General features: G+C 35.3%; 3 protein-coding genes across 9 annotated transcripts; 2 read left to right on the top strand and 1 right to left on the bottom strand.

Annotated features, from left to right (window-relative positions):
* The first annotated feature begins 20446 nt into the window (after positions 1 to 20446).
* Positions 20447 to 21670, top strand: LOC124354515. The gene is made up of 2 exons (XM_046805038.1): positions 20447 to 20639; positions 20809 to 21670. The coding sequence occupies exons 1-2, from the start codon at positions 20586 to 20588 to the stop codon at positions 21334 to 21336; spliced, it is 582 nt and encodes a 193-aa protein (XP_046660994.1). The 5' UTR covers positions 20447 to 20585; the 3' UTR covers positions 21337 to 21670.
* Positions 21671 to 39188: 17518 nt separating this feature from the next.
* LOC124354513 (protein singed) lies at positions 39189 to 118282 on the bottom strand. 7 transcript variants are annotated; one of them, XM_046805031.1, is made up of 12 exons: positions 118114 to 118282; positions 99387 to 99530; positions 96880 to 96915; positions 95684 to 96016; positions 90198 to 90373; positions 87947 to 88185; positions 59666 to 59740; positions 50419 to 50575; positions 47711 to 47872; positions 44351 to 44487; positions 42068 to 42121; positions 39189 to 40813 (listed from the first exon to the last, which is right to left on the bottom strand). In XM_046805031.1, exons 2-12 carry the CDS (start codon positions 99519 to 99521, stop codon positions 40605 to 40607), a joined length of 1713 nt encoding a protein of 570 aa, XP_046660987.1. In that variant the 5' UTR covers positions 99522 to 99530; positions 118114 to 118282; the 3' UTR covers positions 39189 to 40604. The 7 variants fall into 7 exon arrangements, with proteins under 7 accessions (XP_046660987.1, XP_046660986.1, XP_046660989.1 ...); XM_046805030.1 differs by having other exon boundaries at positions 118123 to 118282; XM_046805033.1 differs by lacking the exon at positions 42068 to 42121 and having other exon boundaries at positions 118123 to 118282.
* Positions 118283 to 126402: 8120 nt separating this feature from the next.
* LOC124354514 lies at positions 126403 to 138449 on the top strand. Its single transcript, XM_046805037.1, has 4 exons — positions 126403 to 126422; positions 127756 to 127822; positions 134486 to 134859; positions 137140 to 138449. The coding sequence occupies exons 2-4, from the start codon at positions 127756 to 127758 to the stop codon at positions 138403 to 138405; spliced, it is 1707 nt and encodes a 568-aa protein (XP_046660993.1). The 5' UTR covers positions 126403 to 126422; the 3' UTR covers positions 138406 to 138449.
* Positions 138450 to 138866: the final 417 nt, after the last annotated feature.

The raw sequence follows: 138866 nt of genomic DNA, 5'->3' as shown, positions 1-138866 counted from the left end.
CCAGTGCGAAGGAATGGTGGCGCTCCCTTCAATCATGGACTTGGTAAATCTCACAAATCTCACATGAGCGAGGTATTATTGTAAAGCTTGTGCCTGAAGCACGTGATCGACATAAATATATTAGAGCCAATGGCAAAAACAGTTTAGAATGTCCAATTTATCAAAGCGTAAGTCAAGTGAGGGGTAGAGAGTAAATACTTCACATGATAATGGGACATAATGAAATCTACAACATGGTGACATTAAAAGAATAAAACGTGATGTTTGGATTCATATGTAAGGTGAAATGGCCTAAGTGACGAAGTTTAGACAAGCAGAATTTTGTTATTCTAAAGTGTTAATACCTTTACACAGTAGTGAAGCTTTGAGTTTTGGAATGCTGTTACTGGCCTTCTGTTATGCAGACATCAATATGCTGTGTTAAGGCGATGAGTTGATAATTTTTAAAAGTAAATGGATGAATAAATGTTTAGCGTTCAAACATTGGCACAATATATCGTTAGTTCAGTTAGCCGTGTACTGCACAGAGTGCTAAACACGGCAAAGTAATGCGTTTTGGTGAGCCACGCCTGAATTACTAATGAGTTGGCAGAAAATTTTTGCCTGAGGTATAGCGCGCCGTAACTTTATTGAAGTATCAACAAAACCATGCAGCTCGGTGCTGGTAGCCTTGGAGATGTCAAGGACCCTAGAAATCTCAATTTATTTTCTAAATCTTGAGGTTGTAACAAAGATTTTCCATTTTTGTACGTTTTGGGGTGATGGAGTCACCGTAATCTAACTCTTTGGCTCAGATAACTTTCATAAATCACTTTGACCAAGTGGTGACAGATAATTGACGCTACAGGGTTTATATATCCTAGCGATGGTATTCAAAACTTATCACCTGTTTTTAACGTATTAAAGTAAATTTATTTCATAAATGTTTTTGTGTAAGCGTTCTATAAAAGTGCAACAGATTGTGATGTCACTTTTGACACGAAAACATAACTTATGAGAATTGCACTTCTTAATTTCATGGTTACCTAGTAATGATACGAACCTTTTCCTTTCTTCACAAGTCTGTGAAGTTCTGTAACGAGTCTGAACACTGGACACATATATATTTTATGTTCGTGATTTCCACAATTCAAGCACGGATGTTAGTCTTAATCGGCTTTTCCTGTGCGCATAATAGAGAGACGTGTTTGCTAGGAGAGTGGACATTAGTTTACAGTCCTAGTTACAATAGTTTTTACAGTTCTTTCGGCCTTGTAAGCGTTTGAGGTAAATGCAGATATGTATGTTCAACATGTCTTCACTCTGCATTCAAGACCTGAGTGATTTATATCGCTTCTGGGAGATAGAGTGCTTGGCGACCATGAGGTTATCGGTAATATTAATATTTTGTTTAAAGTTACATATTACAATCCAGACCTTTCATGGCCTCACTAAGTATTCAGTTATAAAACCAGGAAATAATTCTAATTCGGTGCTAAACTTCTGAAGAGATCTGCTAAATTATGAGCATTTTACATTATTATATGTGTTTAATAAACATGTAAGGTAATAATTAGTGGTAAATCTTGTATCCGCCGTGAATTACTATGTCATTAGTTCCAGATATAAAAGTAGAGTGTTTTAATGAATCTGGCTAGAGGATTGGAATTTGGTAGACAGAATAACTCAGGTTATCAGACAGGGTTCATGAACTGACTTAGAGAAATGTACATTAAGATATTCGAAAAACTCCAACAGAATAGAAGACCTAATCATGATGAAGAATAACCTAATTAAAAAAAAACCATAATACTTTACATTACATTAGGTTACTAAGGAAAAAACTTATGACTACTTCTACATATATTATTCTCAAAATATATATTTAATTTTGAGAAAGAAGGCTGCTTAATACATTTATAGATCACGGACGTTATAAATAAAATTTATTTATAAGTTATTATTTTGTAGAAAAGTTGTATTCTAAATTACATTTGAATTATAACATAATTCCACTTTGTTTACACCATCTCAAGAAAAGCTGATACAAGCGTTGCGTATATTATTGATCATGGGTAGAAGTATGTTTTATCTATTGTTCCGTTTAGTTGTATAGACCACGAGTTTGTTTAAGAGTATTTAGTAAAAGTCTCCAAAAAGCAGCAATTACTGCTATGAGTAAATAGCAGTATTTTAATCATATCAACTAATAAATCGTAAATAAGAAAATGTCATTACCAGCGGCGGAACCTGGTGGTGCGGTGAGTGCTATAGTTACGCCAGGTTATGCAATTACAAACTAATACGCAGTCAGTCTTTTGTTTGGACACACTCCTTGCGATACCTTATATGTTTAAAAATCAAAATATTATTTCTAGTTGTCAATGTAGATATCTTTCGGAATCGCTTGAGACGTAACGCCATTTTTGTAGTAAGCGATATTAGTCTGTAATGTATATTCGACAGTAAGAAATCCCTATAAAACATTATACATATTAGAAAGCTACGGACTGTTAAAGTAGAAAGTTTACAGATCGGCACATGGCCTCTATCTCCCGGCAACGAAATGTATTGCAAACGTATGTATGAATTCCATTTAATAATTTGGCCTTGAGAAATTTAATATGAAATAAAACGCAAAATTAAATTGAATCGTAAAAATTTTTAAACAAATAGACATAATTAATAACTTTGTTCATATCACGCTATTCGTTTTCTTACCATATTTTGCCGTAGATGCCGAAGTTAATTATATTAACCTCATGCGTAAACATAGTGAGGTAGGCAATGAAAATGAAGAACCATCTCCACTTTTATCACCAGGAGGTAAAAAAAGTTATTAAAATATTTTATAAAGCTGAAAATAAGGCCCTTTTGAGATCATAATGCAAAGTAAACAAAAGACCAAAATAATTCCCTCTCAATTAGGACAATTTTGAAACTACACCACGATGGGATGCCATATAAATCGTGCTGGGGAAAGAATCTACCAGTGACTTGCAATGATTATTTATCGGCAAACAACCTTATAATTTCATCTTATCTTATCAGTTTCAATGGTTTTGTCCCTTCAATCAGGGTGCACTCAGTAGGAGTATTTAGAACGGGATGTAACACAATATGACATTTTTACTGAGACATTATCTAGAATAAATCATCCAATTATTGTTAATGCTCAAAGAATGAAAAAAAAACCTTGTGAATAGTGTGTTTTGAGCGATACCCAATTTGTAAAATTAACGTTTGATTCTGACAGCCTTCCCGAGTCAATTTTGCTAAATTATGTCAAAATGAGAGTAAACCCATATATTATACCGGTAAGGCAATGCTTTCGGAGTTTTTCTTATCGGCATGTTGCCAACACTCCGTGCAACAAAGTTCGAATCTATAGAGATTGCAGCGAAATCTTCCATTCAAGTGATTGTCAAGTTCCCAAGAGGTGTAGTCACTGTGAGGGCCCACACTATAACAATCCAAACTATGCCCCGAGTATAAAAGGCAGAAAAAAGTTTAAAGAAAAAATGAGTGTATGTAAAGAAGACTGCCATACTGCTAGCAAGATGTTTCCTATAACTTACAAGAAACACTTCCCAGCTAGGTAAAAAACATATGCTGAAGTTGCATTGTTCAGTCCTCCTGGTAGTAGTGAGACTGTATTTCCTTCTCTTTCCACTCCAGCTCGACCCTTTCCAGGCACAGTAGCCAGGTTGTTACTCAAAATAGATTTTCACTATTACGAGGTCAAATAATGTCACACTTTATAAACGTTTAATCGGGTCAGGGATAGTTTATAAAAATATATAACCCTAAGACACCGGATAGAACAGTCGAGAGGGGTAAAATCCAGGGTTCGAAAGGGAGAGGTAGTTTCCAAGTTCAGCTCAGAACCGAATTAATGTGAAACCAAAGCCGAAGCAAATACAGCACCGATGATCAACGGATCAACATGCTTTTCATCATCGCAGACTCGGAAACGAAAGGGAATAAAGGGAAGGCGTCAGCATTTGCTTTAGGATGACTGTTCCACTACCTAAACGTCCCCTAATACGACAGTTGTTAGTTCAACTGAAGCTCGAAAACGAGGAACGCTGGAGCCAACTTACGACAAGCGACCCAGCGGCCAAAAAAAGAGAAATTATAACTAAATAAATCTAAATGCGAACACTAGTTCGCTCGAAATCACACATAGCTCGACTAGAGCTCGAAACTAAGGAACGCTGGTGCCAACGTACGTCAAGCGACCCAACGGCTCGAAAAGGAATCGATGAACTGAATAAAAACTAAATGTAAAACACTAGTTCACTCAAATTCGCGCCTAGCTCGCCTAGAGCTCGAAACTAAGGAACGCTGGTGCCAACGTACGTCAAGCGACCCAGCGGCCTCGAAAAGATACGATAAACTAAATTAAAAACTAAATATAAACACGAGCTCTCTCGGATTCGCGCCTAGCTCACCTAGAGCCCGAAGCTCAGGAACGCTGGTGCCAAACGTACGTCAAGCGACCCAGCGGCCTCGAAAAAGAAACGATAACCTAAGTAAAACTAAATTAAATTACGCCTAGCCCGAAGCTCAGGAACGCTGGTGCCAACGTACGTTCAAGCGACCCAGCGGGCCTCGAAAAGAAACGATAACTAAATAAAAGCTTAACTAAATCAAAGCTTAACTAAATTACGTCCTGCCCGATGCTAAGGAACGCCGGTGCCAACGTACGTCAAGCGACCCAGCGGCCTCAAAAAAATACGATAAACTAAATAAAATTAAACTAAATTTAACCTAGCCCGAAGCTCAGGAACGCTGGTGCCCAACGTACGTCAAGCGACCCAGCGGCCTCGAAAAAGAAACGATAAACTAAGTAAAACTAAATTAAATTACGCCTAGCCCGAAGTTCAGGAACACTGGTGCCAACGTACGTCAAGCAACCCAGTGGCCTCGAAAAGAAACGATAAACTAAATTAAAACTACGTTCAATCCTAGTCCAAAATTCAGGAACGCTGGTGCCAACGTACGTACGTCAAGCGACCCAGCGACCTCGAAAAGAAACGATAATTAAGTAAAAACTAAATTAAATTACGCCTAGCCCCTAAGTTCAGGAACACTGGTGCCAACGTACGTCAAGCAAACCCAGTGGCCTCGAAAAGAAACGATAAACTAAATTAAACTCTTCTTTACTAGTAATAAGAATCTAATCCTATTCGTACTGATCTATTTTCTTGCTACACTTTATATCTATAATTATATTCTATTAGCAGCTTTAAGTACGTAATGTCATGTACTTATCCTATCGTTAGTGACTAGGCAAGTTCAGGTAAAAGCGTGTTTTGGCAGGTAAATAAGTACCCTACTTACTTGCACCTTATCGTGGCGTGTGTGGGGGGGCGGCGGCTCCGACTCGACGACTTCGACTGCTAGACACCGACCGAAAGACAGCGACCGAGAGACATCGACCGAGAGACAGCGACCGAGAGAGCGAGGAAGCCAGGCTCAGCGTACTTACGTACCGTAGTACTGGAGTTGTCCGCTGTAAGGCGCTTCAGCCCTTGAAGCGAACTCCGGCGGATGTATCCTGAAACTCTGTGTCTTACCCGGTCGAGCCGGACCACCCGCCAGCTGACGTCTCCCGCGATGGCGTTGAGGTATTGGAGTATAATTGTAGGTGGAAGAAATAAAAAATCATAACATGTCATTAAACTAAAAAAAATATTCTCCTCTCAAAAATATAAAAATGCCTTACTTTAAACCCCCTATAAAAATGACATGTTACATCCCCCACCCCACTTCGGGGAAACAAAATGAGAAAAATTAAACTTTCGATTTCTATCAGTTGGATCCTGTATACGTTTTCACGTCTTTTTACGTGGGCCGTTTGAGTTTTGTTTGTTGAACGGTCTTTCAACTCGACGATATTTGGGCCTTTAAAACCTAATTACTTCGAAAGGGCCTACAAAACGGGGAGCTAGCTTCGATGCATACGCGTCAGGAGCTGAAGATAGGGTGTGATGTCTTTTCCAGACCAACTGTCCAACACGGAGATTATGATCTCGTCGCCTGAGGTCATAATATCGTGACTGGCCTCTGGAAGGCACGGGCTAAATTTGCGATGACAGCTTTGATAAATCCTTTTAAATTCTTCCATTCGTTGTTCGTGTCGTTCTTCTCGTGTAGTCGTTTCCTGGTCGCCGGAGTACTCAAACGCAGGTCCACATATTGCTCTAGGTAGTCTCAGCTCGCGTCCAAAGTTAAGCATGGCTGGCGTGAAGTTTGTTGATTCGTGGTTCGCTGTGTTTAATGCATATCTAAACTCACTTAGTTTAGCATCCCACGATCGGTGGTCTTCACCAACGAATTGCGATATCAAGGTTTTGATGACGCGGTTAGAACGTTCTACTGGGATTGCTCTGAGGGACTATAAGGGGCCGTCAGTTGACAGTCGAAGTTCCTGTCCCTACAAAGATCCCGAAAAATTTTCGAAACAAATTGTGACCCATTATCGGTTATTAAAACGCTGGGTGCACCGTATCTGAACAAAAATCATCTCTTTGAAATTCTTTACCACATTAGCTGCCGTGGCCGATATAAGTGGACTAAGTTCTAACCACTTGCTGTAGTAATCTTGACATACTAGTATAAACCGATTTCCGCTCTTCGATCGTGGTAAGGGGCCCCACTATATCTGCGGTAACCGTGTACCACGGACCTTGTGGCTTACGAAAATACATCTTCCCCGCGGGCTTCGTTTGTTCAACTTTATATCGTTGACATATCAGACATTTTTTTACGTATGCCTTTACGTCACGAAACCATACCTGGCCAGTAATAACACTGGGAGAGAGCTTTAAGGCGGTTTTTCTAACACCCAGATGACCTGCAGTTTCTTTATCGTGATTTTCTTGCAGTACTTTCGGGCGGTCCTCCTCGTGAACACACATTTTCCAGTGGGCTTGTCTGCGTCCGTTATTTCCTTTTACTACTATTCGACGATAGAGTTCCCATATTTTATAATTAGATTTGAGTCACCCTTTGTGGCCATCTTGTATAGCCTTTTATACCATAGGTTCCTATCAACCATCACTACGTCATTGGATTCATCCGTAATTTCTTCCTGACGTGGTCTTCTGTTTAACTGCCTTCTTTTCTGAGCTGAACAATTTTCAGCCGTAAATGATCCTATATGCTCAATTTGTTGCTCATATACCGCGTTCCGAGACAGAGCGTCTGCCACTTTGTTTAGGGCTCCTTTTCGGTATCGTATCTCCATATCATGTTGCTGGAGTTCCAACACCCAGCGGGCCAGCCGACCAGAAGGAGTCTCTAACTTTTGTAACCATCTCAAAGCCTGATGGTCCGATTCTGCGATAAAGTGATATCCCTCTAAGTATGGGCGAAAATTTTTTTACGGCCCAGACTAGCGCTAAGCATTCTTTTTCTGTGACTGAGAATTTGCGTTCATTGCCCGTCAAACAATCTGCTACCGTACGCAATCACAACTTCCTTTCCGTTCTGTGTTTGTGTTAACGATGCTCCAAGGCCATCGCCCGAGGCGTCCACTCTTAAAACAAACGTTTGTCCAAAATCAGGACAGGCTAGAATCGGCGTAGTCGTTAATTTTTCCTTAAGAGTCTTGAATGAACTCTCCTGTTCTTCCGTCCATTGCCATCTAGTATCTTTCTTCAACAGTCTCGTGAGGGGGGTGGTCAGAGATGCGAAGTTGGGACGAACCTCCGATACCACGAGGCCATACCAAGGAAGCCTCTTAGAGTTTTCAAATTGGACGGCCTAGGAAATTCTACAATGGCTCGAACTTTCTCTGGATCTGTCTTAATGCCCCTGTCGTTCACAACGTGACCCAAATACTTCAGTTCAGTTTTGCAGAAGTGACATTTGGCAGGGTTAAGTTTCAGACCTGCTCTTCTTAGTCGTTGAAAAACCTCTTGAAGAAGCTCTAGATGAGCCTCGAAGTTAGGGCTCACGATAACCAAGTCATCCAGATAGGCAAACACTTTAGGTTCCAATTCTGGTCCTATAACGGTGTCCAAGAGGCGCTGGAAGGTAGCCCCAGCCGAATGCAAACCAAATGGCATGACGCGAAATTGGAACAATCCTTTTCCAGGTACAGTGAATGCTGTCAGCGGCCCGACTTTTCCTCTGATAAAGGGACCTGCCAATATCCATCTTTGAGGTCGATGGTCGAAATATAGCGGGCTTCCTTGAGTTTTTCTAGAATGGGGTTGATTTGTGGCAAGGGGTAAGCATCCTTCACCGTGACTGCATTTAGACGCCGAAAATTCGATACAAACTCTGTATGCACCAGATGGTTTTTTGGTAAGTACAATCGGTGAGCTCCACGGACTCGAAGACGGTTCGATCACTTCAGCTTCGATCATACGCTCTAACTCTTTTTCTAGTACAGCCTGCATTGCCGGGTTTCTCGTATAGTACCTTTGTTTAATAGGTGTATTATCGATCAGGCGAATCTTGTGTTCAACTAGTGTTGTTTTACCCGTAACATCATCGAATTTAGGCAACTCCTCTGTTAGAAATTTTTCTAAGACCTCCTTGTTCATCTTCTGATAGCTGATTCAATCCGCTAAACATCCCCTACATCACTCCTCTTTAAGAAGATATTACGTTCATGTCGCGTCTGGGAAGGGAAATCATATGTCAGCAACCCCAATGATTCAATCGAATCGACACCACACTATCAGGTCCGAAGTAAGTGACGGCACGCAAAGTGTGCTTCGAACGTATGCGTCGTATCTCTATAGGAGATCAAGCCTTCGAACGTATAATATTCTTCTAACGATGTCTGTGAGCCATCAGCCATCCGGATTTTCATTGGGCGTTTAAATGGTACATTTCCGTTTCTTCTCACAAATGCTCAGCTAGTTCTCTTTCCCACCATTGAAATCGTTGCTCCAGTATCTATTAGAGCAGAAAAATATGCTACCGTAGATTTCTATTTCGATGTGTGGTCTACTGTCCATGTTTCTACTGCTCTGTACTGATCCAGAAAAATTCGCTATTGTGCGAAGCCAACTCTGCCAGTCTTCTGGGGTCGTTCTTAATTTCTTCGGTTGGGACTCAGGTGACCCTTCTCGGCTGAGTCCACCGACCGTTTCCCGTCTGGCAATTGCAAGCGGTAGTTGCTATACCTTGTCGCTTACAATAAAAACACCTCAAGGTCTTGGGCCTCTGGCATTCTCGAAAAAAATGCCCCTTTTTTCGCAGTTCCAACATATGCTATCGTTACGTATACGCCTCACTGTGTTAACTGGGATTTGGATCCTTACGTTAAGCTCACGTTTATCTTTTTGAACGTTAGGTTTGACAATTTTTGGTTTCTGTTCGTCCGTCTTTGCGCGTGTGGTTCGCCTCGCCATGAATGGTGCAACTCATTTCGTTTTCTATTTGAGCGGGTTTTGTCTTTGTAACGCCGTTCTCGCTAACCACAGACCGCTTCGTGAGATTTATCAAACTTCTTCTTTGCACAGTGTATGCCGTCTCTGGCACTAGGGCGAGTGATGGCAGTGGAGGAGGCCGGTAAGTGTTTCGGGCCCTCAAATAATTCTTCATACTGCTCAGCCTGGTGAATCATATCCGATATGGTCCTACATTCTTGTCGTTTTCATCGTAAGTTTATACTCGGGTCGCATGTTTGAATATAAAATATTGAGTTTTTCGTCTAGTGTTAACGAGCCTCTTCTGCGCCATTAATGTCATTAAAGCCACGACAAAGTCTTTAAATTTGCTCCTCTTGACCTTGTGTACGCTTCCGGATCTCGTCGTCAAGATTTTGTTTGTATCCAGGAGGAAGAAACTGTGTTTCAAAGTCCCTCCGAAAATCCACATAATTGTTCCATAAGTCCTTTATTGTTCCTATACCACAGAAGTGCAGAGTTTTGGAAAATCTCTGGCAAGGCTGTAAGGATATCGTTTCGTTCAATGCCGTACGCGTCGAGTAGCTCATCCAATCTCTCTAAGAACGAGATCGGTCCTTTCACTCCGTCAAAACGAAGATTCCATTTCCTTACTAGGTTGCATAAGTTATGCGAGTCATTCTGCAGGTCGAAACAACCTGGTCGTTTTTGTAGTCCGACCGGATTCGTTTGTGTGTACGTCGGAAGTGAATAGTCCGGTGACATCGATTGGTGGCTATGTACTACGTTTGTGTGCGGAGTTCCCATCGTGCCCATTAGCTGAAAGCTGGGATTCTCTAGTGGTTTTTAACGATAAAATCATTTCCCTTAGAGTTTTGCTGTCAGCGTTAGGAGGGAGTCCAAGAATTTCACGAAGAGCCATGCTTTCGTTTTGCTCGTTGCTGCTCAGTACCCTGTGGGTGTGAGATACGGAATTGCCTCCTAATACGCCCGCATAGTCCATCCTATTATTTTCGTTCTCGACCTCACGCTCTGAAGTCGTTAATTTATCCGACCGTAAATATGCTACGTATCGTTTCCTTAATTCGTCGACTTTTCCCTCACTATCAAGATTGTATTTTAATAATTCGTTACGTAGTTGGGTTTTGTCTAAGCGATAGACCCATCCAACATATGGCTCATTTTCCGTTGGGGATTTATCTTTTATTGTTTCCGGTTGCCTAGTGGGGACATTAAGTGGTGGCCGAAGGTCGAGTTTTCTGTTGACAATGGTACAGGGGGTATCTTTATCACCCTTAGTATCGTTAGCCTTATCTAAATCGACCCTTTTGTTTGAGGTTGGCAAGATATAAAATACTCCCAACAGCCAGCGTAAAACTGCAAAGAACTTGCAAAATATAACGTTTTCAAACATTTTAAACTAATTTCCTTAAATAATCAGAAAACTAAATTAAATTTTCAAAAAAACTATCGTTTAATTTCGTCCAATTGTTCGGGCGCCAAATTTATAACGTTTAATCGGGTCAGGGATAGTTTATAAAAATTATATAACTCTAAGACACCGGATAGAACAGTCGAGAGGGGTAAAATCCAGGGTTCGAAAGGGAGAGGTAGTTTCCAAGTTCAGCTCAGAACCGAATTAATGTGAAACCAAAAGCCGAAGCAAATACAGCACCGATGATCAACGGATCAACATGCTTTCATCATCGCAGGACTCGGAAACGAAAGGGAATAAAGGGAAGGCGTCAGCATTTGCTTTAGGATGACTGTTCCACTACCTAAACGTCCCCTAATACGACAGTTGTTAGTTCAACTGAAGCTCGAAAACGAGGAACGCTGGAGCCAACTTACGACAAGCGACCCAGCGGCCAAAAAAGAGAAATTATAACTAAATAAATCTAAATGCGAACACTAGTTCGCTCGAAATCACACATAGCTCGACTAGAGCTCGAAACTAAGGAACGCTGGTGCCAACGTACGTCAAGCGACCCAACGGCCTCGAAAAGAATCGATGAACTGAATAAAAACTAAATGTAAACACTAGTTCACTCAAATTCGCGCCTAGCTCGCCTAGAGCTCGAAACTAAGGAACGCTGGTGCCAACGTACGTCAAGCGACCCAGCGGCCTCGAAAAGATACGATAAACTAAATAAAAACTAAATATAAACACGAGCTCTCTCGGATTCGCGCCTAGCTCACCTAGAGCCCGAAGCTCAGGAACGCTGGTGCCAACGTACGTCAAGCGACCCAGCGGCCTCGAAAAGAAACGATAACCTAAAGTAAAACTAAATTAAATTACGCCTAGCCCGAAGCTCAGGAACGCTGGTGCCAACGTACGTCAAGCGACCCAGCGGCCTCGAAAAGAAAACGATAAACTAAATAAAAGCTTAACTAAATCAAAGCTTAACTAAATTACGTCCTGCCCGATGCTAAGGAACGCCGGTGCCAACGTACGTCAAGCGACCCAGCGGCCTCAAAAAAATACGATAAACTAAATAAAATTAAACTAAATTTAACCTAGCCCGAAGCTCAGGAACGCTGGTGCCAACGTACGTCAAGCGACCCAGCGGCCTCGAAAAGAAACGATAAACTAAGTAAAACTAAATTAAATTACGCCTAGCCCGAAGTTCAGGAACACTGGTGCCAACGTACGTCAAGCAACCCAGTGGCCTCGAAAAGAAACGATAAACTAAATTAAACTACGTTCAATCCTAGTCCAAAATTCAGGAACGCTGGTGCCAACGTACGTACGTCAAGCGACCCAGCGACCTCGAAAAGAAACGATAATTAAGTAAAACTAAATTAAATTACGCCTAGCCCCTAAGTTCAGGAACACTGGTGCCAACGTACGTCAAGCAACCCAGTGGCCTCGAAAAGAAACGATAAACTAAATTAAACTCTTCTTTACTAGTAATAGAATCTAATCCTATTCGTACTGATCTATTTTCTTGCTACACTTTATATCTATAATTATATTCTATTAGCAGCTTAAGTACGTAATGTCATGTACTTATCCTATCGTTAGTGACTAGGCAAGTTTCAGGTAAAAGCGTGTTTTGGCAGGTAAATAAGTACCTACTTACTTGCACCTTATCGTGGCGTGTGTGGGGGCGGCGGCTCCGACTCGACGACTTCGACTGCTAGACACCGACCGAAAGACAGCGACCGAGAGACATCGACCGAGAGACAGCGACCGAGAGAGCGAGGAAGCCAGGCTCAGCGTACTTACGTACCGTAGTACTGGAGTTGTCCGCTGTAAGGCGCTTTCAGCCCTTGAAGCGAACTCCGGCGGATGTATCCTGAAACTCTGTGTCTTACCCGGTCGAGCCGGACCCCGCCAGCTGACGTCTCCCGCGATGGCGTTGAGGTATTGGAGTATAATTGTAGGTGGAAGAAATAAAAAATCATAACATGTCATTAAACTAAAAAAATATTCTCCTCTCAAAAATATAAAAATGCCTTACTTAAACCCCCTATAAAAATGACATGTTACAACTTTAACTTTGATAGTTACTACAGGGTGGAGCGCGGTAATTTGCTTTTTTGCACTGCAGGCTGTGGCGGTACTGTTGGTCGAAGAGAGGGGAGAGTGGGCGTGGCTTATAGTGGCTGACGGGACATTTGTATTCCTCCGCGTTTCAGTTGCCATCATGCAGTGGACACTAGATGAGAGGTCGTTTCGTGTTGAAGCGAATTTTTAAAATGCCCACTCGATCATTGCAGTGCAGCGTGCTTTTCGTTTACGATTCGCTGTTCCCCCACGCGGACGTGTTTCTGTCGGCAATCAATTGTAAATTGGATAACTGCATTCAGAACAGCAGGGAATGTGTCATGTGTATGAAGGGGACCTCAGAGAGTGGTTGCAACACCGGAAAACATCGATAGAGTTAGAGCAGCAACACTGCAATCTCCAAAACGCTCTGCTCGGAAGCAATCACTTGCTCTTAGCATTTCAAGACGTTCTCTCAACCGGATTCTTCATGATTAACTGAGATTTCACCCGTATAAAACGTGCGTGGTCTATCAATTGTCAGCACGGGATTATTTGACACGGCGTACTTCTTGTGAAGACATGCTTGCAACTATACCAATTGTGTTCTTTTATGATGAGGCACATTTTCACATCAGTGGGTGTGTCAACAAGCAAAACATGCGTTACTTGAGTGAAAAAAAAACCCCAGAGAAATCCACCAGAGACCTCTGCATTCGGACTGCGTCACTGTGTGGTGCGCCATATCACGAGTAGGCATCATTGGCCCTTACTTTTTTCAGGATAACCGTCGTGCCATAACTGTGAACTACGAACGGTACTTGACTATGACACAGGATTTTTTCAGCCGGCTCTTGAGGCAATGCAATTAGAGGATACATGGTTCCAACAGGATGGTGCCACTGCACACACAGCGAGGGTTACCATGAATTGTTTGAGGCAAATGTTTCCTGGACGGCTTATCTCTTTAAGGGGTGATGTGAACTGGCCGGCACGCTCACCAGACTTAGCCCCATGCGATTTTTTCCTTTGGGGTTACCTGAAGTCGAAGGTGTATATCAACCGTCCCAACACCTTGGAAGACCTAAGGAACAATATTGAGGATGAAATTGGCAGAATACCAGTCGACATGCTTGTTAGAGTTAATGAAAACCTCATAAAACGTATGCAACAGTATGTGGATGCCGAAGGTCGACATTTGCCAGATACATTATTTAAAACTCTGTAATTTAAAAATTCCCTTACTGTTCAATATAATTAAAATAAAAAATAATGTTTTCTAAGATTCATAATTTTTTTATTTCATTTCTAAATCAGCAAATTACCGCGCTCCACCCTGTATATCAGTGTTTCACAAACCTTTTTTCTCGCGGCACACTACAAACAAAAAAACGGCCAATAGCCGCGCCATACCTATTACTTTATGCTATTGATTATGCTTAAGTACTTGATAATATAAACGTACTTACATTATAAATAATATAATTTTCTTGGATAAGTGAAAGAAAACATTAAATTTAAAAGAAAATTAATTTATTTTACTTATTGAGCAAAATACAGTGGTATAATACAACCAGTAGAAGTAGAAAAATATTAAACAAAATACGTCTTGCGTTCCATTATTCACATTCTTGGTTAATGTGACACAATGGTTTTGGTGTTTTTCACTGACTCCATTTTTCGAGGTTGAACAACGGATAAGGCCAATCTCATGTAGTTTTGCTTTACTGTTTGCATGTGTTACCTGTTCTTCGTTTTGATTTGGTTCATTGCCGAAAAAGCTGCCTCACAAATGTAGGACATTGAAAACGGCAACTATGCTCTCGATGCCCTTTTAATTATTGCAAGGTACTCGTTTATTAAAGACAGCCAAAAATGTGAGGATTTCCTTTTTGGTTTTAACTTTTACTCTTCATCTAGAACCAGTTTTTTATATTTCATTTTTAGGCCACGGTCATTTTTATATCACTTAATTCCTCTTCTTCTGATGTACTCAATATTACACTATCGACAAAATTCATAAAAGAATTTCTTATCCAATCGAATGCAGATATGTCAAGAGGGTACAAATATTTTGCAATATTTTCACTTAATAATTCCAAACATTTCACAATCATGTCACGAACAGTTTGGCCAATGTTACACTTTTCTATCAGTTTAGACATGTCAAAGGATTTATCTTTTAAAATTCTTTTCTTCCAAATTAAGAGCGTCTCTTTGAACGATGTTATTTTGTCAGTAGAAGAGAGTAAATTTTCACATTTTCCCTACACATCTTTGATGTACATATAACTTCTGGAATATGTCTGCAAGAAAAGCTAACTTTGTGCACTAAGAGTCGTCACTGAGTGTATCCGCATATTCTGACCCTTCACACGTAAAAAAACGTCAGTAACTCGTCTTTCAATTCATAAAATCTGTTCAGAACTCGTCCTCGAGACTGCTACCATACGTGTGAACACCCTGCACTTTAGTGGTTTACTTTTAACATAATTACATTTACCATTTTTACAACTTGGTCGAATACTACTTTTATTCCAGGAGTCAAAGATTTGGCAACCAGAGCTTCTCTATGTAGGAAACAATGTGTAAAGACTATATATGGGTTTTTCAGTTTTGCTAACGCTAGAAGGCCTGTCAAGTAACCACCCATGGATGGACACCCATCAATAAAGGCACTTAAACAGGACTGCCATGATATTTTGGAATTTTCAAAGTACTAATCAATTAAATTTAATATGTCTTTTCCTTTTGTTGTCTCAGGGAGATTTTTACAAAACAGGAATTTTTCAATTATAGATCTTTCATCAATAAACCGCTCAAAAGCCACCACTTATGGTTTTCCGGATATGTCAGTTGACACAGCTAACTGTAAAGCAAACATACCAACTAATTTAAGTGTATCAACAACTTGGACTTTCATATCTTCACTCATGTCTTTGATTCTTCGAGAAATGGTGTTATTAGACATGGGTATTTTCTTAACTTATGTCTCAAACTCGTCACCAAACATAATTTTAGAAATTTCACAACCTGGCATAACTATAGTCTCTGCAGAAGTATGAGTTTTTTTAGCTACAAGCACAGCAATTACGTATCTGGTTTCTTGTACTATTCGGCTATTGTCTCTTGTTTACTAAAAAAATTAGCCTGGCTTTTCTCCCCAGATAAAAAGCTTTTGAAATATTCCAGGGGCTTGTCAGCGGCAAATTTATGTTTAAATTAAATTAATTTTTTTTCTTGAGTTCCGCGGCACACTTGGCCGGCCTCGCAGCACACAGTTTGGGAACTTCTGGTCTACATGATGTAGCTAGAAATCCTAGGCTATCTAGCTCCAAAGCCAATGATCACAAAATCAAGGCGAAACCACTAAAAATACGTTTGTACATCAAGATTATCGAATAATGAACCCTATAGAACCAAAACATAGTAATTTAAGCGAGGAAGACAAACAAGACTAAGACTACTTGTGGTACATTTCCACTAAAAGTGGTACATTTACCAACAAAAACAATTAAATGATTTATTGGCATCTTACCTTAACACTGAGGATAATATTAAAAGTATTAAACCTATTACTTTACTTTTATTTCAGTTATGTGGGTCTGATTATATGTTCATTGAACACGAGAGGCCTCACAAAATTACAATTTCATAATTATTGGAGTGTTTGTTCATAAATTAAGTATTAAACCTATTGCTAATACCAGCAAACAATCCCAAACTCCAAGGGGTAATATAAAAAGAAATACAACACAATATCCTACAGAGAAAAAGGCTCTAAACAGGGTAATTTAGACATTTCCAAACCCTAGATTTATTACATGTTACATTTAAATTACCAAACTAATATAACCTAGGAACTACAGTATACATTTTAATACAATGCAATTTAAAAAACACAAACTAGAATTAAATAATCCTTAGAAATAAATTATGGATATGAACAATCTTAAAATATTCCAGTGGAATGCCAGGTCATTAAAAGAACAAACACGTAAAGGTGCTATTCAACAAATCTGGCTAACCAATCAAGACAAATTATCAGTTACAGATTACAATGTTTTAAGAATAAATTGTTAGGTTAGATGGATGTAGTGGTACAGCTTTATTAGTTCACAAAGCAATATCAATAAAAATAATTAAAGAATATAATTCAGAATTAACCAAACTCTTCAGTTTTATAATATTATCAATTTAAAACATCAAATAAAAATTAACAATGTATATAGTACTAATAAGAAAGTTAACCAAAACTTTTGGTTTTAAAACATATTCTCAGACGATAAAGGATATACCATTGTATGTGGCGAATTTAATGCCCATCATCCTTTTAGGGGATGCAAGAAAGCTAATGGTAGAGGTAATTATATATATATATATATATATATATATATATATATATATATATATATATACAAACATTATAGTAACTCTTTATTAATTTTAACCAATTCAAACAACCCAACAACAACTCCAACTTTATTTCATCAACAGTCTACCATTAACCTTACATTTGCTACATCTAAATTATATTCCTCATTACAAAACTGGGATATACTGCAGCAACCATTGTCCAACCATAATGTCTTTCTAAATTAACCAGATTTACTCGTATATCAGTCCTAAACTAAACAGCTCCACATCTAGACATTTAAAAAAAGCAAACTGGGAATACTATACTGCCAATGTAGAAACGTGAATAAATGACATCTCAAACACGTTGTCTAAACAACTTTTTGAGCTGTATAACATTATGAACGAGGCTCCTAAATCATCCATTCCCTATATAAAGTTGCCAAATTATTCTAAGAAGTTGAGGGTTTCACCCAAAACTTGTTGGACTGAAAAACGTTTTCAGGCTGTAGCTTATAGATTATTATTTTAAAATTTAAAAATATATATGACTGCTGTTGACTACAGAAATTACCAAATTGCTCAAATTAAAGCCAAAGTTTTTCAACATGCCAAAAAACAAGGATGGATAAATTTGTGTGCACAGATTAGTGATACAATTCTACAATTTATGCATGGAAAATAGTACTAAGACTTAAAATAATACAAGTACTCATAATCATGAATTTTATAATTTTGATTTAGCAGAGAGATTTATGTGTCACAATGTACCCGATTACGTACCACAAAATCATGAAATAAAATCCTTTAATCAATGCCAGCAAATACAATTTGGATAGCGATTACAATATGAAGGAACTTCTGAATGCAAATCAATCAAAGAAGAAGAGTAGAGCCCCAGGACTTGATTATGTTACCTACAGCATGATCAGTCATCTCCCGAAGAATGCTCTGGAGATATTACTTACCATCTACAACAAGATATGGAATAATGAAGAACATATACCTATACCAGTGGAAAGAATTCAGAATAATCGCCATATTGAAACCCACTAAAAATAAAGATGATGAAAAATCAGATAGACCCATAATCATTAATATCATATCTCATGAAAATTATTAACACAATGATAAAGAATAGACCTGAGTGGCTGTAAATAAACTAAAAATTATTCCTGACACTCAATTTGTATTTAGGAATAAAACGTAGCTGCGAAGATTACTTACTTACCTTAACAACGGATATCCATTTTGCATTAACCCATAGAGAAATGTTATTGTTACTGCACTTGACATGACAAGTGCTTATGATAATGTTTCATACCTACATTTCTTAGAAAACTGTATATCACTGGTATTCCGACCAAATTTATTACTCTCTTTAGTAAATGGCCTACTGATAGAGGTATGGATTTGATACATAATTATTGTATACATGATACTATTATATGGCATACATGTAAGGGCTTACCGTAAGGAAGTGTTATTAACCCTATCCTGTTCTCCATTTACAGGACACATCGGATATAAAAAAAACTATCTACCAGAAAAATTTAATTCAGTCCAGTTTGTTGATGATCACAGGGATTTACATCTAAAAATTTTGATGATCAGTCCTAATAATATACCTTTCCACAGTAAACTCAATGAAGTGAAGATAATTAAAAATATTGAGCGATATAATTCAGCAACTCACATATAGGTGCTTAGAAACAAACTACAAAAACTATCTGATGGTTCAAAATATGAAGAAAGAACAAACATCACTAAATAAGCAAAGTAAATTTATGCTAAACAAATTATGAAAAATTACTCGGCAGAGGTGTATGCAATTAACTTTGCGATTGAGTATGTACTTACATTAAACATCATAAATATACTGATACGCTCTGATTCTCAGGCGTTTATTAAAGCTGTAGAAAACTACGGCAAGGGGTTTAAAAAGATGACATTGTCATGATGGTTTATCAACTATTGGTAGAAACAAATAAAAACACAATGTTCTAATTGTTTCCGTGACATATGGGAATACAACATAGTGAGACTATAGACAAAGATAGCTAAAGAAGCCTAATGTAATGGAAATCTTACACGTTTACCAGCCCCAATTGAGGGCTATAAAGCTTATAAGCAATATATATATATATATATATATATATATATATATATATATATATATATATATATATATATATATATATATATATATAAAGAAAACAATTAATAAACTTTATTCAGCAATCACCTAAGTCTGGATGGTGTAAACAGATACAAAACTATCCGTTAAAAAATATAATCTCAGCAGAAGGGAAATCATCATCAATATTTGCAGACTAAGGACATGCAAATGTAAATTCGTGTTCGTATAAAATAAAATTATATTTTACTCCAGAAATGATACTGTTTGAACTGCCCAGTGGTAAAGGTTGAAACAACAAAACATGTTCTATTAGAGTGTCCTAAGTATAATTATGCAAGACAACACTGTTTCAAGACAATAAAACCACCCAGTCCGATAAATATGCAATCCTCAAGAAATATACTAATCAACCTGTTGAAAAAAAGAGATATGGATATCCAGGGAAATTGATAAATTTCTATCCACGATACAAAGAACAATGTAAAACTGAGCACACAGAACACTTAGTACATATTAATCCTGTCCTAGGTTCTTCCACCCGTTGTTCACCTTTTCAGGATAGGCTATGCCTGAAGGCCCCCAGGTAGAGAAGATTGCATTAATTTATCCGTCCCTAAATATCCTTCTATATTTGGGATCCCTAGCATACCCTATACTTTTTACTAACAAGCACAATATGGTTTTAACACACAACTTGTTTGTGTATTGTATTATGATTAACCGTTAACACGAATTCGAGAAATAAAACACAAATAAAGCGAGTTGGAGATTGAAAATGGAACGTGTGTGATTGTACCATAGAGGAACCTTCTACCGTAGAGGAACTTTCTACCACAGAGAAAATTGTAATACCTTGGTGTTGGGGATAATAGGATGGCAATCAGATAAACTTAATTCAAACTATGAGTCACTGTATGTTTAAATATATTTAATCCCATTAACATAGTCATTGTTTTACAGGCAACCACAAGGACCGAATAATTTTTGTTTTAAACCAAAACCTGGAAATCTAAATTAACAAAAAACAGTGTACGTTGATGCTTTGTGGGACTTTCTCTAAGCCGGCTTTAAGGCAAAAAAGAAAAAGAGCTGACCGCTGACTGACCCTAACCGTGGTGGCGTGGTCCGTGACAGATTTAAGAATCAGTGATTGTGGTTTGTTTTTGTCTGAAAACAATAATTTTTTAAGTATTGTAATTTTTAATGTTGTCTGTTTTTAAAATATTTACGCAATAAGATTAGGATCATGGATATAGATATGACTGAAGAAAGCTGCAAAGCAGATATTAAGAAATCTAAGGTAACAATATTTGACATTCTTATAGTAGCCTGTTGAACAGAGGAAGTGTTTAATTCACTCACGGCTCACACACACACACTAGTAGATGTAACAGTGTGTGTTTAGCAAGTAAATTGCGTAACAGAATTTAACTGATGAAAGAGTTAATCGGTTCTACTTTTTTCAATAGGGATATGAAGATGAGATTCAGAAAACTTGTAAAAAACTGAAAATCGATTTGGAAAAGATGGATACAACAGAAGAGAACGTCAAGAAAAGTCCAATGCAAACTCCTGTACAAGAACAACCTCCTGCATGGAGTCAGATAGATGTGTCAGAACTTTTCTGGACTTTGAGTGATAGGAAAAAATTAAATGAAAAACAATTAAAACCTGATGAGTTACATATGTGGGGTAAGTTGAATAAAGTTAAAGAAAACTCTGAAACTTTAAATCGTCTCATGTACAGTGGCCTTGGCACTGTGAACAACTGTACAAAGATTTTGCACCAGATATTGACTGAACTAGGTTATAAATACAAAATTGAATCACTGATCACTTTTAAGCCTCTAATTAAGACTATGCCCCATAATAAGGCTGTAACTATTGAAGTTGAAACTGTTCCCAGAATGTCATTTTATGGTCTAGCTCTGTCAGAGAATGAGGCAATTGAGAATGCAGCAAGACGTGGTCTGGAATATTTAATTGCGTTGAGTTAAAATACTTATGATTTATTGAATGTAACATTAATTATAATTTACTTTCTAGACATTTGTTAACTTTCCATTTTTATTTTAACATGAAATGTCATATACGTACTACGATTTGTTGTTGAGCCTCATGTTAGACATTACTTGTGCTAATTTGTTATAGATATTTTCAGCCATATTTGTTGAGTAAACATATGAAGTGCAATATATCATGTATATTGTTTATAATGTCCGAAAGGTTGTTGGGCTTTTAGAATACTGCAACATCTATCAGTATTTGTTATAAAAAATTGGTTAATATGAAATAGCCTAATAAACTAATAAGTTGCTCGGATAAAAAAAATGATTTTTCAATTAAATATATGGAATTTTAAGAAATACATGTTTTCAGTGGTAATATATAAGTTAAATAGTATTCCTGGCCGGTTTTCTGCCTAGATGTAGTAAGAATAACCCTTTCAATTGTGCTTATTTCAAGTACCTACAGTTACAGTGATCATACAGTTTTGGGGTACAGTACAATAAGCGGACCTAGTTTTTATATCAGAATTATCAAACTATACTTATTATAAACATTGATATATTCAACCAATAATAATTAATTCGAACAATAACTAAATCATCTGCACCAACTACATATATTTTCGTATTCTAAACACAATTTGTTCTATAAGTAACATCTTTAAATTAAAAAAGATATTATTAATTTAGAAAACTATACAAAATAACATTCAAACATGGTTTACCATTTCTTTCTTGGGGAGAGAATTTAAGGCTGCAGTATAATAAGAGGCCACCACCACAATAGAATATCCTTAAAAACCATAAAAAGTAACTAAATGTTAAATTGTTTTGTTTGTTACATTTTATATATACACATAACAGATAGTTTTTATGTAATGTAATTCGTGTCAACATTTTTTAAAATATAGTTTAGATCATAATTTAATTCCATTGTGGTGGTGGCCTCTTATTATACTGCTGCCGAATTTAATAAGTAGCCTATACTTGTTATTCAGTTGTTTTTATTGGACAATTTGATATATTATCCAACTTCAATATGTATAAATCATACACAATAAGTTTTAATAAAATACAGGAACAAGAAGAATCTGTTATATTATAATTTTAAATAGAATAACTTACACTAACACAAACATTACAAAACAACAAACATAACTATGGCCTAGACTTGGATATCAAAGAAACCTTACAATACTAATAACTTGCCCAGCTAGATATCAATGAGTAACCGCTTTTGTGAAATGGAGGAAAGAGTTCTCCCCATGGGCTTCCAGGAGTCAAACCCATATGTTGAAGTCACTTAAACAAATCTCGTCACTTGAGACAAATATCTCACATGTTTTCCTCATTCATCGCCATTTTCAAAATCTCAAAATATTAAGTTAATTACTTTTTGCTGTTTATTGCTTACATTAAAATTACTAACTAATAAGTTGAAATCATATGCTAAGTTAAATAAATCTTAATATTAAATTATTCCTTTGGACAGAAACATTGAATAATTTGATAAAAACAACCGAATAAGAGTGTAGGCTGCTTATTAAAGTCTACCCTTTCTCGGTCTCTAGAAGTTTGATTTATTATGTTTTCTTTATTATTTAAATGACATTTTTCCTGTCAAATGTCTTAAAGTTTTGTTTGATAAATGGGTATGGTTTAAAAAAATTATTTATGACATTATATAATTGCTTAAACTATTGCTATTAATTTGAAACATGTTATATTATTAACTTTATGTTATTCAATGTATGAAGTATTGATGATTGTAAGTGATAAAAAAACCAGAGTCTTCTTATTGTGCTCTGCCCCAGTTGTGTTTGGTTGTAGGCTATCAGAATTTAGTTCATCTATGATTGAGTTAGTTTAAAATGTATTTTTCAAACTGATAACTAACTGCAAAGTTAATTTTCAAATATTGTGTGATTGTTGTTCAGCTAAGAATATAATCCAATACATGTCAATAAAAAGTTAGCACATAATGGAGACACACTCAAGACAAGAATACAGAATTTCAGAATTCTTTTGTATGTTTGGTAAATTAAACTATTTATATATTGTTTCTGCCGAGAGAACAAAAATGATAAATATATCTTTCAAAATTATGTATAGAACCCATTGAGAAATAAATGTTTGAAATTGGAATGGCAGTTGACTATATTAAGGTTAACTAAAAAAAAATTAGCTTAGACCACATAAACAATGAAGATACACATTTTAGGTAAAGATATGTTTAAGTAATAAATATTAGCCTATCCTTAACTTTATGAAATTATTAAATCATGGTTGGTGTTGATTTTTCAAAAGAACAATAGAGAGTTCAAGAAGGGGTCCTATCATTTGCAAAGCAAAAATCTGAAAATTTGATATCTTTGTAAACATCTTACCGTCAGTGATATGTCTAGTCAACATTTGGGGTGCATAATATTGAAAATTTTCAAAGTGGTTTTGGAATGGGGTAGGGTACGATAAGCAGACCCGGTGTTTTATATCGAAGAATAATAGTCATTGATACCTAATATTCGCACCTCAAATCCTAGACTATCAATCGATATAAAAGTACTTATAGTCCTCAATAACAATCATATGTTTTAAATTTAAATATTAATTTAATGTTTACAGTGATCAAACATATTATTATAACCCAAATTAGGAAAACCGAAGACGACCATATTTACTCCTCTCACAGTTACAGTTGTTTCTTTCCCACAAATTTCACATAATGGGTTTTTTGGTATGAGTCCAACATGTTGAAGCCACGAAAAAGCAACGTCGTGTAGTTTTCTAAAATTGACTGCCATTTTTAATAATCAGAATTACTTATGTAAAATTGAAATATTATCCTACGTGTATTATTTTAGTGTTTACAGCTGTTGATATAGATTATTTAAGTTAATAATTCAAAATAATTAATCAGTATCGATTGATTATATCGATGGTTATGATTAAGTAATATTGTTTGTCAATTTCGATATAAAAAACTGGGTCCGCTTTTCGTACCCTACCCTTGGAATGTAATACATTATTAAAAAAAAGACTAAAATTAACTTAGAATATTAAAATTATTTTAATTCGAAAATATGTTAAACTGATGGCATTTAAGTAATGGAATAAACAATAAAAAGTTAAAAAAAAACAAAAATTTAAATTATAATTGTTAGAATATAAGGAAATTGGCAAGATCTATCTTTTATTCTTTTATCTTATACAACTTAACAGCTTCATATATTTACCTTGACAGGACAGTTAATCCACTCGCATCCATCCACTTGAAATAGTTTATATAATTTTAATGTAAAATAGAATGAATAAAGAATATATGTTACTTTGAGTAAGAATGTTTTTAGAATATAAGAACTTTAAATATTGGTTATAGTTAATAATTTATTCAAAACTAAGTGGTGGCTTAGTATTCATATGTATCTATCATTAGTAGTTATATTTTATTAATACAATATTTGAGCAATATTTACCAAAGTATAGAGATTACTTACAATAAAAATTCAATGTTTATTGAAGAAGTGGAACCACGCGTTTCTCTCTATCAGAAGGTCAAAAATCTTCACTGGTTTAGAGCAAAATATTTAGTTACTTTATGTACTAAGTAAATTGAATGTGCTGAAGAAGATTATTTGATACTTGCATACTGTAATAAAATATCCTTTTGAGCTTAATTTTCATTTTTGGTAAAACATAAAAAAAGGTAAAAACTTTGTGAAAGCTTCATTTTATTTTTTATTACAATGTTTTTAAACAGAATGTGCCAAATTAAGACCGTACTAAAAATAATTGATAAAAAATACATTGGTTAATAGTATTTAAAACTAGATTTAGATGTGTTAATTCTTTCTGTAAATATTACAAATTCACCATTATGATTGTGTGTTATATGCTACACAGAGTTACAATATAGACAATCACAATGATTCAATCACAGGGGAGGTGATCAACTTGATAAGTGTAGTTTACTAATTCTGATGCCAAACTTAATTTACGAGCTAATTTTGGCTTCGTATTGGCTGTGAAATGTTTTGTTAAATGGAATTACATTTTTAACTTGTGTTATACAGCTAAGTAATTATCCTATACTGTTATATATAATTATATTGATGGGTTAGCTATTAGTTAAGTAAATGAATACATTTAATAGTACTATAAGTTATAAATAATAGTTGGGAAATAATAAAAAAACTGTATTTTATGCTTCTTGCTTGTTTTGTATGTTATGAAATAAAGTAATAATACTAAATGTTTGGGATGAAATTTGATTTATAAAACCTTAAATATCATGTAATTTTTAGTTTTCGTTGATAGAAATGGTATTTTAGACATTTTTTAGGATAATGTTTAAAACACTGTAGTTTGATTATTTATTTCCAGATTTGTTGGCCAAGCGTATTTCTTAAGGGGTTGGAAAAAATTTCTGTTCTGTCTGGTCTGTTTCTCTGTCTGCCTATTTAAGATATTTAAAAAAAAGTAATTGAGGTTATTTATACTCTTAAAAGTTTGCATAAAGCTCCATTTCTATACAAGAAATAAGTTTGATTATGTTGCTTGTATTATGGGATGTGTCTGAGCATTAGTGAAGCCTAACTTGCCACGATTTATCTCGAAAACAGATTGAGCTAAAGCTTGAAATTTTGCCACCACTCATTAGGCTGACAGAATTCTTCTTCTGTCTGTTTTTCTTTTGCAGTATATTTCGAGAACAAAACAGTTAGACTTGAAATTTTACATGAAACTTCATATTTGTACATAGACAAAAATGTAGTTACATGATGGAGATTGTCTGCCCATGGAATTTGGCTGAGAGTTAACGATGTATGTCATTTAGAAGGATAGCTCTAGTAAGATTCATAATAAACTTTTTTGCATGAAGCTTAATTTTGATTTAGCCTATGCAAGATTGAGTTAGATGATAGTGCATGTCTCCTAATTTTCTGCAGTGTCTCTAGAACGAATTGTAAATTTGATATTCTGCATAATATCATCAATACTAATTAGTAAGTTTGAGCTCGATGGTGGTGAATGGGCCTCTATAAGATTTGATTGAATATCAGTGAAGCCATATACCAAAATTTTGTCATCTATTTTTATCTCTAGAAAAAATAACTATAGATTTGAAATTTTGCTTGAAACTTCAGCAAAGCCTTTTATGGAATGTGGTATGCAATGCCAGATTTCAAGACTTTGAGGCCCTAGACCAAGATTTTTTCGGTTCCTTCCCCCCTTGTATTATTTGAGTATCAAACTATGCCTAAATAATTTATTTTTGATGAAAGGTATTAGATAGACTTTAAATACAACTTGTGAAATGAAAATGTGTGTGTTCAATGAAAAGCATTTCTTTTTGAACACTATACATGAAGAAATAGAATTTTTCCTTAAAAACAAATATTTATATATATTTGTTTTTATAAATTATATATATTTTTTTCTTAAAAACATATATATATATATATATATATGTTTTTATAAATTATATATATATATACACACTCTATTTAAATTTATAGAGATTATATCAGTAGCCGAGATTAATACAGTTTGAAACTTCATATCTCTTGTTCTATATACCGCTTTTGTTTAGTAAACATTCTATAGTTTTAGTATGGGTTATACAACATCTTTTTATGAATGTGACATCTCGTGCGGACCGTCTCTGCCCGCTGCCCTAGGCTGATTCATAGTTGGCCTATTGGTAAATTTGGCACTGTTGGTATGGCATAATTTTATGTTTATGCAGGCAAAATTAAAACGTGATTGTTTTTACACTAAATGTGCTTCCTATTAGATGTTAATATTAAGCCTGTACTATAGCCTAGGTACATCAAATATTCAAAAATATATTCTTTTTCCGTGAATATTTACACTCTGAAGTAAAGAGAAAAATATTCTGTTGTGCATAAATTAAGAAAAAAGTCTAGTTATCAACTTTGAATTCACATACTTCAATTCGTCTGCTATCATCAACCCTCAGTACTTGAGGTGGAATCCATTTCTACTTGCCCACTTCAAATATATTAAGGTACCTAATTTTAAATAAAAAATGACTGCATTGAGTCTGAGCAGATTGTCATGTGATTTCCTTTCAAGATTAGCCACTCTTGGTCAGTGCACATCAAATGGATCAGTAATCTCACAAATTGTGAAATGCGCTATGTCATTTAGTTTTTAAACACAAAAACGTTTGTTTTGTTGATATTCTTCTGCAGTTTTTATATTTATGGTAACTTCTTAACCCTTTGGACTGGGGGTTGATGCTGCTGTGTGACCCGTGACCGCCAGACTGAGAGGCCGGTACTACCTAAACCACCAGCTTATTTATACACTTTTATAATGTTTATGTTTCTTTCTGTATTGACTTTAGTTTTTATGTAAATTGGATGATTTCTTTTTTATTTTGTAGCTTTTTAGATTTGCTATCGATTAGTGTAAATTAAAAGTGCATTATGTACATAACGTATTTGGTGAGAAAACAGGAATTTACGTAAAATAATCACTTTAGATCTAAAAATTTGTACAACAAAATTGTATGTATTGGTAACATTTTTAATTGATAAAGTTGTTACATCTTACATTTATTATGAAACTACAGAACATTAAAAAAAAAAATAGATTGACAATAAATTCTTATAACGAGTGTAAAATATAAAAGGAGGGTAAAATTACTAATAACAAACAGCTGTGTCACGGTCAATAGTGATACCTACTTTAAAATTAATACAAGTTTTTCTTATTTACTTAAAAACAAAACCAAACCAGTTGATACAAACTTTAAGAGCTTGTAAATAAAGTTAAAAATATTTTTTCTTAAAAGGCTGATTAATTGGGCATTGAGGATTTTCCCATAAGCCTCGGTGGTCCGATCAATCGGATGTTGCCATCTAAGGGTTAAGAAATTATGGACATATGTTTAAGTCGTGCAGGCTTTTGTAAATGAAGGAAGGGCACACAAGCAAGATGAAGAATGATCAGGGCAGCCTACTCACTTGAAACATTCATAAAAAGTTGATATTAACATTTTCCACGTGCTTTAAAATTGACAAGTTTCATCAGAAATTCCTACAAGTTTCAAGATAGTAGTTTATCAAGTTGCTAGTGACAAAATTTACAACAAAACTATTTGTATGAGATGGGTGCACATGGTGCAATGATCAGGTCGGGTGGTCAGAGTTCCTTTATGATGAGGTCTAAAGGTGATGCGGTGGCTTAACAATACTCTAGATATTAACGGAGATTATCTTGAAATGTTAAAAAGTTTGTACAATAATAATTTTTTATATAATTTATGTTCATAGATAAAATTCCTTTTACTCCAATACACAATGATCTTAGATTTTAAAAACATGCTGTTTCTGTTAACATTACTTGAGTATTGTAACAAATCTTAAGTGGGAGTGTGAATTTCATAATCAAGAAGCTACAACTTAAATAGAACTATTAACCAACCACTGCAGTCCCATTCTGCAGAATTCTAACATTTACTAACTAGACTGAGCAGCTACTTATTACACCCATAGGATACAAACTGAAAATAGTTACCCTAAGGATCTATTGTGATTAACCCTGAAATCTAGACAAATTTTGAGGCTCTTGTAGACCTCATGACATCCCTAGGAGCTAAAAATTCCACCTCAGCAGGTTTTAGAAATGTCCTGTACAGGTGTCTCCACATAATCAGGGCATCTGCTTCACTTTCACAAATTTGAGTTCTCCCCTAATTGAAACAAACAAAAAAATCGACAACAATAAAATGATTAGTTTCTGTTTATCTTTTTATTTTTCTATTCTTTTCCTTTTTTATAGCTCTTAAAATAATGTTTCTTGCGCACTCTTTAAGCTCATCCCGTATGTTGTCTTACGTCTTATAGCCATAAAACTTCATATACTAGAATTTGTTGCATCTTTGTCATGTCGTTCCATTATCATAACTTTTAAATTATTACTTTTTACACTGCTTGAATTTAGTTAATATGCATCCAAACAGAGTATGTTTACTATTATTTATTTTTAGTTAGCTTTAAATCATACAATTTTAACTTTGTTCTAAAATTTACATTGTATATTAGAATTATTGTAATTGCAAACTCGAGTGAAGATGGACTCGGTTCTCACACACACAGGCTTTTGCCCATGTGGGTACCTTCTCGTGTATATTATTATCACTATATTTGTATTATATGTAAATGAGATAAATAAATGAAAATGAAATGATCTGTTTGACCCACAACTCCGTTTTTAGTTTGTTATTAATGACTTGCTAAAATACCATTGAGGGCTTAAGTGACCACATTTGCTGACGATATTCTAATTGCTTTATTCTAGCAAGGATATTGATGAAATAATGGCCCAAATAACTAGCAACTTAAATTTAGTTCATAGATGATGTATAGTAAACAAATTGAATGTCAGCATAAGCAAAACAAAATTCATACATTTTGGTTTTAATTTCCCAATATCTTTATAACATTTCAAAACTCTTCTTGAAATAGCACTCTAGGCAGTATTCCAACTATAGAAAAAGTTCCAACTTTTTAAATCTGGGAATTATTTTAGGCGAAAAACTTACTTGGAATCATCGTATGAGTATTTTGTTTTACACAATACTTTAAATAAGAGCTTTAGGAAATACTATTTTAACATAATTTTGAAATTCTTTTATATTAAAAATTGTTTACTATGCTCTAATCCATTCCAAACTTCAATAAGCCATCCATTGTCGGGATAAAGCCTACAAATCTTACACCAATGTAATTCTTTTAGTTAAAAGAATAAAACAAAGCCACTCCACAACAAACTCCTATTATCTAAGAAAACCAAGACAGCTCTCCATTATTTTAATTAATCTAAAAATTCAGCTTTCCAAGATCTTTCTGTTTTTATAGTAATGAAACTATTTTACAGTAAAAATGGTAAACTGATTACCAGTAATCTTTTACATCATACCAGGAGTAACAATTTGAGATGATTTAAGTTTCCTAAAATAAATAAAACAACAACAATCAACAATAATTGTCTTATATTGGTCCAAAATAAATTAATCCATTGCCTCTTTGATAACCGAGCAGTTCAATACTTTCTTCGAAACTGAAGTGTTGGATTATCACTCTAAATAATGTGCATTTTCATAACGGTGTGTTGTCTCTTATGGTTGTTATGTACATACTGATTTCAAATGCGTTGTTTTTTTAATATACAGTGTAATACGATTTCTTTACATTCTGGATTGTTTTGTTAAGAATTAACGAGCTTCAGCTAGCAAAAGATTTTCTAGGATAGGACAGAAATAAGGCGAAACTGGTGTTTTTAAGGCGTAGTTTTGATGTGATAGTTGTTCAATTTATTGGATTTTATGTAAAATTAACTGAAAATTGTAATAAACGAATCCCAAACCTGTAAGAACACCTATTTCTAAGTATCAGACAAAATATGCAAAATTTAATCTCGAAAAACATGCTTTGCTTAAATTTGAAGTACATAAACTTCATTAAATGGGTAATAAACACGCAAACTTTATAACCGAAACTTAGACTTATACCTGGATATTTGTGATGAAATTGGAAAATAATGATTGGAGAGATGTTGAGGAAATTCCATATTCCCTTATCTTGATGGTAAATTTTACCCTCTGGTTCAAAATAGTTACTTTGAGTGCATAGCTCTAACAGTTCTGTAATTACATGAGTTTTGTTCTCTCGTTTAACGTTTAAATCTTCTTTTAGCTGAAATTCAATGATTATGAGTGTTTCTAGAACTGGTACATTAGTGAAAAGGACTTTCAACATGAAAGCTAACTAGCCCAGCGGGTTTCAGCCAGTTTCAAAGTTTTTGACTTTGACTTTTGATAAAAATAAGTTGCATAAGCAATATATACAAATTAAGATTTTCTTCAGATGTTTGATATAAAAGTGACTTTTTGGTAGTTTTGAAAATTGTAATTACCATCAGCATGGTACAAAATTATTATGTGCATTTAAAAGAACAAATTTCAAAACCTTTTTAAATTTTGAAATAGATTTTAAAAATTTGTTGCTATTTTTTAGTTATCTGATTTTAACTTTTGAAAAACATTTTTTCCTTCATTCAAACTGTGACCATTAAATATTTATGTGTTACATAATTCTATTGTGCTGAATACATAATCTTTGGAATATACATTCTGCAAAAATATATAACACTCTTAGGGTTTCATATATTATGTGCAATTTATAAACAGTTTAGTGAACCTCTGCACAAAGTCAAAAAACAGCATGCCAATCAGGAACATTCTTACTGCCACATCTAGGGTTAAAATAAAATATAATATATTTTCATATTTTTACAAATAAAAAAAGCTTGTTGTAAACATGAACCAGGCTAACGTTTTAGGAAAAAATGAGTGAGACCAACTACTGTACAATAACTGTCTAGCTATAATACATTTTAACACCTTCACAGCTGGTCTATTAATGAGTGAGATTGATTACTCCCACTGTACTTCTGTGCTGTGAGGCGACTGCTGCGTCATCATGCTAATAAGTGTGTTGTGCTCAACATAGCCAACACTATTCATATATCACTGGATTTACAAACAGTTGCAGATTCTAGTCGTTTTTGTTTTTTCTACAGCTGAGTACTGCATGATCAAGAATCATTGTATAGAGTTTGTTACTGGAAATGGACGTTTCACAATCTTGTTTCTTTAAATTGGTATTCTATTGGTAGTATAGTAAGATTTTATCTGTTAAGTTGTTTCAATGACAACTAAAACTTAGAAGACACAAGGATGCTGTTTGTGGAGATCCTGGACTTGAACAAGTTCATTCAGTGAAACATCTTGGAATCACCTTAGATGGGAAACTAACCTAGAATAACCATGTTGATGAATTAAGCCATCAACTCAACTTTGCTTTCAAAAGAGTGAAGTCCACTGTACACCTGAGACAACAATGATGGCTTATCATGCACTTTTTGAGTCACACGTTAAGTATAGTATAATCCTATGGGCAAAAAGTTCTTGCAAAAATTTGCAAAGAATCATGGTTCTAGAGAGAAAGGTCTGAGAATCATAGCTAACATACTGTCATATGACGGCTGTAGTGAAACTTACAAGAATCTTAATATACTGACTGTTATATCCCTGTATGTACTTGATGTCATTTCACTTGCGTGCAATTTTTACTTACCAAAAAAAAATTTTTTTCATGCTTCATTATTACATCCCACAGAACTGCCCTGTTTTAAAAGAAACCTTCATATGCAGGGGTAAAGCTCTTCAATCTATTTCCTGCGTAGCTGGAGACACATATGTTAAGGTACTGAAGACATGTTGCAAAAATGGCTTTTGGAGAGGTTAAATTAGACAATGAACAAATTCATGACTACTGTTCAGTTTAAATGACTATCAAACATTGTTTTGCTCATGTTTTTTGTACATTACTCATTGTAATATTTATTGGCAACAATTCTACACTCTATGTTTCAGAATAAAACCTTATGATTCTGATGAAAAAAATAGTAGTTTAGTTCTGTAGGTTGGTGGTCCTGACTCAAGCATGCCGTACAGGAAAATTAGTGCTCCTCGTTAAAATTTATATTTGAACAGTTTAAATGAGTGCTCTGTGGTGGTGTTGTATTTAAAACATTTTTTGGACTGTTGGAATGCAACATTTCATCATCACATCAGCGGCTGGGGAGAGTGAGTAGCTGAATGTTGAAGCGGCGTGACTAACATTTCACGTGCAGGCAGCGTCTGAAGCCACAGCGCACGCTTCGTCGCGCAGCTCTGTGCGTCTGACAGCCAGCAGAACCAACATAACCCGGCCGGCTTGTAATGTCCCGCGACTAACCTGTGCCAGCGTCTGGTCGTGGCCACCCAGTTCCGGTACTGCCCACCGTCAGGTTTGCTGTTTGCGCCTTCAGTTTTGGTGACGCAACTACGCTAGAGCCCTGCGAGTACATTGCCTTCTTAAAACTCACGGCTCTTCGTTCCTGTACCTGGATCGACCATACTCGTTATTGGACTGTTATATTTTGTATTATAATTAGTTGTCCATTGTTAATTAACTATCAATATTAAGATAGGTTCTTTTAATATATTACCACTGTGTCATATTGATAATTTTCAGGGAATATTATGGATGTCCTGATGAAAATGCCAAGTGTGGACTTAATTGTAAATAATACAAGAAATCTCGATGACGAAATGGAAATGGTAGTTCTGTCATTATTGTCTGAACTAAACCGTATATCTGTAAATTTTACCGATGTTAACCTCTCTAAGATATTGTCTGCACTAGGTGCATTAATTAAGGCTTATGATGAAATAGCTGATAAACGTAACTCACTAAAGTCTATTAACAATAAACTAAATTGTGAAGTAGCTTTCTTGAAGGCCAAACTGGACTCCGAAAAAGAGTCTAGAATAAATGATTTAAATGATTCTTTTAAGACCCTTGATATCTCTCAAGCTGAGATTGAAGTATTGCAGGGTGCTGTACACAGCCTGAACGACAAGTTGAAACTTTCCCAGCTAAAATCAAAAAATTTAGAAGCTGAAAATTTGTCACTGTCTGAGCGAATTGATGACCTCGATTCGCAGGTGAGCGCTCTCAAAACAAAAACTGATGAACTGACTAGTTGTAGAGACGGTTTGGTTAACAGTTTGAACAATCTCAGAAGTAAATCGAATGACTGGGACAAAAGACGTTGGCTGGATGATGATAACTTAAAATATTTTATCGATGCTTGTGACAAAAGTCTTGTGAATAGAGACGATATTCTAATAATTGACCCCTCAGTAACACATCTCTTGAAACTATCCTGCATAGAAGATACTGAGTCTCTCCTTGCACAGTTGTCAGTTAATGCAAGAACATATATTTTTGCTTGTATTAGTGATAGTACCAAAGGTTTGACCGACGACAGTGCTTCACACTGGAGTCTACTGCTGGTTGATAACGTCAATAAGTTGTCATTTCATTTTGATTCATCTAAATGTCTAAACCAGGTGCATGCAAAGACTTTGTCTGTCAAACTGGGTGTCTGTGAGTCCAAGTTCGTTGAAATGCCTTGTGCTCAACAGCGTAATGACTTTGAATGTGGGATCAACCTCATTGTAAATCTTAAGTTTATCCTTAACTTTTACGTAATACCTAAAGTTGCAATGCGTTTCTATGAATGGTACTGTCAATGCTTTGCATCAAAGCCTATTTTTGTAACAGGTAGTTCCAAGCCATCTACAGATATAGAAACAACCACTGCCTCTTCCCCTGAGCACACTCAGACACCCTTTCCTTCTACACATTGTAGTCAAGCAACAGAATCGAACAAAAGTGAGAGTTTGATTCCTAAACTCACTCTATTTCGCTCTGAGTGTGGTCGGTGGGAAATTCAGAAACCTAAAAAGTCCAAAAGAAGTCCAAAAAAGAGCTCCAAGCTTCAAAATTTGACAGAGTTGGCTGGAGGAGTGACACTTTATAACACTTATTCTGCACTCCAATGCGAGGAAGCACTGTGCCATAATACAAATAGCATGAATTCCGATGAGTCAAACAGTAACTCTTATTTCTCTAAGACTATTCGGAATAATTCGTTTTGTCCTAAAATCAAAAACGGTACTATGGTCCCCAAGGATTTGACGAAGGTGTTGCCATCCAGGAAATCTGTTAATGCTGTTAATCCTAAAAAAGACTATACGGCAATCCTACAGTGTATGTCTACCAGTGAACTTGATAAGCATGTAAAATCTAGTCATAAGGTGCTCTTTTTAGGTGACTCTCATGGACGCACTGTTGGTCACAGTCTAAACGCTGCCACTAATGATGAGTACGTAGTAACGGCTATGATAAAGCTAGGTGGGAAACTTGAAGATGTAATTGATGGCAGCACCCATGTCGTTAAAACCTTGACGAATAATGACTATGCTGTAGTAATGGCTGGAACTAATAACATCCCCGACTGCTGTGATAACCTGTTGGACTCTTTCGAATATCTTATGAATAATCTTAGTCATACAAATGCAGTAATATTGGGCATACCTAAACGATATAATAATACAAGTGTGAATCCCCTCATTTCCGAAACAAATAGAAAGCTTAAAACTTTAGTGGACTCACATAGACATGCAACTTTTATATCTCTTGAAGGTGTTCCGAGGCGCTGTTACGCGGGGCGCGGGCTACACTTTAATATGGCAGGGAAACGCTTAATCGTGGACCTCGTTTTGGGTGCGCTCGGGCCTCGGGGGGCGGTAAGTCGCGGAGCTCTTTTATCTACCAAACCTGTTGTTCATAAAAGGAACCATTTAAATTCGTCCTCAAACAGTATGGACAAACGATTCATGACTAGAACATGGTATAATTCCAACTTAAAACGAGATGGAAAGTTGCGGGTGTCTGGTGCCACAAAACCCTCCTATGGCGGGTCGTCGAGCAGTAATGATTTTGAGCCAAATTTATCAAAACCTAGATCGAGCTGCTATCCGGTGGTGAGAAGTGGAGTCTGGACCCATTCATCAGTTCAAAATAATTTTTTATGGAAGAGCTGGGGCCGAGAGCTGAATACCTAACGGGCGCTTCCCTTGCTTCGAATGGTCATGCCAGGGATGGCCGGGAGAAGCCAATTGTTGTTTTCCACCAAAACATTTGTGGCCTTAAATCTAATGCCGATCTACTTCAGATCCATCTTCAATGTGAAAGTCATGACGTAGTATGTTTGACTGAACATAACTTGACTAGCGAGCAGCTTAATTGTTTTAGTTTACCTGACTTCAAGGTTGTGTCATCATACTGTCGTGAGGCCCGGCTAAAAGGTGGAGTCTGCATATTGACTAGATGCCACATTGAGTCGGAGGCTGTTGATGTGTCTAGATTTTGCGTTGAAGACTTCTGCCAAATGGCTGGTGCCAGGGTGAGACTGGCATGCGGTAAATCTGTGTTTGTCTTAGCTGTTTATAGGATTCCTACCTATAATTGCGAACAGTTCCTGAGTAGTATAAGTGATTGTTTAGACAGTGTTTTTTATCAGGAAAAACACCTAGTTGTTGTAGGCGACTTTAATATAGATTTATCATCTGCGTCATCATGGTGTAAAAGATTTCTCCACACAATGGCCTCGTTTGATCTGCGTCATACAATCACATCCTACACTAGAGAGGTAAAAGACTCTAAGACTGTGATTGATAACATTTTTACAAACATAGATGATCGGCTGGTAAACAGTGAGGTTGTGGTAACCGCATTATCTGATCATCATGGTCAGTTAGCTACTTTTAACCTCTCTGTCGCTGACTTGAACTCTGGCCCTTTGTACAGGTTATCACGTCAATTCACACAGCAAAATATTCGTAGTTTCCACTTTCATCTCAAAAGGGAGCTTTGGAGTGAAGTTTTTGAATTGGGTAGTCTTGATACATTGTTTGATGTCTTCATGAATAAGTTGAAATATTATTTTGATATTTCTTTCCCTTTACTCAGGAAGTCTATGAAAGGTAGAAACTCAACTTTGAAACCTAAACTTACTCCACAACTGTTATCTATGAAGGATCAGCTGCTTTCTCTCTATTCTGACTCGAATCATCTAGAAGCAGCTCACCCTCTCCGATCTGAATACCGGCAACTGAGAAGGATGTACAAAAAGGAGATTCGTAAGCACAAGTCTGATGCTGTGTTAAATAGGATCCAGAAGTCTACCAACAAAACAAAGACAACGTGGGAAATCATTAACGACCTTAAATCATCCAACAGTGAGCGAACTTATTTCATCCATTTGTCTGACGAGAAAGGATCCAAGATGGTGGAACCCAATCTGGTGGCTGAAGCGTTTAGTTCATTTTATTCCAGTGTCGGTCAACCAATGTCTACAGGCAGTAGTATTGGGTCGTCGCACGGAGTTGTACAGCCGGAAATGATCAGTAAAACACTCTTCATTTTTCCTACCTCAGAAGAAGAGGTGATGAGGGAAATTAGATCTCTAAAGCCTAAAAGTTCTGCTGGACCTGATGAAATCTCTCCAAAGCTATTGAAGCATGTCGCTGATGCAATAGTCAAACCTCTTACGTATCTTATAAATCTGTCATTCAACCTGGGTCAGTTCCCTTCATCACTAAAAAATGCAATTATAAGACCAGTTCATAAAAGGGGACAGAAGGACGACTGTAACAACTATAGGCCCATCTCGCTCACTTCCACATTGTCTAAGGTATTTGAGCGCATATTCCTAACAAGACTCCTGTCATTCATGAATTCAAACCAAGTGTTTTCTTTGAACCAGTTTGGGTTTATGAAGAATAGATCGACATCTGATGCCATGCATTGTTTGGTTTCTTCTGTGGTTCAGTCCCTGGATTCTGGCTTGAAAAGTACTGGGATCTTTTTCGACTTGTCAAAAGCATTTGACATGATTGATCATGACATCCTGTTACGTAGGCTGTCTTGTCTTGGACTAAGGGGTGTCGCTCATTTGTGGATTTCTAGCTATCTTGGTGGAAGAGGTCAATTGGTTCAAGTACCTTATGTGGATGGCAGTGGCTGTCTGACATCGGTTCAGTCGTCACAGGCATTGGTCTCTAGGGGAGTTCCCCAGGGGTCGGTGCTTGGTCCCATTCTCTTCCTTCTTTTTGTGAACGAGCTACCAAAACAGGTCACTAGAGGAAAAGTCTGCCTTTTTGCAGACGACACTACCTTTTCAATTTCAGCTCGGCATCACAATGAACTTGAGGTTGCTATTTATGAGGAGACAGGTGCTTTAATGCAGTGGTTTCAGGAGAACCGCTTACTCTTAAACAGTGAAAAAACTAAAGTCGTTGATTTTAAGATTGCGGGCTCTGTCAGTGATGATAACAGAATGTTTCAAATTGGGGATGATACAATCGAACCATGTCTTAACATTAAGTTTCTTGGGATCATCGTTGACAGAAATCTTAATTTTGCTCAGCAAGTTGATGCGGTCTGTAAAAGGATTAGCTCGGGAATCTTTGTGTTGAGGCGCCTGTCTGCTTTCGCTGGTACCGATGTCTTACTAGCTGCTTATTATGGCATTGTGTATCCTTCTTTATCATATGCCATTGAAATTTGGGGCTTTGAGTGCACAAGGACCAAAGTATTATTCAAGCTTCAAAAGAAAGCAATTAGAATAATATTTGGGAAATCATGGCGTTCTTCTTGCAAACCTCATTTTACTGACAACAACATATTAACTTTTCCATCCATTTACATTCTACATGTTGTCAAGTATGTCCATAGAAACTTACCTTTGTTCAAGTCTGACACTCTTCCACACATCTACGATCTCCGGGAATCGGGAAAAATCTCTGTTCCTAGGCATAAAACTGCTTTTTATGAACACCACCTTAAATATAATGGGATCAGGCTTTACAATGCACTACCGGGGGAGCTCAAGTCAGAGAATAATTTCAATTCTTTCGGAAACGGGGTAAAGAAAATTCTATTACAGCGGTGTTGTTACAGCATCGGGGATTTCTTGTCCTGATGACGAATTGAATGTAAATAGGTATGGGAACGAGCTAGTTGTAGATAGCTCTTTTCTTATTGTAACCCATAGAAATGTGCAATGTGATAATCATATGTAATTACTGTTTTACTGGATTACTTCGTTTATTTTTGGTTGACACTATTGTATGGTTGAAAAACTGTAAAAATAAAGATTTTTGAGTTTGAGTTTGAGTTCTGTAATTCACTATAAAACAAGTCGTAACAAGTTATAAGTTATACTGGGATATCATAAAAAATTCATATATTTCCTTATATTCATATAAGGCCACCGGTTTTCTGCATTGTTGCCAAGTCATGTAACACCAACAGTAAAGATTTTTAAAAGGAAATAAAATAAGGACAAGATTTTATTTTTATACATATTTATTGAGTATAAATTACAAAGTTGGATGCTCTCTTAAACACTGAGCTTATAAGGGAAACAACAAATATTGGATATCAACATTCAAACATCTGCCTTCTTCACTTCAACAGGCACAAACTAGTTCATTCAAAAACATCCATGTACTTAAAACTTTGAAAATCGTCAACAGCAAAAATAAAACGATCTGTATAAAATAATATTTGCTAAATAATATGAAGAGGACCAGTAAGTGGCATAATATTTTTGGTATATAAATAACTTAAATAACCTAAACCAAATATAATAAGTACAACTTAACCTAACTAAAGGAACAAAGAAGAGAGAAATGTGATATAACAATTGTTTATTGTTACTGTTTATAAAAACATTCACACAGTCATTCCTCAAAAAGCTAAACACAGTTAGTAAGGGAATTCAGCAAGGTTACTGTATACACAACGCTATTAGTTTTATTTTTAAGGACCTCAAATATGAAACAAAAGTAGTCATTAAGTTTCTGCAGCTGAAAACTTAAATTTAGTACTGTTCGAATTAATCGAGACTAGTGTTCCTTTTCACTCCTGCTAAACACTGTAAAAATAGGAACATCAAAAGTAGTTTGAGGGGAGGGGAAAAGAATTTTGAAAATCTTATTCTAACATCAAAGACAACCAATTATCACAGTGGTATGAAAAAGCCTATTTCTGATCAAAATCCATTGCCTCTTTTTGATTTAGAAAAAATGCAGTCTTTTTTGACAATTCTATCAGCAAAAATACAACACTCATACGTAGGAAATACCTAAATCTAAAAAAAATTATTTACAAAAATGTATAAATATTAAATAAGATAGACAAGTTGTTGTGTATTGCTCATATATAAAACCTTATAAAAATGCTCCCTGTTTAAGTTTTAGAAAAGTCAAATTGGTTACTACTTTTTTTGGCAGTAGTAAGTCGTAAAAAGCCTTGTCAAAAATGATTAAAAATGGTATTTGCTAGGGTTTACCTGATTTGTTGGCAGTTGGAAATGCTCTATGGCAGTTCATAAGTTAGTGCCTTACCACAGGTGGTAGAGAAAGGGGTTTGACATAAAGCTAGACAGTAAAGTTAGGACAAACCAAAGAGATATCACAAATATCTATACTACAAAATTCACATTTTGTGCTTTTAAATACACGAAGCATTTTATTTGAGGGAGGAAAATTCAGCAGGTCTTATTCATTTCTGCTTTTAGGATAAAAGCGAGTCAGGCTGAAAGAGTTTGGTTGAAAACATTTTCGGCTTTGATCGTAAATCCTTGTCTGGAGTTTGTCTTAAAGAATTAAAAGTGATCTGTAAAAAGTCATTATTAGGGTCAAAAATGTTTCCAAAAAAACAATTCTGCCTCCAATACAATGAGGTCGTAAGTTACAAGAACTAATATTCCCATTTCGTAGCAGTTGCACAATCAGTGTCAGTAAGACGGAACGCTCCGTTCTTCCCTGCACTGAGATAGCATCCACTGGGTCCGGCAGACTTCAAACAGATCCGTGTTGGCTCTCGGAGTTCAAGGAAGAATCCTTCGGCAGCATCAGAATCCACATTGACACCTTCTCCATCTACGTGCCAGTACTTTCCATTCCGACCTGTCATCAGAAATGTCAGTCAATAAGGACTTTAATGTAAACCAGATTTAATAATAAGTAGAGCAACAAGATTTCACTTCAATTAACTCAGCTTATTTTCTAGCACAATGAAGCACTTTACATGAAGATTAGATGTTCCATTGACAATGACTTGACTGACTACTTGCTGACTATGACTGTTAGACACAACATAGCTAAGTATCGAAATCTAGTTACTAAAAGAAATCATCACAATTTTTGTTAACAGCTACCACTGACCTGTGCAGGGTATGTGAGAATTGAATGATCAGATTGTGTATAACACCCCATCATTATCTATTTGCCTGTTTCTGTGTTACCCAGATCTCTTTGTAATACCGTGGAGTAAGAATCTCAAAGAAGGTAGAACCACCAGACAGTGGCCGAACTTACCACTCCCCTTATACACCTTCCCAATATTACACACTTTTTGTTTGTTTCTAGTGATCTAAGTGAAATATTTGTCACCAGATCTTATAATTATTATCACAAACTGCTGTGTTTGTATAAGTAGAAATTCTAATGCATTATTACTGTATTCAGTCATTTCCAAGGGAATGAAATATCCATGTAAATACTTCAATATTTAAAACTGAAATTATAATCAACAGTGTACAAGATCTTTTTTTTCAGCGATGGGAGGATGAGATGGCAGCCTAGTCCAGTAGCAAAACCATTTCCCATAACATAACCATGGATTGCTTCCAGAGGTGTACTTGGTTTCATCAAAACATCAATCTATGTAGTACCTAGGTTATACTACTTTTTTGTTTTAGTTTTGTATAGCAAAATAAGCAATTTAATGAGCGAAATGATGCCATTGTAATCTAATCATGTAATAGAGAACAATGGGAATTAGATGTACAAAAGCAAATTTTTTAAAGGCTAAAGGAAATTGGGTAAAAATCATAACATTGGTGGGATTAGGTAAGATTAGAATAAATTTGGTTCAAGAAAATTAGAAAATATAACAATAAAGATTACAGGGCAGGTCAAATTAAATTCTTGAGAAAGGTTTGTGGAAGTTGTAGTTAAATTAAGAGAAGTATAGTATTACCAAAACAAAAGTATCCTCTTTATTTTAATCAAACAAAACCATACAAATTATTATAATAATTTCTTCAAAGTTATGTGGTTACGTTTTTAATTTAAAATTTACTCGAAATACTTCAAAACTTATAAAGTTTGTTAGAAGCAAAGACTTGGAGCTTTAATTATCAACCAGACTTGACTTACAAACTAATGTTTTCCTTCCTTGAATGCTCCTTATTCTGGGAATCTTACAGCCAACTGAAATTATTACATTTTGGTTATAGAGCTAATTACTGCATATTTGTATAACATGTTATGTAGTGATCTCTATAATAACAAAAGGCAATGTATGATAATCACAAGTTTTACAGAACAACTTATGGTGTAATAGTTTACAAACTTATGTTTGGTGTAGGGACACTCCTTGACTCCTTATTCTGGGAATCTTACAGCCAACTGATATTACTTTTTTTTATAGAGTCAATTACTAGATATTTACGTTACAGATTATGTAATGATCTGTATTATAACACTAGGTTACGCCAAACCATGTGTCATTTCGTATGATGTACATGTTCCCAATTAACTGAATTATCCCAAAAAGGTATTGAAATTTCTGACAAACCTCGTCACATAACTTTAGTAACTTATAAACTAGTTATCACCAGTCACAAAGTTGTGAGAAGGGTAAAAAACTACCTATATTTTCAAGTACCATTACGAAGGGAATTTTTTTGCAAAAATGAAATTTAAAACATTGAAAAGGTCTTTTTAAACATATGGGTTTTTTGTTACTAGTCCAAACACTTTCTTTAGACATAAAAAAACTGGTTGCCTAGCAACTACACACATTTTCTCTATAATGGCAAGTGATTCAAATCTAGCTCTTTTTATTATGACAAATAAAAACTGGAGAAACTGAAGTTTCGATTTAGCAGTGTGTGAGTTTTGTTTGCTACCACTGGCATCAGCTCCAGATAATGAAGTGTAACATTTATGTTTTGTTAATGTTACCATCAGCTGTTGCCCGGGCTGAAAACGCTGATTGCAAAGATATGTATGTGGTGTGTTGTACAAAAACTTTATTATGAAAATTAGTTGCTGACTTATATTTTTGTGCAATTTATTTATTATTGTGGCTATATTTTACACTAAAACATGACAATTATCGTTAAAAACTCATATTGTATATTTTTTATATTGCCATGCATAAAACAATATTACTTTCAATTACCATTTATTCCAGTAATAATAAACATTTACAATGTGTATTATATATCAATACAAAGCTTAGATGTAAAAAAAATCTATTTGAAAAAAATATTGAATTTACAGAAATCAACATTTTAATGTTTTAACTACAGCTTTTAAATTTGCATTTACCTAGTAAAACAACTATTTGGGATTGCTATGATATAAAATTTTGTATGTAAAACAATATTTCAAATTGACCTATATAAAAACATGGAATTTTTGGTCAATTAGCTACTTTTTTGTATATGTTATATAGTATATTTTGTATTATTAAAGTTGATTATATAATTTTTTTTTCTGAATGAGAAAAGTTATTACCTTTGAACTGACATGAAAATCATGATTCTACAATACCCAGTAGGTCATAATATATAATTTGTTTGTCTAAAACTCTACAAAATCAACATTTTTTGACTGCACCATTTCAGTGCAATCATAAAAAAAAAATTTACAACAAATTTTGTTTAATATTGTCTTAAAAGGGTTAAGTTATACATATGTATTTTTAGTCATAGAATTATGAGATATCTCATTTTAAAGACAGGATTAATATGCATCCAAATGCTTTTTAGTATTTTTTTTTTAGATATTTTTACGGGTTATTCAGACAAAATCTCTAACTTTATTGTACTTTCATAATTTATATATTCCAAAAGGAAACATTTAAAAAAATACCGAAAAACATTTGGATGCATATTAATTATATCTTTAAAATGAGACGTCTCCTATAACATTACGATCAAAAATAAGGCCATAAAATTTCATGAGATTTAACAATGTTCTTGAAGTAAAATACTCAAGGTCATTTTACTACAGCAGGCTCTGAAATGGCTTATTCTTTGCCAACTTATACAAATGAAGTTTTTCCAAGAAAAAATTATATTAATATTTAATAATAAAATCCATAGTAAAATAAATTAAAAAAAAAAAAACTCCCTACCACACAGCAATTAATTGGAAAAATGTTCAGATCTAAAATTTTATTTTACATAGCAAAAACGCTGTATAGCACCTAAAGAAAAAAAAACTACTAACGCAATATCTTATCTATTTCTATTTCATTTTTTCTAATAACAATAGATTTGAAAACTAAATATCACAAACTTAACTAAGGAAATTTGTGCTCTTTCTAATGATGATCACTAGCCACTTAAAATTATTTTTTTATGATCTTAAAATATTAATTACTAAATATTTTTTCAAAAAATTCACTATTGTCCAAAAAATACTCACCTTTGAAATAGACAACACCCTTTTCTCCTCTCTCTACTTGAATTGTCTCGTATGTGGCTCTATTACACTCTAGACGAATACTAGAGCCTGCCTTGAATCCAACAAAACCTTGTTCGCACTTCAGTACAAGGATTGGCCTGGAAACATATGTTTGAAATTTCAACAAAGAAATAGAGTAATTGATGAATAAACAATATTGAGAAACTGACACAATTATAAGCAGTGAGAGAGGTGTAGCCTTAGATCTACTGTTTCTTAGTAAGTTATCATTATTAAGGATAGGGCCATACTAAGTATCGACCGGGCCCCGCCACCGCGCCTCCATACACTGATTCAACCCCCCCCCCTCCACTGACATTTCCCATTGACAACATTTTATTATTTTGTTACTGATAGTAAGATTCAATAAATGTTGCTAAAAATTAGTATGGAAAATCTTATTCATCGGACCATTTTATCCATTGTTTAAAATTAATTTTGTTAATTCCAAACATGTATGATAGATAATTAGTCCATTAGTTCTCCGATATTTTTTACATATTTATGATGGTAACAAAATTGTTTAAGACATGCTTTTTTTAATTTAATTTTTATTCTCAATTGAAGATAGTTCGTCTTTTGCATTGACATTTCAGTTATGATTCTCAGGTCACAAGTGCTGAGGTATTTGTTGTTTAATCGCATGAACTATTGTTGGATTTTTGAGTTGAATACACTATGATAAAAACACAGTTTAAATCAAAAGTAAGATTATTATTTTAAAAGTAATAGTCACAGTTTCTTCGAAATTGTAATGAATGATATTACAAATTTAGCCTATAATAGCGTTACAGTTATTAGATCGAGTTACCTCATCCTTCGATATGGTTCCTTCAAATAGAGGTGTGGCAGGGCCCAAGCCAGGCCCCCTGAGAGCCCTGGTAAAACTGTCAGAAAAAAACCTGAGACAGGCCTGATTAAGGACATGCTTAGGTTATCTAAAATTGGTTCATTGTCCATACATCTATCTGTCCATCTATCTGAGCAATAACTCTTGATAGGAAAGTACTCGAGATTTGATAAACCTTGTGGTCCGTGGAAGTAACCCATTAATTTTGTGGTGAAAAGGCCAAAGAGTAATCAGTTTATGTGACAAATGGTCTGTCTGTACAATGATTCTCGATAAAAAGGTCAAAGAGACATGAAACTTGGTACATAGGTCCCGCTTGGCCAAAGAGGTTTATTGATTTTGCAGTAAAAAGTAAATCCGGCTGTGTCCAAGCTCTTTTGACACACTCTGTACGGTTCCTCAATACTCTAATGATTACAACAAGGGAGAGTGAGGAGTAGCCAAAAATCTATACTATTGGATTGCATGCTAGTTGGCAAAACTGGTGCGGTTTTCGGTCTGGCTCAAGTGGCGTTCAATTATAATGCTTCTCGACATAAACATAACAAAGCGTTAATTAATCTTGAACGTTCACTTATATTTTAATCTCTGGTGTATCGGCACAATGTCATTGAGATGGTCTACTCATGTGGTGCATCATGTACTAAAAGGCAGAAGAAAGGAAGTGGAATATTGTTTAACAAGTAAGTGCTAATTTACTACTCTTATCACCAAATAGTTAATTCCTTTACTTTCAGTTCTGTTTTATAATGTTATTAGAGAACACTTATTCGATTTTTACATCTCTGGTGTAAGGTTTCAGTGGAAATGAACTAGAATTGTTTGTTCTCTAAGCAAAAACAATTCACATTTAATAACATTTAATTTAGTTTTTAGCAGTCTTTACAAATTTAAAATTTTATTTTTAAGTTTCCTTATCAAAATCCCTCTTTACTGAAAAAATTTGTTTTGGAATGAAGAGGAAATCTTCACTTTCACTCCCTTAAAATACAGTATGCTTTATAAAGATGGATGTTACTTTCATTGAATTTTCGACTCACTTGTCAATTTCACCACTAAAGAAAAGAAGGATTATCATTAAAAACATGGTACTGCAAAATAAGACGACCCTTCCTCCACCAGCCAAGACGGACAACAAAATATACTAAACCAATCCACATGATCTAATTTGAACAGCCTTTGTTCTTCCAATGTCATCAGAAGTTTACAGGAAGATATCCCTATATCTCCAGCTTGCAACCTAGTTTCATCTTTTATTACAAGTTGTATCAATTATATTCAGCTTAGTTGAAGAAAATAAATTGGATCTTTTTAAAACCGCTTCATGTAATTAGAAAAAATAGAACCTTTTCACAAGAAGAGGATGAAATATGTTTATACTCAGTGACACATTGTGTTAACACAAGGGTGTTAGTCAGCAATCATTAGCATACATGATGAGCACAAATTTAAGGCATACGAGAGAGTATAATTTACCAGGTCTGGTCACTCAACCCATGAAACATAGCTTTATAGTAAAATGGCTTGATGCATTTACATGAAATATATCAAACATAAAGGTTTTCTACATTACCAATACTTTTCTACTGTTGTATTTAGGTTGATTTCTAGTTTACTGATGTGTTTGTGCAAACAAATCTCTATCTATGTGTTAATATCTATCATCACATCTATAAACATGCTTCTTAGTGGATTGTTATGAAAATTACCATAGATATGAAAAAGTATGAGCATAAAACCTATTAGTGATAGAGTTCCAGTGTCAAAAATATTTTTGGAATAACTATCTACTATGGTTGTCTAATTATTATAAACTACGGATATTTCTTGGCACTAAAATGGGAAGTTTCAGGAGCGAAACTGTTTTCCATGTAACTTTAGTATGGTTCAAAAAGTAAAAAGTAAAGCAAAGATGTCTTATTTTACAGGCGAAGTTGGGGCTAAAAAGCCCTATCTAACACTTATGCTAGGGACCAATGGCTTGAAGGTAACTTCTATAAAGGTCACCTTACGCCATCTTGGTGTTTAGTTGTGTATCCCCACATTATTTTGTGAACTGTTTGTCACATAGTGTTATCAATGTTGATCTATTGAAGACAAACGCACATCCAGAAGCTAGATTTTTGTCCTCTATCTCTTATAACGAAGTATTACAAGTGGCAGAAATAGACATTTTTTGAGAGAAGTTTTTTTTTTAAGGCTACCTCATATACGCTAGAAATAATACTAATCTATATGCAATTAACTCTGGCGTTTTTTGTTGCATAATATGAAAGTAATTTCAAAGATAAAGTTTATATGCACCTTGAGACTTGCTGAATAATTAATCAACCATCATTTATATAAAAAAACTATTAGGCGTTTATATGGTTCCTATCAACAACAATACGATATTCTACCCTCATATAGGGTACATTACATTGAATTAGTTATCACGTTTTGGCAGATGTAAAAAGAAATGATAATAATACCTGTTGACAAGATAGAAGAAGTATTTGCTGGAGTCATCAACAACATCAGAGTTGGCATAGAGATGTCCGGAGCGCTTGGTAGCTATCAGTTTTCCGTTGTTTGCACGGAAGCAGACAGAGCCATCTCCCTGCCACACCAGATCAAATAGGGCATTGGAAGACCTGCAGACACAAAAAATGACTTTAAAATGTTACTAATAATGGATCTATCTTTATGTTAACCTATATTTTACAACTAATATGTAAAAGTAAAACCAGGCTTTATAACTTAGAAAAAGGAGATTGAGCCATATATTTTCAATTCCACTTTCTTACTGTACTTCTTGTTCTAAACCAACAGTGAGCTATGTGCAGACCATGGTTATTTTTTGCTGTTACTTATAGATTGACAGCAACATAATCTCTAAAATGTGACTAACAGTGTCCAGTCCTATCCTACATTTATCTACTCCCTCTGTTAGCTTTAGCAGGTCCAGCACCACCCACCTGTAGTCTTCAGAAGTCTGGATATCACCAACACTCTCAAGTGTCCATTCCTACCCTACATTTATCTACTCCCTCTGTTAGCTTTAGCAGGTCCAGCACCACCCAACCTGTAGTCTTCAGAAGTCTGGATGTCACCAACACTCTCAAGTCTCCAGTCCTACCCTACATTTATCTACTCCCTCTGTTAGCTTCAGCAAGTCCAGCACCACCCACCTGTAGTCTTCAGAAGTCTGGATATCACCAACACTCTCAAGTGTCCATTCCTACCCTACATTTATCTACTCCCTCTGTTAGCTTTAGCAGGTCCAGCACCACCCACCTGTAGTCTTCAGAAGTCTGGATGTCACCAACACTCTCAAGTCTCCAGTCCTACCCTACATTTATCTACTCCCTCTGTTAGCTTTAGCAGGTCCAGCACCACCCACCTGTAGTCTTCAGAAGTCTGGATATCACCAACACTCTCAAGTGTCCATTCCTACCCTACATTTATCTACTCCCTCTGTTAGCTTTAGCAGGTCCAGCACCACCCACCTGTAGTCTTCAGAAGTCTGGATATCACCAACACTCTCAAGTGTCCAGTCCTACCCTAAATTTATCTACTTCCTCTGTTAGCTTCAGCAAGTCCAGCACCACCCACCTGTAGTCTTCAGAAGTCTGGATATCACCAACACTCTCAAGTGTCCACTCCTACCCTACATTTATCTACTCCCTCTGTTAACTTTAGCAGGTCCAGCACCACCCACCTGTAGTCTTCAGAAGTCTGGATATCACCAACACTCTCAAGTGTCCATTCCTACCCTACATTTATCTACTCCCTCTGTTAGCTTTAGCAGGTCCAGCACCACCCACCTGTAGTCTTCAGAAGTCTGGATATCACCAACACTCTCAAGTGTCCATTCCTACCCTACATTTATCTACTCCCTCTGTTAGCTTTAGCAGGTCCAGCACCACCCACCTGTAGTCTTCAGAAGTCTGGATATCACCAACACTCTCAAGTGTCCAGTCCTACCCTAAATTTATCTACTTCCTCTGTTAGCTTCAGCAAGTCCAGCACCACCCACCTGTAGTCTTCAGAAGTCTGGATATCACCAACACTCTCAAGTGTCCATTCCTACCCTACATTTATCTACTCCCTCTGTTAGCTTCAGCAAGTCCAGCACCACCCACCTGTAGTCTTCAGAAGTCTGGATATCACCAACACTCTCAAGTGTCCATTCCTACCCTACATTTATCTACTCCCTCTGTTAGCTTTAGCAGGTCCAGCACCACCCACCTGTAGTCTTCAGAAGTCTGGATATCACCAACACTCTCAAGTGTCCAGTCCTACCCTACATTTATCTACTCCCTCTGTTAGCTTCAGCAAGTCCAGCACCACCCACCTGTAGTCTTCAGAAGTCTGGATATCACCAACACTCTCAAGTGTCCATTCCTACCCTACATTTATCTACTCCCTCTGTTAGCTTTAGCAGGTCCAGCACCACCCACCTGTAGTCTTCAGAAGTCTGGATATCACCAACACTCTCAAGTGTCCAGTCCTACCCTAAATTTATCTACTCCCTCTGTTAGCTTCAGCAAGTCCAGCACCACCCACCTGTAGTCTTCAGAAGTCTGGATATCACCAACACTCTCAAGTGTCCATTCCTACCCTACATTTATCTACTCCCTCTGTTAGCTTCAGCAGGTCCAGCACCACCCACCTGTAGTCTTCAGAAGTCTGGATATCACCAACACTCTCAAGTGTCCATTCCTACCCTACATTTATCTACTCCCTCTGTTAGCTTCAGCAAGTCCAGCACCACCCACATGTAGTCTTCAGAAGTCTGGATATCACCAACACTCTCAAGTGTCCAGTCCTACCCTACATCTATCTACTCCCTCTAGTAGCTTTAGCAAGTCCAGCACCACCCACCTGTAGTCTTCAGAAGTCTGGATATCACCAGCACTCTCAAGTGTCCAGTCCTACCCTAAATTTATCTACTCCCTCTGTTAGCTTTAGCAGGTCCAGAAGTCCTGTAGTCTTCAGAAGCCTGAATATCACAATTATTCTAAGTTTCTGGTTTTACCCAACAACTATTTACATCCCCTAGTAGCTTCCACCAGGTCCAGAATAACCCACCTCCAGCCTCTAGAAACCTGAATATCACCATCATTATTAAGTTTCCAGTTTTACCCAACAACTATCTACTTCCTCTAGTAATTTCTGCAGGTCCAGCTCCACCTACCTCTTGTCTCCTGAAGCTTGGATGCCTCCACCACTCTCCAGTGTCCAGTAGCGGTCTTGCATTGTCCGAATGTACCATCGCTTGGTCGCAGAATCCCACTCCAGCTGGAATGTTTCGTGATCCGAAATTTCATCCTGATTGGCTGTCACATCCACTCCTGAAATAAGTTAACATTAACTATCATTTTCTGACAAGGCTGTAATATCAGTGGTGAACGGAGGTACCTAAAATAACAGTCTCATACAATATCTCCCATGACATTGTCGTATGAAAGCCGCCTTCAGTTTACCTAACAGCAGCAGCGCATTGTTTGAACATTAACAATCGTAATTCAGTAACACATCTATTCCCAGAGTCCGATTGTGTGAACACATTACTTCAAAACATCTACTAAGCGGCTCTATGTCGGCGTGGTTCTGACTTCGCTTAAACAGCAAATCTAAGGTACCGTGTTCGGACATGACTCATTGTCTTCATTATCTTGCCGCAGGCCGCAATACAACGTTTCGGCAAATAACGATGACGGGTGAACAATTACTAAATACAATAGAAGTGCGGTGAGAGCCGGAGAAGGCGACAGGTGTTTCCTCCAGTAGGCTAACTACCGGTACCCGTCACTGCGGCCTCTCGAAACATGGTGATTCTGCCGTCAGCGGACAAGAGTGCGCTGACTGCTTTCTCCGCCATCTCTCCTCGGACATACCTCGGTGATCCGCTTTCGGCGTCAAGGCCATTTCATCTATAAGTACACTTCTTGTGTTCAATTTTTTAGTTCGTTCTTAACAAATTGAAAACCGACTTCAAAAATTAAAACACATTTATATGCAATTTATCGGCTCCAAGTCAGTTTCAATTATTTTTTCCTTTCAGATAATTATCGCAACAGGGAAATAAATGCACATTAACAGTTTGCAAACTTTATGTCCAGTACGAGCTACGAATTGAGCTACAGCGAGTGGTTGAAATCCCACATTTATCCACGTCTTTAAAAACAGGTATTTGATTACCTGTTTGAATCCCGCCTGTCGCCGACCACAACAATTACAGGAGCCTTGTTTGTCGCGACAGGAACCGGATGCACTCTACGAGAATACCAATCAGGGATACCGACCTGTAAAATGCTAAACACTCTCCTGTGCCAAACTTCGATTTATCTCCCGCCCCGCCTTGGCTGACAGCCAATTTAGTATCCTCGCAAGAATCGGCAATGCTGCGTCATTTTAATTAGGATATATGGCTATTTAAATATTCTGAACAATCTTGTTCGCTTTTAAATTAATGGATTTGTAATATGCGTACGTAAATAGTAGAAATTGGACTCGATTAAGTGTTATGCAGAGTGCCCAATAAATTATATACCCAAGCATCTATTCTCTATTTGTTTCTTAGGACCAAACAAAACACGAAACAAAGTTATTTACAATAGTTTATACATCCTGCTAAAATACACTTAACAAGACAACAGAGCTGCAAGTGGTACGCGGTATTAGTTTGAAGGGAGAATTAAGATGACCTTCATTAAGACAACACATATAATACTCAATAATATTTATAATGATTGTGTACACTCTAGCACTTGAATCAAGATGATCACCACAACTATACGTGTTGTACAGCAGTATTAGTTATTTATTTCACAAATCTACGTCTTGATTCTTGTGACCAATTATGCTTTGTATTATCATTTTAATTGACCGTAACCTTTTTCTTGCTGTATCCGGCCACGAACTAAACACATTAAATAATCCAAATAGCAAAGAGAAATGGTGGCACCTTTACAGAATTCTCCATTCTCCGAAATTAAGGACTGTAGTGGTTTTTTATTGAATTTTTAACCACTTTTTCACTAACTGTTAACTTATTTGGTTCTTGACGAACACAAAGACACAATGCGTACTTAATGATCACAATAGGAATGTTCAATAACATCGATATTAACTTTTCACATCCGTGTCAGAAGCACGAAGGAATTGAAGGTCTAGTCTGGTATGTGGGGGTTCAAATTCGGGAGCGGCGCTGCTCAGCCCGACCTAGCCTAACCCGAAATAAGATGCGTGCGCACCCCTATCGACCTGGAGCTGATAGTCAGAGGGGGATGGCGGTGTATCGATATAGCATACCCTTGGGACTAGAGGGAGTGAGAGACAATATTAGACATACCCACTGGGAAAAGCCGAGACGACTTGTCAACTGTCAGAGATCTTCGTTTGTTAACCATCGATCACAACAGAAATCATCAATAAAGCTGCAATAAAATATGTTCACGTGCAATCTGAACCACGAGACGACTTATTAACTGTCAGAGATCTTCGTTTGTTAACTATCGATCACAAACAAAAATCATCAATAAAGCTGCAATAAAACATGTTCACGTGCAATCTGAACCACGAGACGACTTATGAACTGTCAGAGATCTTCGTTTGTTAACTATCGATCACAAACAAAAATCATCAATAAAGCTGCAATAAAACATGTTCACGTGCAATCTGAACCACGAGACGATTTGTTAACTGTCAGAGATCTTCGTTTGTTAACTATCGATCACAACAGAAATCATCAATAAAGCTGCAATAAAACATGTTCACGTGCAATCTGAACCACGAGACGACTTGTTAACTGTCAGAGATCTTCGTTTGTTAACCATCGATCACAACAGAAATCATCAATAAAGCTGCAATAAAACATGTTCACGTGCAATCTGAACCACGAGACGACTTGTCAACTGTCAGAGATCTTCGTTTGTTAACCATCGATCACAACAGAAATCATCAATAAAGCTGCAATAAAACATGTTCACGTGCAATCTGAACCACGAGACGACTTGTCAACTGTCAGAGATCTTCGTTTGTTAACCATCGATCACAACAGAAATCATCAATAAAGCTGCAATAAAACATGTTCACGTGCAATCTGAACCACGAGGCGACTTGTCAACTATCAGAGATCTTCGTTTGTTAACCATCGATCACAACAGAAATCATCAATAAAGCTGCAATAAAACATGTTCACGTGCAATCTGAATTAGGGCATTCCGATTGACACGACACTTTTAAAGCTGACCCCATAATCACCATCTGGTTCGAAACACACAACCAACAGTTGTGACTCAAGTTAGAAACTTCAATAAAGAAAGGGGCGAAATTATAGTTTGGTTTGTAGGATATGGGTTATTATATCAAATTGTATTGAATTATTTAAAATTAAATTAAAGTACAAGGTTCAAAAGTATTGCAACGCATTTCAATCTTTAATTGACTTTAATGTAACAACCATTAATAATATAACATAGAAATAAATAGTTAATTAATATAAAATGTTATATAGGCTACTTATAATCTTCTGATTTAAAGTATTCAATGCTAGGAGGCATCTTATAGACAGACCAAGAAGAAATTTACACAATTTTTCTCACCACATCTAATCAAACTAATACATTATTTGAATGGGGCCATGTTCAGAGCCAACTAGACCTTAAGCCTTTCGTCTAATAACAATGTGTTTGGACTTTCACAAAACACTTCCATCACTGAGTAAGTAGAGACGTAAAATGTTTAACATATTTCAGAACTTGTTAATACTACAATAATAAATATAATGTGCACATACATTTTTAAGTAAGCAACACATAAACTCTTTATTCGTTACATTGGCCATATTTGTGGTAACCATGATAGCAACGAGAAAAATGCAGAATAAACAAATTATAAATAAGACAGATTATACACTATATGAGCTAATCACGAGAAAATTCGAGTAATATGACAAATAACACGTGATGATACTTTGATAGACCGGGTGGTTTCCCAAAGAGATTGAACATTTTAACTTTAAAAACAAGATAAGTAATGGAGAATTTTAATACTTCTTGTAAAATTCAAAACAAGAATCATGGAACGCATGGTTGGTAATTGTTTTTGAAGCATTAATCGTGAATTTCTTACGACCTACTTTTTTGTTGTTACTATTAGATTAAAAATCTGCCAGAATGAAGAAAAAAACGTTAAAATACTTAAAACGTGCTGTAGAAAATGTGTTTGTAATTTATCTAATTAGTTTCAGACATAGACCACTCACACTCATTAAGTTTTAACATGCTTTGAAATCTTGTTTAATTTAAGCAAAGCCTATGAGTCATTGGCACGTAACAGCCCAGTGTATCTACAGCTTATGGACACAGGGATAATTTGAATACTCGCTCAGAGTATTTATTATCTAGGCTGATATAATTAATCATTACTACTCATTCTTTATTAATTACTGATTTCTTACAGCTTTTTTACATGTTGCAGGAAATGTCATGTAACGTCAAATAATAAGATGAGATAATAGTTACACATTAGGATCTATACAACAATGCACAATATAATATCATAAAATCGATTTACTTTAAAATAGTAACGGTAAAATGATAACAGTGTCACGCTATAATTAACAACTCTTTCACGAATAATAAGCCAACATTTCGAGGCCTTAAATTAGATTCCGTTTAAATTATATATTTTTAATTAAAACTTTTATATTGTTCTGGTTAGAAATTGTACCTCATAGTACCAAGTTGATGTTTTAGGAACCTTAACTCCCGAAAAGCTACGCCATATCATTTCAGCCACCACGAATCCAGAAGAATTTCACGAGTACAGCTGTATTTTAAAACGTGAACTGCATTTAATGTTGAATTTATACGCTTTAATAGTTTGAGTGTGAGGTTTCAGAATGCCATGTCTCGAGTTTCACTTTGAAATTTGTTCCCAGATGCTGATAGGTGTCTCTCATCTAGGAGAAAGCCTATTTTTGCTGCCGTCTCGAGTTTCAGTTTAAAATCCGTTCCCAGATGCCGATAGGTGTCTCTCATCTAGGAGAAAGCCTATTTTTGCTGCCGTCTCGATTTCAGTTTAAAATCAGATGCCGATAGGTGTCTCTCATCTAGGAGAAAGCCTATTTTTGCTGCCGTCTCGAGTTTCAGTTTAAAATCTGTTCCCAGATGCCGATAGGTGTCTCTCATCTAGGAGAAAGCCTATTTTTGCTGCCGTCTCGAGTTTCAGTTTAAAATCCGTTCCCAGATGCCGATAGGTGTCTCTCATCTAGGAGAAAGCCTATTTTTGCTGCCGTCTCGAGTTTCAGTTTAAAATCTGTTCCCAGATGCCGATAGGTGTCTCTCATCTAGAAGAAAGCCTATTTTTGCTGCCGTCTCGAGTTTCAGTTTAAAATCCGTTCCCAGATGCCGATAGGTGTCTCTCATCTAGGAGAAAGCCTATTTTTGCTGCCGTCTCGAGTTTCAGTTTAAAATCCGTTCCCAGATGCCGCCGATAGGTGTCTCTCATCTAGGAGAAAGCCTATTTTTGCTGCCGTCTCGAGTTTCAGTTTAAAATCTGTTCCCAGATGCCGATAGGTGTCTCTCATCTAGAAGAAAGCCTATTTTTGCTGCCGTCTCAAGTTTCAGTTTAAAATCTGTTCCCAGATGCCGATACGTGTCTCTCATCAACGGGAAAGCCTATTCTTGCCGTAAGGTCTCAAGTTTCAGTTTAAAATCGGTTCACACATGCCGATAGGTGTCTCTCATCTAGGAGAAAGCCTCCTCTACTTTCTGTTCAGCCTATGAGTGCTGGGAGTGGTTCTCAATGCAGCACACAAATCTTACTGAAATTATAATACTTTACCACTATATAGAAATTTTCATCTTAGTTTTATTAGTTATCGAAAAATAGTAACAGTTTTGTCTGCAAAAGAAGGCTTTTGGATGGAAATATATATATATAATTTTAGATAGATCATTTTAACAAATCCCTACTAGCGAACATGCGAGATAGTAAATTCATTCCTTATACAGTCGTTGCGTTGGATAGCGCTTGTCTCCTTCCGTGCACTGATTAATTTCCGGTCTTTAATTTCTCCTTCCCGTCCGTCCGACAACAATGCATCACTGTTTCCGCCGGCTTGCAGTTCCCGGCCCCATTTCTTGCGGCTGCGCTACCATGTTTTAATAGTTTCGATAATACATCAGATGCGGCAAAGAATTTAATTTGATCAAACCGTAACAAATACAGCCATTAAAAAAAAAATGAATAGCATGTGGGGTCATACGAAACTAGAGATCCATCCCAACGTTTCAGCAATGACTGGGGACAATGCTCAGCGATTTGTGGTAGTACTTCGTATATATATTACATATTTAAAGAGACAAATACCAGTGAGGACATTAAATTTGTATGATTTCAGTGTATTCAGCGATATACAGGGTTTCCTCGTGTAACTAACTGTCAATAATTGCACTTACATAAAGAGTTATACAATGGCACATTACGTACTACTACACGTGTAAAATAACTTATTAGACTATACACACACACACACACACACACACACTTATACAACGATGAATCGTGTGCCGCCTATCGCAAAGATTACCCGTATGAGTCAATAAGCTGGGAACTGACAATCACTGACAGACAGACACCATAGGGGTCTTGTAATTGGTTCACACTTACAAAACACATCGTAATTCCTCCCTGAGGAAGATAAACAGAGTTGATAAATCACTGGCAAAAATACCCGAAATCAATAACTATAATTCAATTATAGTCCTGTAAGAGCCGAGCTGGTTATGGAGAAACTACCTTGAAGTTATCTCCCTGAGGAACAATGTTAAACACCATGCACGTTTACGCCCCTAGTGTTATGGTAGATGCCTCTGTTTGAATATATAATTAACACGCGTCCCAACGCTTTATAATATTTGTAAATTGTACATATTCAGCGATGAAGTACAAAATTTGTACATATTTAATCAAACATATTTAATATGTTTGAGATTTTTCCTGAATAACAAATAAAATACCCGAATAATGTATAAAAAAACACTTGGATAAGTATTTATTTTTGTAACGAGACAACTCTCACTAGTCTACGACTAAAGCCGACTCTTAATCCAGCTACTTGTTGGATGACCTAAGTTAGAGTGTATTGAGATGTGCCATCCTTACAATATACATTTGGCACCTGCCAAGCAAAATAGTAATGATGTTTCAGTATCGAGATTATATTTGAATATGTCAGTAGCTGTGGACCATTGCCGTGTCTCGATGGCTGGTAACACAATCATCACAATTCACAATTAATTGTTAGCATAGTGAAGTTTCCATTTTGCGAGGTACTATATGTAGGTAAATACATGTTTAATAATTTGTCGAGATGATTCGCTATATTTTAGCTAACAAGTTTGTATATTGTTTTTCTAGAAGTACTCAATTTTAATTTACGTCTGATAAGAAATTTATTTAGTTTCCACACGCCTTCAAGAGAAGAATGGGCGTAAAATAAGTCACAGCTGTAAAAACAAAAAGTCAAGGAGAAACCAATAGTAAGTTTGGAAAGTCACCACGGTGACATTACTATACCCACTTGACGGCATGATGAGTGACATGCAGGACTCCACGGAACGTTCTCTGTTTCTCGCAACTGGTAATCCTAACACACACGAAGTGATTAATCTTAATGATTCAATTCGTTAAGACCCAGTGCCGTATCTAGAGATCAGAGTACCTTGGGCAACTAAAAATAATTTACCCGTATCTTCCCCATTGACATCACCTATTGTAGGTCCCTAACGAAATACAAACTCCTCCCGGTTTCAGAGGCCCAATTCTCCTAATACAGTAACGGTCCTGACTTGCAGAACGAGTTTTATAGCCATCATTCCAACAATTGGTGAAAGTGATGACGAAAATTTTAATCAGCTTTACTGAGCCATCTAAAATAGTTATGACCTAGCACAGTACTGGTGTACCAAAAATAATAATAAGGGATGATTGACAATGAATGTTTATTTTTATGCCCTTACTTTTTGTACATTTAAAGTTAACAATTACGGCGCATTTTACGGAACGCTGCATTTGAATGTTATTGACAACGCGTTTTATTTGATCTCTAAATATTTATGTTTTATTACAGTTTCGGCAACGTATAAAAGGAACTAAAAAAAACTGTTCATAGGGAATAGAAATAGTTAAGAAAACAATATAACACTTTTAGCAATAGCATGTTCAAGATACATTTACTAGAAGTCTTAATAGTGGCCTAGATACAATTTTTACTGATTTCAAATCGAGCTTTTTGTGAAACAAACTAACAAGCATAAAAACTACAACATTAGAACGATATAAAAGAGGGCATATCACATCTAATGAAAGAGAAGGGAGCCTGTCTCTCCGTTGCGCAAGAAATATCGTCATAAAATTAAATTACGATCCATAAACTATAATCGAGTAAGTGAAGAGATTCTTGAGCACGCTATTACTTCAGTGTGAAAGATCAGAAATTATAACAGCCTTTCAGAAAAAAAAAACAACACCCAAACATGAAAAAGACATCCAACACTGGTACAGACAGGTATGGGTACAGTACAAGTATGTGGAGTTCCGTGGCGGAGCATGTAAAGGGGCTCCTGAAAAGTACCACAATGGCTTACTAACGTTTTGATAGGTTCATTTAAGAGTAAACAAATAATTGTGCACTACATCACTTTAGGAACTCCACACACTGCCTGGATGATTGGCCATGAGGCGTTGATGGCAAAAAAGCACATGTTAAGTTGTTCATTTTGAGTTTGTTAAGAGAAAACGAGAAGTACAACTAAACTGAAAACCATATAGTTTCTGAATAAGACACATTAAAGTTTCTGTAGCATTATTTTATATACGAAGTGTACTAGAAATTTAACTTAAAACATGTTGTGCAACCTGTGAAATTCCTTAAAAACTTCCACAGAAACTTATGAGTATCCCACTTAATCGCGCACCATTGTTTAGTTATGTTGTACTCCTAACTACTATATCGTGTTCATGTTGTATAGATTCGGTGAACAAAGTGACAAAGTCCAACGAAAGCATCCACATGAAAAACCTTTACATATATCTAGTAGCCTATCTTTGAGCGATTGTTCATGTATTAGTTTCATGTATCCGTTATCGCCTTGTGAAAGCAATTACGATAGTATGTAACTCAATCTACAGATAAGAATGTTCAACAAATCCTCCTGCACTGTTCCCAAACAGTAGTTACATAGGTTCCAACGCCAAAACTACTCCGAGTAGAAGATTGACAACAAGGCACAAAACGCCAGTTGAGCCCGTCAGTAGAAACTCTGGCGAAAAGCGTAATCAGTTATTGTTGGTTATTTTCAAATAAGTTACATTACAAGCTGTGAGAGCACAACAGAAAGAGTTAGATCACTCCACACCGCCGAGCTTACCTGGGCCGCTTGTATCGACCTCCGCCGGCTTACCGATGCCGAAGCCTCGGCCACCGACAACATTCGTGTTACTACCTGGAGAACATCAAACATTACTCAAGCTCATCCTCCACAGCTGGCTCAGGGGTGTTTACCAGACACCGAGGTACCTCAGTATGTATATGGATGAAGGAGTGCGAGTAACGTGGTATAGACTTACCATTTCTGATTTCTTAACGAATATAATAATTGATAAAGAGCACAATCGTACAGTAGTACAGTTTTATGTGGAGTTTGGATAACAGACACTCCAGTATTGGTTACATCTGGCATTGGGGATGGATGTCGACAAGTAACAATCATACACCTCACTCATCCTTCATTGATATGCGTTAAAAAGTTGGTCATTAATAATAACGACTTTCTCCACCCACATCGAGGGAAGATCTACGCAGGATAGATTCCCCTGTCCACCTCATGCCACTTTCTGGTGTCAACGCGGATGATTTACGGTAAGAGTAGAGGGTGCGGTACAAGATGTGCGGTACAAATGACCTAGCAAGGCTCGCATAAAATATGAGGAGGGAAAACTGCGCGGCGGAACGGGAACGGGATTCCTGTAATGAAGTCGTAAATATAAAAACGGGTTTAAAGACCCCGTTACCGGTTAGTTAGGTGGCCTAGAGCAGGTGGCGTTCTTCCGACAAGATCGATCAGCTGAGCAGACTGGTCTCCCGCTAATGCGACAGAATCAAGTTCGAGGTAATGTCGCCTGTACCACTTGTCCGACAAGTTTCCCGTCGTGATCGATGTCTGCTCGAGTTTCTTCGCCACGGTACCGGTATCGCTATAACGAAGTTTCTCAACTCTTTAACTGAACTATATATATATATATATATATATATATATATATATATATATATATATATATATATATATATACAGTATACTGTATATAACACAGTTATGTATATTCAAATGTATGAAGTTTTCAATCAATAAAAAGAAGATTAATAACCTATTTACGATATAGAAAGTCGAAAAGAAATAGATTGTGAAATAGACAAACCGATAAAAGAGAAAGTGACAGCAAGAAGACAAGCGAAAAGACATATACCATAAGTTGAAGCAAAGACAGCTACACAAGAAATGTTTTACACACAAATTTTGTTTATGATATGATAACCCCATAAAACTAAAGCTACTAAAAGATATTGTTGAACAACGCCGAGAAAGACGAGTTGGAAACAAACTGAAGCTGACGCTTCAATTTATTCTAACCGTTGCCAATCATGTTTGAGCAACGAGCTGAAGTTCTTCCTCTGACCACGCAAGAACAGTTGGGGAGGACCTCTCGAGAAAGAACGATTACATAGAAAAATAACTTCATTACGACGCGATCCGGCTTGCCCCCAAGGAACGTTTTGGTCCGGAGAAATTGCGAACATGGATCTAGAAATAGAATACATATGGGACAGGTAGCTTGGTCCGCGAATAGCGGCGAGAATGAAATACGTGAAATGCGGCGAAGTGTCCCCCGCGCATTATAAGTTACATCCACGAATTTAGAGGTTTAAAAACGACCAAGGTTTTTGATCTGTTCCTTTCCCAACGCATTTCAGAGGGAGTTGTAATTAATTGCGGTAACTGCGTGCTCAGCGGTGTCTCGGTTTGTTTTATTGGGTGCGAACCGAGTATTTAGTGATGCTAAGCCGTCTAGATCCTATTATTTATTTTTTACATCCTGACGCCATTGCGTCACCGTGATGGATAGATACACTTTTACTGGTGTAAAGGACCTTGGGGAGGGCGATATTTATATACCGAACATATGGTTGTTAGCGAATAACTGAGAGAGGAAGTTATGTGGAGAAAGTAAAACGTTTATATAACTAAAAAACAGAGCAAAATATTAGAAAGCGAGAAGTTAAAATGAGGGAGGCTTTACTTTCAACCTCAACATATCTTACAATTAACGTTTCCTCTTACTAATTATAATGGTGTATATCTAGTATTTGTAATGGGGAGAGGGGGACAAAATCCACTATCCTCTATATTTCATGTGGAGGAAAAGGCGAGATAACCGTTTTACTGTTACAATTAGTCGTTAATTGTGATGTGGAATCGCACAGACTCTTTTAATCTGGTACAACGTGATCAGCTGTATAATATATTCATATTGTGACGTAAATAAAGTGAGCTCCAGTGAGTTATTTACTACTTTATTGTAAAAAAATTCAAACACACATCTTTATTCGCAAAACATAAATGCAAACAAGTAAATTCACCATCATTGAATAATTATGAAGTTTTGTATAGATTAAAAATCACTCTTTATTGGATGAGCGTTAGTAAAACCTGTCACTCGAGGGGCTCAAAAAGTTTAACTTATGTCTGTCTCTTCATATTTTGAAAACGAACTGATTTATAGACTTGAAACATTACATGAAGCTTTGTTTGTATATAGGCAACGTCAAGTTCCATGACGGTGCATGCCACTTCGTGGAGGAAACAGGATTTTTCCGGACATTTGCCATCGTTCAGTGAAACAAGAAATCAGTAACACTACGTTTCGAGATCTGCAATCTGATCTATTCTTCAGGTAAAGAACTAACCTAATACATAATTACAAACTAGGTTAAAATAAACCAATCTTACCAAAGCGTTGTGGCACGCCTAAGTCAGGAATCACAACCTACATGTTGTTAGTCAACTTCACTAACATGTAGGTTGTGATTCCTGACTTAGGCGTGCCACAACGCTTTGGTAAGATTTGTTTATTTTAACCTAGTTTGTAATTATGTATTAGGTTAGTTCTTTACCTGAAGAAGAGATCAGATTGCAGATCTCGAAACGTAGTGTTACTGATTTCTTGTTTCACTGAACGATGGCAAATGTCCTGAAAAATCCTGTTTCCTTCACAATCCTTCCATCGTCAAAAATAACCTTCAAACACTTCGTGGATTTGGCTGAGCGTGAGCGAATATTTTTGTAATAGTCTTTTATAAGTCTAAAGATAAAATCTTACATTACACATACAAATGTTTGGGTCAGTTTACAGCAGTGTTAAAAAAAATACAAGTTCCGGTGACCTAGGGAGGGTACTACGGCGCAAGAGTGTGTTGAAATCAAAAATTGTTAGTAACTTTTTTTTCAAACGTCGGTTTCTACTCTATCATTTCTTATTTTTAATATGTGAATGAATAATGTCACATGTTAAATATCATGTTATTGCAATCACCTTGTTTACAAATTATTTTATTCTGCGACATTTTCGTTCTCATCAAGGTTCCCCATAGGACCAATGGAAAAAATGTTCGGTAACGCTCAGCCAAATGTCAGAGAGTGACAAACACCATCATCGAACATACTGTTGCTTATACAAACAGGAAGGTTTCATGCAATAAATCAAGTCTATGGGTTGGTCCGTTCTTGAGATATCCTGCGAACAGACAGACAGAAATGAGATATTTTCAGTCCCTCGAGTGACAGACAGCCTTCGTCAACGCTCAGCCAAATGTCAGAGAGTGACAAACACCATCATCGAACATACTGTTGCTTATACAAACAGGAAGGTTTCATGCAATAAATCAAGTCTATGGGTTGGTCTGTGCGAACAGACAGACAGAAATGAGATATTTTCAGTCCCTCGAGTGACAGCCTTCGTCAACGCTCAGCCAAAAAACCTGCGTATAATATTTGAGGAAACATATCTAAAACTCGTAAATCTCCATATTGTTTCAGGTAGCACAAAACATAATCAAAACACAACTGGACTAAACTGTAAGTTCCTCAACTTCGTTTGTACACAAGCTATTAATTACCGTTTCCAAGGATCAGTCGACCGTACAAAATCATGAGAGTATAAAATGCCCATCTCCATTATACACGTCATCCAGATCATTGTATAATTAAGACTTGTTCTCAAATAAAAATAAAGTATTGTATATTCGTTGAACAATTATCTGAAATAAATTGTTTATTTTTCGTCGCGAATTACCTAATTAATATGGGTAAACAATACGTACATGCGTGTGTGTGCTACTATTGTGTGTGTAACAAAACATCATCACGTCGAATAAGATAAACAAATTCGTGATTGTACTCGTAAACCTTAAGTAAATGTAGCTATAATTACTTGAAACACAAACCCCACAAGCATGATTCTAATAATAATTACTTAATTCTTATAAGAGTGTTAGAACACGCTGCAAAGCCAGAAATGTACTAATTCGTTCGAGGAACGAGTTGTTTAATCGATTACGCAACACATTCTCTGAACACGAACAATCACTGTGCCAGCGAGCGACTGCAAGGAACTTTAGTTTAAACAATTAATCCTTATATTATATACGGATATCGAACTTTGTGTTTATTGACCTATGTGTAACACCTGCCAGATCATACTGAGAATGTTGTGCAACATTTATTTGGGACTATCGGAACGGAAGTTGTGAACACCGGTTTTGATTATGCGTTTTATGCAAGTTCTTTTTAATATAAATGGTTGTTTGTAAATTGAATATGGAGGTCTTATCCTCATCTTAAGTTACAAATTACTTGTATATAAACATAAAAACAGTTATAGGCATTTCAAAAACGTAACAAATCTGCAACGATACACTAGTGTTACTCGAACCAACAGGGGTTTCCATGCAAATGGTAACATTACACACTGGTTATGTTCTCCAGGCAATTGTAACACTTGTCATATAAACCGCGAGTTTCCGTCAATGGAACATCCTAAACACGAAGTTGATAATGAATGATGGCCTACAAAGTCAAGTTAAGTCCGTCGTTGTTGGTAACATTACACACTGGTTATGTTCTCCAGGCAATTGTAACACTTGTCATATAAACCGCGAGTTTCCGTCAATGGACCATCCTAAACACGAAGTTGATAATGAATGATGGCCTACAAAGTCAAGTTAAGTCCGTCGTTGTTGGTAACATTACACACTGGTTATGTTCTCCAGGCAATTGTAACACTTGTCATATAAACCGCGAGTTTCCGTCAATGGAACATCCTAAACACGAAGTTGATAATGAATGATGGCCTACAAAGTCAAGTTAAGTCCGTCGTTGTTGGTAACATTACACACTGGTTATGTTCTCCAGGCAATTGTAACACTTGTCATATAAACCGCGAGTTTCCGTCAATGGAACATCCTAAACACGAAGTTGATAATGAATGATGGCCTACAAAGTCAAGTTAAGTCCGTCGTTGTTGGTAACATTACACACTGGTTATGTTCTCCAGGCAATTGTAACACTTGTCATATAAACCGCGAGTTTCCGTCAATGGAACATCCTAAACACGAAGTTGATAATGAATGATGGCCTACAAAGTCAAGTTAAGTCCGTCGTTGTTGGTAACGTAGGACTACTGGTACAGAAATTATAAAGTTGGCATTCCGCAAAAATAACAAGTATTATCGATTTTACGTTCTCTACACATTTGCTAAATGTGTCAGATAGACAACGCGTGTATGTCAGTGTCCAAGTCCTTAAATACTTGACAAATAGGATCAAAACTCGTCATATTATTGGTGATGTATTATCATTAGTGCTACAGCGCGGCGGTTTTAAAGTTGGCGCTCCATTAGAATGATGTAACAATATCGATTACTCGTTATCTACACGTTTGCTAGATGAGTCAGATAGACCAAGCGTGTATGTCAGTGTCCAAGTCCTTAAATACTTGACAAATAGGATCAAAACTCGTCATATTATTGGTGATGTATTATCATTAGTGCTACAGCGCGGCGGTTTTAGAGTTGGCGCTCCATTAGAATGATGTAACAATATCGATTACTCGTTATCTACACGTTTACTAGATGAGTCAGATAGACCAAGCGTGTATGTCAGTGTCAAAGTCCTTAAATACTTGACAAATAGGATCAAAACTCGTCATATTATTGGTGATGTATTATCATTAGTGCTACAGCGCGGCGGATTTAGAGTTGGCGCTCCATTAGAATGATGTAGCAATATCGATTACTCGTTATCTACACATTTGCTAGATGAGTCAGATAGTTCGCATGTAGACGTTAAAAAGTTAAATTCCTTAACCATTTAAACAATAGCAACATAACTCACCATATGATTAGTAATGTAATGTTACGATGCTTCTGGAGTTGGCATTCCGTAAAGAATAGTGCATCACCGATTACTCGTTATCTACACATCTGCTCGATGAGTCACATAGGTCACGCGTGGATGTCACTGTCAAACCCCTTTAACACTTTAACCTGACATGTTCTTGTGAAGCCCTGAGTCATTCGACACCCTGAGTCACCGGGGGCGGTAGAGTGGGGTGAGCAACAGGTGGTACACTCGGGTCACTAACAAATACAGTATAACCATATATAAAAGCATACTCCTCCTCGGCCGACTAGAACGTACTCTAAGAGGAGCATTTTTATCTATGGTAGAACTCAAGATACTTTCAATAATCAGGATACTACTAATGATTATACACCAATTAGTACAATCTGGGGTTTCCTGGGATATTTTCATTCTGAAGTCAGAGCTTATTAATAGAATTATCCTAATCACCAAAAAGTAGGAAACAAATCTTTTTATACCCCAAAACATTTAAATTAAAAAATTTGGTAATATTGTAACCAGAACTTTCCCTATGCCAACTACTATTTTTGTTCAGAAACCAGTACAAAATAAGATGGAAACTAATATAAAAATTGCTTCACAGTAAAAAATACTTATACTTATACGTCATGTCTAAAAATTAAAAATATTTCTCTGTTCTCTCCTTCAGCCATTCAAGCTTAACTGACGCAAACCAGCCAAACTGTCCGGATTAGGCCTACTGTCATTAACTTTGTGTTCCACAGTTTGAGTCTCGCCGACACAGTCACACCTCGGGTCTTCTGACATTCCCCATAAATGACTGTCGATAGTAACGTGAATTGAGTACTTGAGTTATTGCTTCAGGATATTATGATGATTTGACATGTTTTAATGAATTACAACTGAAAGAAATTATATTTTCAATGAAATATTGTTTAAGTAAATTACAATTTTTTAAATAAAAATTTCAGTAAGGAAATTGATCTTAGTAAAACGTGTCACTAACTCCATTCATCTTTCAAGTACACTCGATATAAAAATAGATTTTTTTTCAAAAGCTTTACTTTGACCGTGATTATACGAGATGACTCAACATTTTGCTTAAATTCTTATCACTCCTGGTGGAAAGGTCAAGAGATATATTTCTATTTATCAATGTGTTCAAAAAAAGGTATCTCAAGGTGCCCTAGCCAAAACTTAAAAGAAAATCTATTCCAATCGAAAACCGATTACGCCAACTACCTCGGTTTTAGGCCGGCGTTGCACTTGGAATATACATGATTCATAAAACGTATAGCAAGGAGATCTTCCTTAAAGAACAATTAGTAACCTTGACAAGTATTATACTTAATATTTACTACTTAGGATAGGTTATTTAGTTCTCTTATAAGATACGTATTCATTTACTAATTCTACAGTATTATACCTTTATTCCTCTTCTTAAACACTATAAAGTTTCTATGAAATTACTTTTTGGGTTGGAAAAATCATTGGTTGTGCAGCAGAAAAACCATTAATTGACTTAAGAAGTCAAGGCGAATCCTGTGCCCGATGTTTAAAGTAGTCCTGTACTAGACGTCTCAGATCAAAGTCAGAATTTCATGTAATATCTTGCTTGTTTTTCCGTCTATCTGTCTATTTAAGTTTTAGAAGATTAAAACGAATGAAGTACGTAAGTTATACATATATTAAAAAACTGTTGTCTTACTAAGAATTCAGGAATATTAAAAAGATAATTTCTCGGCTCAACATAATTTATTTTATTGCACAAAACTAATTGAGTTTATAGTTTATTTATAAAATTGTTAATATTTTGAAAACTAAAAAGTTGTGTTAAAACGCACCATAGTCTGAAACAAGCCCCAAATCACATATCTCATAATTACATTATCACTTAAGAACATGTTAGTTCTACATATCAAAATGTCTTAATAAATATTATTTGTGCCTATGTTATCAGTCGTAGAGATATAGAAAAAGTGACGAGATGGAACATCTGTACGTGATGTTTCCTGACACTCAGCTACAAGTTGCCTGACATCAGCACAAATACAACCCATCCCAACTGCGTCACCAACCGCGCCTCAGGTCAAGAAAGCAATCTTGATCTTGGCTCAAATCAGGTCTCGGTGTTGAATCCGTTTTAATGGTTGATTATACTTGCAATGATGCTCCTAGCGGGAAATTAAATACCCTGCAATTACTACTACACCAACCCCACCTAGCTCTCCTAGAACTGGAGCAATCTCTCCCTCTTGCTTGCTTTCTTTTTGTTCTTCAAGCAAATTGCTGTTTCGATGCTATGATGTTCGGGTATATACTAGGATTGTTGTATCTCTGGATTAGGTAGTCCAGTGACCGCGAAATACAGTTTAATGTAGTGTACACTGGTTCAAACTTACAAAATTCTTATGGTTATACCGTACTCATAAAGATGTGTAAAGACAAACTCATACGTGTACTGAGTATTGACCGGAGATCGTATATAGTTTGTCTAAAATACAAATTATTTGTTAGTAATATCGTTAGTTCGATAGTTTGCAGGGGGGGGGGGCGCGAAATTGCGACCCTGTCAATGAAAACCTGTTATCAGCTTAATATATAATAGGGCATTACACTATCCGTTTATTCTCAACACTAGTAAACGTGCTGCCATTAATTCCATAAAGTTCGATTAATGTAGTAACAAATTCACCATTATATTTACATTGGAAAGAGGAAATATAATTGTATAACTTTTTAACTATTTGAAATTTTAATTCAAACCCAATGTTATTACTGCAGAGATTACAACCTAATAAGCAGATTTATCGTAGTTATTTTTGCATCCTAAAGTATATTTATTAGTAGTCGTGGTACAGTACACAGTACAAGTTATTTTTATAATATAAAGAAATTGAATAATCTATTTATTACATTTTATTGTAAAAAGGTGGACTTTAAGTTTTGCGCGCATCAGGGGACTGAAAAAACGTTAATATTTCAAGTCATATGTCGAAACCTGAAAGTGTATGACATAGGTCGAGTAGGCCTGTCTACAACAAAAAACAATTTCCCTAAAATATCTGTATCCCTTGATTATGTAAATATTTTTTATAACTATTGAGTTTATAAGTAAAGAATACAAGAGTAAAGTGAGAGTAAATGAGAGTTCAGATCCACACGTGACGTAGAGCGACCTCCTAAACTCTAAAACAGGTCACAAGGCCGAGCGTTCCTCGCACACGATTATAAAACTTGTACGAAAGGTGGAAACCTATTTTCAGTTTACGGAAACTAGATCACAGTATTGCGTGGTTCTGTGCGGATTTCTTGAACACGGGCCAATCAAAAGCATATGCCCGAGTGTCAAGTATGATTTCGGGGTGGCAAAGTAAATAATTAAAGAAATTACATGAGGACGAACACAAATATTCTCAGCATCAGAAGAACTCTGTTGGGCCGTGGCCGTGATCTTTCACGAGTGGAGTAGATTTAATTTGAGATTGTAGATTTATTTTAGACTTTAGGCTTACGCAGCTCTACTAACATATAATAAGTAGAGCCAGTACAACGACGTGACATCCATAACCTCTATTTCGTTAAATGTTTCAGTTCAACATTTCTTGACTGAAGAAGCCCCTACAAAGCGAGATCGAAAATTTCAAGAATTGAATTGTTATAATTAATGTTTTACCGTGGTATGAACCACCAAATTTAGTTGTTAATTGTAAATTTAACACTCCTTACACATTCTTCGGAAACTGTTGGTGCTGAGAAATCGACTTCCAGTTTGACACTTTTTTCTAAAAAACAAAAAAGTAAACATACTTTATATTATCACCTTTTTATGCTTGGTTGAGAAGGTTAGCAAGATCTCATTAAAAATATACTACCGACTCAATTCAATGACAGTGATCAATGAGGAAATACAAGACAGTGTGAAAAACTTACCATTAAAAACTTTCCAGTAGTCTGCAATCACTGACATATTTGCTATTTATTACGTTTTGCTATACTGTATATTACGTCAATGTGTAAACTTTGTAATGTAAGCCCTAGTTAAGCCTTAGTATGATTTGTAACAGTTCAAGTTAACCTTCAAAGATTAATAAGTTATGCTTATCTTAAATAAAATCACGTACGGACGTAAATACATGGCATGTAATACTTGCTTGGAATCGAATATTTAACTCAGTAAAGTTACGAAATAACCTGTACGTTACCATGTAACCGGAAATAGAGATGATTCAACAAATTAGTAGGGTAAAGGTTCATGTGTAAACTCCTGCCACTGAGCGCCGCACCACCTGGTGGGCTCCTGAGAGAACCAAGGCCACCGCCCGTCACGGTGCACGATACATACGTTCCCCCAGGCACGCACCCGAGGCGTGACTGACAGACAGACAGACGGACACTTCCCGGTATCGGCGCAAACGAGCAAAGATTCCGGATCCGCCTTTCACACTCTTCTCCTGATAACTGATCCGAGTGGTGGCATTATCTCGTACTGCACTGTACGCAGTTCTCTCTCCCCGTGTTAACTGGAAGTGCTAGCATTATCTCGTACTGCACTGTACACAGTTCTCTCTCCTCGTTATAACTGGAAGTGTTATCATTTCGTACTGCACTGTACGCCGTCTCACTATCCCCGTGACAACTGGTCAATGTTAGCATTATCTCGTACTGCAATGTACGCCGTTCTCTCTCCTCGTTATAACTGGAAGTGTTATCATTTCGTACTGCGCTGTACGCCGTCTCACTATCCCCGTGACAACTGGTCAATGTTAGCATTATCTCGTACTGCACTGTACGCAGTTCTCTCTCCCCGTGTTAACTGGAAGTGCTAGCATTATCCCTTACTGCACTGTACGCAGTTCTCTCTCCCCGTGTTACTGGAAGTGCTAGCATTATCTCGTACTGCACTGTACGCCGTTCTCTCTCCTCGTTATAACTGGAAGTGTTATCATTTCGTACTGCGCTGTACGCCGTCTCACTATCCCCGTGACAACTGGTCAATGTTAGCATTATCTCGTACTGCACTGTACGCCGTTCTCTCTCCTCGTTATAACTGGAAGTGTTATCATTTCGTACTGCGCTGTACGCCGTCTCACTATCCCCGTGACAACTGGTCAATGTTAGCATTATCTTGCACTACGCTGTTCGCCGTATCACTCTCCCCGTTATAACTGGAAGTTTTAGCATTGTCTCGAACTGCACTGTACGCCGTATCACTATTCCCCGTGACAAGTGGTCAATGTTAGCATTATCTTGCACTACGCTGTTCGCCGTATCACTCTCCCCGTTATAACTGGAAGTTTTAGCATTGTCTCGAACTGCACTGTACGCCGTATCACTATTCCCGTGACAAGTGGTCAATGTTAGCATTATCTTGCACTACGCTGTTCGCCGTATCACTCTCCCCGTTATAACTGGAAGTTTTAGCATTGTCTCGAACTGCACTGTACGCCGTATCACTATCCCCGTGACAAATGGTCAATTTTAGCATTATCTTGCACTACGCTGTACGCCGTATCACTCTCCCCGTTATAACTGGAAGTTTTAGCATTGTCTCGAACTGCACTGTACGCCGTATCACTATCCCCGTGACAACTGGTCAATGTGCACTCACTATCCCCGTGACAACTGGTCAATGTTAGCATTATCTTGCACTACGCTGTACGCCGTATCACTCTCCCCGTTATAACTGGAAGTTTTAGCATTGTCTCGAACTGCACTGTACGCCGTATCACTATCCCCGTGACAAATGGTCAATTTTAGCATTATCTTGCACTACGCTGTACGCCGTATCACTCTCCCCGTTATAACTGGAAGTTTTAGCATTATCTCGAACTGCACTGTACGCCGTATCACTATCCCCGTGACAACTGGTCAATGTTAGCATTATCTTGCACTACGCTGTACGCCGTATAACTCTCCCCGTTATAACTGGAAGTTTAAGCATTAACTCGTACTGCACTGTACGCCGTTCTCTCTCCTCATTATATAACTGGAAGTGTTATAATCATTTCGTACTGCGCTGTACGCCGTATTACTCTCCCCGTTACTACTGGTGAGTGCTAGCATTATCTTGTCCTGAACTCATTATTAATATGAATGATCATTGGACATTTGAACTTTGCCATCTCCCACCTCATGATAACAATAAATAAACGCATTTAACGTGTTAGATACACCGTAATATTCACGAGTTTTATTACGTGTAGTACACCCTTTTATGAGAAACATTTTAATGAAAATACTGTCTTACAAGAAAGTATCTTTTATTCCCCACACCTGGGTGGTAACTGGAGAGTATCAGTTAAATATTGCATAACATGACGTGCTTCAATGTTTTGCACTTCTCGATTCGATGAGTGAACGCTTCATGGATTAAAGCTGCCCAGACTTCCATAATTTGCTGTCACGGCCGACGAACAGTCAAGGTCACGGTCCTTCCGTTACTCCGTGACGGTTCAATGCAGACATCAGCCTACCTTCAGGGACGTATCAACATGGGTGGCGAGGGGGAGGGATAGATCCCACTTGTAACAAATTTGAAGTGTAGCTATTTGGAAGAAATATTTGGGCTCACTAGAGTGAATACAAGCATTTGGTTGGAGACTAGAGTTTACATTAAAGAGGAGTAATACAATACACAGCTATTAATAATGGAAACGAAGGAAAACTTCACAGAATACTTGGTTAGTACGAACACACCGCTAAATCGGCATTAAGCGTGCAGAAATAAACAATACTAAAATATATCTTACGATGACATATTATTTGCGTTTGCGCAATTCGGTGTTTAGTGAATTAAACAGAGCATCTCCATGGATTTAGTAGAACATAATTCAGCCATAATTCCTCCACATGATTTTAGCAGCACATCTACCAGCCAGTTTTCTATCGCCCAATTTGAAGCTACTGTAAATCCCAATCAGTTTCGAGGATTCTTTGTCAGAGTGACGTAATTGAAAATAACGCATTCGGTTCCTCATAGAGGTTTTCATTATTGAAAATAAGTTTTAAAGCTAACTACAAGTTCACACTAAGAACATGTAGAACCTACACACAAAGTTCACACTGAGAACATCTAGAACCTACACACAAAGTTCACACTGAGAACATCTAGAACCTACACACAAAGTTCACACTGAGAACATCTAGAACCTACACACAAAGTTCATACCGGCACATATAACCACATAGTCGGCATCAGGCATATATAGAAACATACACAATGGCGACACTAGAAACTTCCAGAGCTAGTCGGGGTTCAATGTCAAGAAGGCTACTAAAAATAATAAAACCAAGTTAATGACCAAACATCCTTACATTGAGGAGAACTGAGTTAATCCACCCTCGCTGACTATATCACCAAGCTCCTGTTTAAAACGCGTGCCTTCTCTATTATCTTAATTGGCTTAATCGCCCTAGCTTTAATGGATATCAGTTACTCCTCATTCAGTGTTACGAATGCCAATTAGCTCAACTTGAATAAAACCATAAGCCCTATATAAGATCCTTGGTCATGTGCTCGGATCCAATATGTCAAATATTGGTAGTAAACTTTTAAGAGTTTATCTTGTGTTTTGTGTTTAAAGTCTTTCCAAAGTGGAGCCTTTGCCACAAATATTTTATTTCATATTTGAAAAAGATTAGTGAATGTTTTCCTCTTTCAGGCAACAACGCTTGAACACCTTTTAACAATCAGAAACACTATAGGGGTAGAAATATATCCAAGTGTGTAAAGAAAAGCAGAGAGGTGACAATATGACAACAGGGGTTTGTTGGAGTTTGGCAGCCTGTGTCAGATGGTGTCTGCACGTAAACGTGGGTGCCATGGAGAGTGTCCAGGTATATATAGTGTGGGTTTTCACTCACTCACAAGCCACTTTACTTGGAAATAGCGATGGATGAAGTTCGCACAAGTTTGATTCTGTCAACACCATTAAATATATCACTAACTACAATAGCATAATCTGTTCCCAGCTCGAATGCACCTAGGCATATATAATTAGAAGGAATCCGAAGCACACAAAAGCCGACCAGGTCAATAGAATGCATCGCACAGTGATTTAAGATAATTAAAGCTAAAAAAAAGAAAAAGAAAACCCGTCACGCGGTATTTGCATTCTTTCCCGCGCCTCGCAAGCTAATCAGTACGACCGTCACGGGAGGGAAAGGTATATTTTGGAGCGGAGTGTTGGCAACAATTAACATGTAATTATCAGAGCAAACCGTGTCCAGCATTGTTCGAGGGAAATCTGTGGGAATGGTTCCATCGGATGGCCTTATTTGCGGTGCCATTGTAGGGAACACAAGAATTGTTGTGCTGTCTGTTAATATTCTTTACAATGCTTGATTATGCTATACTGTACCACAGACCGATGACTGCTATCCCAAGCAACCATTGATTGCTCTATACTGCATGGGTTCTCAACCTATCAGGCTTTGTGCCTCCCTCAGTACACCCAAATTTGTAAACACAGATTGTAACATTTTAATTTGTATTTGTAGATTAGGGTGGATTTTAAATTTGTACGTTTTACAATTAATGATTTGATCAATTTAAAATAAAAAATATATTATTACCTCTAACACCTTTTTAGTAGTCTTTGCATGCACTTGCTGCCACCAGTAAGTTTTTTTAAACAATGAATCACGGAACGAATTTGTTTGTTCGTTATAAAATATAGAAAAGTTAGATTATAATAACGCTCTTATATCAGTCACTTTGTAGCTTAGTGAGAAGGTTAGTGCTTTTTGTCTTTTACAAGTTTTTAAATATCTGTATTTAGCAGCGACAAAGCACGTAGCAAATCAAATTTGATGTGCAGTTTTCCTCGATTTTTAACTTTGGATAAGCCAATGTTGAACATCCAGACTCACAGAGGTGTGTGGATGAGAACTGTACTAATAATTTTGCAGCTTCCAAAGCAACTTGCGGGTAAACAGGCAGATAACTCTACAAAAAATATTACATACAGCCATATTTTTGAATTCTGCCTTTGTATGGTAAATTTTATGCCGATTGCCTGTTCCTGAATGTGGTCAAGGAAGTAAAACCACATAAATTTTAAATGGATCTCATGTCAACTTAAATTTCCAGTTCTCTGTCCTAACATCTGGAAAATACGATCCACTTAAATTTTCAAGTTATAACAAATGTCGTGATACAAGGCCTTTGAATCAATTGATAAATTGCAGCGGTAGACGTATCTTCAACACATTTCTCGTTTTCTATTCGAAAACTTCCAGTACAATAGAGTGTCAAACGTCTAGGCAGCGTGGTATCATTATTCACAACAGCATTGCAGAGAACGCACCAAAGTAAATAATAACAGCTTTTTATTAATGGAAATTATCCATCTTTAATACAATCATAAATATACAATTTTTTCTTTTGCAGTTAAATGGCCATTTTTAGGACAACTTATCTGTCCCATTTTTATGTTTACTGGTTTTATAAACTGCTGTATACTACACTAACAAACCCTGCAAATGTCAAGAATCACGCTTAATAAACAAACTGACACGTAAGCCTTACGAGAATCGCTTGCAAGCTGTGTTCTCAAACACTTCCCTATTACTCTAATACACTAACGCCCTTAAAAACATTCTACTCCTCCCCAGGTTGAGAACCACTGCCACAGACGTACATAGGCTCTGTACTGCCAGAGACCTACGACTGTTTTCATAACCAAAAATTCCTTGCTTATTTTATACTGTAAATATATTCATAAAATGTTATAATGTACACTTTTAATGTAACAGTACATTTGATAACACTGGCCCAAAATTAACAAAATCTTCAACTAGTACAATTTCACAAAAATTATTTATACGTACGCAAGAAGGGGAGACAATTTTATCAAGTAATAAAATCTGGTAATCAGTACCATCGATTATTTTAACAAACAATGTATTGGCCAAGCAATACTATGCATTATAAGATAGATTTTCTGCCAGTACCAACAAAAATAAATAATCGAACGAATCTTTACTCTCTAAACGTGATAGCATTTCCCGACTTAATCCAACCGTGCCACAGATGAAATGATTACCGATGGATTACCGTTATCTAAATCCAATAAACAAAGCCACATCTAATTGCGCAAGAACGGGTCGCCTAATAAGTCAAATAAATTGACAGCGCCGGCCGTCAGAAGACTGTGATTGGTCGGTGCAGAACAGCTGTTATATTTCACTACAATAATAAGCTGTTACTAGCGCCTCGCGCGACGGCGGCGTGACTTTGTTACAGTTTGCGCCAAGTAGAGACGTAACCATCCTAGGTGTATAATTCACGACAAGGAGTTGAACTTAAGTAACGCGGACATTAATTAAGGACGAATGTGAAGGATTAGTGATATGTAGCTCTGTTATTGGCTGAGATCCGTTTATTGGCAATGATGAATGGCCGCAAACGAGTCACACATTTTAGGTGGAACCAGAACCATAGGTATATCGGACTCCACTACATTTTAAGTCTGTCCAAATGCCAAACTGTATTCCTTCGCCTCGAGGGGTTGGTGAGTGAATGAATTAATAAGTAAGATCTAATGATCTGTTACATAAAGTATAGAGACGAAATTATGGCCAAATCGCCTTTTCTTACATTTGATTTATAAAAACAACTAAAGATTCCTTTGTATAATTTGTATTTACATTAAAACAGTCAACAAAGAAAAAAATACAAATTTGTTGAACAGGTTTGAGCCAGAAAATTACAATTAAAAATATTAATTTCCAAAATAACATTTATAATGTAACAGGATATTACATTTTAAACTCTATTCACTCAGTCAGTCATTCACCACTTACATCCAAGCCTTCGATTTTGGATGTCACGGTCCCCGCAGTTGGTCTGGAGATACAGGCACATATCACAATGTACATTCAAAATATCCTCTCAGAAGTACGGCAGCTACAAATTTAATGAGTAAACTTAACATATATTTAAGGTACGCCGTATACCTAACAGTATTTCTTTTACTGCGTATGTTATTCATTTGATGGCGTTGTATCATCCTATGCCACATTTATATTACTGAACCTCGTATGTACTTTGAAAGGTGTAATATTTCATTAATAAATGGGAATGTAATGTTTTATTTCTTAAATTTTACAATACTTATGTAATATTAGCACATCACAACGCATTTGATTTATGTATTAATGCATCTTATTAACTAATTCGTAGTCGAAAAATAGTGTACTTATTCCATGTATTTATTTATTCCTATCTATTTCGTATTTATAATATAATTGAAAGTATAAATTAAAACTATACATAGGACAGTGGGGAGATCCACTGTCACCCTCCCACAGTATTTGCCATGCAGTGCACTCGCGCACGCGCATCGCGCCATTCCTAACCTCAATCTCTTCCTTATTGCTGAGTTCATTACATCCTCATCCAGGTGTGTTGTATCTGCGCAACAGAGAGAAAGCAGAATAATGAAACTAGATTAGCGTTTCCAGCATAGTTTGCTTTAGTGAAGCGAGTATCAATGTGCCTGTTAGCGTTCCAATTCATAGCCCTGAGAACTTGGGTTCGGGTCCCGGTTTGGGCAAGTCTATCATTACAAAGCTGTTGAAACACCTTTTGGTCTCAAATACGTTTTACTCTGCCGATGAGTTCCTGACATGCCGCTGGGATAATTAGTCTCTAATTTCTGTGCGGGTCTGACGGTCCTAATAGTACTTACTGAATGAGAGAATGAATTATCACTTATGCATGTTTGAATGTATGTGAGAATGCCTTAGCTATAGGTGTTAAAACAAATTACATATTTTCAAACTGCAATAACGATTATTATTATTATTAGAAGAAGAACTCTTAATACCATTCAGTTATAATCTCTATATCTATTATAATCTCAACTTAGAATAATTATTTTTTATATTTCGACTGTATTTTTGTTAAGCTTCGTGCCATCAGAAGAATAAGGAACCGTAAATAAGTTTTCTCTTACGCAACCAACTGTTTTTGTTTTCTTGATATTATTTTAGTTGCTCAAGAAAAACCAAGTGTACCAAAATTTTGGACACAGGAGACTAATAAGCCGTACTTTTAAAACGAGAATTATTGCAAGGGGGACAATAAAATAAATTGTTTATACGAGTTAAATATTGCCCTGGTGGAGAGACACATCTGTGTGTGTAATGCAGGCAGGTTGGCAACAGGCCATAGAGTCCTCCTGTTTAAATATCATTGTTTATAAGGAAGAGGCAGGTATTTAGATGGCCTCGCAGTTTCGTTCATTACAAAGTATACTTTATTGATATCATCGTGACAACCGCCGACCGCTCTCCGTACATAATACGTTTCGCTGAGGCACTACGTCCCAGGAGGATTTGTCCTTATAATAATTATTGTACTCTGTTTATTCGTCCTCTTATTTACATCCTGCTTCACGTATAAACTACCCGCTACTTTGTGTAGTCTCGTTTGTTTAGTGTGTTTATTGTGGGAGTGAAAATGAAATGTAGAGCGTTTGCACAGACAGAAATCCGTGTCGTAGAAACATGGTTTAATAGCATCTTTGGAATTTTGCTTGTATGGCGAAATTAGTTTCCAGTAAAAAAACACATCATTTGGCTGTAAGTAGAAAACACAGTATCCAAGTGACATAGTTAGTTGTAATTATATGTCAATGAGCAGAATTTTACGTTGAATATGACAAATAAAATTAGATGTAACAGGTAGGCTAACCTAAAATAATTTCTTATGAATATAATGTCTAAAACTACAAACTACCTCTTTAGATTGGTTTCGAACTGAAGACTAACAAGTTTAAACAAATTTATATATTTTTATAAATTAAAATTTATTTTTTTGTAGTTAACATTCAAAGATTAGCCTACCGAAGAATAGAAATAATAAAAAAATGGGATTTATATCATTATACGAGTGTTATAAACGTCACGAAACGGCTTGGTAATTTTTGAGCGGTTTATTTATAAAAGTAAAAGCCTACTTATAAACAAAGGACATGGACAGTCGTGTTACTTGTTCCACCTATAAACATGTTAACATCCTCAAGAGACATAATATACTACAAGTAAGTGGAAAATATTAAATTGAGTCTCAGTGTTGAATTTTAGTATGGTGAAGTTGCATGCTGTTAAAGGGACACACAACAAGGAACAGGTAGTAACACGAAAAAGAAACTTTAATTGTGTAAAAAGCAGCCACTTAAATGCTTTTTAATGTTAAATACAAAATGTTTTTCGCGTTGAACATAAGATTTATTAACTGAAAAATAAATACATGATAAGTAGAACTATTGAGATTGTCTTAATTAGGATTTTGACTCACTTATTATTAACTCTAAATCGTTCAAAAATATATTTTGCAATGCCAATATTTTAGATTCAGTCATCCTAAGTTAGTTTTTGAGTTCATTTTTCTATAAACCTGTACACAGCTCGTTCCTGAACTACGTCGCCGCAATTTAGGACATTTTCTTTTTGAACAAAATAAAAGCAGTTCCACAAACACAACACATAAAATGTCTTAGTTTGTCTATTGGTATTGTTTCGTGATAGTTCTATATTCCTAAACGATGTAAGGTTGTGCTGTTTGGTAAAACTATTGATCTATATCCTGCTATATGTTTACTAGTTTTTTTATGTATTGATTATATCCTAATCTACAGCAAGAAATATTTATCGTTTGTTAGTTGCAACTGTTTGAAACTTTTATACCACGTCTCACAAAAACCAATGTGAGAACAATAATCCTGAAAATACAACACTAGTTCATTAAAATACAACTCGACAACTGTCCTACCCATTCTTAACGTTAGCTAACAAAATTTATAATAGTAGTGAATGAAGCTGAGATTTTTAAGTTATGTACCAAACCAGGAAATAAGTATGTCAGAGATGGAGATGATTATGTATTATGCCTTGCGTTAACATTAGTCAATCTAGTAGACGTCACTTTTTACAGCAACAAAATAGGCTAGTCAAATTTATTTTTTCTCAAACATTTCCTATTTAATTGGGATTGATTGATACAATGTATTTTATGTGTAATTTCAAAATAGGGTAATCAATAACGTACAATATCAAGCCAGGCTGTTTCAATGGACCCCGTTGGTGAAAACCCCGAATGGCGGGTTTACATATGTTTAACGACAGCGGTATCACACCGCATTGTTCCACAAGTTCACTGGTCACGACGTGCTGCTACACTACGCCAAGCTGCAGTTCCTGTCTGAGCGCCCAGAGAGGGTCAGTCTGTCAGCTGTGGTATGTTTGTTTTTTATGTCCCTCTTCTTTCAAACGTAAATCAATCTGTCCATATGAGTCTGTCTGTCCGTCCACAGCTGCGAGAACCTCGCGATTGCCCCCTACAGCGGACACGGGCCGCTCCAGTCCCAGTAACGTAACTAGTACTACTTGAAACGGGGGCAGCAGAAGTGGTGCAATTGGTTTTTAGTTAGGCTTTTAAATATCAGGATCACAGCATTTCAAGATAAGTTTCATAAACACAAGAAAACATATGAACACGGTTTTTACCACTTCATGGAAAAATAGAAGTATTTAAAATATTAATTTGGGTAAATTTTGTAACCAACCCCGAGGAAAACTGTTGATAAGGATATGACTTTTTACAGTATGTATATAAATTATGACTTATGGAATAAAACTTTTATAAGTTAGCTATGGCCTTAATATAGCATATTTTAAATAAATTATGATATAATAAAATTACATTATTACTTAGGGAAATTACATTACTATGTATAATTTAAAAATAAGGTTGCGATTTTTACAGTATATAAATTAAGACTTAAGTGAATAAGACGTTTGTAAGTCCACTATGGTTTAAAGAAATTAAAATTAAAAAGAAATTATTATAAAAGAAATTACTTTCTTCATGATATATTTAAACACAACTAAATTGTTACTATGTATAAAAATGTGTTATATACACCAAGTAAAACATCTATATCTATAGTTTTTGCATCTTTATGTCTAGATGCCCCCAATTAACATTTAGGTCTACTCTCAAATTAAATATTTACTACATAATAAAAAATATTATCTTCGGTAATTCTAAGCAATATATGGGTCAACCTCGATTTTTCTCATATTACAATATAATGTTCCAATAGTCAATTAGAAAAGGAAATGAGTATAATTTCTTGCCGGAAAGCAGTTATAGGGAGCAGGCAACCGCCAGACGGTCATATATTGCTTAGAGTTACCTATTAGTGATCAGGGGCACTGACGTGATCTGGGCTTCAAATTTGGAACTACTCGAGTTAATTTTTTTTTCTAAAAGAGCAAGCAGCGCGAAGCGCTGCGCAGCGGGCAGGCATCGTGCGTGATCCTTTTTTTTTATTAAAAATTTCTGATAAATTGTTATTACATATTACAATATAATGTAGGTAATGTATGTAAAACAATTTTAAACACATAATTACATGCTGGAAAGCAAAGTAAACCAATATAATCCGCCCAATACAAAATCTCCATAAAAATCTGGTAAAGGAATCTGTGTCATTCCTTTGGTCTGAATCAATTCAGTATATACGAAGATCACGCACGATGCTTGCCCGCTGCGCAGCGCTTCGCGCTGCTTGCTCTTTTAGAAAAAAGAATTAACTAGAGTAGTTCCAAATTTGAAGCCCAGATCACGTCAGTGCCCCTGATCACTAATAGGTAATTCTCGCGGTTGCCTGCTCCCTATAACTGCTTTCCAGCAAGAAATTCTAGTCATTTCCTTTTCTAATAGGCTATTGGAACATTATATTGTAATATGAGTTGCCTGCTCCCTATAACTGCTTTCCGGCAAGAAATTCTAGTCATTTTCTTTTCTAATTGACTATTGGAACATTATATTGTAATATGAGAAAAATCGAGGTTGACCCATATATTGCTTAGAATTACCTTATCTTCAACTTTTCCTTACTCAAACTTTTGCTTGTTTTGAAGAATTCAACTTTTTGATATTGGAAAGAATTTGTACCAACTAAAAGCAACTTCAACTTCAGCAGCAAGTTTTTTCATTTCGGGTTTTTACTTTTATCTGACAAACGTTATTTTTATTTAATGTATAATTATAGGGATCTTTGGAATCTCCGTAAAAATCAATAGTGGAACATTAATGTAAAACATATATGCAAATATATTTATATGAGATTGGTCTCGGTGGGAAAATTATTTTTTCTATCATATTAAAGTTCAATGTACAGTCGATGGAGTCAGTGGATGGATGAGTTGCATGTCTATGATCAAAATGAAGCTTAAATGATCAATAACTTGAAATATATATAAATTTATTTAATTTAACAAGCTAGAGATTATAGATTCCTATAACTAGAATACAATTTAGAACAAAGCACTATATTTCCAGAGTAATAATATATACAGTAGGACCTTGATATATCGAACCTCAATATATCGAATTCCTCGATAAATCGAAGTTTTGTCATTCCCCTTGAATGTCCCATTTACTTCAATGCTAATTTTACCTCTACATATCGAAGATTTCAAGTAAATAACCTCAATATATATCGAATTTTCGCCAATAATTTTGCCTATTTTTTACCTCTATATATCGAAGTTTTCTTATAATTACCTCAACATATCGAAGTTTCAGTTTATCAACGAAACGAACTTTAGTACTGTATTGTCGTGTTGTGCAAACGAACAACCATCAAAGTAGAGTAGGTACCGTATTTTTCATGTCGAACCCCCACCACCAACACTCCTTTGTTTTCTGTAGACGCCAGTGGTGGGTCACCACTCCACCCTCAGTTTAATTGGGACGTTACCACGATTAGTGCGAGTAGATTTTTTTTTAACAACAGTAAATAAGTTTTGCAAACTCTTTATAACATGTACGTAAGCCTACATTACAGTAGCATTTTAAACATTTAAAATACAGTACAGTAGAACCGTATTTCAGACATGTGTATTTATACTGTACAACATAACTTTTTAAGACGTTACAGTATTTCATATTCATATTTATGTAATAATATTACTCTATACGTTTAGTTAAAAAATAAATAAATTTAAATTGATGTATGGTGTTCTTGTTATAATTTCTTATTCACATTTCCCGATAAAGTAATGTACGATTCTTAATTGTACTGTATTATTGTAGTGGGTGTGGACCTCTATACAGTATATCGAAGTCTGTCAGAGTTAACCTTGATATAATGAATAATACAACAACAGTTGTAAACCTCTATATATCGAAGTCTGCCCCAAACAGCCTTGATATATCGAACCTCATTATATCGAAATTCTTGATATATCGAAGTTTTGTAAATCCCCTTCAGGTTCGATATATCAAGGTCCTACTGTATATATATATATGTATATATATTATAAAAACGTTATATCTTACGTTAATGTTTAGATATAGATACCTAAACTTTAATGTACATAAAAACTCAAATGCTCAAAAGCTTTAAATGCTAATACCTCGCACCTAATTTTCTACATGTAGGCTAATAGGGGAAAGTCTCATTGCCGCTCTTAAACAGCCACCCACCTATGCTGTTCTGATTTACAAACATTTTTAAATACACCAAAACGTATGTACAAATTTGCGAAGTAGTTAGGTATTTATCTAGAGTAGATTCATGAATAGTCCGAGAAGTCCACACAGTTCTCTTGGAACGGCTGGAGGAAAGGTGAGAAGAGGAGGAGGAGGAGGAGGATGTAGCAAGTGACACTGGAACCGGGCAGAAGTGGGCCAGAAGGAGCATCAGGTCCAGCACTGAACCTTGTAGTAGTCCACATGGGATCCGGTACACGTGACCGGCAAGGACGGGACATTTAGTTTAATGGCTGCGATATAATTCCTCTCCCGGCAAACTGGCCGTCGTGCCGGTGTAACCGGGTCGGCTCGTGTCCCGAGAATAGATTGATTTCGAAGTTCAGATATCCCAGGTCAATCACAGACTGGGTATCCCGCCGGGGTTATATGAATCCGAGAAGGATTGGTTCCAAATGTTGATTGGTTTGTGATTGAAGTAGTCTTCGTACTAAGTATCTTGTGAGCCATATTATGTATGAAATATGGATACAGAACAGTAAATAAGCTCAGATCCAACTGAAAGTAGACCAGAACGAAACAATAAAATCCTAACATCAAGCACGCCAGTAAACCCTGATTTAGAAACGTACCTCAATTGCAGTACAGTAGACTTAAAAGCTGCGACGAGGAACATGTTGCAGATGCTACTCAATAAATTACCAATTATCAATTCATACGCCTAAGACGTAAGCAATAAATAGTTTAAGGAACATAGTAACGAAGAATTAGTGTAATGGCCGAGGTCTAATATTGTTACTAGTAAAGATCAAGAGCAAGTACATCATGCCGGATCTTAGTATATTTCTCAACAAATCAGTGATTGCTACTGTAATTCGTAAAAGCAACATTCCAGTTATTTGTAATGGTCTCTGGCTACGGCAGAATTACTAAGAGCAAGTTTTAGTTATATTTACTTATCAAACAGAACGAGATGTGTGGTTTGAAATCTTTTTTAAATTCCATTTGAATCTAAAAATTTTCTTTGAATGAATAGTAGAAGCAGATCAAATCTTAATGGCCTTAAAAAAGAGCATAACCTAAAGTAATTACACATAAATAAAGTGCACTTGAGCGTGATTGAGGCCCTGTAACAAAACCCTGGTTATGATTGTGTACAGACAAGAAACTCAAATTTGAGAGCCTCAACAGACAACACAAGAAACAATTCAAACCGTTGCTGCGGCCTGTGGTATAATGATTATGTCTGTCCTTGTGTTGACGTTTTATTGTCCACTTCCGGTCGTGGGCGGTGAGGGGCGGAGGGCGACCATACCGGAAGTCACGGCACGCGACAGTCTGAACGACCGTCCTGAGTGATTTTTGTCCTTCTCTCACCTAATAAACTGCGCTGTGAGACAAACATACAGACGTTTTCTCTTTTTCCAAAAATGCCTCTAAGAATATATTTCATATTTTATCAACATATTACATACATGCTTACAACGCATGCCTAGTTTAGAAAGGATCGCCACTCTTACAAGAGGAATTGTCATGTGGCGACAGCACTGACATCATGACATTGAGTCTAGTAAATGTTTTTGGGGTGTAAAAGGAATGTAATCTGCCAAAGTTAAAAAACTATCAAAATTATAGCCAAGACCGAATTTTCAACTTCTTGCGTAGGTATCAATTTAGGAGTGCCGCAACTTCTAGATTTAAAGATCTCTAACGATAGTCGAAGTGATAGGATCTTTAGCTCTATGATCAATCACCTACTCTGCTGCTTGATGACCGAGATCAATCATTTTATCCCTGAACCTCAGCAAATCAGTGACAGGGACTACTTGTAAAAGTAACACTTCATTAATCTTTTGGGGTACTACGATTAAAATAAGCACATAGTGCAAGATCTTAGTTCCGTTAACGATTGTTTGCTGCAGTCCAAGTACTATTTTGAAAGCATGGAACTACTGATTTTTCATATGCTGATCGCTCGTTTTTCAACAAAAAGATTATTCTCAGATGCTTACTAACTCTTGACTCTGGAGCTATTTTTAGTAAGCTACCTTTCGTTATCTGAAATAGGGATGAGAGTGAGGTACTCTTCTTGGATGTTCTGAACGTTATCAGAGTTGGTTGGAGATGTGCGAAATGCGATAAACTTGTCTGCTCTCTTAGCTCGCGTACTGTGGCAAATCCTTTCCAACTTTTCTACAGAATACGGTATTTATCAACTCAATGTATCAGCATAATGGATCTGAGCTCCGAGGAAGGGAGGGTTGGTACATATCATTTTGGAATTAGTGATTCACTAATTAGATTTACTGATATTACAACAGAACTTACAAATATGGATTTTTCTTGGGAGTTTCCCAATTAAAAAAACGTAAAAATTATATTTGATATGTTACTGTGTGATTTGTCTGTAAGACCTAGTTGTTAGCACGCGTTGGATGTTTTGACCTCAAGGCTCTGTTGGACACTTGGATTCTTAATTAAAAACATGAATAAAGCAGCAGATATTGTTTGACTAAAAATTCAACTGTCAGCCTCGACCTGTGCAGATATAATGGTATATCGCAAGTTGATTATTTGTATAGTTACCATTTCCTATTTCCATACATAACCTGCTCGTGTGAATGAAATGTTACGGCAGTGTGTAAGGGGAACACGAACCCATTTATAGTGTTTGTTGGTACGCTCCTGAAGGTACATAAATGATAATAGTTCCGTAACTAATTAGCACACAAACAATGACTTCTGAACGCGATAGAAACGAAAGAGGAGGGAAGGAAAGGAGAGGATGTTAAGGGGAAAGAATCGGAGCGCGCTAAACCGGAACAGACAGGAAGTGTCTGCGGTCACCGGAAGTGTGAATATTGGTGAAACGGGTAACACACGTCGTCTCATCTCCGCCACAGCAGTAAACGAACCCGTCATCCTGTAGCCTAAATAATGATGTTTATAACTTCTGGATAAAAATCAGGTTTGCAACTTTGTGCAAAAGAGACATAAATTGTTTTCTTTTTACAAAATGAGATACTAAGTTTAATGTGGCACATTTTGTAACAATAAGTGAAAACTTATGTTTTATACACTGATATACTACTTAACTCACCTATATTATAGCCCGAAAATACCTTCCCTGCAGATGAGTAACATTAAAAATATTTATATCACCCATAAGTAATTAGTATTGCCACATTGTGAATTTTGTGGACAATTTTGAAACTAGAACCAGGGTAAACTGCTGAAGAAATTAGGGACATTTTACAGTAAATCTTACAATTTAACGAAGTAATATTTTTGCTACTTAATTAAATAAGATCAGAAAATGAGAAATTTTATAACAATTAAATATGGCAAAAGGAAGTTGCATGTTTTAGTATATAATGAACATGTTTTTGTTCAGTAATGTTCCAGTGTATACCTGAATGTTTTTAACACTCAAATGACACAAATCAATGGTTATCTGATTATCTGCTGCCTTACTGGTGAGTTTAGTGTGTCCAAAAATGGTTTCCACATTATTACAAAATTCATGAGATGAGACATGAAACTTAAAAATACTCTACTATATTACAATGACTGTTAGGTTTGTAAATTTTATACTACAGTCACTATGTGCTGTTTAAACAAAATTGTTACATTTTAGCAGGCGAGCATTGGTTTATATACGAGTACATAGCTTCTATATTCTTCAACACATAAAAGAGTGAATTGTTATAAATTTAATTTTTATAAATAAAATTTTGAACGATGATTACAAAATCATATACTTTTTCAGAGATTGATTGAACAATTAAGAATTTACTAGCAATATTCATCAGACTTACTCCTAAAGAAATCATACTAAAGAAATTATGTAGCATGAATAATAAGGGTTTAAAAAATATAAATTTCCTACAATATTTAAAAAATAATTGAAAGGTTAGCCAGTGATGATCTCTATCTAGCTTTTAGCACATTACAGAAACCTGAGATCCTCAATAATAGGTTTATGTTATATTGCTGCTAATAGATAAATGTACTTTACAATAACTGTAAGACTTACAAAACTACTGAGATTTCTAATGAAAAAGTGCTGTGCAATGGGCAAATAACTTATAGCAAGAAAGTTGAAAACAAATTCTATTAGAAAATTGGATTTCTAGCTCAAAAATAGATTTTTTTTTAGCAATTTAAGGGTGCTTTCTCAACAATTGCCCCAGTGGGATTTTGGCTTTTTCTAATCTCATATTTAGTTCTCATCCAGGTTGTTATGGGGAACTTCGGGGACTTGTAGGTTCTTCAAAAGACCTAATTCTGGAGATACCCAGTACGACCAAGGGTTGGATTGTTTGGAGTGTTACTGAGATGGGTGATTTAGAGAGACGAAATGCCTAAAGTATGTGTTATTGAACACCTAGTCGTCTACTCGGGAATGTCTCTTGATGTCCTTTGACTACCAGGCAAGTCATTTTGGCAGACCTTCTTGTTAATATATAAGCTTGCTGACTTATTTCACTTCCACACATCCAATCACAAACTTTCCAATCTACTCATTTATTAAAAAACTGGAACAGAATTTCTTACTCAGTGGCTATACAATGTCTTAAAGGGAGGTCAAGCTTAACACATTGCTTGGATCTCTTAACACATAACATTCCAAACAATAAATTCTTAATGTAAAAGAGGACATGTATTTTTTCAAATGGAACGTAAAATAGACTTACCCTGTTTGACGGAGACGTATCTCGAATTGAGGGCAGCCACAAAAGATGCCTGTGGAAGAGAGTCTTCAAGCGTAAAAAGTTCATCCTTTGTGACAGAGTTGGACCGAGATTTGAGCACTGCCTTGCTGCCAATAGGAGAAAGATAGGCCCCGGAGATGTCTCTGAGAGCCAGCTGTCCACTGTGGTACTCAGCAGAGTAGAGACAGTTGGGGTTACATTCGTCCACCAACTTGCCTTCCCTGTAACAGCAAAGGTTAGATAAGATACAATTCATTAACTTAACAGTGGCAAATATTCATAATCCTATTTATCATCTATGTATTAGTATCTGAATATATTTATCAATATTTAGATTACGATAAGTTGGTGGCATACATTACTTGCAACTCTTGTCTCAATATTTTACTATGGATTGTTTTGGATAGGATGTTAAATTAAATTAGTTACGTTATGATGATTGGGTACATAGGTAATGTGTAAACTATGTTAGTCTAGATTAGGTCAGCTTATGTAAACAGAAGGGAAACATTGTTTATCATTGGTCGTAAACTTAATAATATATTAATGTAATATATTAATTGAGAGGAACAAGTATGATTTATTCTTTGGAAAACAAAACATTAGATTATGAGAGTTAGTTTCGAGTTATCATTTAGTAATATGATATACAATACAATGAATGGTTTATAGTGTCCATATCAGTTAATTTCAATGTCAAAGTCCTTTAAAAACTGGTTATACCAAATGAAGACACAAGGTTAAATTACAACATGTAATAAATTATATTAGATATAAATACGCATAAAACACTGAATAGTGTTGATGACTTGTGTACAAGATGATACTTTATATGCATGATGATGCTCTTGCAGACTATTTTTAACATAATAAAATTATATTAGATATAAATACACATAAAACACTGAATAGTGTTGATGACTTGTGTACAAGATGATACTTTATATGCATGATGATGCTCTTGCAGACTATTTTTAACATAATAAAATTATATTAGATATAAATACACATAAAACACTGAATAGTGTTGATGACTTGTGTACAAGATGATACTTTATATGCATGATGATGCTCTTGCAGACTATTTTTAACATAATAAAATTATATTAGATATAAATACACATAAAACACTGAATAGTGTTGATGACTTGTGTACAAGATGATACTTTATATGCATGATGATGCTCTTGCAGACTATTTTTAACATAATAAAATTATATTAGATATAAATACACATAAAACACTGAATAGTGTTGATGACTTGTGTACAAGATGATACTTTATATGCATGATGATGCTCTTGCAGACTATTTTTAACATAATAAAATTATATTAGATATAAATACACATAAAACACTGAATAGTGTTGATGACTTGTGTACAAGATGATACTTTATATGCATGATGATGCTCTTGCAGACTATTTTTAACATAATAAAATTAGCGATGAAAGGCTCATTTTACTTTCATACAGAAAATATAAAGTAACAACAATACAATTGTATAGTACATAGGTAAAAATATGATCCCAATGACATAAAACCAACTGGAGAAGAATTATAAACATTTTACTTATCTATTACGAAAATAAAAGTGCATTATGTAGTGTGAGCAATGAACTGAAGTTCTGTTAGATTAATTTAGAGGAGAGTATTTTAGACTGGCAAGCATCAGGAAGGATAAAATTAATCTTTGATGAGATTTAATGTAACAGTACAGTGCATAAATATAACCTGTATAATGATATAAAAAGTTGTAAGAGAATGCAGAATAGTTTTAGAGACTATAATTATAAAAATCAGATTGATATTTTAAGCCAACAAGTAGCCAGCCATCTATCTGACAAATCAAGACAGATCTTTTATAGTGTTTTGTTGCATTGATTTTAATCAGGTCTTAGAAATTCTTCACTTTTATTCCAAACAGAAATAAATAAAGAAGGTCATTTCATAGACTTTTGAAAAGTTTTACCACTCTGTATTATATAACAGTATAGAAAGTCAGTTTATGACACATTTTTGGGAGACCACGGCTAAGAGTGGGAATAAATTTTGAATGAATGAGAATTGGGGTAAATGTAAAAATTGTAGGTATAAATGAGACTCAAATGTACTGAATGTATGCAAAATTGTAGTATGTCATTCACTTTTGACGATTGCGATAACATGTCAGTGTTTGTACGCAATAAAACATATTATTATTACATCGAGAAGGCGATGTAACCTCCACTGACCTTGAGAGGTACTTGTTGTTGCAGGTGTGAAGAGCATACTTGCCGCCATCGTCCACCCTGAACTCCAGGGTGAAGAGGGTGTCTTCCCCCCAAGGTATGTTGGCGTCTACGTGGATTTCATCCAGGTTCTCCGAGAGGTGGGCGAATCGTTTGCGTCCGACGGAACGCAGGTTGACCTACGAAAAGTTACCCAAATACAGCAAACCCGGTAAAATACGATATTAAAGCAATATAGCTTAGCTATAGTACTGGATTGATTTCATGTTTCAAAACAAAAATAATTTTGCATTATGTAAAAATTGGCCAACCAAATTAGCCACTAGTTAATGATGTTATACTTGAAAATTTATGTTAAAAACTACAATTGTTCTTACTTAATACATTGATGACTTTTTCGGATTTGGTATTGCATTTGAAGAACATATATAAGGTAGTAAACCATTTTAAGTAACATAAATACTATATAAAAGTGACAGGTTTTGTTTAATTCTTTTAGTATTGAATGGTAAATTGTATTTTAATTTCCAATGAGCGTAAACTTTAAATAAACCTATTTAATAAACTATATTTGGTAACACAAAAGTCATTTAAAAAGTCATTTTCATGTTAATTCACATTCCATTTTAGCAAATAATGTCCAAAGCTTTATGTAATTTCTTGGAGCACTGTTTACATTCATTTTAATAAAATGAATTAATAATTAATAATTATTCATTTTAATAATTTTGATAAAATGTATAATCAAAACTTTAAAACAGCCAGTATTTAAAACCAGTGAAAATATATGATTTAATTTTTTAGGCCTTATGGAAATATTAAAATTCAAAGGTTCAAGAACAAAGGTTACAAGGGCTTCACATAAAAGACCTCAATGAGAATACTCCAACAGCCAAATTAGTCACAGACAAAATGATCTGGTGTTCAGAGCTCCAGAGAAATGGTCTCAATCAAAATAATAAAATATCCCTGCCCAAAATCAGTTGTGTCAAGAATTCCAGGAGAGGTCTTATAAAATTATTCCAATTGGATTCCAACTATTCCAGCCACACAATATGAGCTGGTATCAGGGATTTCAGAGTAAAAAAACTTATGAAATATAAAATAGTCTTAACCAAAATCATCTGTGTCAAGAATTTCAGATAGAATCTTGGTAAACACATTTGAATAGCTAAATTAACAACAGCGAATATAAGTAGGTGTCAGGATTCCAGAAAACTGGTCTTAAGAAAATACACAGAGTTATTGAAATTTTTTATTTTGTTAAAAGCGTATTTTTACGGAGCTGGGCTGAACATCAATGGAATGCCCTGACATCCAAAGTTTTAGAGAACTCGAAAGAGGTACAGTTTTGTTTCCCTTTCTTCCTACTATCAAGCAAAAGACTGAGAGATAGTGCTCAAAATGTTTTTTGAGAAAATGTTATATGGAGTTTACGAGTTGTTACAAATACATGTTGAAACAAAGAATGTATGTATAGCATAGTGCTTATAGTACTAATTTTATAGATTTTAATGAACCTAACATTGTAAAAGAAATATTACTTCATTTACCGTTTTATTGACAATATAATAAAATTTTAAATAATATTGGAATATAAAAACAAAAAAGAGACAGTGTTGAATAGTAGTACAGAGATTTGCACTTTTTCAAGATAAATGGTTTCTAGATTAAAAGGTGAAGAACGATCGACCAATACATCAATCCCTTCCATGATAAGTATTACAAGTGGTGAGCAGGAGGTTTGAGAGTCAATTTCCCATCCATATCTTTATTGACGTGACAACGTCTTAAATTAGGTTGCGGCTCGGAGTCACTCATGAAAAAGTGTAACGCCCGGTAACGTTACGATGCCCGTCCAGTGAGTCCGCCGCACGGGATCCGCACGGGATAAAGCAGATAACTGTGGGTCCGCCGCACGGGATAAAGCAGATAACTATGTTTATTCGTGAAAATGTGGAGTGCTTAGATTCGTCATTTACAACAACTACAACAATAAAGGTAAATAATTGTACACTGATATTTCATTATCGTAAACTATGATTGATTGATTAATTGTTAGATTGACACAAAAGTTGAGAAACTGAGTTTATAGGTTATGTCATACTATTGACAAATGTTGATAGTGTTAAGTAAATTATTAGTTTAAATCACTCTGCAATCAATCGTAATTCAGTCGATTGAGAAGAAACAGCGCGTATTGCTAGTCAAACATTTAAAATAACAAATTATAACCTCTAACCTGTCATAACAGTGCGACCAAACAAACGAACTAAACCGACCAATCACCACGCGCGGAGTTAGAATTTAACTGTGTTTAGCAAGAATTTCAAATTCCAATTTTAGTAAATGTTTTATTCAACTTTACCATTTACAATAACAAATTTTAATTAATTTCAAATTATGTACAATGTTTTAGTAAACAAAATATATTTCTATAGTTAAAATTTGTGCAATTCTTATTTTTATTCAATTCCTTGTTCCTATTGTGCAATTTAATAATATTCATATCAATAAATATTCTACCGAGAAAAAGACGTTGTCACGTAAAATCTTCGCCCGTAAAACCGACTTTACAGGCAACCATAATTTTTTTTTTTCAGATCAAAAATACCTCGTAAAGGAGCATGTCCAACAAAAATACGACAATATTGCACACTGAACGAGTTTTCAAACTGACGAAACTGGATCTCTATGGCAACACATAACACAGTGATAAGAAACTAATATGGGCGCACAACGATAACCCGTATCACTTTATTTATAGAACTATATCATGAATTGTACAAATAAATGGTATTTACAGAGTATAACCTATAAAACTAATTAAAAGTACAATTTAACGAAGGGCGTATTCGAAGATCAACTTCACGCAATACTACGTACCGTACAGCGACTCGAAATTGTCAGTTGGTATTAGTTAGTCTCCCCTCGGCTCCTGACAAAATGTAAACAGAGACACAAACAGCTGCAAGCACACGGTGAGAGTCAAGAGTCGGTTGTTCCTTCTACAGCTGATATTAACGCAAACGGTGACACAGATTACGGTGGCGTAGTTTTGTAATCTATTGAAGCTAGGGTGTACAACGTCTTTCTATAATATCTTATATTTCCTGGACGACATGTAGCCTTAAATAAGAAGACCTTTCGGCCTTACTGTAACCAATATAAACTAGATTAAAAGTTTTGTAGGTCGAGACCCACATACAACTTCAGACTGCAATAATTGGATATTGGCTCGTACTATTGATTTATAGCATTGGCTAAAACAATAGACCTTACTGTACTCATTGAAGAATAACTTATATTGATTAATAACAAACTTGATAATGTTGACACCATAAAAAGGCTAATTAGTTAAAATTGATTTATGATAAGCTAAGAAACAATAGTTTCCACCTTTCTCATACACTCATCCTTCATTCATATTCAGATAATATTAACTTGGTTATGTTGGCACGACGTGAAGGCCAATGGGCTACAGATGAGTTATGGCACAAGCTATGAAACAATAGATCTCACCTTACTCACATATTCATCCTTCATTCATATTCAGATAAATGTACACTTGGGCATGTAGTCGCTTCAAGTCGGCCATTGACAAATGAACGTTAAAACAATTTTGTTTCCGATAAAATAAAAGCCAATACTAAAAAGTAGATTAGATACTCCTAACAACTAAACGATAGACGGTGAAAGTCTACTCTAGCGAGTGAATGCAGTGTGGAGGGGAGGGTAAAGAGTGATAAGAGAAGCTATTTACAAGCTCATTATCGCCAAGTATCGCTTTGACTTAACTAACGTACACAGGCGGCCACTTGACTCATCAAACTGATAGCAAGCCGTTTCTTCTGTTTTGAAGCGCTAAAGCATCGAAACGATGTATTCTTACATCTTTGTAAGGATGGACATCAACTTGATACATAGGCGTTTCTTCTGATTTGAATCGCTACAGCATCAGAAAGATTTGTTCTTCCGTATTTGTAAGGATGGACATCAACCTGATAGAGAGGCGTTTCTTCTGATTTGATTCACTACAGCATCAGAATCGTATGAGGTCTTTAACAGTTGAAATCTACTCTTATTAGCAAATTTCATTTCATGACCTAATAGATTAATGATAAATGGAAACCAAAGGAATGTTAGTTTTATGTGGAATATGACCCATAGCGACTTCGATCTTGGCTATATTGGTCTTGACTACAGACAACTTCGTTTCAAAAGCCACAAAAGGTGGCATGAATCCCCCAGTTGACTCCACGAGACATTGCGGTGCACACAGATCAGATAAGACAAGTCAGATGACACAGGAAGGCCGATTGTAACAAGCCTCAAATTCGATTTCAAATTAAAGTAGGCTACATTTATTGTTGCATGACTACTGCTGGGTGTAGACAGTTTCAATATTATACAATCATTTATAAAACATTTAACATTTTTAAAAAGTTTTCATGTTTTTAGGTAAAAAAAATAATTTAAGTAATAGAACCTCTTCAAGAAAGAATATATTTAATACAAACTTTAATGTAACAAATCCTGCCACCAAATGCTCCTTGGATTTTGAGTTAAAAAGATTGGTTCCTTTGTGATGCATTTTAGCCACGCAGGAAGCCTCCAAACCAACTTGCACCAACATTATAGGGGGAGACTCACAGTCAGAAATTAAGAGGCATACCCGCAGTTAGACATAATGAGTCAGACTAGCAGATAAAGCTAAGTATCGGACGTTTACTACTGATCGCGGGTGTCTTACCTGTGCACCGCAAACCCGTAAATGACTGCTATGCTATTAAATTTTGCTAACATACAAGTTTCAAATACATATAATGATGTTTTGTAAAAAAATACTCTATTAATTTGTGTTATAATGGCCGCGTCCCAGATTAGTAAATGATATCACAATCGTGACTCAACACGTGCTCAAAAAGAGACTTGTTGCGGTACATGGAAAGTTGGCGCATGACGAATACTATATCGTCACCATACATATAACCAAAATGGCGCAAACAACCACCAAACACACTACCGGTGAAACGCCAGGTAGATATGTGTTAAAGTTAAGCAATTTTGCTGTGCTCACAATACACCCTCTCTTCAGGACAGTAAACAAACTTTTTCCAGCTTTCCAGGATTACAAACGGAAATAAAACGAGAAACTGGTGAATGTAACACAGAAGATTTGTAAAGGAAAGAAGCTGCTATCTACAACATTGAAGAATTGATTTACCTAATGAAGGATTTGTTGAATAAGCATACACCTTGGGCAGCTCCATATTTTGAATCATGCACTGAGCGTAATTCAATATTTTCCAACCCGCAATTTATTCATTGCACTTCCGATTCATGGCCATAATATGAGATTCCTGTGGAGCTCTATATCGACAACATTAGTGTATCTCAAGGAAACCGCAAACCAATGACCGACCCCCTCCGCCACCGTGTGGAAGTACTCCGTATTTTATAGCCCTAAATCTACTCTATCTTGTTACCTGTGGTCTCGCGGCCAGATGAACCAGCCAGAACTCCGCGTTGCCAGGGGTCTTGGCCGTGCAGGTCAGCTTGTCAGCAGAGGCACCCAGGTAGTACCCTCTCGCGATGTTCTTGAGCGCCCAGCGGCCAGAAGGGTTGCTGTTGTCGGGGACGGTGATGAGGAATTTGCCACCCTGTTCCTTCTCGTCACTCTCGCACGTCACGTTGCCGAAGCTGTCTACCGCTAGGTACTTGCCCAAGTGGGACCGGAGGTAGATGGCGGCAGCCTCCCCCCCGGCCGGTTCCAGAGTCCAGATCTGCTTCTTCTTCAAGGAGGCACCGTTCGCGTTTATCTGTAACCGAGGACACGCATACTCGTATACTGCCATCTTGGGCACAACAGAATTGCTCTGTCAAATATTTGACGTTTGAATTATAACAATGTATCCAAGAATAAAAGTTTTTGAATAATGTTTTCTATCCGAAATTAGCGTGAAATATAGGATATAACATAAAACAAAATGTAGTTAACAGCCGAATTAAAAAATATCTGCTATTTACGAAAAAATTAAAACTCTTAAAAATAAAGAAATTTAAATTTTATTGTCAGATTTATAGTTTACAGATTGCTAATGGGTAACAAATTAAACACCTTTATACTATTTCTACAAACATTCATTAGTTTTTTTTTTTTAAATATATCAATAAATATTGTATACTTACTGCACAGACCTTTTCAATACAATTTTAAAATATTACATACGGATAAATATTTGATAACAGTAATAATACTATAGTGGAAAAATAGCATTAAGAAAAACTTCTGAAGCACCCAAGCTTCTTTGCGAAGGTAAAAAGTACTGCTACGTAAAGCAAGATATACTACTAATACATCAATTATACGCCACTTTAGATAATAATTAGTATTAAATGAGAGTTAGTTAATTTTAAATTGATACTTACAATAACAGAGATAATGGTGTAAAACAATACAAGGATATGCATACGATTTTCCTGCACTCCTCACAACACAATTATAATAACTAATCATTATGTTTAATAAATATATAGAACAAATTAAAAAACAAAATCTAAGGTCAATAAATACTGAAAATAGACAATGTTACACACTATAAAATGTTGTCAAACTAGCTTAGTTAGAAAAATGGACAAAAATTATGACATCAGAAAAAATCACACAAATCAAAATACTCACAATTACAGAGCCCAAACGAGAGTTTTGATCAAAAGTCTAATAAAAACATAAAACAATTATGCTTAATACTAAAAATAAAAATAATACAATTTAATATTACTGATTTATAAAAATGAAACTTTTTAATATCTCTATAGTCTATAGTTAATATATTTTTACCTAATTTAGAACATGTTTAATTTGAATGACTTTGGGAACAGAAATCAAATTCCACATAAGAATATTGAGTTAATTTTAATATTTCTAACTGATTAATATAGTTTTGTAATACAGCAATAATTTGTTACAATAAAACACGAGTTGAAACATTCTAAAAATAATGCGGTAACAGATTATCTCTCATATTATGGTAGCGACTAAAGCTTATTATTATGACTTGTTTAGAATTGACACTTGGTCATGAATTACTACAGATTCTGGTTTTCAAAACTCGAATAAATATGAAATAATTCTATGAGATTGTTTAGTGAATGTTTTATTTTCTTTCAGCTGTTCATATTAATACTGAATAAATCCTTTATCAATATTTATTTGTCTCGAAATGTTAAAGAGAATAATCACGTCCATAATTTCTACGTTTAAGATTTTCCTTTCGTAAATATTTTCTTTGAAATTTATGCAAAATTATTTACATTATTAGTGTTCACAAATACCCATATAGGAAGCAGAAAAGTCAAATTGTCTTTAAACCTATATATACATTCTTTACAAAAGCATATAAATTGCCGAGCACCACGAATCTACAATAAATACACCATAATATAAATACGGTCCAATCTGACTAAACACACTAATATACGATCGAGATGTTATTAAATGGTTAAAGTGTATATGTAAAGAATAGGAACAATCTATGTTCCCCTTGGATTTGGTTTTATTGTTTTAATTTAAACCCGTAATAAACTATGTATTTAGTATATTATTAATTTAAGAATTAGTTATAAAATATGTTTTTAAGAATGGTTTTGTAAAATTAGTAAAAAAAACACACTTTACATGATAAAATTTTTATTTGTGTGTGGTATTTTGTTTTTAAAGAAAACATCATCAGACCCACAACTGAAGTCAAAGAGGTATATAATAATAATTAAAATAATATAAACAATTGTGTATTTAAATAAAAACACGCCATTAAACGTAAATTCCAGATAGTCTGCCTCGTTTATTTTATACTTCGGATTTCCTAATATATTTTAATATTAAATTTTGGAATTTAAAGATACATTAATATTGGCATGTTTTTTAAAGTTTCTAGGAATGTTGTAGTTCGATTTTTGCAGGAAAAATATATCCATTTTCAAGTTATTTACATTTTATTTTATAGTGAGTTGTTCTAGAATTTCTTTAAATAATTTTCCTTTTCTTTTTCATCATATGTTCAATCATCTCAGTTTTGTAGCCATTAATTAAATAATGCAATTTCTTTATTTTGTTGACTTTTATTATAATTTTCTGCTGATAAAGACGTGTGTAGCCTATTTATATTAAAATATGAAAAATCTAACTTTTTGTGGAGGAGGATGAAATAAACAAAATGAAATATATCTGTCGTTTTGTGCTGATTTTCTGTACGTATCAAACTCAAAATGGCCAGTTGTATTTTTTACAATTAATGAATCTAGAAATGGGAGTTAATTGTTATGTTCTATTTCACAAGTAAATTTTATTGAAGGGTAAAATAAATCGAGAAAATTAATAAAATCTTGAAGATTTGGTTTATTGTCGAAAAAAGCAAAAACATCATCGACATATCGCTTCCAGATTCTTGTAAAACAATTAATTTTTTAGCATGAGTTTCAAATTTACTGCTAAATATCTTTGCGATAAAACATGAAAGTGGATTTCCTATGGTGTACCATCAAACTGTATTGTTGGGGTGTTTATTTTTAAATTAATAAATAATTCCAGTATGAAACAAGCTTCTATAATTTATTAGTTCCATAATATATATTTAATACAATATTTAATATTCATTCTGAACTCTGATAATTTGTAATAACCATTTTCAAGTGTCGATACCTTGAACCAGACTTACCTCACAAGTCCTTAACTTATTTTATTTTTTAATAGTAAACAATATTTTAAAAGATATTTGAAATATTTTCCTCTGGGCCTAGTTATAAGATGCCCATACATTATAGCCTACTTTAAATGGCTATAATTCGTGTGACGATAATGTAATAATTCTCTTCAGAAAAGCTATATTAAATAGCAATTACTTCTATATTTTCTAAAAATTAAAAATGAATCATCCCAACCAATTGCACCACCCTAGATATACATAAATTATTATTAAAATTAATCTAATATAATTATACCTGTTATATTTTTTTAACAATGTAAGTTCTAAGAGCCAAGCAATACATCTGTACAATGCACGGAGAGAATGTTTGTGAGGTACATACTTGTAAAGCTTGAAAATGAAACATTAAATTTGAATCTCTTTCGATATGTTTATAAATAATAAATATATTTAGTGTGGCCAGAATGGAGGAGACAACACTGACCTTGAACCCGAACGTCTCCGCCGTCAGATACTTGAACTGGCAGTTGATGAGCCCGATAGTCCACACGCCCTTGTTCGAGCCGTTAGAAAGCTCGCCGTTCTCGTGGTGGCCGTTCATGCCGTTTACCCCGTTCATTCTGGTCGTCTGAAAAGAAGAAATGCCATTACAAAATAAGCCTTACTAAAATTACAAGTATCACAAGAGTAAAATTTGGGATTTGAAAGTATCCCGCCACCGCTGATTGACAATATCAGTACCTGACTGTACTGTAGTGTAACATCGACACTTCTCACGGAAGTACTTAGTTTACGATAAAACCGATTGTGTTATAATTGTAAGTGCCGATATTTGATTCTCAAAGCTACTAAAGTTATGTATAGCATCAAGAATAATAATATTATTTCCTGGCAAAACCTATAAGTTGTAATAGTACTGGTAAGTTATCTGATTCTCGAAGCTACAAAAGTCATGTAAAATATCGGTTTTCAAGAATAAATGTTTGTTTTTTTGACGAAACCCATACGTCGTAACAATAAGGGTACGTTATCTGATTCTCGAAGCTACTCAAGTCTTCGGTTTCGAGAATAAAAATATTGTTTCCTAAGGGAACCAATAAGTTGTAATTGTAAGGGTACGTTACCTGATTCTCGAAGCTACAAAAGTCGTGTATAAAATCGGTTTCCTAGAATTATTTTTATTTTCTGACTACACCATTTTTATGTCGAATCAGTACACTACGTGTTACTTATACCTTAACACACAAGAACCGTTGCGATGACGCGTTGCACCAGCCGCGGCGGCGCCCAATGTGTTACTTTCAGATTATAGAAGAATTTTAGTAAAAAATTAAAATTCTATAAATTACTTTACAGCTATTCTAAACTAACAAAGGAACACCTGAATGACTGCGATATATAGCCTAATATTTCTAAGTTAGTGAAAGAGACAGATTCTTATCTATCTTTTCGTACGAGGAAACTTTTGTTTCTTATCACTCTTACTCCGTATCAGTATCTTGGTGAATTATATGTAATAATATTGGATTACTTTAATCTGTTTACAGTTTGTTCAGTGTATTTCACAGTGTATGTGGAAGAGACAGATTCTTATCTATCTTTTCGTACGAGGAAACTTTTGTTTCTTATCACTCTTACTCCGTATCAGTATCTTTGTGAATTATATGTAATAATATTGGATTACTTTAATCTGTTTACAGTTTGTTCAGTGTATTTCACAGTGTGTGTGGAAGAGTTTTATGAGCTTTACTTTAAAAAAATAATGCTATGGAAATGTTAATTTGTGGTTTAGTATGTAATTAGAGGGCTTTTCAATAAATATTAATCTTAAATAAAGAAAAATATTTTTACTATATGGTAAAACATGGTTTAAGAACTATTTATGGGTTGAAGTTGACATCTTATAAACTATGATACTTTAGGCTCTCTTGACACGAGTTATTTGTTTTTATTAAAATGGATGGATTCGAATTGTTTTACAAAAATATGAATTATCGATACTTCATCAATATCTTACGTCACATTACTATTTTTTATAATTCTGTTTAATTAAGACATCGTGCTTTTACAGCAGCAGGCAACTGACATTGGTATTTAAGTCAATGACTTGGCAATTTGTTTTAGGAAAGCAAAAGTTTAAAAAAGTACATTATCCATTTTTACTAGTCATGGGCAAACTCCACTAACACATAGAATGAATTGGCATTACAGGAAGATGTGTCATCGCAGATGATTGGTCTTTAATCACATTTTAAGAGTTGTAGAGAAACATGTAAAAACTTTATTTTTCACGCCTAATATTATTTTTAAATATATGTATATGTATCAAATTTAAACTACACAAAACAGTGAAATAAAATTGACGTAAAATAATGTATAAACGAAAAGTAAATATTTTGTAATTTTCTTGAGACATCAGACAGAATTAAAATCGCCATGTGATTTTAGGTTCCGATCAACAAAGTTCACTGTTTCTACTAATCGATGAACTAGTAACAAAAAATACAAGTAAAATGACAGATCATACAGAGAGCATTCATCTAACGCTTAAAAGCTGATAAAAACAATAATTAGCCTTGCGGTTGTCAGTGCTTCTGATAACCACTGATAAGGTCAAAAGGTCACCGATAAGAAGAAACAGACCGCCCGCCGAACGATAAAGCTGACGGATAGTTGTAGTAAAAAAATCAAATTACACCAATATATAAAAACATTCCGGACAGGTTGAGTTCTGAACAGGTTTACTTTATTTAATATTTTAATTTGCTTAACAACATTTCTAAGCTAAATGATTAAAGTGAAACTTTTGAAAAGTGAATTTTTTGTAACTTCTGTGGCTCTCACATATTCAGGGGGAAGTACAATGACGAGTCTGGAGTTCTTAAATGTAATAAAGAGTTCCATACCACGTTAAATAAGGATGGAGAATCAAACATAATTATATGTAAAGCGAAGTTTTATTCACAGCGTGCAATATTTATTAAATAAAACTTTGATTCCCTTTGTAATATTTTATTTCGTTAAAAAAAAATTGTATTTAAATAATTTATATAGTGTGTACAAAAGATACACTATGGTAAAAGTTTAATAATACATTATTCTCTTGAACTAATTTGGGGATTAATCGCTGTTACACATAAACAATAAGAAGGAGAACGATTCCATCGAATCCAAGAGCCGGCAAATGCCAGTCAATGTCTGGCATGTAGCAACATTCTGTTATAGAGCCACTACAATCATTCTATGTGTGGAAAGTAGCACCATCCTGTTGTTGTAGCCACTAGAACCTTTTACGATTTTTTTGCGCGTTATATACATGTTATACAGTCTAAGGATATTATTTTGACTACATACAATATTATGTATTGTGTTTGATAATACATTTTATTCAAAACAAACTTTATAACAGGAAAAGATTTGCTACTTGTTGTTGACATTGGTGTAAATGTGTCAACTTACTAAACTAATGATAGTTTATTGAATAATCATACGGGCGTGTATTTTTAGGCCCCGTTTGGTCAACAGAGAGCAGCGGTTTGTCGGGACGACTGCCGTAAACATTTTGTGGGCGTAAATTTTATTCGGACAATGATGCAAACTGAATTATAGTATCATAAATAGCCTTCACTATCAATAGAAGAAATAAATATAGTATCATTTATACATTTTTTTTATAAAAAAGTTATAATTAGAATCTAAGGAATTTCGTAGTCATTTGTTTCCATATTATAAAGAATGAAGTACGCGACCAGTAAAATGACAGCAAGGGGAACCGACCGTGCAGAGGTCTCTCCTAATGGCCGTTTATGAATGGAGAGACCAGAGATCAATACAATATGTCTGAATCCAGACAGAAGTTTCAAGGCCCTGATCGCCGCAGCCGGGCGGCGAGGGTGGATATTGATTTTTGTCGTTGCCAAGCAACAGCTAACGCCCGCACCTGCTTTCAAAATCATCTGGTTTTTGCCATACCGGCCCTCAAGGTCGGAAATCTCTATCAATGTGTGGTTCCAACACCACTTCAAACTCAAGATCCAGTAATCCATCAACATCGTAAGAAATATAAAATGTTCATATTCAACTTTACATTTGTGCAGCTTTTGTAACTTTTAAAGGTTATGTCTGTTTTAACTGTGCATATAAAGATACAATTTAAGCAATACTTTAAAATACAAGCAACACAATGTTGAAATTTCAGCAATAAACTGAATACTTTCATATATTGGGTACTGGGGGAAGGACTATCGTGTAGACATACTTTGTAAAACTATGATAAACATGATTCAACAATTGAAATTGAAAGGTTTAGAATAAACAAATTTTTATTTCAACAAAATTATTAACGAAGTTGTTTATGTTTTTGTAGAAAAAATTTTTTACAAATAATCTCATCACAATATGCTCTCTGACAATTTAGTCTCTAGAAGAATTTCAACTGCTATTTATTTAGTTAAGACATAGGTTAGATAATTTGTTTTGCATTATAACAAATATCTTAATATTGAAGGTCTCAGAACTTTCCCTGTGCGCAACCAATTCCGAACACAAAAATTTCAAAACAAATCAAATGGAATGGGTTAAAGTAGGATTTTCTATTTTGGGCCGGGCTCAAATAGTTGCCATCGCTCTTTTCCGTTTTATGCCATGTACGTTAAATACCATATTTAAGGTATTCTGTAAATTATTTGTACAGTCATACATCTTGAGGACTGTAAATTAATAATGTTTCAAAAACGATTTCTATATGTATATATTCATATTTCACAAATGCGAAATATTTTTTAATTACACGGAAAGTTAAATAATTAAATAACGAATGGTAAATTAATATAATCCTAGTTTTAAAGTGGAGAAAGACGCATGATATTATAAACACCCGCATTGTTTGTTCAAAATATTGTTTTTCCAAAACTTAATTGAATAACTGGAAAATCATCGAGTTCTTCGATGTCAACACACTTTAGATAATAATTCACCTACGCATTTTAAACTTTTATCGAAAACCATTTCCGAAATACGATTTGGAAAGTTTCCATAAAATCACCAAAAAGACATGAACACATGTTTCTGACATTCCTCTAGAAGCTCTTTTATTTGACCTGGAGACCTGAAAGAGGTGTAATTTTGCAGCATTTGTATGCTCTGGTCAGTTAATGCGGGATCACGTTCATTATCCAAGTGGCAAGATACCCGGCATGTTCTTGACACCTGGAAAGTATAAACTCACAAAGATACGCAGCACAATGGTTTCAAATAGGATTTATCGTTAATTCAATGATATAATTTACAAAATACAGTTTTTCTACAAATTCACAAAAAAACATCTTTACTGTATACTGTGAATAACACACACGGAAATTCTTCTGTCTCAAAACTATGAGATGACGCGAGACAACGAGTGAACTGTCCCGTCCTCGTCCCGATGTTGTCAAATTCGTGTGTTTTCCGAATGTGCTGTGAATGTTCCTGGAATATAACTGTCTCTGCTTCAAGATTCTTCTGCTCGTTTATAATTATTATATCATAAGTCTCTGATCTATTTTACCGCTATTGTATTTGTCTGCAGAAGAGTGAATCTCCGTCCCAAACAGCTTGTTTCCATATCAGCAGCATGTGGAAATCGAGGGGTCCCCTTGTAATACATTATTAGGGGACATGGGACATGCAGGCCAGGGGACCCTCAGCAGCGTCTCTTAGACCAAATGGCCTGAACCGTCGGCCTAATGCCCCACTTTAACAGACGAAGGAGCCCTTGTTGTAAATAATGTCCAGACCACTTTATCTCCTCTCTCGATAAACTTCTAGGAAGGAAGTGGATTAGATAAGGATTTCCTTGAAACGTGATAAAACTATTATTACACATTCAGATCTATAGCGCTATTTCTTGGCCTTAAGCTGCCTAGTACAGTATACGTTTTTAGACTCGTGTGTACTATTGCGTTTTGTTTATGGAAGAGTTTGTTAGATACTGCGCTTATTGGAAGAGAGAAGAAAAAGACTCAACATTTTACGATCCATACAGTTATAATGATCTTTTAAAATAGAACCGATTGAGTTTTTTTGGGATTCTAGCAGTCGAAGAAGAATAACATCAGTTGGCAGCGTTTGATAGTGTTTTTCAAAATTAACTAAATACCACACACAAATGTAATCCTGCTGACCATAATACGAATAACTTTCAATAATTGTCAATACACACTTAACGTCCATATATTACACATTGTTCTCATTGTGTGCGTATACATATTTCAGTTCGAGATATTCATTGTATTTTGCGATACTAATATCAACAACTTTTATATCAAATGAATCAAAAGTGACTCTTTATTTCGGTCTCGAGGAGTAGTGACGTAAATTTTGTTGTTGACTTGTGCATATTTTGACCAATGTTGCGTTTGTCATGTAATTGTCAATAGTAGCCCTATACCTTCATAGTATTTAGGTCGAAAGGATGGAATAACGTCACATAAATGGTTTAGAGGACTCGAAGAAATGAACAGTTATGTTTCTCTTTCACCACTTACACAGGAATAAAATGGTAGATGTTACTCACATGTCTTTTTAAGAAAATGTAGTAAAGATTTCGTTATTCGTTAATACATATGTATAATAGTGAAAGCAAACCGTTTCCCATACCAAGATCAGTCATAAAGTGTAAATACACATGAAAGAAGGGGGAAGTTGAATTATTACATTATAATTATAGCAATTATGATAATAATTTTACATTTTAGTTAGTTTTAAAGTGTAGTCCATTTCCTTTGTCATCTCTTAACGACGCGAAGGGTTAATTGTTATAACAGACAAGTCTAATGCAGTTTTCCTTAGTAGATTACAGTGTTGCTTGTGCATTAGAAAATACACATTTGCTAGTTTCGTGGAAGAAATGCAGGTTTATTTTTTGGAAGAACATTCCTTCCATTTTACATCAACACATTCAATTTACATCACTACTAGAAATTGTAATATAATTCGGTATAGTAATAATAATAAGCGCTGGGACTAAGAAAAACTAAATTTTTTAATGTTTATCTTCTTGTATGTCTTCTTAAGTTTCCAAAAACTCACCTGCTCTAGAAGCTCTCCGAATTGACATAGACATCTATGAGAGGTGTCATTTTGCAGAATTGATACGCTCTTTCCAGTGAGGAATAACACAACATGGATTATAATGTAAAAAAATTCTCAAAATAAAGATTATGATTGATTTTTTTTTAAAGAAAAATAATTTAAAATTATAAAATGTTTTTGAATACTTAAATTATATGAAGCCTTCGAGTAAACAAAATTACGACCTTTGAATGTCGGGGGATTTAAAAATACGATTTTAATTTTTATTTAGATCTGATTTTAAAATTCCCAGTCAGTGGTAAAAGGGCAGAAACCCAAATGACCTCGGCTCTATTACGCAAACACAGAATTGAATCGTTGCATTATAAGTGTTGTACGAGGAAAAATTGACATGTTGTTTAAGATAGAAAGGAGTCCTGGCTTAACTATTGCCACGATTCCTAATCTTATCGTTCTAAAAGATAATATTCGCTAACAATATCAACTCATTTGGTTTTGCCTGAGAGATTGTTAGCTATGTTTTAGCATTCTACGGACTCTAATGAGTTTTAAACTGAAAAGCTCAGTATAAATATTCTTCTATGTACCAAACATGAAGTCGCGTAAATGAAACGGATGTTTAGCGCGTACAGCCCTTCTTCTACAACTCAGTGGCTCAATGAGTTTAAGCTGGACACGAAATATAAAATATAACGCAAGATTAAAGACACAGATCCAGATCCGTGCTACCGGTGCTGACGCTCTCTCGTCATTGACAACCGGCGGCTGTGGATAATTTATTTGAAACTCTTTTGAAATATATCCTTTGGCATTACATTCCCGAGTATTTATGATGTTCTGGATATGTATACAGTTTCTACCAGATTAGTGGCTCGTAAAATCTCCATCACTGGACACGGAAGCTATTGCTCCTTAATGATAACAACGCAGAAAATGTACACGCCTGAATTTAGAGATGAAACTCTGAATCATTCAGACGTGAAGACCGTATTAGTGGAGAATACCAGCGATTTATCGGCAAAAGTATCGTTATTGTTCATAACGCATCAGTCTCATTTGGCGGAGATTGCCAGGCAGGAACGTGATTTTGCATCTCCGAAACTGGTATCATCTCAGCCCCTCACTTCATAGTCTACATCTGGCTTTTATGTATCTCAGTGACTTTTTCTAGTATCTCATCTTAAACACTTTAAAGAAAGATTTTTGAAAAACTGGAGCCTGTGAAAGTTATTAGTTATAATTGAAGAGTACATTATAAGAATCACTTTTTTTAACAGCACAGGTGGTCTGCGAATTAAACAAGTCGATTCAGCTGAAAAGTAATTACAAAAAATAAACGTATTTAATACGTGAACATAATATTTTTCTAAGTATTTCATTGAGACTGGCCTGTCTACATTGAGTTTAGCACCATAACTTGGAGTCAAGAACTAACTTTAGTAAGAGATCATTAAATTATTCTTACTCATCTTCTTCCTCATGCGTAGTAAGAGTTAAGTGCGATTTATTTCATCACCAATCACGATCAAAATTTCCATAAAGTGCTATAAATAAAACATAGCGTGGGAAATCTTGTTTGACAAGATTGGCAACACTGCCCGTCACTCACGTCAAACTAAAGCGTTGATCGGCCACTTGAACACTTCCGCACTGATTATCTCCGACAGCTGTCGAAAGATCATAACCTAAACCTAGTCAATATACAATGATTTATTATTGAATCAAAATCAACGAATTATAATAATGGAACGCGCTCTGGGCCGGAGAAACCGAGCCGAAATCCTGGGCTGCGTTCCGAGTCTGCAGGCGCTGGAAATGGGCAAGAACTAACTCCGCCCATATGGCAGGCATTATAGTAATGATCTAATATCACTTTAAAACGCCTTGTAGACTTAATACAATTGTTAGATACTACAATTTATTTATTATTACAAATGTTAGTAGCTGCTTTTTACCGTGGATTTTTATTTTCTGTTAAAAAAAACTGATTTTTGTGCAATATCAAAATAACTGAGATTTTGACTTTTATTTTTCTTACAAAGTCGGAAACAAATATTACAGGCATTAAAATATTACCCAGATGAAAAAAAAAAACAACTTTTTATTGACAGTATTTTATTTCAAAATAAACTACAAAAAATTTACAAACATGACACACTTAATCTACGTGTTAGAAAATAAAATTATTTTGACCAATATTTTTGCCTTATTTCTAAGTTGGTTTCTTTTTTAATGTCAAAAGTTTTTGTTTTTTCGATGTGATGAGATATTATTTAAAAAAAATAGTTTAGTCACAGTTTTAATTCAAAGTAACTCGTGGCTTCCTGTCAATTTAGAAGTGGTCGCATTTGTTTGAGATAACTAGAGTAAATAATAATATTTTACAATTTTCAATACCGTACATCATCACTTGATCTACTTAATTTACCCTTAGATTTAAAATCAATAAAAAGTTAATGTGTTCTAAGATCAGCATCATTGGCATGGAGTACAGAACTTGGTGAGTTCTTGCCCACTTTAAGCGCCTGCAAATCCATGGATACACCAGTAACGCACAGCTGTGTGCGACCGGAAAAACACAACATGCTGCTTATGGGCAGTGCGCGTTCCAGTAGTATAGTTCGTTGATCAAAATACATGTGTAAAATCCAACACACATTTCAATATTTCATTGTAACCAAGAGTCGTATTGTCAGCACACTTAACAATTGTCACGTGTGGTACTCAAGATTATATGTAATTTCCATAAAACAGAAGAGTCTGATACTTTCATTACTTTATAACTCATTTTTATTGGATAGGAAGAAGGATTTGAGGTTTAGATCAATTTAGTTCTTTGACTTATACTAATGAAGTTAGCTATTATAGAGATACGCTCGAACGCCATGGGCCTAATCTGTGAAGGCGCAATGTACATGGTCAATAGAATCAAACTCTTCAACAAACCTATTTAGAATATAATTTAAACTGCCCAACCCCTATACAATTAATTTAAAGTGTGTTAATGACGATGGAGTGTTTGAAAGGAAATAGGGTTTCAGACATTTGCAATCGTTACTGTAGTATCAACAAGACTCATGATTGCGTCTATTGTCGATTTGCCCTTTTTTAACCAGAATTTTTCACTTGAGAACTGTTTGTTTTTGTTCTGAAACTGGAGCTCTGTGGTTAAAACTGGGTTTGAATATTTTGCCGAGAACTGAAAAACCGAGAAAGGCAAATAATTATCGGTAGAATCTTATTTTTTGAAAATAGGGGTTATTTTAAGATATTTAGAAGTGAGGGGAAAACTTTTGCTGGAAATGCCAAATTTACTAAAGCGGTCAGAGACCTCAAAATATGGTTGGATCATTGTTAGACATGAGCCACACTGACAATAAATTGAAATAGTTCTACCTTTCAACTAGAATCTGCTAAATGATTCTGATGAGCCCTTGCTCTCAACAGCAGCCAAGCCCATTGAGACTGTAGGGCCCTCTTCCTTCGTGCGACGTTTACTTGAGATATTGATGAGCTATGGCCTAGCAAGATCCTTACTTACAAGCCACAGGTGTCGCGTATTCAACTCTTTGGCCGGCTAGAATTTATCACCAGCAAACCGAGTCCTAATTTTGATATGACCTCTTTTGAAACAACTGCTTTATTTTTAACTATGCCCCCAAATAGTATAGCAAGAGTTTTTGAAAAAAAAAAACAACCAATATATGTTAAAAAAAACCATATAGCTTTACAGCTTGGATTTATTTTTAAATTTTTATAGATCCGGATTTTAAAAATTATTGTCATTTTGAGTGTATAGCGATCAGAGGACAACTTGAGTTTTTCTCGGCTTCAGCATTACATTTGTTATCTATTTAGTGCTTGCGTTTTTTGGCAAACTTTTACAGGGCAGCACAGATTTAAATACAAATTTAAATGAATGTTAAACTTTTCGAACTGTGCTCTGGGGATTACGATGGAATTAGAAAATCCCAAATATCTTAAAAAAAAGAAAATTTGCTGAGAGCGAGATTATCTTGTCCTAATTCTTACGGATCTAGAAATATTTGCTTCCCGTACCACCGAATCTTTGTTTCTTTTACCATCAATTATGACAGCGTCTACTAAGTGGTTTGACATCACTAAATTTACCACAGACACTGAGGCGTTAGGAACGCTGTCACAGCTGATTGTGTCGTTGCTGTCACTCTTGTTGGAGTCTTGACCGGTAACTCGAGGTCGGCGAGACTGGTGGCAGTTGTCCAAAACGTTGATAATGAAATCACCCATCATAACGTAGTAATAGCGATGGTTCATTGGGTCTGTTAGTAAGGATTCAAATATTAAAAAGTACATTCTTAGTTTTCAATAGGTGTAGTACCTAGTCGTTAGCCTACATGCTAATTTTTTTATTAGGAGATACGTACCTGACAATGAGGATAAATTATGAATTCATTATTAGAGTATCACGGTGTACCTAGGCTATTTGGGTTTATCATCCTCATGGTTCCATTAGCATATCTGTAGCTGCCAATGACGATAAATTATGAATTAATTATTACAGTATCACGGTGTACCTAGGCTATTTGGGTTTATCATCCTCATGGTTCCATTAGAATATCTGTAGCTGCCAATGACGATAAATTATGAATTAATTATTACAGTATCACGGTGTACCTAGGCTATTTGGGTTTATCATCCTCATGGTTCCATTAGAATATCTGTAGCTGCCAATGACGATAAATTATGAATTAATTATTACAGTATCACGGTGTACCTAGGCTATTTGGGTTTATCATCCTCATGGTTCCATTAGAATATCTGTAGCTGCCAATGACGATAAATTATGAATTAATTATTACAGTATCACGGTGTACCTAGGCTATTTGGGTTTATCATCCTCATGGTTCCATTAGAATATCTGTAGCTGCCAATGACGATAAATTATGAATTAATTATTACAGTATCACGGTGTACCTAGGGTGTTTAGCTTTCACCCTCATATAGATGTTGATTTAATTTATGCAGATTTGAAAAATATAAAGTAATGTTGTGTATTCCTAAAATATAAAGTTTCTCTCAATAATAGTTTTAATGCAATAAATGTTACGTGAAGTTATTATAACTATTCATTTAAGAGTTACAATTATCTCTTATTCCTAATTACTATTAACAGTAGTGCCTAGTTAAAAATAGAGTTATTTAAACCACAGCCACATAATAAATTTTGGTGTGTGAAAATGTATCATCAACAAGTTGGTGGGTGTATATTGCTTTTCAAGGTTGGCAGTGACACCGCTGGACCTTGACTGACGTTTACAACGTTACTCATATGTCATACTATAGATTAGGTTACATTAGGCCCACACCCAACAACAACTACACTACACTAGTCGAGTTGGTCGTGTAACTTTATGTTATAGAAACAGCATTTCTTCAATAAATGTAATAAACATTTTGTAACAACGCAGTTAAGTCCGCAATTACTTTATTACACTACATATGGCTACTATAAATAGTTAAAATAAATGTTAATCAAATAATAACTTTGGTACAATGAAACTTTTAATTAATTTTATTTTCTTTAATCATGTAACTACAAGTTGTTAAAAATCGTCAGTTTAGTTCATGGCTACCCGAAACGGACCTTCTTTCTAACCCGACGTTGTAGTCACTAGAGAAATTTAGATAGTTATGTTTTTAAATATTTGGTTAAACTACAAATCATCAATGAAGATTGGGTTTTTTATACGGTAGTTTAAACGGAAAGTATAAATTTAACTCATTATTTTATTTTCTATAAGTTACAATTAGTTATTATTAACCGTGGTTCTAAAAGAAGTTTTTTATATTCCATAGCTTAGCCTATATTTGAGGAATATTGTTATTATGAATCCAGGCCTAATTGTATAAGGTAATACGTTAAAACGTGTATTTATTTCTCGTAATTAAACAAAATGTAGACATATAATAAAAAATTAACATAAAAGCCAAACAAAATTTGCGTGTAAAAAATAATTGTTTTGAGCACTGAATATTTAAATAGATATTGTAAATTTAAGTATATATATATATTTTTTTTAGCTTGTTTTAAAATTATAAAATGCAATACAAATTCATATACGTAAAATACATGTAAGAAATTAAAATCCATTTGAAATAAAATTGTTTCCACATTTGTAACCGAAAAAGAAATGTAAATTACATATTTGATAAATAGTTAAGGAAATGAGAGGAATAAATAATATTATATAAAAGCTCTATATATACGTAAGAGGTATGAACACACACAGGTTGTCTACAAGTGAGTGGCTGGGTAGAGTTCAACGACCTTGATCAGCTGATTACAATCTCCATAACCTTATTAACATATGACCGTAAACTTGCTGCTGACCCCCGGCTCCTGCAGTCAACTGCATTGCTCTCTAATTGTTTGGAATCTCATTTAATTTATCACCCCGAGAATATGGGTTCGAAGTCTAGTTCAAAAATCGCATTTCTGTGTAACAAATAATAGTGTAAATAATTTGATAGATGGTTTGTTGAAATATTATAAAAGGATCACACAAAATATCGAGGACGTATGGTAGTAAATTTGATAGACGCTATAGTTATCTTTTTTATCTGGCGACTCAAAAACAACCATACGCACTTCAGTACACAACTATCAACGACCATCGCTATAATCAACGATGCATCGCCATTTAAATGAGGAAGAAAGACTTCTGTCTCTATTTCCTCCCTCTGCCCATCCGATTTCACCGAACAGTTTTCATTTTGTAATGTTTCATATACTAAAAAATGGATAATATATGTAACATTTTATTCATTATTCAAAATACCAGGAGCAACATACCTTCTTGCTACATTGTTCATGAAGACTTTAGCAGTTTACAAGTAAAGAAGTCAGTAAAAGAACTGTGAAATGATTCTATAAGATGAACACTTCCACAAGCTGTTGTCATTGGCGAGGTATGTCCATGAACTCTGAGATATAGAGCCTAGTTCTAGCCTGGCATGGAACTCCTATGGGTCTTCTGGTCGTATAACGGTTTGGTCAAGTATATTATACAGTGTATGTATCAGTGCTACAAGTCATATCCTGGCCAGAGTATCCTGCTGTTGGACGTTGGGACCAGAAATATCAACACAATCCTGTTTGCGACTTGTTTAGTCTTTGTTAAGCTCGTTGAAGCTCTTTAAAACCTTTATAACTCGTTGTTAGACTTATTGAAATTTAGCGGTTTTTTGGGGGTTCAAATCGAGATTCATAAAATTGGGATTTAATGCACATTATTATACTAACTACAAAATTCCCCCGCTTCTATTAAGGTTTTTGATTAATTATTGGTTACCAATTTCAATAGAACAAAAAACTGTTTTCAAACATGCTTTAGTGAATTTGAGTTCAAGTACGTCCGACTGGCTGACAAGCGTGAGCAGTGAGAACTGTAAGTATAACTGTACGAGTCTGTATGTGCAACTGAGCCACTTTCGTAGAGCGTTACTAAGTACTATCAGTGCACAGCCACTGCTGCGGTAGCTTCTTATCTTATCGATGACAGATTAACGCTCCTGTGATTATTGTTTCTAATAGCTTTGAATCGTGTATAGACTTATCAATAAAAATTCAAGAGTTAAATCAAGCTCGGAGGACCAAGGACCACTGTAAGCACATAACTTGGTATTTTAATCGGTAGCAGAATCTCTCTTAAACAAGAAACCTATCATTAACCACATTTTGGTAGAAGTCGAAATGAGAGGGTATAAAAATGGTTAACTTAATCATATATATTACAAATCGAAATAATGGACATTATAATATCTTTGTGAGTTTGAAGTGTTTTAGAAAACGTGATATTTTATTGCTTCTTTTAAGAAGATAGTTGCAGTAGAGATCTATAGTAAATATCCTGTAATTAAAAATCTCGACCATCCTGGTGGCCTTTGCTGCACTAAATTGTGTTTTCGATGCATACATCGATTGTGCAATTTTCACGATTAGAAATTCGACAAATATTCCCATTTTCACTTTATCTGAATTGTCTTGACCAGTCATTAGTTTTAGATTGCGGATATTTAGTAACGCCGAAACTACTCTTCATTTGTGTTTACAATGTAATAGTTTGGAATTAATAAACAAATTGTTGGGGTCAGGTTGGAACGGAAGCAAATACATTTCTAGGAAGTAATTGGGTCTTTCAACTTTTATTAAAAAATATGAGCCCACAATTTTTTCTCATATCATATATTTCTTATTTTTACGCAATTATAAGGGACCGTCAGACAATTTTATAAAGACAATGAAAGTTGCCACTTACTCGGCATGTATAAGGTTGGCTGACGCTGATTTATCTTCCGTTTAGCGCCTGACAGTCAGTCGGTTTTAGGTGTGGCAAGATAAGAAAATATGATGACAGAAAAGATTATTGTTTCATAATTTGAAACCTTTTGATACCCTCTGATTTCGACATCCATTAAAACTTAAAACGGCTGACAACCAATTTCAGTCTTAGAGGAATTACTATCTAATTAAAAACCCCAGGTTGTGTGCTTATACACTGCAGAGCTAGCCGAAGAAACGAGAATGATATGAAATGGTCCAACCAGCTCCGCACAACACATATTACTTTTCCTTCAGGCTAAAACAGCTCCAGCGCGGGAGATGGATGTAGCAGCGGAAATACATGAACATTAATGTGCACGATTTTCCCACCATTTGAATTAGAGGCTGATCGTTAGGGAAGCCATAATCCGATACAATGTTTAATATCCAATACGCCAGTAACGAATAACATAATTAATAAACAAAATGGAGAAAAATGGTCTTTCCCAACCAAATTATCAAAATGTTACACCAGAATTCTGATATTCAAATGATACTCAATGAAAACAGGTTTGTTTACGACCGATCCGAACCGCAGCGGTGCGTGCGAAGATGCCTCCAAACCGAATCAGACACTCTCAGCAACAAACTTTGAAAGTGACCTTGAATATATGAATCCTGCTCCCTTTCCAGAAATAGCTGAAGATTATCGCCATCAGTTAGTTTCCATACCATAGAACCGGTATTGTCCATCTTTCAATACAATTGTAATGTAGGATTGTATGTTTATGTTGTTATCATTTGTAAATGTCATACTCTTCACTTTTCTTCATATTCGGCGAATATTATGTTTCCTTTGTATAGAAGAGCGAGTAAGAACTATAAGGATATATTACGATAAAATTTATATCTATTAATATCGTGGATTTATAATTAATTAACTTCTACACTAAACATTAAAAAAAGTTTAATCTAAGTGGTTAAAACATGTCTGATGAGGCAGACTAAAAGATGAATGGCACGTTTGCTATGTTATTACATTATTATTACGATGATGTTTATAATTTCAGTTAGTCTTAAATTGTAAATGTACAACATTGAATATTTGTTGCGTCTTTGACAAAACCATTAAAAACTAATAATCAGAGTAATTGAAATAATTAATAATGTATAATAATCAACGGAATCGGGGCTAGACCAACTAACATTGCAGCATCAGACAAGGAATCGCAAGATGTAGATTCAATACCAAGAAATGTTACATTTTAACTCGTATCCATCCGCCCAAGAACAAAACTCATTCATATATAACTTTACAACCTGTACAACTGTACAAGATATTAAAGACACCCTTCCCTGCTAGACTTTAACAGCTGCAAGGAAAACATTGGGAGTGTTTCTGGATTAATTAATTTTTGGTGATTCAGGATGTTGAATGGTTGCTTCTCTTCCCTCTTCCATACGACTTAAAAACCAACTCCCTTTATGTGAGACTGTAAAAGAGAACACAATAAGGATGTGTATGCGCAACGAATATTTAATCTCCAGTTGATAAAAAGTTTCCGAAGATAAAATTAGATGTGTACATATAGTACGACATATGTACGAATCTAAACAGTTTCTAAACATCAGCCAAACGCAAAAAAGAATTCTAACACCTTTAACACATTTTACAATAAAACAATTCACACTTGTTGCTAGAAATTACCATTTACTGTACTCCGGTTTTATTAAATACTTCTTTTGTGAGATTTTTTTATTTAACATATACGTAACTTAGAACTTTTAACATACTTGACTTTGGTACTAAAAGTAAAGTTGAACGTTAAAAGAATAAGTTACGAAGCTAAATAATAATTAGATGTATAGAACAAAACAATTCCACAAGTTTTACTATAGTGGATTCTAACGGGTTGTGTATTAAACAAGCTGATTTTGTAAATATTTTATTTTGTGCCAATGTACCTAAATTTAACTTAATGAAGTTTTGGTAATATTTTTCAATGCAAAATCATGAAAACTAGCAACATAGACTATTTCTCCACTACTTTGTTGGGCTGATGTAAATATCCAACCCAACGTAACTAAAATACGTATTAACTTCTGAAGTTTGAACTGTAATGATGTTTACCCGATACAAACACATATGTATTTTATTCTTTAATGAAATAATTACTTTTAACCACTTCTGACAGACTTAAAATAAATAATAATATAGATAATACCATACATTAGCTTTTAACAGTTCACAATGCTATTTTTTATATTTAATTTAAATCTTTCATAATTATAGATTGTTACGCGATCTCAGTTTTTACTTGGAAAATTTATTAAAGTCTCGTTCATTCAATCATCTTAGAGGTATAAAAACATTAACAATAGAATTTTTCAGAATTTACAAAATATTCTTTTAACCTTTTATGACCTAATTTTAATTTTTTAATGAATTTTTTGTAAAAAGGGTGTGGCTCCTGATTCTTTTTGAGTTAATATACTTTGAACATGAATGTAAAATAAAGAATTCATTTGCATTTTCAGTTTGATTCATTAAAATCATTTATTTACCAGAATTACAACTTTAAATTGTGGAAAAAGATACTATAAGCATAAACTGTAATTATTTTTCAAGCTGAAAGCAACTTTAAGCAAACAAATCCAATAAGCAATTAATATAAAAATGAAAAAAAGTATTAAGTCTGCAATTTATGATAAGTTACTTTTTAACAAATACCAAATCAATATCACACAATATAATTTTCAGTTTAAAAGTTACAAAAAGAATAATTACCCATTTAATGTTGAGCCAATGGTTGACTTTCCTCTAACATCAATAAATTCAAAAAAAAAAAGTTGATTAGACCAAATTTCTCCCGTTTTAACGTTTGTGCATTGGGCACTTAAGATGTACGAGTGAGCCGTTTGATAGGCCTACATGATAAAACAATACAAAATTGACCTGAATTTTTAAAACTTTAATTGTTTGAAACATGTATGGTCTTGATATTTTGTAAAGAGGTTTAAGTTACTTTGAGAAAACAAATAAACTAGAGACAGTAAATTTGTTTTACTAACGAACTGTTCAATATTCAAAGTGCACAAGCAACATCGATCCAGCAGACAGACTATTTTTACGGTATGTATTGTCGTGATATGTACTATTGTATTAATTCTATAAAACCTGAAATATAATCTTGTGATAAGGAGGTTCCATAACAAATCACCAATCGGTATCTACATAGATTACAACATTATTAGAAATTATTTAAAGACAATTATATCATGGGTAAGTAATCTATTACGTTTACGCTTATGTATAACCTACGTAATTTCCAACTGGAACAACAGCATTATTTGTTTTACTGTATTCAAATTAGGCGTACAAATCAAATAAAAATATTGATTTAAAATTCTGTCACTAATAGAATGAAAAATGTCCTAGCTACAAGTACACTAGAGAGTACTTGAATATACTACTGGTAATAAATCTCACAAGGATTTATAAATAGATTAGAACGAAATAGTATGTTTATTAACATATGAATGAAGGAAGGGTGACGCGCCCACCCTCGCGTCTACATCCACCCTCTTTTATTTGTCCCGAGTTCGGTTGTACATGTCCTAAAATATTCACACCATTTAAACATATGTTTCGATGCTGGTCAGATATTAGTAAAAACCAATTTAAACGTAAATCAATTTCTTTTGAAATAATACCGTTATGACAATCATCGATGTTACAGCGGCCATGAAGTAAGCCTCAAGTCAAAGCGAAAACAAGAAAACGCCGGCTCATGTTTTCTCCGTAAAAGAGCTAAAGATGAATTAAAACTCGTACCAAACTTACTGTAATCAGTCTTGAAGGGGCCGGAGGAGCTGTTGAAAACAGTTTCACACAGATGGAAGGTCTACAAACAACTAAACACGGATTTTTACCGACCGACAACGTCGACTAACCTAACCTGGGCACTGCACGAAACGAACTGACAGAACAGAACACAGAAGATGCAGCGCCACTTCTGCGCCCTGGTAGTGAAACCGACAACTACGTCACGATCGTGGTGCGCCGGCCAATGGCAGACCGCGCGCCGTGACCGACCCGCACTGAAAATTAAGTAAGACAATAATTATGGAGTGCGAATTAAATAGTAATTATTGTTTGTCATGCGACGGATATTTCAGACCGTGCTTCCGGTTCAAGGCTAAAATGCAGCGTATTAATTGTTAGAGCTGGATTTCTGGAATATTAATTTTCTTTCAAATAATTAAATACTTTTATTATTACGTATTACAAGTATAATTTTTGGTGGTACGATCTAGTACCAAGCTGTTATAATATTATCATAAAGTAAAATCCTAATTATGTTATAAATGCGAAAGCGAACTTGTTTCTTTGTTTTGTTTCAAGCGTAAACTATTCTACCGATTGTACTGAAATTCTTAGTGTCCCTGGTTAAGATATATTCTTGTGGTCTCTAGAGAAGTGAAATTCCCATCCTTAGTCACTAAAGTTGCGAAATATTAATTGAAAGAGCATGACAAATTTAATTAACTGTTCTGTGTAAAGAATGTTTTATAACAGCTCAACCATAAATGTTCAATTAATGTAGCTACTATATTTTACATTTATAAGCATAATAGTAGCAACGCTTAAACAACTTAACTTTAATTTAAACAAAATGTAATCATAACATCAACAATATATTGAACATGACGTTTACTCTCGGATAAAAAATAGGTATAGATATCCGAGTTTGAAAGTTGACTACAAAATAAGTAATAGAGCTACAATAACATAAGTTATATTGCGTTTTACAAATAAAACTGTTTAATAACAATAACTTCCAGTTTCTATAACGATAACAACAAGAAAAATGCCGTTTTTAGGCGCTTTACAACTAAACCGTAACTTAGGAAATTCATAACTCGGAAACTTGTGATTCGATAAAGACCAAATTTTTATACAAGATATATGCAATTTCATTATAATTGAGTGTATAATTTTAGAATAGCATGGAAATAAAGTTATTATTAAATCAACATCTTAAGTTTTATTCTTGACCGGCTGGTTCACAAATTTCGGCGTTGGTCACGTCATAGAGCTTTCAGTCATTACCTTGAGCGTATAATTTTGTAAACCACTATTAAAATCTTTGATTTGTAACACAGATTCAATTGAGCAGATTTTGTTAATTTACCGTAACTGGCAGCTGTTTGTTGTAACACGCAATTCGTCAGACGCCCCGTGCAGCGCTTTTGCCTCGTGGTGACAACAAACTAACACTGTTCAGACCTTGGCAACATACTCATACTGTGACAACTGATCAGTAAGAACTCCAACAGATCCAAAAGAAACTATACCGGATGCTCGACTGCCCTGAGAGTACAAGTTACCGCACACCGAAAGAACCCGGTGCAGGTTGCTTTTATGACGCAAATACTTTACACGTTTACCGCCGTTCCTAGTACAAAGTACTCGGACTCGTAGAGCAGTAACTGGAACATTTTAAGAGGACTCTGTAACATATGATTTCAAATCATTACGAGCACATTTTGCACTCTACCTGAAATAGAAACTACCTGGTACAGGTAGAAGCCACAAGAAATGTAAGACCTAAACTCACTTTCGTAGTTGTTGCGAGAAGGTGAAATATGCGTTTTAAACTAAATTCGATTTTATGTGCAGTGGGGTTAATTTCGGAAAATAGTATAGTTATAAAGTTTGAATTTAAATATACCATTATAAGTTGTAACTTAAATAGATTATAGTTTATTTCAAAATTTCAACATAAATGTTATTTTTAGTCGAAAATAGACTATTCGATTGATTAATTGTATAGGCGATTGATTATTTTGAACTAAAATGCTCTTATTGGTGGGAGGGGGGAGGCAGGTCCTGTTCGCAAGTCGGTGTGCACTGAATGCAATGCAGATGAATTGCGGGTAATGCCAGTGGAAAGTGCGAGTATTTATATAAATAATTTAAGATACACGTCATTTTATAAATAAATATCAAAAATGATGATTTTATTATTCTCTGAAATCACATCATAACCATATTGAGCCATCTTTTTCCCCACATCGTGCATCGTGCACATCTTTAATTGTACACATTGTATATGAATAATAAAGTTCCTGAAAATGAGGTTCAAATCTTTTGAGTGAGCTTTTGAGCTAGATCACATTGACAACTGTACAGCTATGCGACCTTAACCTCTAAAAGAAGGAGGAGAAGGGGGTGCTTATGTCCTAAAAGGTGCATGGGAGTGTTGGAAAACGGCATGTATTAGTTGTCAGAATCTTCTGCATGAATTTATATGTTTTGCATGTATTCAACGATTTCCTAAATAAATATTTTTGAACTTGAACTTGGAATTAACCTCTGCTCAACCTAAACTCTTCCTGAAACACGTCTTCAGGATGACTTACCCTCTTGTTAACACAGTTTCAACTTATTAGACCAGCTTAAGCATTTTATCAACCTAATCTGCTAATTAATCCCCTGATCGATCTTAGCTTTTCAGCCACATCTTCAAGGATAACGCAACCCTTTGTCAGTTGTATCCTCTGAGCAATCCAACGTCTTGCTTAATCACATCTCCATCTTTGTAAACTGAATCCTCCTTTTTTTCATGTGATCGGCTAACCTCTATCTCAATCACATGAGAATGGTAACTTTACCGTTGGGCAATTTAACTCTATGGTTATTTATTTACGTTGCCAGTGACGTACAACAAATTGGAAATGAGGTCGAGTGACTAAAAATAGGAAATTAAATTTATTATAGGTTGGACATTGGTACCCATAATAATGTGGGTGAGGTGAAATGATTATCTGATCACGCGCTTTCCTGCAGCTCTCCTAATCATGTTATTTCAGCTTCTGCAGTTCATATGGGTAATCGGTGAATCCTAAGGGAACTCCACGAGCCAAGAGCTTTCTCTACAAGGGACTATTTTATTGTGCTTCTGAGACAGAGTAGACATCAACGAATGCCTACCTCTATTTTTGGCAACTTCCTATGCATGTAATCCACTCTCCACAAAGTGACTACAATTACAATTTGCTCGGTGGTTAGAGGAGTCCACTATAAATTTGAAAGTACTCAGAGCAAATACACAACATCGTGGTTCATTAATACAGTGTGAGTCAACTGCATTAATTCATTGGAAATAATAATGTAAAATTAACAGGTAATAAGGCTGAAATTGACCTCCGTTTTTTACACACATACACAAATATTCGATTTCAATAGCCTACCAATCGAGACTCAACCGCAAATTCTAGGTTCGTACTCCACATAACACTGCATGACTACACCTCACCTGTCCTTCTTTCACGTTACTTTATAGTGAAACCGGATGTATCATCTCAATTCGGTACCTATAATGTTGACAGTTTTAATGAAAATGAAAAGCATCTTTTTAAATGAAATATAACGGCATACAAATTATTAATTAACAGTTTTGAGTTCAGTATAAACTACAGTTTGATAGGAAAGTGTACGGCATATTAAGTTTGTCACCTAATTAAATTAACTATAACTGAAGTTTCCGTAAGTAATTAACATAAATGTTACTGAATTTTATAAACACGTGTGTTAGATTTCAGCTTACATATCAGACTTTCGCTACAAGGTGAAATCAGTCTGAAATATATGCTCTACTTTTAGGTTACCTCAGAGTTGCCGAAATAAACATTGCAAAGCAATTCACCTCACCTTTCCGCCTTCTCGGTTATTTCGGCCGAAAATTTGGCTCACGGACTACAGAAATTAGAGTCTCGTCGCGCCAAAGACCACCGAAGACACATAAACTACCAAGACACACTTCATCCACCGCGCGTTGCCGCAATTCAGATGTTCGTCGTTTATTTAGGCCAGTGATAAATATTTACTTGTTTTTGTTTACTAAATTCCTTGATGTTTAAAAATTCTTGTTTACGCTTTTAAAATCTGTAATTTTATCACATATAAGCAACAGGGGCAGTTCTATATTTCCCCGGTAAGTACACATTCTACTGTTTTTACTTAAATAAATATTGGAAGTATACGTAACTGTGGATATTTGTAAGTTGAACGTCTGTATTATTCACGTAATATAGGCCCTTTTACTATAGTTATTATTTTCCTCTTTAAAAACTAAAAAAAATCGTTAGAACTTCTCGCAAAGTATAATAAACTGCTGTGTAATTGATCACACAGAGTTGCGGAATTTACACATTACCCAGTTAGTTGCGGTTTTCGTTTAGGCATTGTAGACATTTCTGTATTTTGGTACTATCGGGATGCAACTATTTTTGGAACAGTTTCTCTTAGTGGGGACTTAAAAACCTACATTATCAAAAAGAACAGATTTTATTTGACTTACTTTGAAAAATTACATGTCATTATGACGATCGGATCATGTTTTCTGCCTCCCGAAAGGACGATGTTGGCAATAAGTAGACCACTCTGTCCCCATCTACTTATTGTTATTAAGCTATATAAGTAGATTTAGATTACGTTATGGTAAATATGTTACTAGTAGTACCAAAGTTGATAACTTTACGATCTCAAATTATTTGTACTATCCCCAGGAAATATTTTATTTTTTCGCCAGGAGTGCGGCGTAGCTCCACCGAAGCCAGGGATATTTCAAACGGTACTTTACCGACCCCAGATCACGTTTCAGATCGTGACGTCAGATCACATTGGACGGTCTGACTCGTGATCTGAGGTCGGGGTAGTTGGACGGCCTGGGACGTGATCTGAGATCGAAAAGTACCGATCAGAAATGACCCTGGCCATCATATAGGTCCCCGGTAAGAAAAACTGTAAAAATATGTGCCTCTGGATTATACCAAAGTACCTAAATTTCAACATAAAAGAAGCGTACATGTTGAAAACTGTACTGTTTCCACTAAATGTAGGCCTACCTAGTTGAAGCTTTCGTCATATCTTAGTCGTGTTATTGAGCTGATGCAAAAGACGTGTTGAAGAAATCATTTGAGCAATAGATTAATGGAAGTTATAATTTTAAACTGGATTTCTGCACCGTTATCAACAGTGCTGGTTTTGTACTTTGTGCGCCAATATGTTCAATACAGTACTGAAATCCTCGTGGCTCGTTTCCACTAAATATTCTTGTCATTACTTTGACTACATCTCACTAAGAAGCAATAAACAACATGGTTATATCCCGCTCCACTCTATTCGTAGTATCACATACACGTCAAGGGCATAATTACTAGCCGTGCGAGCGGACTTGTGCTACCTATAAACTTATTGAAATGCTTTTTGCGCTAAACAAGTCCACCGGTGCAATGAAGGCTTCGAAACTTTTGCAAAACAACACGGCAACATAGAAAACCAATCCAAAATAATAATGCACTCAATTCCAAATTATTGCGTTAATTTAATAAGCAAATGATTATAGAATAAAGTAATGCTTATTTTAAAGAACTTGCAACTTAACAATTGGTATTCTATAAGTGACTGCCTCCATCATACTGACTGTACCAGACAACAGTTCTTAGTTTAAATAGTGATTTAGTTGTAATTACCTTCTGATTTTGGAATACTAAGCCAGACTTGGAAGCATGTAACGTCATATAATCAAGAATTAAGCTACTCAACTCATCGCTCTCAGAACACACGTCGTGGCTTCTCGTGTTATAATCATTGATGGTTCTACTATATTGTTTATTCACGGTTCCTGAGTCTTATATTCTTCTCTTGATGGAATTGCGTTTTTCTGCCGATTTTCCTTTGGCAGGTAAATTGTCTTCACATACAGACTGCGCGATTTATTTATATTTACTGAAATTATTAGACAAGGCTTATATAATCTGCATTTAATTCACATTAAGATTAATATATCGCTTTATAATCAAATTTGATAAACCCTGAACTTATAATAACATCATTCCTTTCAATCACAGATTATTATTTGTTAGGCTAAAAAATACAATCCCTGAAGTAATTATAGCACACGATCAGCTACCGGTGATGTGGGAATAATTTAAACTAGAAGAATAATAATCGTAATCATCGTAAGAGTTTGAAATTGGAAAACTGATGAGAAATATTAGGCTACTATAATTTTAAAAATTAATGACAAAAATTACCTTTTCATACATAAATTGATTTACTTTGATAATAATTTCATTGTCATTTCTTTTTTATTTCATCGGGTTAGGAGGGGGGTTTTATGGAAATAAAATTGATAATAGAATCAGTGCTATGAACATATGTTTCCTACTCTTTTATCAAATAAGAAATCTGGTACTGAACGAAATATAATTGGATAGTTTTGAGTCACCCAATGTTTCCGAGAGTATATTACTATTCGTCTTCTGGGTATGAAGTTGTTGATTTCATTGCAATTGTGTGGTTTGGTGTTGTTCGCGGATTCCTATTATTTGCCACGAAAAACTAAGGATTTGGCAATATAAAAACTATATAAATAGCATCATATGTGCTAGAAGGGTAACAATAAAGAAACCCTTCTCCTAAAAGGCGGCGACTTGCCAAGCATTGATAAGGTGCAATCTGCTTGTGGTTGGGTTATTTTTGTAATTTAAAAGTCATAGACGATTAAGACAACTTCCCTGAAGATAGAAAAGATAAACAAAAGATGTTTATTTAACATATCACTCACGAGTTTTTACGTGCAATTATTGTAAGAAATGTAGGCAATTTTTCATCCAAGCTCACAAGAAATCTATTCGCACATGAAAGGGCAGGGAAACGAATATAGAATCAATCAATTTCGGTTCGAATAATTTTTAGATTTTTTGAAATGATTTTTGATACAACTTTTGAAGAGAGGAAAACTTAAAATTAAAAACTGAAACGATCTTGTTTATTCCACGAGAAGTAGGAATCTTTATAATAAAACCTAAAGGCAAATGGAGAGAATGAAATGTTTTATTTCTAACAATATTGTTTTAAGTAAAAAATATAGTTAAAACATGGTATTTTCTTAAATTGTATTTAAACAATATAATTCCTTATATCTTTAATAAGATAAAAAATTAATAAGATATATGTCACTCCCTGAAACTAAAATCATGTATATACTGTAAACGTTTCGCATTTTAATGTTTATTATTTTATAAAACGACTTTATAGCGACATATCTTTCAAGAAGTTTTTAAATGTAATAGTTTTAACTACACCAAATTAAGTATGTATAAATTCAAAGTATTCCATTATTTCCAGTCATCATATGAATACAATATACTGTCAAAAGTGTTGTTATTTTCAACAATTTTTGGACCTGCTCTTGATGTGCCTCTAAGTATTACATTGAATGCCTTTGAATCCTCGTGGAGTGATAAAATTTATTTTTTTTTCATAAATGATATCTTAATGGGTTGTAAGCAATAGATGTTTTAAAATAAAAAATAAAACTATTCAAACAAAACCCTGATTGAACTCAACCAGTCAATCACAAGGGCCTATTGCAGGCTGTGGAAGTATCAGTTTAAACATTTCAAAGTCTACAAATCATATATCTCTGAGAAAGCTAATCGTAGTCAACATCGTTGTTCAAATTTTCATAGATCCCTACAGGTATATAGCGATCCCACAGATGAAGCGGGTTTTGCTGTTTCTTCTTACTCGCTGCACTCAATCAGTCATGGTTGTGGCTTACCCTTCAGGCGGAGAACCCCAAAAAATGTTAATTTTTAAGGGGAGGGTATGAATTCCTCAGTTTCCGAAAACAAAATCATGTTACTAGCTAGATATGCATAAGCAGTTGCTGTTTTTACAACGGTTTATCGATTGAACATGTTAATATATGAGTATTTTTTATATATTTTTAAGGTCAATTTCTTGAAGTTTTACTTCTAGAACACTTTATTTTTACCTTACATGAGGCACTTAGATAAAAATGTAGTATATTCCAAGTGTAAAAAAATAACTTTAAATAATGCAACTGAATGTTAAGTGGCCTAAAAAGTTAAATTCTCAAATAATATATATTTGATAACTGTCTAAGAACTCTTTCCTCAGAGCGTGTGTAATACAATCGTCATGTCGGGTTTGGTTGAGCTGGGTTTTGTAGTTTGTTCTATTAATTTATCGCAACTATGTAAATGTATACCTTCTAAGTTTTTTACAGCCGCCATCTTGAAACCCTAGGAGATATTGAAAAATATGTAAGTATACAATTTTTTTTATTACTCCATATTTCAAAAACGTTTGACTATTGGTCGATACTTGTGATGTACGAGATATGAATGTACAAACGCTGTATTTACATATGTTAATAGTTTTATTATACTACGAGAAGTGATAGGAATAATTAGGGCCAAAGATAATAAAATTTTTGAAGTGCATCCGTGAAAGATAACTTTAAAGAATAAAAAATCATTTTTTATTTATAAAAAAATTCTATGAAGAAATGTAATTAAAAAATTGTATTTTTTGAAATTGATCTAAACATTTAATTTTTTAGATCATCCTAATATTATTATAAATGCGAAAGTGCCTTTGTTTCTTTGTTCTGCTTCCACGCGTAAACTACTTAACTGATTGTATTGAGATTTTACATGGGCGCTCTTACTGTCCCTGGTATGATTGATTATAGATCTATTATTATTTCGAAAATCGCTCCAGGCTACGCCCCACTGGTCTTTAAATCTATAACAAAATTGGATCTTTTTCTCTAAAGTTGCGAAATATTAATTAAAAGAGTCTATCAACTGTAAACAACTGTTTTGTGTAAACGTGGTTTTATGACAGCACAATCGTATGTTTGATTAATTTAACCACAATTTTCAACTTATTTTCATTTATAGGGTGTAAATTTTCTAAGGAGCAACCATTTAATTGGCTTACAGTTTTTAGATTTCAGCGATTAGGTAAGTACTTTAGAAATGTACCTTAGAATATGTCCTAAAATATAAGATGGTAAGAATTTGAGTCCGAAGGCTGCCTTTCAAACAGTCAAAAAAAAAATAATGGCTGGAGATAAAATCATGATTTTGTGCAATATGTACATGGAGTGCCGCTTAAACTAATGACATGTTTTAATGATTCATCATTTAAAGAAATCACGTTATTAAATTTAATAACATAATTTAACTAAATTATTTTTTTAATAAACATGTTATTATAGAAGGTAAATTTCTTGTTATAAATATGAATCATGTTATTCACCCCGTCCGTCATTTAATACGAATTTATACGTGAAGATTTTAAATAATTTTCAACTGTTTTGGGTATGATATTATGATACCTAAACTTTGCTTCAAGTTAATCAACAGAACATCACAGAAACATCAAAATCTTTTAAAGGGCGTAAACACAATAATCTTTAAATTTTATTTTAAATAAACTTTTTAACTGAATGCCGATTGCAATACCTTACACGAATTTACTATACATATATTAGTAGAAATTAATTCAGGATATTCTTGTATTGTTTTCGTTTCATTGTATTTTATATTCAAATATGATGTTTAACTAATTTATTATTTATTTCCACAGATGTCGACTATGGGGAACAAGTCAAGTCTTATGGCTTTGAAATTCAGCGATTATTTTGGCTTACAAGGTAATATTATAGAGTTTTAAGTGGTCTATAATATTTTATAATTTACAATTTAAATTAAAAATTGAAATATCTTATATACATTGTAACACACCTTGTCAGAAATAGTGAAAGATTGAGCAGAATCTGGAGCTATATAACAAATACGTGTTAGCAAGAAGAGAATGAATGAAACGATCACAGTCATGAAGATTGTAAGGATAATGACATACTCACGAGTTAGCTCCCGTCTAGGAGAAACAAAACCTATTGTTATACAAGGTACATATGTGGGAGTTGTGTGAAGTTAACGGAGTATTGGGTAGTTGTTCAGGCCACACTTAGTCGGGAACAAATGGTGTTCGGCATTAGAAACACAGGCTTTCAGTAGTGTTCCGTTATACCCAGACAGGAGTTTCTGTGATTTAGGCTCGAACTAAACTATTGCTGTCGAGTTTCTTGTAACGGCTTCCCTATATTGGATGTCAAGGAATGTTGTGAATGTACTCGTTCATGCGAGGCGACACTTGGTTGATAAACGGATGTAGTTTAGTAATAAAAACCAGGATTTCAGTAGTGTTCCGTTATACCCAGACAGGAGTTTCTGTGATTTAGGCTCGAACTAAACTATTGCTGTCGAGTTTCTTGTAAAGGCTTCCACCTATTCGACGACCAGGTATCTGGTAAACGTACTCGTTCAGGCGAGGCGACACTTTGTTGATAAACGGATGTAGTTTGGCAATAAAAACCAGGATTTCAGTAGCGTTCCGTTATATACAAACTGGAGTTTCTGTGGTTTAAGGCTCGAACTAAACTATTGCTGTCGAGTTTCTTGAAACGGCTTCCACCTATTCGACGACAAGGAATCTTGTGAACGTACTCGCTCAGGCGAGGCGACACTTGGTTGATAAACGGATGTAGTTTACTAATAAAAACCAGGATTTCAGTAGTGTTCCGTTATATCCAGACTGGAGTTTCTATGATTTAGGCTCGAACTAAACTATTGCTGTCGGGTTTCTTGTAACGGCTTCCACCTATTCGACGACAAGGAATCTTGTGAACGTACTCGTTTAGACCGCACTTGGTTGATGAACGGATGTAGTTTGGTATTATAACCAGGCTTTCAGTAGCGTTTCGTTATATCCAGACTGGAGTTTCTGTGGTTTAGGCTCGAACTAAACTATTGCTGTCGGGTTTCTTGTAAACGGCTTCCACCTATTCGACGACAAGGAATGTTGTAAACGTACTCGTTTAGAGGCGACACTTGGTTGATGAACGGATGTAGTTACTAGTAATAAAAACCAGGATTTCAGTAGTGTTCCGTTATATCCAGACTGGAGTTTCTGTGATTTAGGCTCGAACTAAACTATTGCTGTCGGGTTTCTTGTAACGGCTTCCACCTATTCGACGACAAGGAATCTTGTGAACGTACTCGTTCATGCGAGGCGCACTTGGTTGATGAACGGATGTAGTTTGGCAATAAAAACCAGGCTTTCAGTAGCGTTTCGTTATATCCAGACTGGAGTTTCTGTGGTTTAGGCTCGAACTAAACTATTGCTGTCGGGTTTCTTGTAACGGCTTCCACCTATTTGCCGACCAGGTATCTGGTAAACGTACTCGTTTAGACCGCACTTGGTTGATGAACGGATGTAGTTTGGCATTATAACCAGGCTTTCAGTAGCGTTTCGTTATATCCAGACTGGAGTTTCTGTGGTTTAGGCTCGAACTAAACTATTGCTGTCGGGTTTCTTGTAACGGCTTCCACCTATTTGATGTCGACCAGGTGTCTGGTGAATGTACTCGTTCATGCGACCGCACTTGGTTGATAACGGATGTAGTTTAGTAATAAAAACCAGGATTTCAGTAGCGTTTCGTTATATCCCAGACAGGAGTTTCTGTGGTTTAAGGCTCGAACTAAACTATTGCCGTCGAGTTTCTTGTAAAGGCTTCCACCTATTCGACGACCAGGTATCTGGTAAACGTACTCGTTCAGGCCGCACTTGGTTGATGAACGGATGTAGTTTGGCATTATAACCAGGCTTTCAGTAGCGTTTCGTTATATCCAGACTGGAGTTTCTGTGGTTTAGGCTCGAACTAAACTATTGCCGTCGAGTTTCTTGTAAAGGCTTCCACCTATTCGACGACCAGGTATCTGGTAAACGTACTCGTTCAGGCCGCACTTGGTTGATGAACGGATGTAGTTTGGCATTATAACCAGGCTTTCAGTAGCGTTTCGTTATATCCAGACTGGAGTTTCTGTGGTTTAGGCTCGAACTAAACTATTGCCGTCGAGTTTCTTGTAAAGGCTTCCACCTATTCGACGACCAGGTATCTGGTAAACGTACTCGTTCAGGCCGCACTTGGTTGATGAACGGTTGTAGTTTGGCATCAGCACAAGGCTTTCAGTAGCGTTTCGTTATATCCAAACTGGAGTTTCTGTGGTTTAGGTTCGAACTAAATTATTGCTGTCGAGTTTCTTGAAACGGCTTCCACCTATTCGACGGCAAGGAATCTTGTGAACGTACTCGCTCAGGCGAGGCGACACTTGGTTGATAAACGGATGTAGTTTGGCATTAGAACCAGGATTCAAAGTAATGTCCCGTTATACCCAGACTGGAGTTTCCGTGATGTGAGCTCCATCTAAAGTTATACGACTTCCTTAATTGATAGAGATAATAGAGATATTAATTATTTATAATGATACATGTTTTAGTTGCTAGTAAAGAGGTTTAACCTAGTCAGTAACACACCATTAACCCTTTACACCCATCACTTATTATTATTAGTTATTATTGACAATGTAGTATGATGTAATGAAGATTTTCATTTCGTAATCTGAGTTGTATGTTGGTGGGTGGCTTCGAAGTGTTCAACGCAGAATGAAAAAAATCTTGTTATCGTTTTAGATTATCAAATGTTCATATTTAGCCAAATGATATTCATGCTTGTGACATTTATGTACTATTTCTTTACCTTAAAGTGCAGCTTGTAAAAGGTTTCATATTGGTTGTAGATCATTTTTTTAATTTTAAAGAGACAATGTTATTGTACTATTCGCTTTAATCTGTTAGAGAAGAATTTATTTATTACGTAGTTGTTAGTAAGCTCTAACGTATAAGCTATAGCTATGGCATTTGTTGTTTGAATTCATTTGTTTTATAGAATTCTCTAAACGTTTCGTCTACAACACTGGATCAACTTTTAGTCTCTATTTAATTGGTTGACCGTCAGTAAAGGCTATCTTTCAGAGGGCTGTCAAACTTTTCTTCTGTCTGTTTAACTGTCTATCTGTGTGCAGGAGATCTTGAGATATGAATTGAGATTTAGACTTAAAGTTATGAATAAACCTTTAGTGTTATATATAGCAATATCGAGTTTGATGATGGTGCATGACCATTTATGGGATTTGGTTGAGCATCAGCGAAGCCTAAGCTAGATAACTCGAGAAAGTATATCTTTAGACTTATTATTAAATTATGCATGGAACCTTATTTATAAATTAGTAATATAGCGTGAAACTGTATTTATATATTTTTTTAAATATCTTCAGTGATGGTGCATGTTCCTCCGAACAAACAGCACCTGTAAATTGTTGAATTAATGAATATTTGTTATAGATGGTATAAGACTTTATCTGTGTCAATTAATAACAGCCATCACTCCAGTCTTGATTTTTCACCAAATTAAAATCCCGTGTACGATACTGGATTTGAAAACATCGAACTACAGAAGGTAGAGGTGACTTATTATGTTTAACCTTTTGATTGGGTTTGGCATATTGAATAAAAATCGTGATAATGTCCATCATCAGGCTGATAATGTCCAGTAGTTCTGATGTGGTGCTAATAGATTTCGTTAATATGACTCCACATTCAATGTCATCTCTACATATGAGGATTGTACCTTACGTACGCGTTACTAATCTTCATTTAGACCAATCATCCATCTTGAAACACAGACCTCAGTCCATCGATTATGCTGCATTTTAAGACAATTAGAAAAGCTAAGTCTGAGCCGTGATTGAGGCGTAGGCTTAGTACTAGCTGAAATCTGCTGTTTCTTAGCAAGTGTGTTTGATTAATAGCTTAATAACCACTGGCGCCCAAGAGAGGCCAATTTTACATGGGAGAGTTTTCTCTGTTGGAATGTTTTCAATCCCAAATTACTACTATTCATAAATAAACAAAGTTAATCTGGATAGAATAACGAAGCACCATCCATGGCATTGCAGGAGTTATTGGGTGTATCAGTTAATAATGTAACAAATTAGTGAGTAGAAATAAATATAATATTATTATATTCTTGTAAACAGTAATAAATGTTTATGTGTTTAATAGAGAAGACCAGTTAAGTGTTATATACCAAGTATTGGCGAAACCTATCACTCAGTGGACTGGCCAAATTTCTCTTCTGAACATCTGTCAGCATGATTAGATTACTTGAATAAAAACCCGTTAATACGGCTTTATTAGATAGTTCAAAATAGAAGTAGTAGGCCCTAATATTAAAATAACTTTTAACGATAGTTCATACTCTAAACGCATGTTAAGTGAGCAGCGACTGTGTGACCAGTAGGTCCTGAGTCACTGTCACATATGCGACGGACGGGTGAGTCACAGCGCAATGTACAAGGCCGTGTCATCCACTTCCACCGACCTCTAAAATGTTCCCACCACAACATAACCTCAAAATGCGCTGCACCGCGGGATCCTATTTGCACGTTATTCTGTCTCGTTCCAGAATGTAGCTCGTTGAAGCGATGCTTTAAATAATTTAAGTATCTCTAATATTCAGAAAATGTTTAAATAATTTATAAAAGACTAAATACTTTTATTGTTATTCGTATAATCGAAATTTATTTGGACGATTTTTATAATTTCTACTATTCTCGTGGAGGGTCCTTATTGCTCCTAAGGTATTCTACCATCTTTGGGAATTTGCTCGATTGTAGTTTTATTGTTTTAGTAGCAGAACTCTTTACTGTTTATTGAAGGATAAATATAATATTTGTCTAATCAAATTATAAAGAATAATGATTCCTGACTAACTACATAAACTTAATTTATTTCTAAACCCATTAAACTGCGAAAACAATATTTCTATTCATAAAATGAAATCAAATTATTAAAAGTGCAGTTATGTTATTGATTAAAAATATCTTATGTTGTACAGATGCAGTAAAACATGTTATTTTAGATTGTAATCAAATTTTGACTTACGTTCATAAAAAGTTTACTGCAAGCAGGGCCGTACTCAGCTTTGGCGACCCCCTACGATCCGAAAATACGATCCTAGTACGGGCCTGACTACAAGTTATCTCTACAGTTTAAGCATTTAATACAGAATTACCCGATTTTCTACAAGTATATTTGTGCATATACGAATACAGACATGTGAAAATTCTCCTAAAACTTATTAATTATCCTTGTTAGAAATGTGAGACGTTTGTAATAACCATAAAAAAATGGAAGGGGCACCACCGAAAATGCGTATTTTAAATGCTCTAAAACCTAAACAATGAAGATTCTGAGGGCTCTGAATATTTACTACATTGTCCGCAGCCCCGAATCATACAATGGATGGTACTATCTGAACAGGACGATGGCTCAAATCTCAAAGCCAACCCAGAACTCACATCCGTGCAGTTTATGAGGTGGTTTACCGGAACCACCGGTGGAACGGGGAACCCTGAACCACCAGACCGCGGAGTGGTTCCATCCCAGTGGAGCCACCGAGGCACGGGTGCCCACTGAATGGTCGACACTTCCCTAACAGTTTTCGGAACAGAAAAGAATTACCGTAGGAGAATACATCCTTAAGAGCGTAAGACCATAAGAGAAATGTGGAAATATTTGAGTGGATTTATAACTTTGAAAGTGCAAAAAAATTGTTGGAAATTAAACCGATATATGAAATAACTGTAGTAGTGGTTAAGTGCCATGATGGAGTTACTTAAATCATGTATTCACATACAGAATAATGGAATTTTTCATTTAAGAAATTCTTTCTTTTTGTCACGTGGTCCTAGCATTCGTACTTGGACATAAATAAAATAGTGTATTTATTATTATTTTGTGGAAAAACCAAATTTCATTGTAACTTCTATTTCTGTTCAAAGTATAGGTAGTATGCAAATTATATCATTCAGTATTTAAAATAATCTTTGTAAATAAATAAATTATTATCTTCATACTTTTCACCGAGATTCTCTTTCCTTTTCAAGAGGAAACTCTTTATATTTGTACGCTTTAACGTTATGTGTGGCATTGTGTAGAGCTTACACACCACACTTATTTATTTGTAATCACCTAATATCAGAATAATACAATTTAAAGACACTTCTAAATGAGCAGTTACAGAAAAAAATATGCCAAAATACAAAAATTGCCTGATTTTGGCGAGGTGTTTTGAAACTAGATTTAGAGATCGTATTCAGGTTATGCTAGATTGGAATAAATTGGTCTCTCCGTGTATCTTGAAGTCTGACCCTTGGATGAAATGGAGCTTTTAAAAATGTCCACATTTTGGTAGCGAAGGGATATAAACTTGGCTTGAAAATTGCATTTAACCAACCTTAGTGGTTTACTTTATTTAATATACTACTTTAGGCCAAATGAATAAATGACTTCAGTAACTTTCCATTTAAAACTCACCTAAAGTTAAATCCCTGACTTTTTCTTGTTCCAGGAATTAGCATTCGGCAAAGTATCTCTGATGATGACTACCACCTGATGTCCTTGGAGATGAAGAAGGTACTTTTGGGAAGAAAAAAGTTTCGTCACGTCCTGCCGAACAAAAAGGTAGAAGAAAGTACGGATGAAATTGTAGAAGCGATAAAGACGGAGAGTGGACAAGAAGTCCAGAATGAGAAGGCACCCAAAAATGAAAAAGAAAAGTCTGAAGAACGACTACCGCCTGAAGATGACTGGGAAGAACCGGCTCTTAATATGAAGATCGAACCTGTGGTCACCGTCGTGAACATGGCTTCAGTGGCTAGTAGACCTTTGCATGATCCTCGAGAAGAAAATCATTCTTCGTGTGGGGACAAGTCAGTGACATCGGTTAGTTAGAGGCTACGAAATGTGACGCCTTCATTAACCCAGTATTTTAGCACGTTCGTTGATGAGTTAAGCTGCCTGTTTATAAAAGCATGTAACATTGTTTACTCAATATGCAGTATGCATATTATAACTGAATCTATTCATTCGACAAATATGTAGGACATATTCCATAAGTTAAAAAGCATCTTTTAATGACAAACATTTGTTCAAATCGCTCCTATTCAAAAGTAAAATCCTGCAGAATTTGAAATTATTTTTGAAAATTGCACCTATTTCAACAGGCATATAATATCTCCTAGCTGGAACAAGACATCAAAGAAGGAATCTTGGCTTGATCCTTATTAAGTTTTGCTCGCCCAAGGCCGGTTAAAGTAGTGACATAAACAGCTAGTACATACAAAATTTGGTGATAAAAACTTTTAAGTAAAAGTAGATAAATTATGTTTTCTTTTTTATCTTCCTACTCGATTTATAATATACAAACTGATCAGATATTAATTAGCAAGATGAAGTATTTCCCATTTTAAAGCCGATTGCCACTTAATCTTAGAAGAAAATACCATCTTAGTAAGATATTTTAAACGTTCATAGAACATTTAGGGTATTGAAATATTGTAACAAATTTATAAGCATTGCTGCCATAGTAAACACGACGGATGGCTTGTATTTAGACACTGTAATGTTTTATTAATACACATTAGATGAAATCGTGTCTCACTTTGACCTGTAGGAAATTACCAGAAAATGTTTCGTTTAAATACATCCTGTATATTCCTTCAGATTACTGAGATTTTGAATTTATTTTCATTACTAAGAAGTTACGTTTGTCAGTGGATAAAATTCTCTCATCAGGTCTCACTACAGAGAGATTAACTAAAATGAAATTCTACCACCAACTAAAACACTATCGGCATAACCAATTCCCCCAAGAGCCGATTTCCGTATGACTTACTGAGAGGATTCCTCATTCTTCGGAGTATTGGCCAATCGTTACCGATGCTGCATTACCTTTCTTCTGCTCTCTTGGTATTCAGCACCATATCAAAATATGTGACGACACTGGTCCAAGCATGCCAATTAGAGACCGGCAAGAATTGGCCGATGGTTAACTCGAGCTCTCTTCTTTCTTCCAGCCTTCTCCAGAAGAAGAATGTGGGGTAGGGCGTCAACGTGCTCCTACTGCTTAGAGTTCCCGAACAGCTCAGAAATTGCCACGACCATTATAACAATGGGGCAGATAAAAATGTCCCTCCCACTGTCTGGTTTTCCCTCTGCTCCAATTTGTCGTAGGTTTCCAGTCTACAGGGTTGTTCAGCGATACCTTGGCCCAGTTCTTGCTAGTACTCCGAGGTGCCCATTCAAGCTTCAGAACTATTTTCATCACTATTCATTTGAATTCTGGAATATCAAACAGTAAAAGATATAACTTATACTTTTAGTTAGGGTTAATTTCTTTATTTTAACAGAGGGTTTGTAAAATATTGAAGTCTTCAGTTGTTTTTCATTTATCCATTTAATGACTCTCATATAAGTTTACACCAGGCGGCAAAAATCACACGAGGCGCGGGACTCGAGCACGCGACACCATGGCCAACTCCCATGTCTGAGTGTGGCGCCTTAGACCACGCAGCAATGCTGACTTGACTTGAATGTGCAAATATCTCACTTATAATTTAGCTGTATTAATTTATTCTTCGCCTCATGCTTCCGCCGAGGATGCTGGTGTGTATCATCGTATGGCGGAAAGGTACCGTCAAAGTAGACCAATTTGTTAAAGAGAGAAATACTTCAAATACCATCCAAATATCAAAAGCTGTTCTGGATACATTATATTTTAAACATTCGTTCGGGCAAATTCTTATACACTCCCATATTTAATAGTACCATCCATTAACTTCTAGTTGTGATCTGGATGTATTGAAGATTTGATTGAATTAAACTGCAAGAAATCCAATTTAAAATTGTTTAACTCCAGACTCCTTTTAATCGGTTGATGGGAAGGAGAGAAGGGAGGCTTAAAAGAGGAAACAATAACAACCCGTTTTCAACTCTTAAGTATTATTTATTATAATTCAAATATAGTCTCGTGAAATTTGCAAGGAATTTTAAACGGAATTCTTATGAAGTAGTCTAGCTGCAGCTTTGGTGGTAATTCTCTTCCATCTATTAAGGTCCAATCGAAAAAAATTGAGTGTACCTATTAAAAATAATCAACGGTCTAGTAAAATCTTGTGTTATGTCATGCAGGTCGTTATCCATAGGCATTTTTCATTGTTTCAGAAATCAAGCCCAGCACCTTCCCCCCGGCTGTTCAAAAGTCGACAACCGACAAATAGGAAGTATTCAGTGATTGACATCAAGACCGGCCTCCGGAAGTCTAAATTCACTTTGGAGTTGGAAGAAAAGTTGAGACAGTCAAAGTTAGAGTTAGGGTTCGACACCGATCTTGAAGATTGGAGGGAGTTCACATACAAAGTGGAGAAACCAGAATTGAAGAGGCAGGATATTGTGAATAAAGGTCCGGTAGAATCTCCAGAAGACGAGGCGACTGAAAGAAAAAACGAGAAGATCTTTCCTCATAACTGTCAGGTTTTAGGTTTATGCAGTATCGAAAGGAATGAAGATCTACAAAAGAAATTCCAAAATGTAAATCCATCTGTTTGTAAAGATGAGATATCAAGAGAGTACAGCCTTGTTAACTTGGACAGCGGTAACCCTGAGCCCGCCAAGAGGGATATTTGTGATTGTGACGTTTGTACTTTATCATACCTTACTGGGATGGGGTTCCCTTCGCACTGTGAGAATCTTATGGAGAAAAGAAGGGCACTCGATGAGACTAACAAGTTGGACAAGGATCGGAATGATAGGATTCAGATTTTGGACGTAAAGGACCTAAGCAGGTCTATCAAAGTGAGCGTGTTTAATAATGAATTCTCTGATCTGAGTTACTCCTCCCCTTCGATTACTTCTGCTTCTTACGATGGAGACTGTACCAATTTGAAGATCAAGAAGATGTTCGAGAATAATACTAGAGAGCGTCATGGTGGGACGGAAATCAACAACGGATACCTCACCTATAACGAAATTCCAACTTTTGGAAACTGTCTGCAAACCGATCATCCTAACACAATTACAAATTTTCCTCCATGTGAAAAGAGCAACGAGTCACCCGATCAGTGGGTGAGAAGATCAAGACGAACAACCGTTTTAGGAAACTATTCCTCCAAAATGAACTATAGATTTCCTTCTACTTCCACCACAGGTGCTAGCTTTTCTTCTTCATTATCTACTATCCTTTCCTACCGCCGGGTAAGGCAGATTTTCCAGAATTTCATAGAGAAGAACTGCTCGAAGAAGAAGGTGAGGAGGAACATCAACAAATTCAAGGAAATGGAAGAACTAGGACTGGGAGAGGTCAAGAATAATCGATGGTATCCGAGCGGTACAAAGACAGTTTCTATTTGGAATGACATCCACTCAAATGTCCGAGGATGCCAAGCAGAATTTAAGAAATTCCCAAAAATGTCATCTATGCCATTGAAATGATAAATGATAAATGTTAAGTCATTGATTATATTCATTTTTCTTTACTTTTTCTTTGCTGCTATCTGTTTTTATAATTCATTGTATTTCATTTATTGCGAAGGTTTCTTCCTAAACTAAAAATATGAATGCCATCCTACTGATATTTAACTTAGCGTTTCCTCAATGATCAAATGCTATAAAACGTAGCATTTCATTGGACTACATTCCTAAGTTTATAATGGAGCGTGGGATTGAAGGTTGAAAATGGTAATTGATCTAAAATCAAATTAATATTATTGAATAGACATTTTATTTATTCCATAAGAGGAAAATCTAAGGATAAGATTGAAAAATAACTTTTTCATCTTGGAAACATTTCTGAGGTTCCTTACTTCTTTATTGTGTTTGTAGGCAATCTAGATTTTAAATGCCGTGTTATCTTATCCAATAAAAAGATTTCTTCCAGTGGCCGTGACCTATCC

The sequence above is a fragment of the Homalodisca vitripennis genome, chromosome 2, assembly GCF_021130785.1.
Source record: "Homalodisca vitripennis isolate AUS2020 chromosome 2, UT_GWSS_2.1, whole genome shotgun sequence".
Taxonomy (NCBI): Eukaryota; Metazoa; Arthropoda; class Insecta; order Hemiptera; family Cicadellidae; genus Homalodisca; species Homalodisca vitripennis.
This window is presented reverse-complemented; position numbering and strand designations above follow the sequence as displayed.

Bases quoted from the DNA above. Each gene is read 5' to 3' on its own strand.
- LOC124354515 (XM_046805038.1), top strand. From the start codon at position 20,586: ATGGATATAGATATGACTGAAGAAAGCTGCAAAGCAGATATTAAGAAA. The intron at 20,640-20,808 runs GTAACAATATTT...TTTTTTCAATAG, and splicing joins CAGATATTAAGAAATCTAAG to GGATATGAAGATGAGATTCA.
- LOC124354513 (XM_046805031.1), bottom strand. From the start codon at position 99,521: ATGAACGGGGTAAACGGCATGAACGGCCACCACGAGAACGGCGAGCTT. The intron at 96,017-96,879 runs GTGAGTATTTTG...CCTCGGTTACAG, and splicing joins CTCGTTTGGGCTCTGTAATT to ATAAACGCGAACGGTGCCTC. The intron at 90,374-95,683 runs GTAACAAGATAG...AACTTTTCGTAG, and splicing joins ATCTGGCCGCGAGACCACAG to GTCAACCTGCGTTCCGTCGG.
- LOC124354514 (XM_046805037.1), top strand. From the start codon at position 127,756: ATGTCGACTATGGGGAACAAGTCAAGTCTTATGGCTTTGAAATTCAGC. The intron at 127,823-134,485 runs GTAATATTATAG...TTCTTGTTCCAG, and splicing joins CGATTATTTTGGCTTACAAG to GAATTAGCATTCGGCAAAGT. The intron at 134,860-137,139 runs GTTAGTTAGAGG...TCATTGTTTCAG, and splicing joins GGGACAAGTCAGTGACATCG to AAATCAAGCCCAGCACCTTC.